This window comes from Vicugna pacos, chromosome 2, assembly GCF_048564905.1.
Source record: "Vicugna pacos chromosome 2, VicPac4, whole genome shotgun sequence".
Lineage (NCBI taxonomy): Eukaryota > Metazoa > Chordata > Mammalia > Artiodactyla > Camelidae > Vicugna > Vicugna pacos.
The window spans coordinates 40,512,618-40,656,796 of NC_132988.1; the positions used below are offsets into that span (position 1 = coordinate 40,512,618).

General features: G+C 38.2%; 1 protein-coding gene and 1 non-coding gene across 3 annotated transcripts; one reads left to right on the forward strand and one right to left on the reverse strand.

The window, feature by feature from the left end:
- Nucleotides 1–19,698: 19,698 nt before the first annotated feature.
- TRNAG-ACC (transfer RNA glycine (anticodon ACC)) lies at nucleotides 19,699–19,772 on the forward strand. The gene has a single exon. It is a non-coding gene; the product is annotated as a tRNA-Gly (tRNA).
- A 13,503-nt stretch (nucleotides 19,773–33,275) lies between these two features.
- UGT8 (UDP glycosyltransferase 8) lies at nucleotides 33,276–105,851 on the reverse strand. Of its 2 annotated transcripts, none has more exons than XM_072938343.1 (7): nucleotides 105,742–105,851; nucleotides 82,999–83,027; nucleotides 80,841–81,664; nucleotides 44,875–45,017; nucleotides 43,326–43,402; nucleotides 40,604–40,823; nucleotides 33,276–35,917 (listed from the first exon to the last, which is right to left on the reverse strand). In XM_072938343.1, exons 3-7 carry the CDS (start codon nucleotides 81,660–81,662, stop codon nucleotides 35,554–35,556), a joined length of 1,626 nt encoding a protein of 541 aa, XP_072794444.1. In that variant the 5' UTR covers nucleotides 81,663–81,664; nucleotides 82,999–83,027; nucleotides 105,742–105,851; the 3' UTR covers nucleotides 33,276–35,553. The 2 variants fall into 2 exon arrangements, with proteins under 2 accessions (XP_072794444.1, XP_072794445.1); XM_072938344.1 differs by having other exon boundaries at nucleotides 105,660–105,746.
- Nucleotides 105,852–144,179: the final 38,328 nt, after the last annotated feature.

Consider the following 144,179-nt stretch of genomic DNA (forward strand, 5'->3'; position numbering starts at 1 on the left):
CTTCAGAGTCAAGAAAGAAAGGCTGATGTGCAAATTAATCGTTATAATTGAATAATGTAAAGACAATAATGGAGATATATGAAACTCTCAAGTATCCTGGAGAAGAGAATAGATAACTGCTCATAGAATTAAGAAAAATTTAGAAAGTAGTTAAGATTTGAGACAATATTTAATTTTGTTTTTTATTGAAATGTAGTTGATTTACAGTGTTAGTTGCAGGTGTACAGCAAAACGATTCAGTTATACATATATATACACCTATTTTTTCTCAGATTATTTTCCATTATGTTATATGTTATTACAAGAAACTGAATATAGTTCCTTGTGGCATACAGTAGGTCCTTTTTTATCTATTTTATGTATCTGATGAGCAACTTAATTATTATAATTAAATAATGTAAAGACAATAATAGAGATACATAAAATTCTCGATTATCCTGGAGAAGAGAATAGAAGACTGCTTATGGAATTAAGAAAAATTTAGAAAGTAGTGGAACCTGTGGAAAGTTTTGAAGGTGGAAAAAGTCAGAGAAGGACATCTCAAACTGACTATGTAACATGCAAGCAAAGGAAATATAAAGGAATATGGCCTCTTTATTACTTAGCATAAATGCTAAGTGCTATTAGAAAAAGACGTGAGATGTATACAAGTAAAACAAAAGCTTACGTCTCACTCATGTAAAGTGGATGCACCTGGTTGACATGTGGCTTTTCTCCACGCATTAATTCAGAAATCCAGGCTCCTTCCTTCACCTTCAGAGACTCTGCAGTCTCCTAAGGCATGATTACTTTTTGCATCCACCCAACAGACAGGGACCTTGGAGGGTCATGCCTGCTGGCCCAGAAATGACACACTGTACATGTATTTATATTCCATTTGCTGCAACTCAGTCAGTCATATGGCCACAATTAACTCCCAGGGAAGCTAAGAACTCTACTCCAGCTTTGTCTTCTGTGATTCAAGTGTACTTGACAAGGGAGGCTAACTTCTATGGGAAAAAAAAAACAAAACCTCAGTGTCTTATCATATCAAATGTTTGCTTCTTGCTTGTGCCATCATACAATAAGGGTTATCAAGGAGGTGCTGCTGCATGCAGTTACTCAAGCCACATCCTGGGACCTTAAGGCTCTGCCTGATCCTCAGCAGGGACCAGAAGACAAAGGCAGAGAGAGTTATGTGAGGAGCTAGCCTAAAAGTGGGGGACAGCACCTTCACCCACGATCCCATGAGCAGAAAGTAGTCACATGACCCCACATATGAAAAGGCTGAAAGTAATGTCTAGCCACTGGCCAAATAAAATAGATATCTATGAACAACTAGCCGGTCTTTGACACTCCTGTGTTTTAAATATACCTTTGCTCTTGACACATCGAATACCCTTGCCACCTTCCCAAAAAGAGACACAGCAAAGTCTCATTCAGTCACTGCTTCTACTTCAAAGTCTAGACCCTCCAGGAGATGTGCAGTCCTCAAGTGCAAATGTTATTTCTGGTGATCTATATGTACTAAGAAAACAAATCTATTTATATATTTAATTTTATATTTTATATATAATAATGTATATATGTAATTGTAGTTATCCTGCAATAGCCTGCAGTTATCCTGGATAACTTCAGTGAATATGCCCATTTAAAGAAGGTAAGAATGAGAGGAACAGTCATTTGAGAGCAATGATTCTGAAATCCTGTTGGGTCAACCTGGAAGGATATAGGTTTTTGTCCCAACACTTGGTAGAGATGCCCAAATTAGACCCTGTTTCTGCTTTCTGGGAGGAACTCTTTATTTATCATTCTTCTTTTTGGCCTCTGACTCAAACTCTTAGAAGGTTCATCCTTTTCCATCATCCACACTGGGAAGAATGCCATCCTCTGGGGGTGCCCTGCTTTCACAGCTCCTTTCCCCTTGGAGTAGGCTGGTGGTCTGAAATTTGTTTAATAGCTTGAACAATTCAAAGGCTTTTTCTTTTTTTTATTGACACTGTTTCACTGACAAGTCACTCAGAAGTATAGTAGTAGGCTTCTGATTTATTTGACTTTCACGTGCCAGTAGCCACGCTTGAAGTACTGTCCTTGACCTCATGTTTGTTTCTGTGCTTGCTCACCCTTAACCCTCATCTCTCCACTTAATGGGCTCTGTTGACGTGACATCCAGTGGAACAACAGGCTAAATGGGAGGATGCCTTTAATGTGATTTGTCCACAGGGCTGAGTAACCCACTTCAACTGAAAAGTCTCACTGGGTTTTTAGGGCGCAAAGTCTCCTTTATGCCTCTCACCATTTGGAGCTCAGAAACAATCAGCTCTCCCACCTTAGAAAGGCCTCCAAAAGTCTCCTGTTCCTTTTTTTCTTTTTTCTTTTTCTTTTTTTTTTTTTTTTTGCTAACAAATAGGCCAACTATTTTCTAAGCCCTTCTCTTTCCTGCAAAACTCTGCCAGACTCACCGAATAGTAACCGATACTCATGAATGATGTTCTGTTTTCCAACCGCTTTTCACAGAGACAATATTGGCAGGCTTGAGGTCTGCCTTTCTAGCTAGTTATTAAAAGTTACATTTTTACAGAATAGGTGATCATGATAAAGAATGGATCTCAATGTCATCCTGTTACATCGGCTCCTTTGTAGCCCATTGTTCAGCCTCTGAACCTCTGACACACACTTTAGGTTTTATTACAGCAGCAAGCCCCCACCATTTTTGTGTTAGTCTAGTAGGCTAAACGTTACTAGAAACAACAATAAAATATCAATGAATTATCACCACCAGAAAAGCTTCATTCTTGTTTACATCACAATCCATTGTAGGCTGAGAGGGGACACGGCTCCTGTAATCATTCTCGGATCTAAACTCCTGTACCCTGTAAGCTCAGCACCTTCCATTGCACTGTCCACATCTGGCCTGCACACAACGAGAAAGGGAGCATGGAGGATTACATAAAGCTTTAAGGACCAAGCCTGGAAATGGTACATATCACGTCTATGTAAATTCTGCTACCCAGTACTCAGAAACATCGCCATATTTTATGGCAGAAGACTGAAGCATATAAAGAGTATAAGGAGTGAGACAACACAGTATTACAGCTGGGAAAGTTAGCTACAACAGAAAAGAAAATGAATTTTGGCAAGCGAATGTCAGTTTCTAACCTAGCCCATTTCTAGGATGCTGTACTATGTGGAAATTGAGCCAAGTGGTTTAGTGCCAATGCAGTTACTAGGACTTAAGCCCACCAGCTGTGACTAAGGGTATAAGGGGAAAAGTTATAGAACAGCAAGATCATTCAACTTTTTTGTGCCATGGTAGAGACTTGTTTTCCATTCTATAGTCAGGGAGAATCTATCTGAGATGTTTTATTTTCACAGTGTAATAACACAATGAAATCTGCACTATAGAAAGATTAGAAAGGTAAGAGGAAGAAGAAAACTAACATTAATTGGACATCATTTAACACCATAAATTAGGTAGGTGTTCTTTCATTTAATTTTAGCAGTAACCTTATAAAGAAGGCAATTTTATTGTGTCCCATTTTGACAAGTGAGGAAAGTTTAAAATCAGAAAGCTTTAATTATCTTTTCTCTTGTCCAACAGTAAGTCTCAAAGCAGTATGCAAACTGAGAAATATCTGACTTAAGAATCCATATCCTTTTCATTAGCTAAGCTGGTTAATTGGAAGTGAGACTAGAGACATTAAGGCATTTTTGAAAATTCTTTTAATATCTCATGCCGAGTAATGAAAGGGCATGTACTAGGTCAGCAGTTGTGGGGACCCATTTGGGTCCCTGAGAGTATAATAGGACCTGTGCCTCCATCAAATGTGAGAGGTAGGGGAGAGGGAGGAAGCAGGGCTGTCTCCAGCCTCCAGCTTAGGAGGAATGAAAGATGTTACAGGAGGAGAAACAGGTTTAGAAGGAAAATAGTGAGTTCAGTTTGGGCTTGAGATGCCTGTGTTCCTCATATTGAGATGCACATTAGACAGTGGAACATGAAAACTTAAAAATAAGAAAGAAATCAAAGCTGAAATCTTACCATTGTGCTGTGGACATGCATTAGTAAATTCCCCTATATCCTCAATTTTCCTTCTCTAAATTTTCTTTCACTTTCTTACTCTAATGAAAACACAGTTCTCCTCTATGAACCTTGCTTTCCTCGAAATGTCTAACATTGAGCTTGAATTCCCCCTTACAGCCCTTATACTCCTGGACCTATAAGTGAAGTAGGGGTCCTTGTTTCTCATGGTGGGTTCCAGGTCATTTTCCCTCCCTCTTCTGTATAAAGAAAAAAAAAGCTTTAACTTACATATCTTCATAATACTCCACCACTAGCTCTGCTCATTTCTGTCATCTACTGTTCCCAAGTGTCGTAGTCAGCACATGCTGCATAACGTTGCACCCCCAATGTCATCAAGAAAATGCAAGTTAAAATAATGAGATACCACTACAAACTTACTGGAATGGCCAAAATCTGGCACACAGACAACACCAAACACTGGCAAGTATGTAGAGCAGGAGAAACTCTGATGTATTGCTGCTGGGAATGCAAAATGGTAGAGCTACTTTGGAAGACAGTTTCTTATAAAACTAAACATACTCTTACCATACGATCCAGCAGTTATACTCCTTGGGATTTGCCCAAAGGAGTTGAAAATGTATGTCCATATAAAAATCTGCACATGGATGTTTATGGCAGCTTAATTCATAATTACCAAAACTTGGAAGCACCCAAGATGTCCTTTAGTACATGAATGGATAAATAAACTGTGGTACATCCAGATGGTGGAATATTATTCACTGCTAAAAAGAAATGAACTATCAAGCCAGGAAAAGACAAAGAGGAACTGAAAGTTCATATGACCCAGTGAAAGAAATCTGAAAAGGCAACATACAGTATGATTTCAACTATATGACATTCTGGAAAAGGTAAAACTATAAAATCATTAAAACGATTAGTGGCTGCCAGGAGTTATGGGGAGGGATGAATAGGTGAAGCACAGAGAATTTTTACGGCAGTGAAATTACTCTATGTGATACTACAGTGGTGGATACATGTTATTATGTATTTTTCCAAACCCATACAATGTACAAAATTCAGCCCTAATACTAACTATGGACTTTAGGCAACAGTGATGTGTCAATGTAGAGTCATACTTGTTGCAAGAAATAAAAGTGTCATTTTGCTGAGGAATTCCGATGATGGGAGAGGCTCGGCATGTGTTGGAATAGGGGGGTTCACTGGGAAATTTTTGTACTTGTCTTTCAATCTTGTTGTAAACCTAAAACTGCTCTGCTCTTAAAAAAATAAAGTCTTCAAAATATACATATAATCATCCCCTTCCTCTAGTAAATGGAGCCCCACATCAAGGCACCTGGCTTAATAAAAGCCTTCTCCGGCTACCCTGCTTATAGTTGTGATTTCTCTCCCTACTCCCACCTAACCAGAATGCTCCTTCTTCCTTCCTGAGTTTATTTTTCTCCATCGCATAGTCTACGTCTCACTGGTTTATTTTGGTTCCTTTCTCTCTCCCACTCTAGAATGCCAGCTCCGTGAGGATGGACATGCTTGTCTGTCTTGTTTCCTATTGGCTCCCTGGTGCCAATGAAAGGGCCTGACACACAATAGGTGCTCCATTATTTCTAGAATTAATTATATTTTTGAATAAGGAAAGCTAACGTACTTGAGACATAACGAATGTGATCACTCAGAAAGAATGTTTCGAATGAGAAAACATGGAGCAGAGGAGACAAGGAAGGACACTTAGAAGGAATGGTTAAAATATCTGACTTGATGCCAGCCCCCCAAACTCATAATAAAGCCATTGCTTCCTGTGAGAGCATAAATCGTACCAGTGATTCCTGCAGTTGTCAAATTATGTCTACAAATTATTATACAAGGACTATGTGAGTATGAATGTGTGTGTGTTTGGTGGGGGAATTTGGAGCGAGAAGAGATGACTAAAAAATTTAGCTTTATCTTCAAAGATCAGAAGTCTCTGGGAATTCACTGGCAGCTAGCCTGGGAAACCTCAGGCTAAAGTAAATTTAAAAAACAATGTTCAGTTTTATTCTTGTTTATCTTTTCTCTGATTGCTGTGAGTCTCTCATAAAAGCACAAAAGCACAAGTGGTGGAAATATATGTCAACAGCTCAAAATCAAAGCAGCCAGCACTCACATTTGAAAAACAAAAAATAACCCTTTGCCATATCATTTTCTGCTAAATCTACAATTTAAACTCTGTTGACTCCACTAAAATTTCATTTCTTTGACTCAGTGTACCTTCCTGGTGCTGAATTCTTTCGGTTTGATTGTAATTCACTCAATTACATAGAAAATATTAGAAAGTAACTTTAAAAAAAAAATTACTTCTTTGCTTTCTGGGCGCCTCTGTTTTTCACCTCATAGGACATCCCCCGTCTATTTGAATGTGTTCACAAACTGGGTATGTCCACTACACTGGAACTTCAGGGGATGAAAGGTAAACTCACCCAGCTGCACCATTACATGCATAATTTGTCAGACCAGTTACTCTCTATGGAAACAGCCGTGAATTCTCTGTTCCATAATGTCAGTTCTCAGGTTTGTATTATTGCTCATTGTCGTATTACTTGCTGAAATGAATTCAAAAAGCATGACTCCTGCTCCCGTGACACTGGATTCCAATTGCCATGAACAGCACGCTCTGGCTGTCGGCTCAGATTAGCAGACCGTTCGAGCCAGGACTTCTCCTTGCCCCTTGTTTGCCTAATATTTGTCCTTCTCCACTAGCCAACTTGTATGAAATTAATTGCTTAAAATCGTCAAGTGAGGCATGGATTATATAGAAAGCAACGCTAAGTAAGTGTTTTTCCATTTAAAATTATTTGTTGGACAAACAAACTATCAAAGCTCTTTCAGGGACAAATGGCAAAATTTGACAGTGGACTGAGTGTCGGATGGTATGAAGGAATTTTTATTTTCAGATACAGTAGTGTTATTTTAGGTGTATGTGCGCTCACAGTTTTGTAAAGCTGCACATTGGAAGTACTTCGAGGTGAAATGTAATGATGTATGTAATTTAGTTCACAATAGCTCAGCAAATAAAAAATGGAGTTATAAAGTGAAAAATAAAGCTATCAATTCCCAAAACATAATTGATGGTTTTCATTAGCTCTCACATTGGCGTATATTCTTCTAGTTATAAACTATATTACTACCTAATAGTTACAGAGTGCTCATTTTGTGCCAGGTACTCTAATAAGTATTTCATACGCATGATCTCATTTAATTATCCAACAAACTTGTTTTTTAGGTAATACTATTTCCATTTTAAAAGTGGGAGCAATACCTGAGAAAAATCAAAGCATTTTTCTGAATTACAGTTTTATCAGTTATCCTCCAAAATGTACACACACACACACACCTGCTGTAACAAGAACACACATCCCAAAGGCACCCATTCAAATACGATCTTTGTTTCTTACATGTATCCCTCACTACTTCCCAAGTTTCTCAGACACAGACTCACGTACCTTCACCTGAGTGAGCCGCTGAAGACTTTTGGGCTTGCAACCCCAGATTAGAGCAATGGTTTTCAAACTGTTCACTGCAGAGCTATGTGTTCCATGGAAGACTTCAGGGATCCCATCTCAGCCAAAAAAGACTCCATCGGGGTAGGTGCCTCTTTTAATCCATGTTAAGTATCAGGCTGCACATAAAATCCCATTTGATAAAAGCATCTGCTACCAAAAATATGTTTGAAAATACATATGGAGATAAATGGATGGATAATACCATCTTCATGCAGTCCTTTATGACAGCATTTATCTCAACCAAACTTTTGAAAGTGATTGAAAGGCTGGTCAAGATTAGACGCCTGGAAAGGACCCTGAGTATGGTCGCTTTCCTGTGGGAGTTAAGTGCAGAGCTGTTTGCTTCCATTGACAGGTGCGCTGGGAGCGGACTGACATCCTCTTGTAAAAATTTTAAAAGGGCATGTACCTGACTAGAGGGCCTGATCACCTCTGCTCCCAGGTGAGCCAAGTTATACCCGTGGGTAAGACTAAAACGGTCATCACACAGCAATTCTGGTGTGGTTGCATACAGCAGCCAGTGGGGAGGCAAACCTTCTCAATTCCAAGCCATACTGCACGACTGAACCCACGGCCCCTTAAACCGTATAAAAATGCCCGATAAACCATGCAGAGCACAAGAGGAGCCTCTATATATTAATTTGCAAGAAGTTGTAAAGAAGCCAAACGTTTTCCCTAAGTTTACTTTCATTTTAGAATATTTTATGTGTAGCTCTTTTCTCTGCCAGGAAATAGATAGTTGGAGCTTGTGTCTATTAAGACCACTATTAGATCCTGGTCATAAAGCAAATTCATTTTCATGCAAGAGAATGCTTATCATTCAATTGTCTGTAGCAGAGGAATATTTATCTAGAGATGTGAAATATTTATGGCGTATGTTAAAACAGGGAGACAGTGACCAGAACCCGCCTCTATTTCCTTCCTCTTGAAGGCGTTATCTGACGCATCAGTAACTCATCCCTGCTGACTTTCGTGCTCTTAGCAGCACCACAGTGCAAAACTTTATACGTGGTTAACCAGTCGATGTTGATCAGTGCAGTGTAATCTTTAATAATCTTTTCCACAAATTTAAAGACTGAGAAAACCATCAGTGAAAGCCAGTTTTAGATTGCCATGGAAATGTTTGATGACAGAGTGGTACAAAGTACAACAGTGGTTAGTCCTGGAGCAGCAGTGCCTAAACGCAGCCTCCATTTCCTGCAGAATGTTGGCCTGAGATAGTTGTCCTCGTATCAAGCGAAAAAAAAAAAGCACACCTTTTGTATTGAAATCTTAACAGGTTCATAGTTTGGGTGAAATAAAGAGCTGCCTTTTAAAAATAGAATGGGCCACATTCAGAGTTATATACCAAGTAGGAAAATAGTGACAAAAGCAAAACAGCTATGAAAAATCTACAGTCATAAAAGAACCAGCCTCCCCACCCCCAGTTCACTATTTAACCAGACCTTATCATTTTGGCTCAATTACTTGTATGCCCCAATCACAGAGTCGCTGAGAATCTGCCAGTGGTACTGGTAGGTTATCCTGAGAAAAGTAAGTCGCTCCTGTGTGAACCTGTATCTGAGTTTCAACAGATTACTTATCACGTTCATGTACGGATGATCTGTCTCCTGATCTATCCTCCATCCTGGATGTGTCCACCAAATTGGGTTCCCCCAACGGAACTACTTGTAACTAAGTTGCCCGAAATACATACATACATTCTTACATTTAATCAGATTCTGAATGACCGCTTCCAATTTTCACCTTTCTCATTAGCTCACAGATTAGGCTAGGAATTTTTCCACTGCCTAATCTTTATCAGGGCAGATACTAAGCCAGAAATGTCTCGTTTTCTGGGATGTTGAGCAGATAAAATAAGTATAGGTTATTTATCGTCTATGGCGGGGAAAGGAGACACTCTCGCACAAATGCCGAAAGAGTTTTCAGTGGTCTTCAAGTAGCAGCAAATCTCGAATACAACCTGAAACTACTTTGTTCCTCTTAGAATTTTCTTTGCCCCGCCCTATCTTGCTCAGTTGAAATCTGTATACAGAGAGACCCAATACTGTAGGGAAAATGTGCCAATTAAAATTTTGCTTCAATTAGCCACACTTCAATTTTAAAAAAAAGAAAAAAAAATGTAAAAAATAAACCAACCCAACCCCTTTCATCGATTCTCGTCTCAAGTACCCCAACATTAATAACACTTTTTTCCCAAAACAATAGGAAAATACTCTCGCACGGTGCATGGCACACAGTAGGCATACAATAAGTATGTCTTGAATTGAATCATTGAATAAATGAATGAAAAAAATGCTGTTAATCTGGTTTTCCACATCCTGTCCATCATGGCTCCCTTTTCAAATTTTTTTTCAATGAGCTCTTGGTCTTAACTATTACATTTATCTGAGTTGTGAATAAGAGTCAGTTCATTCCTGTCGGGTAGCACCCACACTGCTTTCTGCTGATATGAAAGCTACAAGCCTAAGGTTCTGATTTCCACTGACATCAGTGGCATTTCAGAAAGATTCCTTCACACAGGCTGTGGTTCAGTGCACCAGCACGAATGGCTAGTTCATAATTTTTAATTATTAAAGCACATCTGATTATGTAATATTAGAAAATCAACCAAACATTCACTCAGCCCAACCATACCAAATTATGGGGGGAAATTCCATGATAACGAGTTCTCTTTAGGATGAGTAACATATCTTTATAGCCTTATTTTAGCATCACAAATATAATCACCATATAAGCAAGTGATACATATTTACTTGGTGATGATAGTCTGATGACCTAAGAAACAAGTATTTGCCTGCAGCAAGTTTCCAATAATCAACCGCAACAAGAAGAGATTACAACGGAAAATTTTTGACATATTTGTACAACTATGTTGATAATTGTTTTAAAGGGACATGTAAGTTCATATCTCTGTATCTCTATATGTAAGTTCATATATCTAAATCAAATGAATTCTTCGGTGTGGACAATTTCTTAGATTTACCTTGCTGAAAAAAAAAATGCTCTATGAAGAAAAATCAAACAACTTCAAGTAATTTTACCTGCAATCCAGCTAATGATCTCATTGTTTTTGCCTCATGTACTGCTTTTGTGATGCCTCTTTTTTAGCAGCTACAGAATCCTGTTGGTTCAAAAACGAATGCCTTCAAAAAACGACTTGAAAATATCACCACCACTTTGAATAACCTTCAACAGCGCTTAGAGGAGGTCAGTAGTCTGTCGAGGCTGGTGCACAAGTGAGGATGATTAATTTTTTAAAAGGCTAATAATTCAATTTTAAAAGATACACAGTTACTCACCTTGAGTGCAATAGCCTGTTTGTTCATTTTGGAGGTGGTTGGCAGGAAGCTACACAATGATTTCTGAAACTGCAAACGGAGGTATGGAGCATATCATAATATATTTATTAAGGACTAATGCAAACCACATTGAGTTATAGGAAGGAAAATGTATTCCCCAGTGCTTAGAATTTACTGAACATGAAGAAATCAAACGAGATTGTTTAGTAAGGAGGAGGAATTTCTACCTACCTCCCCAAACAAATAACTCACTACTTATATCCTGGGAATGTTTTCCAATAAACTATGTTTAATAATACAAGTAGTGTTAATAACTGAGTCTATATTCACATGTCTTTCCTGCTTTACATTTCAAATGTATACTTCAGACTAGGACTGCAAATATTTTATGTTTAGGATATAATACTAGGATATCAAGTCGGTTACCCTTGAATCGTTCTTTTGTGTGTAAGACAGCGGCAGGGTTGCCTCACTGAATGGCGAGCTTGTCTTCAACCATAAACAGCACAGAACAGTTCTGTGCAGCAGCATAAGAACATCTTTGAAGGCATCCCTATTCCAGTCCAGAAAAAAAGGGTCAGTGGGCTAAATGGAAAAAAAAAAAAAAAGGAAGCATTCTTTCCCAGATTTGTCATCTGCTCATACCATTTTGTTGAAACTTTTTCTTTATTTCTGAGTCAGTGTCTTATTGCTAATTGATCAGTTGTTAAGTGACTCACTAACATGCAGGCATGGAGATTTTCTTGGGAAAAATGCTGCATTAAAAGAGTGAAGCTGGGTTTTCAGAACTCCTTGCACGATGCATCTGAGATTAAATGTATTTAGGAGACATCTGAACAAAATTGCATGGAAATGAGCAAAGGGACAAAGGGTAAAAGACAGACACCTAGACTCGAGGTCAGATCTGAGTGCCAATGAGCTTATCAGCAGACTTTATATCAAACATTATAACCATTCAGTCAACAAATATTTATCAAGGTCAGTGATGGGCAAAACAGGCACTAGTGATACTGTAAACTTGAAGTATTTTTTAGAAAGCAGTCGGACAACGCCTGCCAAGAACCAACAAATAATCCTACCCATTGATGGACTGAATTGCTATTCCATTTCCTTTTCCCTTTCACGTTTTTTTTTTTTTAATGTATAATGGACATTTAACATGGCATTCATTTCAGGTATACAACATAATGATTAAATATGTGTATATACTGCAAAATGATCACCAGGATAAGTCTGGTTAACATTCATCACCACACATAGTTACAGATTTTTTTTCTTGTGATGAGAACTTTTAAGATTAACTTTCTTAGCAACTTTCAAATATGCCATACAGTATTATTAACTATAGTCACCAAGCTGTACATAAACATCTTCATGAATATTTATTTTATAACTTGAACTCTGTAACCCTCTTCACCCATTTTGCCCCCACCCTCTGCTTCTGGCAACCACCAGTCACCAATCTGTTCTCTGTATCTCTGAGCTTGTTTTACTGTTGCTGCTGTTGTTAGATCCCACGTAGTACAAGTGAGAACATACAATATTTGCCTTAGTCTGATTTATATCACTTAGCATAATGCCCTCAAGTTTCATCCATATTGTTGCAAATGTCAAGATTACATTTTTATGGCTGAATAATATTCCATTGTATATATACACCACATAATCTTTATCCATTCATTCGTTCATCCATCAGTGGACATTTAGATTGTTCCCATGTCTTGGGTATTGTAAATAGTGTTGTAACGAACATGGGGGTGCAGGTGTCTTTTCTAATTAATGTTTACCAGCTTCCATTTCATTACACATCAAACCATGTTGTGGGAATCACATAACTCTGGCAGCACTGGGTGCACTGTAGGCCTCAGTTAGAGTTGTGGGATCTGAATCCTATAGCCAAACATGCCAGTAGATCTGTAGATTTTTTGCAAGAGGACAAAAAAATTGACCCTTTTTCTGGAAAACAAAAGAGCCTAAGGATCATGTATGATACCAAATCAGAGGAAAGTTAAATACCACAAAAGATACTCCAAAGCAAAGTAAGGGCTTTGGTTTCTTCAACCTTCATATTCAAGACAGACAGACACCGTTAATTGTCCCCCTTCACAAGCCTGTAAAAGTCCTGACGCACCAGCTATAGACACTTTCTCGCACTCACCAAAGCATCACAGCAAACAAGAGTGAGAAGAGCATGATTGCAGAGTGATTTGGGGTTTGCTCTATTTTTTTCAAAAAGTAAGCCGTTTCTTGTGACACACACTGCAACTGACCATACCCTGCAGTCTTTCAATTCTGTGTTTGAGTAAAGTTTTCACTTTTAGTTCCTGAAAGAATACAGACTAAAATAGATTGAAAATCTTTGTTTTAGAGGCATCTCAGAAATAGTGGATAAAATTTACCTTTTTAATATGCATCCTAAATTTCCCGACAAAATTCGGGTCTCGTTATCACAAAGTCCCACAGGCTCTCGCAAAGCTCCATTTAGTTCTAATTCAGTCGATGCCAACTTTCCCAGCTAGACTGGCTGTCCGCTCCACGAAGGCTTGGGTCCGCTCTTCCCCACCGTCTCCCCAGACACAGTGCCCTTGGCGTGGAGTAGGTACTCAGTGACTGGGTTTTAATGAATTGATAAAAACAATACTTGTCCCTAAAATTTTGACTACGTATTTCAAGTATTTCCTTGCTCATTTAGAGTGTGATCAAGGTAGTGGGGCATATCTAGCGGAAAGAAAACACGCATTTCCCCCGAGGAGCTCTGTAGTCTATGTTATTATATCCTCTCTCATTGTTTCCCTGTCAGTTCACAGGGCTAAATCAACACAGCAAAGTGCAGACTAAATGTTTACTTTAATCAACATAGACACATTAATGTAGGTAAATGAGGCTCTGAAAAATTGAGTTTGGATTTAAATGCTAAAAGTAATTAAATTAACTGGGTAATTAACAAAATTCTAGTTCCACTTGTAATATGTAGACACAGCCTTTAGAAGAAGAATTGTAATTTTTTCCCCTACTCTTTGGTAGAATTTTGTTCCAGTGAATAAATAAAGCATATAGATAGTCATATAAAACTAAAATAAGGTCGGAATTCAGGGGAAGCTTGAAATTTGTCTAATCCAATATGTTCATTCTAAAAATGAGGTTGGACTTAAAGATATTAACTAATTTCCTGGGATTTCTGTTAGTCAATATACACCTGAATACAGGCTTTGACTGTCTCTAGCCCTGTATTTCTGCCACTGAAACATGCTGACTCCAGCTCTAAGGGGGTTCATTTGTTAAAAATATAGATCATTTTGTGCCCTACAGCCAAGTAAAAATCAAAGACTTGCCAAATTGTTTGGCAAGTTATTTTGCTCAAATAGCATATAATTGAAAACTAGGTCAACAAAATTTGCTGCCACCAATTATAAGGACATCTTTACTCTATCATCCTAAAAATTATAGTGGTAATAAAATATAATGAATAATGGCAAATAATGGAAAATAGGAAATATATACACAGTTTCCAACTGTTCTCTTATTCTTAATCCACATTCCTGGAATATTGCCAACCAGAGCAAGTAGTGTGGTACTTCTACTTAGAACTAGAGAAGAGCTACACCAGGCAAACATAATTGCATAAAAAGTATATTTACAATATAAGCTGGTGAGCAAATTGTTTTAAATTTTATTCTCTACGTAAATTTCTCACAATAAAATGTAAAAATCTTTAACATTTACTTCTCTTTTATGTCTTCCTCTTTGTTCTTAACAAGCTTTAAGGTTTTTTATTGAAGGAAAGAAGTTTGCTAAATTTCTCCATTCTGTTCCAAACTCCAATTTGTCCTAGCATCACTCAAGATTATATACAGTAGTGGCATCTTTAAAGTTAGAAAAAAGTGAATAAATAAATCTATATTTCACCACTAGATGTCACCAAAGGCTTGTTTATAATTAGATTACCCATACAGCATTTAAGTCACTGGATCTCTGGCTCCTGTCGGAAAATTATTTGTTCTATTTGTCAGCACAACCAGGAAACTAATTTTAGTAAAGTGTTCTTCACATTTAATATCTCAATGCTTAAATTGTGTGTTTCTAGATGCAACACAAAATAACTGAAGTAGACATTAATAGAGAAGTCACTGTTTATCATTTCAAAGTTCTTAATAGACCCAGCTAACAGGTGTTGCCAAATGAGTTATTTTATAGTGTGTATATATATATATGTATATATATATTTTTTATGTATATTTTCTCTACAGTTTGCATTAGAAAATAAGCATAGGTTTTCCTCTTTCACCCCTGAGATGCCTCACTGACGTGGGAAATTATAAGACTGTTTGCAATTGAACATTATTATGAGCCCAAGATGGAAATTTGACAATTAGTTTTACATGTTTAATTGTCTTAAATAGTTTGAATATATACTTCTCTTTCACTGGATTTATTTCTATAAGAAATATTAATGGAAATACTTGCCTCATAGAGTTTTATGGTAGAATTCCTTCAAAGAGTAAACTTCCATGCCACATGTATAATTTTATTTCAAATAAAGTCCAATCTAATGATCTCTCTTCTCCATTTAGATCAAGTAAGGTACAGTTCACCTGATAGGCAGACTTTTAAACCTCAAGAAATCAAGAAGGAAAAATTGATAATAAAATAATTTAAATAATAAACTATCTTAAATATAGACTTTTTTGTAATGTACTATTGGAAGCCACCTTTGTGTATTAAGTATTTTCTCTAGATGTGCTTTTGTAGCATCTCTTTTTTTCAGGACATAATGTAAAATAATTAAAATTATTTTGATTGAGCACTTTCTATCTTCTTCTTAATGCTCACTATTTACAATTTGCTTTCTAGGACCTGGATGATGTGTTTTTGCAGCTTTCCCAACTGAAAGACAATCTTTATGTTATGGAGAATACATTGAATATCACCAGGACAGAATATTTAAATTTATATACATCACCAACTCAATCCTTCCAAGAAAAAGAAAAGAAATTTTACACTACAGGACTGCCATATGTCATGTCTAGTCCAAATTATGACATTTCTGGTATGTTGGTCATTGGTGATACTGATAATTTGCTTTAGTATGATACTCAGAAAAGGGCGGACATAAACAGTATATGTTTAGTAACTCATTGCTTATTTTCAGGCTTATTTCCTGGCACATATTAGGTATTCTGTACATATTTGTTGAAGGAATGAATACATGCATGAAAGATACATGGCAATCATCATGAGGAGAGAATTCGGATTTTTCCAAACCAATCCCTGCTTCTGTAAATAATCCAAATGCCACATGTACTAGTAATGACAATAACATATTGGCAAAGCATTTGATGTGGGAAATATTTTATTTGAGCAGCTGACACTTGCAAAAAGGCAGAGATTATTATCAACAATTCATGAATGGAGAAAATTAGGGGATCCTCCAACTTGTCACAGCAGCCTGAGGGAGATTAACTGAGAAAGCAAGTCCTGCATTTAACAGACTTTTCTTTGACACTTAGGTGTGAATATTCCATATTCTTTGCAACCCAATATTTTTGGTATTCAAGTCCTCGCTGACCAGGGGTAGAGCTTGGAAGGGATGTTATACTTTAAGGGATGGACTGTTTACTTATAGTTAAGGAGAGGCCACCTTGAAGGTTTAGTGGTGCCAACAGAGAGAATACATGGATTGTTCTTGGCTGTTCTCACATTTTGTTAGAAACATCCCCTCTTGAACCTTCCCCTATTCAACAATATTTATTTAGCAAGTACCAGGTGTCAGATCTTGCTCTGCTCACTGAGGACCCAGCACTGAAGAAGATCCCTTCTTCAGGAAGCTCTTGCTGCATTACTCACTGGGAGAAATAACCATAAACAAGGAAAAAAGAAACACATCAATCGGACGATCTTAGATAATGATAAGTGTTAACAAAGAAATTAAGAAAGAGTGATTATATAATAAACCACCAGAGAAGACTAGTTTAGACTGAGTGATCAGGAAAGACCCCTGAGCTGAAGGCATTTGGACAGATTCCTGTGTGAGAAGAAAGGGGACCCACGTGAAGACCAGAAGGAGGGGCGTTCTGTGCAGAGGGAACAGCAGTGCAAAGACCTTAGGGGAGAAATGAGCTGAGCCGATTGGAGAAACGTAGAAAATCCAGGAAGGCTGAAGCTCAGTGAGGAAGTGGGAAGCATGGGAGAGCTGGCTGAGAGCGCAGGCCATGGTGAGAACCATAGGATCATGCGGGCTGCAGTATGCAGAAGCCCGGGGAGCTTCATCAGGGGAGGGACATGGCAGGATGAAGATAACTCTGGTTGTTGTTGGGTAGAAATTAGACACTAGAAAGCCAAGAATGGAAGGTGAGAGACCTCTTAGGAGCTTTGTGTAGTATTCTGGAAAGAGGTCCTCATGGCTGAGGCAGAGAGAAACGAAGGGTTTCAGGAAAACTTCCAATGGTAGAGCCCACAGGACTTAACTGATTGATGAATGAGGAAAACAAAGCAATCAAGGTGTCTAAGAAACTGGGTGAGGATTAGTGCTATATACAATATGGGGAAAACCACAGAGGAAACTAAAAATTCTGCTTTTAACATTTAAAATTTGAAGTGCTATTAGACTTTAAAGTGACAATGCCAAGTAGACAGTTAAGTTGGGAACTGTAGCGACAGGTAAGAGATGAAGACATGAATTTGGGGCATCAACATATGTACAATAATCAAGGGCAGGGTGCTCTGTGGGATCATACAGGGAGAGAGTTATGACAGAAAAGAGAAAAGGGCCCAGGGCTTCAGTTCTGAGGAGCTCCAAAATTTAGAGATCTGACAGCAGAGACATAGCCAGAAACCAAACCTAGAAGTGATCACTGAAATAGGAGGGGAAATAGGATAGCACATCACAGGACACAATAATAGCTTTCATTTATTGAGAAATATCATATGCCAAGCACTATTCTAAATTCTGTTCTTGTATTAACTCATTTAACCATCACAACCATATGGCTCAGGTCAAACATAGGTACCGTGTTCTCCTTTATAGAAGAAATTGAGACAGAAAAATTAAGAAAAGTTATTTCAAGACAGAGGGAATTATGTCAAACATTCTGAGAGGTTAAAGTTTAATAAGATAAAGATGAAAATGATCCTTGATTTTGACAAGATAGACGTCATTGGAAGTCTTGGAAAAACAGTTGGATAGAATGATGAAGGTGGAAGTCTAACAAAAGTGGATTAGAAGTGGATTATATAAAGAATGGGGAAACCCTTTGGAGAAGTTTTCTTTTTAACAGGGAAGAGAAAATAGATTAATGGAGGGAAACACAGTATTAAGACTTTGTTTAAAAATATGGGTGAGAGTGAGAAATATTTTTATGCTGCTGGAGGTATATATATGGAGAGAAATTAATACACAGGAAAGATGGTGAGTAATTGCTGTAGTACATCCTTGACAAATCAGCATGGTATCTAAACTGCAAGTAGAGAGGAACTGACTTTTTTAAATTGAAGTACAGTTGACTTACAATGTTTCTGGTGTACAGCATAGTGATTCAGTTTTATATATATATAATTTTTCACATTTTTTCATTATAGATAATATAAGATATTGAATATAGTTCCCTGTGGTATACAGTAGGCCCTTGTTGTTTATCTATTAGTGTGTAGCTGCTAATCCCAAATTCCTAATTTATACCCCTCTCCCTTTCCCCTTTGGTAATCGTAATTTTGTTTTTTACGTCTATGGGTCTGTTTCTGTTTTGTACATAAGTTCATTTGTATCATCTTTTTAGATTCCACATATAATTGATGTCATATGATATTTGCCTTTCTCTGACTTACTTCACTTAGTATGATAATTTCTAGGTCCATCCATGTTGTTGCAAATGTCATTATTTCATTCTTCTTTATGGCTGAGTAGTATTCCATTGTGTATATATATATATATATATATATATATATATATATATATATATATATACTACATCTTCTTTATCCACTCATCTGTCAACGGACATTAGTTTGTTTCCATGTCTTAGCTATTGTAAATAGTGCCGGTATGAACATTGGGGTGCAGGTATCTTTTCAAATTAGAGTTCCCTCGGGATATATGCTCAGGATTGGGATTGCTGGATCATATGATTACTCTATTTTTATTTTTTTAAGAAAACAGTATGGAGATATTGTTTCCCATAGAATTTACATTCTTACCAACAGTAGGAGGCAGAGGAATTAACTTTTGATGGGAACTGAGATATCATGTGTTTTAACAATTATCAAAGCAAAAAGGATGTAGATATAGAAGCAGGGAAGGCTGGTGGATTTGATGTAGAGTACGTGAGGAAATTCATGACTATTTCTATTTCCTGAAAGAAGTATGATGTAAAAGCATCATCTGAAGCTGAGAGAGAAGAGGGACTGTAGGAGGATTAATAAAAGAGAATGCAACAATAGAAAATCTACTAAGAAAGGATAAAAGGCAGTGTTGACAACCCAGTTAAGATTGGGACCATGTGTGTAATGAAAGACTGACCAGCACTGTGGTGTTCTCTAGCAATAGTCAGCTGTTCTGGTGCCAGTGTAGAGCAGGGAAATAAACTTTCTCAGAGAGTAAGTAGACAGTGTTGGTTTTTCCCAGAAGAGTTTGACAAAGATTCACATCTGGAAGTTGGTGCAGTGGTTAGAGTATAATATAGAAATGAGCCTTTGCTGGACTAAAGTGAGAATTTCTTGTCTTCACTACACGCCTCTCTCTCAGAATAAGAGAACTTCTACTTTGTATGTACAATACATTTAGAGCTATCACTCTCACAAAGTCCAGGATTGAGAAATTGTTGCATTTAAAAAGTTTGGGATTTGAGGGGGAAGGGTATAGCTCAGTGGTAGAGCGTATGCTTACCATGCACGAGGTCCTGGGTTCAATCCCCAGTACCTCCATTAAAGTAAAATTTAAAAAAAATTTTTTTTTAAGTTTGGGATTTCTAATTCATATTATAAGCATTTTTGTGGGTTCAACAAAGTGATCACAGCAAGTTGTCCTTTCCTATTCTCTAGGATCCCAAAACTCCTGGGGATCTTCCATTCCTCCAGCATGACAGAGTCTTTCATATCATGCCATCTGATGTTTTATATGTAGTCAGCGTTCCTCTTCCAGTTCTCAAATGGGTAGCTCTTGTTTGGTTTCTTGAGCTACTTGAAGTCATTCTTTTTATATTTGTCATTGTCACTGTGGCTATTTTTTAACAGAGTTGGTCGAAACGACATTAGAGAAGACTAATTATACTAGAATTCTCAACCTGGGCCCGTTCTACCACATCACACTTCCGAAAACCTCTTGCTATCAAACGTACTGTTAGACAGTAAGGCCTTTGTGCCAAAGACAATGTCTTATTCAACCTGGTAGCCACGTACGTAGTCCTGTGCCTGGCACAGAGTGGATACTCAATAAATGTGTCTTTGAAAAAACAAAGAAGTGAATTATCCTTCTGAGGAGTCACACACATAAAGCACTGAGCCAAGCGGGGAAAAGGAAATGAAACATTAACCTGTGAGAACATGTAGGCATTTTACTGTGTTTGTAACTGAAAACAGCATGGAATGAAACATTGTGTTCCAGATCACTTAGTGAGGTGATTACAGACTTAGAGTGATAATTTAGACCCACATTTTGTTTGCCTCGATATTCACCAAGTATGTGGCTATTCATTTTCTCACATCACAGGATCACTGACTGTTCTGCTCTCTTTAAAAAAGCTGTTCCAGAGCCAGCATCACAAGATCCTAAAGATGTGGTAGATTCTGGAATATTAGAAGAGAAGCCCAAGATAATCATTTCATTCATAAAGAATCTTACAGGTAAGTTTCACAATCTGACATAAAGCTAGTGTCCGTGCATATCGTCCAGAAAAGACTCAGCAGGTAAGAGGTAGTTTGTCTCCAAACCACCTGTCTCATTTTTAGTAATATCTATCCTGTAAATATTAAGTATCAAGATTTTAATTATATGTATGTATACTTATTCTTTTGCCCAAACATTCAATATATTTTTATATGTTTAACCCTAAAATAACTCTAGGGCTAGGGATGACCAAAAAGTATAATTTCTTCATTTTGTCTGCAGGGCTATGTTATAGTTTATTCTGTAAAATGAAAGCAAACATTATATGCACTTAAATAATTGGTACCCAAGTTTTAGAGGGATAAACGTAGCCACGCTAAGACTGTGAGTGAAATTTGTCCACTTATTAAAACTTTTGATGACTTGTGTATTATCTGGATATTCATGAGTAATCTGTTAATATTGATTTATAAAAAGATAGGAAGCCTTCCAACATGAGGGAAATGGTAATTAAAGAACTTAAGAAAATGACCAGGTTGCCTGCCTTTTGTTATTATTTCATTTTAAGTTTTCTACTAGGGTTAAAATAATATATTTGCATTTATTTGTATTTTTAAATAATATTTTTATTGAGATGTAACTGATATGCCAAAGATTATAGCATATAATTATATATACAGTGTATAAAATCATGGTAAACTTGGCATATTGAATTCATATTTTCCAATAAACATGGAATGCCTTACTTTGTAACATCTCTAACTTAAGCAGGACAACAAGGAAGAAAGGCAATACTACACAGATAGTGTCAAAAATTAGGCTATCTTTGTTACTATTTTTTTTAATGGAAGTACTGGGGATTGAACCCAGAGCCTTGTGCATGCTAACCATATGCTCTACCACCAAGTTATTACTTTCCCCGCAAGGTCATCTTTAAAGGGTCAAAATAATGTGGACTCAAGAAGAAAACAGAGCCTCTCCCAGTCTTCCCCTAGACTTCCCCCAAAGGGAATTAATTGATTATTTGTGAACTTATTCTGTGCTGGACACTGACTATACATCAATGAACAAGACAGATGTGACTCTTGCCATGAATGACTCAAAGCTCAGTAGGGGAGAGAAGAAAATAAACATGTGCTTAATGGTAGGAGAATGCTAGAAAGGGGGTCTTACTTGAGACAAAGTGGTCAAAAGATAACAGTTAAATATATTTTGTCTCATCATACGTAAATTTAGCCCTATTCCCACCCCGAATTCTCATCCCAGATACAAACATGTGCTGATATGGAAACAGTAGGGCAAAAAAGAATGAGAATGCTCTTTCATTCATTCAACAAACACTTAAGTGTGTTTCCTGGGTCTCAGGTCTGTGCTAAGTGCTTGGAATACAGATATAAAAAGTGTATTTCTAATGCAATGTCTACAGTGGAGAAACTGATATATGAATAATTACAGTGAGCAACCATGAGCACAGAAAACCATAAGAGAAATTTGGGGCAGAAAGACAACACTCAGACTAAGACGTCTTGACTTAAAAGGTAGCATCTGAGCTGATAGTTGAAGAGGAAAGAGCCCAGGGAAGGGTGAGGACAGAGTTGAGAAGAGATGAAAGAAATACTAAAGCTGATATGTATTAGAGAGGACAGAATACACATGACAGATTGCAAGTAGTTCCATTTGTCTGGTGAGTTGGTGCAGTAAGTGGCAAGAAATACGTTTGGGGATCGTGCCAAGCACCACATAATGAAAGGGTTAGTATGCCAATCTAGGTTTTATCTTATTATGAACAGGGATCTATTTAATTAAAGACTTTTGAGCAATAAGAAGTAACATGATCAAATGTGCATATTTAGGCAGATTATTCCTTAAGTAGAAGGACAATAGCTTGTTAAAAAGGAAATCTGGAAGCAGGAAGAAAAATTAGGGAGGAGCGGCAGTAAGTCAAGCTAAGAGATAACCCTCTGAACTAAGGCAGGGATGAAAGGGCAGAGACTCAACAGACACCAGGAAGGTAGAATTAGCAAGAATGGGTGGAGGTGGTGAGTAAAGAAGGCATCTAAAATAATTGCAGGGTTCGTGGCTTGTGTGATTTATTGATGTGAATGTCATAATCAAGAGAGGACATGAGGAAGAGGAAGAGATGAGAACAGAGACAAGAAACAACTGATACTGTGTTCTACATGCCAAGCACTTTCCTTCTGCCACCATTTAATTCAGTCTTTATTTGTGGCTAAATCTTGAATGTGTTTCTCCGGCCAAGCTTTCATTCCTGAGTTACAGATTTGTATATTCAAACGCCTCCTATATATTCCCATTTGCATATTTTGAGGACGTGACAAGAATGAAGAATTCCAAAGTGAAGTCTAGATAATTTAATTTAGGCACTAAGAGGGAATGTGTGCAAATTTTGCTTATTGTTTGTTTTGTCAGATTGTTATTTTTTTCACTGAAACTGCAGAAAGGAAGGAAAGGTAGGTATGGATACAAATAAGTTAGGAGAAATGACAGGATGTGAAGGAACACTTGCTTCTGCGCATTATTTTTTTCAGTAGAGTAAAAGCAGGCTCATCTGATGGACCCAATGGGGGTCAAATGACAAGTTAAAAGACCCGAGGGGAAAATGATGAAAGTTGAAATGGTTATGGAGAATAAGAGAGCTGAAACGAAACAAATCAAATGATAAAGAGGTATCCTGATAGGCCAGCTAAAATGAAGAGCTGGATTTTTTAGTATCATCAACCCACGTGGCTGTTTGATTTTTGACAGCATTGCCTACCAATCTGGGTCTAGGCATGGAGAACACAGGTGGTTGGGTTGACCCAGGATTGGACATTGGACAGATGCAGCAGAAATGTAAAGCAAGAGTTTGTCAGTCTAGACAACAGAATGTTTAAGTCAAGGATCAAAGGTCCAGGCTTACTTTCAAAAAACAAAACGAAACAAAACAACTTACAAAAAGAACCTTTTAGATAGAGAAAAAATGGAACAGTTATGAAACCTGGATGCCAATGAAGTGCAGTAGAACTGGGTACTGGGGTAACAGGAGGCTAAGTCGGAGAGTGAGATCCTACAGTAGAACATTTCAGAAATGGAGTGTCCCCGTGACAAAGAGCTCAGATTTGGCTCGAGGTGATAACTGCAGAGGAAAAGAAGAAGAGGTCAGTGGCTTTGACAACACCAAGCAAATATTATACTAATTTGTCCGATGGCCCATTCACCATTTGGAAAAACCTTAAAGGCCACTAATCCAACCTCCTTAAATACAAACTTATATTCAAGTGTAACCATCCATAAATCTTGGCCAAGCAGCTGTCAACCTAAGCTTGAAGTAGTGACCCCAAATAGAACGTCCGCTAGGAATGATTTCACTCACGTTCTCCAAAGTGAGTGTGAAATCAAGTCAGTGATACCTTTGGTTTGTTGAACATCAATGATTATTTGCATATCGTAGTTTGCATTTTTTACTTTACTTTCAGAAGAAAATGGTGGGTATGATTTGGAGAGAAGGAACTTTGGATTCCCTCCTGGTCGAAAGCGCTTGAACAAAACTTTTAGTGGCAGGAGCAGTGGAGGATGTGGCTGAGATTCCCTTGGAGCTGACATTTAAATCACTTTTCATTGCACAGGTATGATGCCAGTCTCAGCTTTCCCAGCCCAGCTACTGCTGTTCAGCCAGCTCTGTTATCTTAAATGCCCAGGTTTGGCAGCTTATCAGACAGCTAAATCCTGTTTTTTTAACCTTCATATAAATGCATCTTTGGACTTAATATGGAACCAAACATAATTCAAAATATCAATAGCTATACTTGGAATTTTGAATCTATTAGATGATTCTACCATTCTCAGCCTCTATGGGAAAAAAAAATACTCAAAGCTGCTTGCATCCCTAGCCTTTTTTATTTTTTTCTCACTTTCTCCAAAATTAAGTCAGGAACAAGAAAAAAAAAGTTTAGTTTCCCTTCCTCCCTGAGGAGGAGTGTCACTTATTGGCAGCTGCAGGGATACAACAGGCCCATCGAGGTCACACAAGCTAATCAAACCTGAGTAAAGTGTTAGAAGACACAACATTATAAACTGACTATACTTCAATAAAAAAACCTTTAAAAATAAAGAAATGAATAAATGAAATTTTTTAAAGTGTTAAAAGATCCATGTAGACGCTTCCTGGAATTTTCCTGAAAACTTTCTGAACTTTATAGCCTAACTCGATTCACCCACTGGCAGGGAAGTCATTGTATCCGAGAAGAGAGCTCACTATTGAATTAATGGTCAGATGTCACAGTCGCTTCATTTCCCACACGTGGGTCCTTCAGCCGCCCTGAGGATGGGTTTGCCCAGCCGTCCCTGCCATGCTCTGGGGAAGCTTTAGCAGTCACAGCTGACCTGATGCTGGGACCCGGGTTCGGTGTTTGGAATACAAGCTTTTGTGAAATGGAGATGAGTAAAAACACTAATAACTGCTAAAACAGAGCCCGAACTGTAGGAAGAAAACGAGCGCTAACTGGATAATACGCATGGCGAGGTTTAAAGTCCCTAAACATTGTAATATAGAACATTCAGTTCTTATATTTCTTGTATAGTATTGTTGTTGCCATAGTGATTTCTCTTTTTCTCATGGACAACGTCATGTTGTAATCTCTGCACGTGCGTTTAACCCACGACTGCCTGGATAGTCATCAAGCTCGCTCCGTCCCTGTCACTCTTGAGTACTCTCTCAGTCCCTATTCCACGGCATCTGTTTCTCTTTATCATGTTAAGTAAAAACTAATTTATAAATTATTGCTTTTGCTAAATCCTTTCATTACCTGAACATACTCTTTCATATTTTAAGACGAAAAAATGTTCATTTCTTTTCCTTCAAACTAGCAAAGAAGAAGTTGTCACAACTATCACACTACTTTGCAGATTTCCTAAGCCAAGCAAAAGTAAACTTAAGGGTGCTATAGTTTGGTCTTTTTCTACAGTTTAGCAGGATAGAAGGGCCTTTACGTTACATCAAACGCTCTGTAATACAGGAAACTTGACACCAACAGTGGTGACAGCTGTTCTGTAGGGCCAGGTATTCGGCACTGGGGTCCGGACACGGGCGTCCCAGGAGAGACACTGCACAGCTAATGAGGAGCGGACTGTTTGGCGGTGATCAACTGAAGAGCCAAAGGGAAGACTGTTGTCAGAAAATATTTTTCCTTAGTATGGTGGTCATCTCTTCACCACATACACTCTTGTCAGAACAAGCTACTGGCAGTTTCTTAATGTGCTCCACTCCTCCACAAGTTAATGCCTTTGACTGTAGGATCATGCCCTCCAAAAATCACCTCTAACCACTTCTCTGCCTGGTGCATTTCTATCCATTCTTTATAATTCAACCAAACCAAGCCCCGAGTGGAACGCTCCCTTGTTCTCCTCTATGCCTTAATGGCACATTGTCTGCACCTACATCACAACAAATATTCCACTGTTTGCTGAAACGTCTTAATTGCTGATTTTGTCTCCTTGAAGTCAGGGTCTATGCCTTCTTCACCCTTGTATTCGCAGTGTCACATACCGTGCCTGGCACTTTAGAAACACAGAAAACAATGTTTGATTGTGCTTTAATAAAGGCAGTACTTAGAGCAGTGAGATGGAGAGGATAATAAGAATACTGACAAAGGGATGTTATTTAGTGGCGTTATAAATGGAGGAACAACATTTGATTATGTGTAAATTAAAATAAATGTTGTAGATGACATCCAGCTTAGCAGAAGAGATGTCCGTATGTTCAGAATTGATAGCAAAAAGAGGGGGCTACTTTTGATGTAGCATGAAGAAATGTTAGAAAAATAGGAGGTAGGATGTGAATACAAGCAAATAAGTAAAGGATTTGGGATAGAAAGATCATTAGAATTTAGTCAGATGGATGTTTTTCGTAGAGAATAAAGATCCATAAATATATTGAAGACTGTAGTATACATAAAGACGAATATTCCATTAAAAGGCTTATATTAATCAGTGAGGCAAATAGAAAACAATAAAAACACTGAGTTTATGGTTTACTTATAAAACACCATGAGAACACAGATAACAGGATAACAAGTATAGGAAATGATCAGATAATTCAGAGTAGAATGAAGAGACATGATAAGCTGGTGTTAAAAGAAAGGTAAAAATCAACTGACTTGTTAAAGAGATGTGCAGCAAAATGACCTTGCTGTGTCTGAGGGACAGAGACCCTAAGCCGATAGGGACAAAGTGCTGTTTTGGAGGGTGGTCGATGTTTGGGTTGACACCAAAAATCTGAGTTGAAACATGCAAAGTCTTTCATTTCCACAGATCTTCAAATCTTTTTCTATGGTGCTGACCACGATGCCAACGGCTATTTGACTTACAGTGAGATAGAGAGCCTCCTAGGAGAAGAGACACCAGAACAAGAGCAACTGGAGCTATTTGATGCTGACGACAACAAGACGTTCTCCTACCCTGAACTTACCAGAGCGTTTGGACTGACTGGTAAGGGGCTTCAGGGGCTGGAACATTGGTGAGGCCGGGGGACAGGGAGCCTGGAACAAAGTTCTGTATAACAGCCCCAAACTAAGCAATCCACAGCTTAAAATTTTTAGTTCACAACTGACTCCAAAAGCAAAGATTATAAGAAAACCTCGAAATTATCAGACAGAGCATCCCATTCTGAACGCAGTGATAAATAGGAAAACAAGTCATTCAGTTTAATTGCATGAATAGAGGGTTTCCTTAACCTCTAACCAGAAGGGAGGTTAAGGAAAGGCACAGTGATCCGTCGTCCTCTGTACTTGCTACGAGGATTTTAGGATGACACCCTTAAGACTGGAACTTTAAAGCTCAAGTAGTATAAAGCGATGAGGTGAAAGGAAAACTGGAAGGCTACAATCCGTGAGATAGAATAAAAAGTGACAGCAATGTAAGTGACATGAAATCGTACAGAATCTAAAAACACCTCTTAAATTGTACTATTTCCCTCATCTGCTTCTTTTCTATTTAGTTTTTATAGACTCTGTTGTGGAAGGAATTCCACATTTATAATAAATACCTAGGGGTAGTTTCTTAACCAGTGATGTTAGGAACAGCAGGAGGAAATATGGACAGCTATAAAAAAGGAAGGTTTGATCAATAAACTGAGAAAATTCCAATGTGGAAAAAAAGTAAAAGGGAAACTTTTCCAGATCTTTATTCTTTTGAAGAGATATTAGAGCTAACACCGGAAGCTGGTGGGTTAATAGAACCCAGTTGGCCATAAGACAATATTCTATGTAATCAAATGCTAGATTTAATCTGTTTACTTTTAGAATCAGAGGATAATAAATTATTAAATTGCTGTCATTTCCCTCTTGCTTGAGAAAATGAACAATAGCCAGCAGACAGGTGTTTTGCATTTCTCCATCTCCACACACACACAGACACACACGCTGATGCTCCCTGTCCCTCCAGTGCTCTGGGATCACATCTGCTCACGCTGAAAACGGCATCACTGAAACATCCATGACATGATAGGACCCACATGGCTGTCGATGCCTGGATATTGCCAAAGTCTTGCATTTGCCCAATTGCGTTGACTTCCCTGGGTCCCATATTCAAGACCTTTAAAGGTGTTTGCTTGATTTTATTGCTTCCCACCTTCATTTTGGTGAAAACAACAACAACAAAAATTTTAAAAAATAAAGACAATAACAACAAAAAAGATGGGCTATTATTTAAAATACAAATTGCACGGTTGGAGGAACCATTCATCCAGAGCATGAGAGCCATTCTGAGGTAGTTTTTGATCTGAAACAGCTGCCTCCTTCCCCGGGTGTCCTTGCTTTGCTCTGTCTGCTGCTGTGGGGAAGGTGAGTGCGCTGCCAACCTGGCTTGAGAGAGGGGTTTGCCTGCCTGCCACCTGTCAGGCCTGGGCCTTTCTCTGGCTCTGCCTGACAGCTGGCTGCATTCCCAGCATCTTCTGTTAATATCAGGGGCACGGGTGACACTAAATCAATGAGAGTTAGAGAGCCAGAGATACAGTGCTGTCTGGTGCAGAAGATTCTTTTTGGAACCCCAGTAATGAACATAGGCAGGCTCCTACCGGAGAAAGATAAGGTCTCTGTACAAACTTGTTGTATAAAAATGTTAATTGACCAAGTGGGAGTTAAGAAAGGGTATACACTGCATGACAGTTTAAAGATCACTAAGCTACGCCCCCTGACCAGGTCACGGGGTCCCCTAACCAGAGGGCCAGGCGGCGCCCTGCCCAGTGTAGCGTTTCCTTCCAAACCTGCAGAGAAGCACCATCTGCACGTTACTGTTTCCGATGGACCTTCCATTCTGAGTGGCATTCAGCTTGTGCAGACAACAGATTTTTCAACACAGTTGAACATTTTCTCTATCTGGCATTCCGTAATTTGGAATACTTGAACCTCCAGTTGTGTTTCCACACTCCATTTAAGAAACAAAGGCATTGTTAAACCCATAAGCACAACTATACGCCATGATCCTGGAAACGGTAGGGCAACTTAGAAAACACTGAACAGTAGAAAACCCAGAAGAAGAAACTAAAAGCTTGGAAAAAAAAGAGAGGAGGCAGGTAAGGGAGGAAGGCAGGTTGTACAATATGTCACATGAACTCTGGAATCACACGCAATCCTGAAGTTACGTGTGCTTTCACAAATGGCCAGGCTGACTCAGCCATTCTCTTGGATCTGTGAATCTACCCAGAGGTACGTGAGTCAGTTTCTTCCTCGCTCTCACTTCTTGAGACCCCACATTGAGAAACTGTCAGTTGAATTCATTGCAAGAGATGTTACTCGTAGCTAGGATCTAGCTTAAACTTCTAAATCTCAAACTGGTTTTTATTCTAGAATAAATAAGAAGATGGGAGTTCCAGAAAGAAGAATATACTCAGAGTAGTAGCTTGATTTTATTTTACAGTAAGTTCATCCTATTTCACAATATTGTAGCAAGAAGTGTCACTGAGGTATGTCTGACTTCGATGCTAAAAGTCTCTAGTTCTTTTGAACATGATTCAGTGGCAAAGAGGTTTTTGTTTCTCGAAATAGACTTTAAGTCCGTAATACTGTCACTCCTTTAAAAAAAAAAAAAAGCAGAGTAAGAATTTTTGGTTTCAGTTTTTAGAATTTAATTCTAAAAAATTGTTTAGTATAGCTTAGATGCTAACTACACACATGCACACACACAGGTTAGTATTAGCATTATGTATTTTTTTCTCACACATATATAATTTGTATTTGCTTTTTTTTTCTATTGGACAACGCTTGAGCCAGTTGTTTACATTGGCATATTTAAGTACCTAGAACCACCTTCTCGTTCATAAGTTGAACTTGTTATATCCAGAGGGAGTCAGAGTTGGAAGCAGAATTGATGATTTGTATGATTTCACAGCCTTGGGCTTTTCTAGACACCTGGTCTCTACCAGTTCCTTCGATGTGTGAACAAAATGCATAGACGTCACCCAGAAACACAACATCACACATCATCGTTAACATGGAATTTAATGTTACATGCTATTTATCTGATATGTTTATACTCAAAGTTACCATTTTCTGCTAAAAGTAAAGAATAGCATCAACTTCAGCCACAGTTCCATGAGGGCATCTAAAGCAGAATTAGCATAAATATAGAAAATTCTTCCTTTGTAACATTTTAGTTATTTGACATTCTATCGCAGTGCTAAGAGTAACAGAGCCTTCAATATCAAAATTATGTTTGTATCTAGGATCTCAATAAGAAACTTTTTTGTTATGTTGTCTTTTACTTATTTTTGACCTAGATGGAAAATTGATCATAATATTAGAACTGACTCATGGCTTAGTGGACATTTCCTTTTCAAAGTGTGGATATTATATTGAATTTAAGGTAATTCTGCCTTAGTAATAAGAAATGATCACTTATTGCACAAAATAGGGTTACTGAGAGTAAAAACTAATTGTAGATAGAAACTAACATAGCAATAAAATATTTTTTATTGTACAAAATTCAGTGAGGGCTTCAGGTTCTATTACTTAATAAATGAAAATGCTTTGTAACACCTGAGATATTTAATGTTGGTGTTAGACTTTGAGTAGATTTACACTGTAATTCTTTTATGTAAATAACACAGTATAATTTTACATGTAGTTCTGATTTTTCAGTATGAACTTGGATTATATATTGCTTGTTGAATAAATCTGCCAGTTTAATCAAACTAGGCATATTATCAGAAATCTCCTGGATTATGTGAATTATTTCTTAAATTATGTCTTATTCACCCAAAGGTAAAGAGTGCAAATTATATACTTATTGTGTGCCTTTTGGTTTCCATATTTTGAAAATTAAGAGCACTCAAGCTAGTCTCCCCCTGCCCCAAGTCAGAAGCTCAAATACCCAAGTTACTGGGAAATTGTAACATTTTGCAGAATTTGTAGAAAAATGACAATATGAATATCTTAATTGTGTGGATTTCTGAGGCACTGCTAACTAAAATTTTTTAGAAAAATGTTTTGCTGTCTGCCAAAATTTTCACTAGCATTTTTGCATGAAATGATGTCTTTAAAAGCTGGCTTAAATTTTTACCATCTCAGAAGAAAGGAGGATAATGCATATTCTGGAGAATTTCACTAATAGAACTCATTTATTCTTAAACTTTGTCATATAAGATTTAAGTTTTCTATTTCAACTTGTTTTTGATTATACCAACTGCAAAAAAAAGCATTCTCTTAATGTGATTTTGTATTTACAAACCAGCTGAATTACTTAGAAACAAGAAAAAATAAATTAATTATATTTTCAATAATAAAGCAGACCACTGTATTTTCCCTTGAAGTTGTTTTGTCACTTTATTTCAGTTCTCTCGTTTTTAAATCTTTTCGAAGTGGAGTCATTCAATTTCAGTTCGCATTTTGGGATTTGGTGAATAGCTGAGCTATAAAGAGAGAAGACAAGACATAACTGTGATAGCCCCTGCACCACTGGCACCTAAAATACCACCAGCTGAACAGAAGGCTTGGTCAACGGTTGGTGAATGAATGAATAAAATGTATTTCTTAAATAAGAACTTCCACAAACTGAAAGCACAACAAATATGAAGTTAGTCTATTTAGTATATCCAGAACCATTACCATAGATTTGAGGACTCATTCTGTGCTGGCCATTATGCTAAATGTTTTAAACACACACACACACAAACTATTGTAAACATTTAGTGTAGTGGCTGGCACAGAGTATGTGTGTGGGCACGTGTGTGTGTATGTATTTATGATAAGCTCATGGAGTAATCGTTGTCATACAAATAAGGAGTTCAGAAGATACAGATTAGTAAATGTTGGAGTGAGCCTTCAAAGTCTAGACTCTCAAACAACCAGCGCTTGAGTTTGAGATACGACTCAAAAAATGAATTCCTGAGAATATTCCTGATGAAGCAACAGATGGCATGGGTGTTACATCACAAGCCAGGAGTGAGTGTGGAGGTCTGTGGTGCACACAAAGGCTCTCTGATATGTATTCTTGCCTCCTGAGTGTCCCCGAGTGCCCTGCACATACATCTGCACAAACATCATACATAGAGCGCTTTGCCTTTTAAGTACCAATGTGTCCTTGTCTCCCACCAGATCACAAGCTCTGTGAAGGAGAGGTTGCTCTTATCATCTGCAAACTCCCCTGATACTTAGCATGTTGACTGGGACGTGACTGGTATCACTGAAAGTCAAATAATTTCCGCTCCCACCCCTTCAAGGCAGTTCCTAAGTTCTTGTGGATAAATATTCTTTCTTCAGTTCGCTACAATTGTGTATTTCAGAAGAGGTACTTACTGTACAATGGTCTGCAAAATGCTTCACAACAAACTGAACTTCTTTCATGTTGACTTCATTGCCAAGTTTTATGCCCCACAGTGTCTAACTGCAACGTCTAATGTGTCTAATTATAATGCAAAGCTGGAAGCTGCGCACTGAGACAGGTCATCTATCGGGTCATCTGAGCACAAATATTCTTGCAGTTTTGGCGGAGACAGTAATGGGTGGGAAAACACCAGGATGGGAAAATACCTCTTGTCTCTGCGGTGCCTCACCACTACTGGCTCCCGGCAGGGAAAGAGGAGGGCCAGGGCAGGTGTCAGATCACATGAATAGCTGTTTCGAATCGGAGCCCTCTGAGGATCCAGTGGGGGAGAGTCCAGCTCAGTTGGAGAGGGGGGTTGTTTATCACAATCTGAGGGCAGGGGGAGGGGGCTGGGTAAGGTTTGGAGACAATTCTTTAAGGACAGTAACCCCAAACCTAAGTTAATAAATAAATATCAGCAGAGATTTTACCAGAAAATGATCAATGTTGTACTTGGGAGGGGCGAATGTCCTGAAATTGGAATACAATGTGTCTACATCCGCAAGAGAGAATCTCTAGATTTCTTCAACTTCAGCCATAAACCGTTGCTTGAACCCAAGTATTACTCCCCTCCCATCCTGGATATCCAGATTCTGCCTCTGTGTCTACGGGGAGGGAGAGTAAAAGTTATGGCTCCAGAGGCAAAAAGGATTGATGTCTTAATTCTCATTTGCACTTGACATGATGATGACCAGCTATAGAAATATTTGTAGAGGATCTTTTTGAAAAATAAATGAATAAATACCTTCTTGAAAACTTTACTTTTATTAGAGAATCTAGCCCAAGTGTGGAAAATTTAAAATCACTCTTTACCAAAACTGGCTAACAATAAGCTTACTAGAAAAAAACAACAATGATCAGTAAATACCTACACTTAACATTCTTAATTCTGGGACAATTTTATGATTCATGTTGATGTACTTGTAAGGTAAATCCTTCTGTTTAATAATAATAAAAAAAAACATTCTCACATGTAACACACTGTTTTCACACTCATATACACATATAAAAGTTGGGAGACCTGTCTCAGAAACATGTTTATAATGAATATACATAATATTGTGAAATAAAATCTGAATAAAAATTTTATTCCAACAACATTTCTCTATTTTTAAATCATGTTTATTGTTTAAGTTTTTATCACAGTGGAGATTAACTTATGCTTAATCATCCAATTAAGTGCCTACTGTCCACTTCATCCAATTCCAAAAAAGCAAAATCAACTCATTCATACACTCTAAGTCCTGTTACCATCCCACCATTCATTGCCTGTGTCTTTTTTCCCCTTTAATGGCAATATTATAAGATTGTGAAAAGGTATAACTAATAGGCTTATATGTGTAATACCATTTCTTCAAGTATTCAGGGAGCAATATATTTGCCTGCATTGTACATTAGAAAACTACTTGTGACATTATTTCTAAGTACAGGAGAGCGGCTCCTGGTGGGCGTGTGATGAAGTTGTATGTCATAGTGTATGACAAGGATTTACAGCATTCTAGAATTTTCACAACTCTTCCCATGTTAGTGAATGTCATTAGGTAAATGTTCTATTCTACTCTGGTCAGACATAAGATTTCAAACTACAAATAAATAAAGCATACACTCAACACGTGCAGTGCAAATGCTAAGTAAACAGAATGACACGGGATAAACTCATAGTTGCCAACAAGGAATGGTTTGGTCGGGTGGTCCTGATACTCTGATGTCTGTGATAACCCCTATTATCACACGAATACTGTCACTGTCCCCTGTCACCAAACAGATCGAAGAGCCTGCCGAGGTGGGAGTGGAGGGAGTGAGGAGGGAAGGAAGAAGGCATTTGCCAAACAAGTGGTACAAGTCTTCCGTCACTTCTTTCTATTGGGTTGAGCTTGACCTGCTAACCAGACCCCAAACCTCTCAGACAAGGCAGGAGCCCATATGGGAACTGCGAGTGGTCCGGTGAAAAGAATCTAATGTTGGCACCTATGTCAGAGAGACTGCATGGCCCAGATGACAAAATGGGATGAAGAAGGTGGTTTTAAACTTAAAACTTTGGGATTATCACACCTGAACATTCAAAAATTACGTTACAGAAAAGCCATCAAACCGTTACAAAAACATGCAAATAATGACCCTGTTTTAAAATGCCACATAAGCAGTAATCTTCAGGATTTTGAACAAAAGTCAGAGCTTTGTTGCTTTGTCTTAATTATATACTTAACATAATGCTATTCATTAAAACGAAGTAGAAAAAAACTATAAAAATTCTCCCAGAGGCAAATTATTGGCAGGAGGGGGAAACAAAAGTAAAATGTGACAATCAATTCATATATTTACTTAGGTGCATGTTTTTCCCCGAGAAGTGTCAATGGTCTGTAAGAAGAGGAAAACAAGAACAAAAGAACAAAACAAAACAAAACAAAAACTGAAACAAATAAACAAAACCCCCTAAAAGGATAAAAACTGGTGCCATTTATCTTTCCATTTTCTTCCTCTGCATTCACTTTTGAGGGAAAAGTGTTCTTTCACGGTAGTGTTCTGAGTTCCCATATATATTAAAATTTAGAAAAGAAACATTTGGATCCTAACTTTCTATTTCATTTGTGAACATGTTGTACCTACAACAAATATAACGAGCAGCCAGCTAAAATCCTCTGAATTAGGAAACACACACACACATACACACACAAACGAGTCTTTTTAAGAGAAAAGAAACCCTTCCTTACTGGGATATACATATATCAAGATTTAAAACTAAGGTCTGACACAGTCACTTAATTGATTTAAATAATTAAGGCTTCTACAAGGTTCAGTGCCAACACTCTCTGCATCAGTATTCAAATAAAATACATTTTTTTGCATTTTAGGTTTGTGCTTTTTTACAGCCATCTTAATTCCACAGAATTTCATTAGTAAGATCAGATAAGGGGGTGTTAGAATTGTTTACTGATGTTTTACTTTTAGTGGTGGTTAGACTAAATTATAGCCATAAAAATTCAATGCCTGAACAGATTTGTTACTATCGTGTAGGCTGTTGGCTCATTTCACCTTCTTTTCATGTTTAATATGGCCGTTTCTTTTGTACTTGCCATTGAGAATGCCATTATGGTAATGTCCATTAACCGTGCTATGCTTATTTCTCGACCACAAACTTTTGATTTTTCTGTAGATAAATTTTGTCACCCAGGACAAGAGGAAGTAAAACAAGGCAGCACCAAGCAGAAGCACAAAGGCAACATCCAGTAAAAAATACTGACAGAAAGAGATTTTATGAACGGCGGCCCGTAGGTGATGGGCTCCGTTGTGACGGAGGATGTAATCGATCCAATAGACTGTCCGATTGACGGGGTGACCAGGTTGATCCTTGTGGATTTCTGAAAGCTTCCGAGCCCTCTGGCGGTAGCTGCGGAGGGGAGGCAAGACATAGAATGATCACGTCGAGACAAGCTCAGGATCATGACTCCCTAAATTTAAAATTGGGGAAGGTAAAAAAAAACAACTATCCTTGGTTAAGTGCCAGGTGCTGGGTTAAGTGCCTTCCACACATTACCTTACGTTAGCACAGCAAAATCAATTTTAAACAGATGAGGAAAATGCAAATTAGAGAGACAAAGTCACCTGACCAGGATTACAAAGTCAAGACTCAGGCTCAAGGTTTCCTGACTCCAAGTCCCACGCTCCTACGCCATACCATACCTCTTATACACATGGAATCCCTCTCTCCATTAGTCAATGAGTCTCAGTCAGGAAGAGGGGTAAATTTAGTAGATTCTAAAAGAGAGGGATGGAGGAAAAATGGCAGAACTTTGTCCCAACACCTTTTTCTTTTAGCAGCAAGATTTAATTTTGTCCTGACTTGAAATAACATTAAGTGACAGTGTGAGATTATTATGTTTATTAAACAGACAAAAAGGAGTTGACAAGCACTCTGAACCTTATGTGACATTATAGGCTGTAGCTATTTATGTATGTATATATATGTGTGTCTGTATAAAGAAAACTCTCTCAAATGATTAATAAATCAACTGCAGGGGGAAATCACAAAAAGTGATAAAATATTATATCACCACTTTAATTTAAAATACGTAACTGCACATTTGTGTGCCAATCTTCGACACATGGCCAAAGTCTTTCTGAGCATGGATCCCTGATTAGAGTTTGCATTATTTAAACGTAGAACTAATTTCCACCAGGAGGTGGGCGAGCGAGAGTATCCCAAAACAAATTCACTTGGAAAGAGTGTGCAGGACAGGGGTGTTTGGTTGGAAGTTAGACTGGAAGGTGAACCTCGTTCATGGGTGCTCAGAATGACAAGTAGCCTGGTTCTTAGAACCAGGGACCAACAGATTAGAGAGACTGGCTATTAAGCCAGAGTTCTGGGGAGGATTAAAAAAAAGAAGAGACATGTTGGGAAGATCATTCAAAAGATCACATTAATGGCCAAAAAGAAACTGCCCTCCCTTTGTCAAAATGGCAGTGGGATTAAACAGACAGGGGAAGTGGTGTAGTGGAAAAGCTGGCAAGGAGTCAGTAAGAGTCTGGATTAAATGTCAAAGAAATGAAAAAAAAAAACAGATATAACTGCAATGTTTCCAACTTGGATGATCACCTGGTAGCCACTGCCAGGATACAGAAACATAGAACACAGGGCAGGCTGGGGGAAATGATCATATTTGGGGATGTAATGAAAGGTGAGGTCCAGAAAGCAGCTAGAAATGTGAGGCTGGAACTATGGGACCATTAGTGCCTAATGAAAAAGCTATGAGTTAACTGCATATGCTATTCATAATTATTGATGAATATAAACACTTATGTACTGACTGGATAACCTTCTTGAGGTTATGACTTAGCTCTAGCCCTAACCATTAAACTTTAACAAATGTGAAAAGAACAAATTTGAGAAGCAAAACAAAAAAGAAAAAAAAAACCAGTAGGGTCTTGCTGGGACTGAGAGAAAAAGCAAGTCAAGGCTATTACTTATAGTTTTCTTTCTATAGAGTCATGTAGATTGAGAAAAAGAGAGGAATATTATTAGCCTCATACTGCAGATTAGGAAAGAGCTGAAATGGTTAGGACCATGTCATACATTTGCTAAGTGACACAGCTAAAATGTCAGCCATAATGTTCTGACCCCCAGAGTCCATGATCTTTCTGCTAAGTCATATTGTCTACCATGAATTGAAAAGTTCGTAAGAAAACTACAGAACACTGGAAAATGTTGGTTAACTACTGTTATCTTAAAATTGTTTTCTTATATTTTTTAATAATTACATAAGAAATTAAAAAGAAAAAGTACATTTTCTCTATCAGCACAGCCTCACAACAAAATGACTGTTCTACAATAAACCCAGCGGTGTTAAAAGTGTAAAATCTCACCCAGCTATTAAGAGGCCATCCTCACCTTGCTCTGTAACCTATCATTATTTCTAACTGATGGCAAAAGGTAAATTAGAAACTTCTGAGTACTCTGCTTTGTGGGAAAATTCTCACAGGGTACAAGGGCATCTTTAAAATACAGAAATGAAACATGGTATCTTAGAAAATTAAAGTCAACTTTCTATATTAACAAAGCAGGAGGATAAAAAAAAATCTCAGGCACCCTAATGTCACTGAGAAAATGACCCATTCTTTAGAGATGATACACAGATTGCACATGACAAGGATTCCTCTGTGGGGCCTCTGACTTCTGGCACTGCTGAAAAATCCAGTGCCTTCTATGAAACTCCAACAGGCACACTGATCCGGGACCAGTCCTCCCCTGCCTCAGCCTCCGTGAGCACAGAGTGAGGACTCGCCAGTCAGACCCTTAAACCCTTACCTGGGAGTGGACCTGCAAAGCTGGGTCTTTACTCATCAACCCAGTCTTCTAAGACTCTTCCTTTCAGAAGTAGCAAGTCCATTGGATCAACTGGGAAGGAATATCGGGGATTTCACTGACCAGTCAGTCTGAAGGGGAGGAGGTAGTGTCCATGCGAGAAGTGTTCTTAAATTTAATGGTAAGTGGCACTGTCCTTTCAGCTAGTTCACTTTACAATTCAAAATTTCTTCCAGTAGGAATGTGAAGATTGTAGGGGGAAAAGAACAGTGTGATTAAACTGGTCACTTAGGCTACTTCTAAACTATTCCTTTCAATGTCTTAGATAAAACTCCCTTTAATAAAAAACAAAATTATCTTGTAAGGGACTTCGTGACTTGCACATTGTATTTTACAAAAGACCAAATGTCTCCTGTTAAAAGTTAACAGGCACAGGCTGGGTATGTGCTAAGTTCGTAAGAATTAACTACCTATCTTTCTCTACAACTTGCTTTAATAAAATCTCCAGATTCAAAAGAATTCCTTTTAAAGAACAAAAGCAATAGCTTGTTATTAGATAAATCCAAACAACAAGTAAGGGAAGAAGATGTGGTTTAAGTTATAAGTTAAAAAAAAAAAGTAATAATCTTTTAACAATATTGGTTACTCGTTTGCACTACAATAGCCTGGATACAATTTTAATGAATCAAATCAGCCTTTTCAATAATTACTGCATGTTAAATGTGGAACATTGTCATATATTTGAAACAAATAAAGATAAATGACTTCAGTTTACATATAATTACTTTTAGCAAAGAACACCCTACACAGATTATTGTCATTTTTATAGTGACTAAGACATCTTTCTACCCTGAACGTACAAAAGTCTTCAGTTAAATATTTAAACTTTTCAAGGGTTATATGCAAGTCTCTTATTTATCTCATCTGCATACTTTGCGGAAGGACATAAATTTATTCACTGCACAAAATAAAAACTATTTTGAAATCAAGCACTTAGATACACTTAAAGATTGCAGAGCTGAGGTTTAATTGCAGTGTGACCCAAGACCGTAGCCTGGTCTCTGATTTGGCCCCTCTTATGCCTCAGAGAACACAGCCAGACTCATTTCGTGTTGATAATCCAGCCTTTTGCTTTTTCTGTATGACAGACCCGATCTCAGCAGCTCTGCCACTACCCCCTACAAACTCTTCTTGAGGGCGGCATTTTACAAATCTTTCTAAGAAAGCCTGTATGATATACATCATTTTCCATATGAACATCATGATTTGAAAAACACTAGACTTTTAAAAGAAAAGCTAAGGAACACAGATGAAATGATCCCAAACTCAGGCACCTCAGATCACAGGACACACAGCCCCAGGCACCAGGAGTTGTGACCCAGATGCTGGATCCTTTAAGGGGTCATCAACTCATGAAGGCTGCCTCTGAGCCCACCCAGGGCAGCATAATGAACCGCAGTGTGCTCGCATCCAGCCTTTGGTATAAAAACTACATCGTTTTACATGAAAGAATTTTTCTTATTGTTGGTTGTTTCTTAGACTTGGCAGTGTTTCTCAATCCAGTGGATTATATCCGTGCCTCAACAGGAAAAGCTCACACTCTTCCAGACCTTAACATCATTTGAAATGTAAGATCAATTAAATGTCACATAAAAATGGGAAAACTGCTGCTTTGTTGTAAAACTACACAGGCCAACTCTCTACCCTTTGAGGCTCAGTTGTGAATGGTGTTAACTCAAGACACATCAAGAATTTAAGACATAAAATAAAATAAAGATTCTAATTAGTTATGCACCTGAGTTTCAGGGACACCCTGTGCTAGGGAGACCCAGCACCAGGTGGTTAAAGAGCACCGGCTTTGGAGTCAGACAGTCCTGGCTCAAATTCCTACTCCAACAGCTGTGCAACCATGGGCAACTTATTTAAGCACTCTGAGCTTCAAATGCTTCATCTCCATAATATGAAAAAGGAAAAGGGTGATCTAGAGTTTCTGAGGATTAAAATGAGATAAACACAAAATTTGACACACTGTAGGGCCCCCATGGTAGCTTCCTCCTTTCCTTTGGTAAATCTTGGTAGAATATCATTCAAAGTCTGGCTAAATGATTGCTTTTTTAATTTTTCAAATGACAGAAACATGCACAAGGCATTATACACAGGAACCTAAAGGATATTTCTACAATTGGTTTACTGACAACCTATTGGCAATAATCAGCTATTGACAAATGCTGTGGTAGACAGATTCACCTGCTTTAATATGAGTTGAAACCTCACCTGGGGTTATTGATAACTTGCACTAGTGCTTCGTACAGCTCTCCTTCAGTCACCGTCTTCCACTCCAGCAGTATCCCCATGCCCTTTGCCTGTACCCGGGTCATAGTATCATAATGGTCTCCGAAGAGTGGGATTCCCACTACAGGTACACCGTGATACATAGTTTCAAAAATACTATTCAAACCACCATGGCTCAGGAAGGCTTTAATATTTGAATGGCCTAAAGAAGCATTAAAGAAGAAAACAACTTACAATATTGCATATTACTCTAGGAAGAGATGTTCCAGAAATTTCTTAGATGTTGACGTTATAATAAACATGCATTTCAGATATAGGATTTTTAAAGGACAATTTCACTGATTCCTGCTCTATATCAATTACAATGCTTGTTATATATATAATTATCTGATTTGTATGTATCAATTAAAAGCCTTTTTTAAGCAGTGAACATTTACAGCTTTAAGAAGTATATTACAACCTTCTCTCAAAACACAAGTATCAACTGGTATTTAAAATGTCCACTGCATTCAAATGGTCAGTAATCAATAAGATGTCAATGAAAGCAAGAAACAACAAAAAATACCAGGGTGCAACCACATTCTATTAAACACAGACACCCACATTCTGGTTCTTCAAGCATTTATCTATGTAAAAAATATATGTAAAATGTGGGGCTGGATTCCAGATGTCTGTGAAGAGTTTCCGTGCTCATCCGAGGAGAACACACACATAGCACTCAGCATTCACACCATTCAAGTCACGTCACACCTGGGCTTCACAATCTTAGGGTCCAATTTTACATTTTAGGTATACATGTAAGTGGGGACAGACAGTTATAAAAATCAGTTATAAGAGATGGGACATCGTATAGCATCCAATTGTCATGGGGATAAAATAGATAATTTCTCAAAATTAATGAGGTATTTAAAAGTCCAGATCTCCTTGTGACCAGAAAGACTTGCACAAGAGGTGTAAGACAAAGAAACACTGCACTCAGGAAGGGTATTTCCATGGCCAGGAAGGAACTACAGCTTGCAAAAACACAAATATTTCAAATAAACGCACTTCAAGTGAAACGGGAACTGTGTGTGTGACCCTGGGTCTCGGTGGGGCTCCAGGACTCTCGCACTCTGACATCTAGTGGGCTGGTCACTCAGTGTCTCTCACCCTGACCCACAAGTGGCTTCTTAACTCAGCGCACTGAAGGGATCTGCCCTCGCGGTGGATTTCAAGCTTTCTTTTCAGCAGCAGAACCCTTTTTCTTTGAACAAAACCTTACCGCCACCAAGCCCAGCCATGAAAAATAAAGCGGAGCTGACGCATGGAGAGCAGGGGGAGGTGCGTGTGTGGAGGGGGGAAGACCCTGATTGGGTTCCTGCCTCTCATCCTGGAGGAATCTTGTACCATAGCTAGACATCAACAGAGGACCCACCAAGGTCATGGCTAGAGTTAAAAAGGATGCTAATCTCAGAGAAGGCAGAGAGCTGGGAGTCTGAGGAACCCAGAGGAGATGTGAACTTGAGAAGGGCCTCTGGGTGTAGCTACATCCTCCTGTAGAGCCTCACGGAAGAAAAGCCTTGAGACCAGGCTGAGTGTTCCCAGACAGCTGTGTCCCAGGGCTGCCCTGAGATGGCTGATGACCAAGATCTCTTATCTGCTTCTTTCCTACCTTCTATGGAATCTGAAGTCATAATAGCAAAGACAAAAAGGAATAAAATACAATTACCAAAAAAGGTAAATTGTCTTATTTTTTTCTCAGTTTTACCATTTATAGAATAATATTTATAATAAAGTAGATGAATAGGAATTTTATATATATAATTTCTTACTGTTTTTTAGTTACAAATTTAACTTGCAGGTTTTTAGGGGGTCAACTGAGCTTCTAAAAGATACTTCTCAAGAGTCTATTTTTAGGAACATAATTTAAAGCTGCTTTTACATAATCTGTTAGACTAGAATTATTGAACAAATAAATGATGGTCAAGATTGCCAAAATCAATAATATTTTTATAATTTCCTTAATAAGTAATATCTTAAAGGACAATATGGCATTATGTTTTCCTAGAAATTTAATAATACTATCTGTGCTTATAAAAGAGAATTATTTTGATTCAAATAATTCAAAAAAGATATGCACATAATTGGTATTTTAATTTTGAGTTGAGGATCAGAACTCCAATAAATAAATAAATCAAAAGAAATAAAATATTAAAAAAGTCCAGTGATTTAAGAGGAAATCAAGGCAGATAATCCAAATAAAGTTAAAAAAATTGACTATTTCTTTGGCTTTCTGCTTCTCTGTGGTTTCAAACAAATGAATAACTTCACATTTCCCTGGGTTCTCAGATACATCTGTGATAAAACTATAATACAAATCTAAATTTTCACTGTTTTAATTTTAGGACTTTTAGCTGATCAGCCTAACTAGGTATAACTTTACACACCACTAATTTATATAGTGTTCAGCATATTTTTCAGAAAATGTAAATTTGTGACTCATGTAAAAATTTTAATTTATAGGCCCAAATAGTTATACTTTAAAATTATTCTCCAATGACTAAAGATCTGACTTGTGGGTCTGAAATTAGGACTTAAGATGCTAGATGACAGAATGACTCGATCATAAACTACACACAAACTGTACAAGCCACTCAAGTATAAAACTCACATTCACACAATTAAAATCTAAAAGCCCAGTAGGCACCCACACGTCATGACTTACCAAGCAGGTCATTTTGCGGTAACCACTCTATGAGCTTGGTGTTGTTTCCCAGATTCTTGGGCTTGGTTCCAGAAAACCTGAAAATGTGTACCAGACAATGAAATCTTCCAAAAATCAAACATTACTCCTGGTATGGGCTCTCTGGTTAAATTTTTAGATTTAAAATAAATGTTACATGATCTTTTGTCGCTATTGTTTAAGAAGGAAACCATGCTTTAGTAACAATAAAAATTTAAGCTTCTTTTTCAAATTTTCATTCATTGAGGGCTAAATAAGAAATGCTTTGCTTAAATTGAGACCTATTTTCCTTCAGCCCTTCTCACCTATGCACAGACATGGAGGGAAAGCAACTCAATAAACCTATGCTAGAAAATCATTTTCCACCAGAACCCAGAAGGTGAAACTGGAAGGACCAGGGAGAACCACCCTTGGGTGGTCAATAGCTCAGGTCCTTGACACTGAGAGCCCGAGGGGAGGTGTGAAAATGGAAAGAAAGCAGCAAGTACCCTTCCCCAGCGTGGCCCCAGAGATAGCTCTGGGGGGCAAAGGACTTAATTAGGCTGTTTCCTGCCTTGATCTTTGAGAGATAAACCATAAAGGTGCTTAACAACTGGGAACATGGCAAGAATTTCAAATGAGCAGATACAAACTGTCCTAAATAAAGCAGGTTTTGGGCTAAGCCTAGTGGAGGAAATCCAATAGGGCTGGAATTCAAAGGGAGAAGGCTTGAAAGGTTGGAATAAAATATGTATCCATTTCAGAGCTCAGCCAGGAGCAGCAGGAGCTAATCCTCACACAGCTGTTACTAAGGAAAACCCTGATTACTACTTGTGTGTCTTGAGACGGTGGTGCCAACATTGCTCACCGCTGTACCCGTAAAGCGCTCCCCCTAGTGGTGGGGGCAGGTACTAAATAAACACACACTAAATAAGAGTTCAGATTCGATTTTCACACATGGGGTTAGAAATTCCAGAGACAGACACATGTTGGCAGCGCCTCCCAAAGGAAGCTGGGGTAATCACATGGGTCTGTTTCAGTTGGCATTAACTGGCAAGTTACTGTGTTTTTAAAGGTGTGGTCTCTTGGATAAAAGAAATCGAAAGCATTTATAAACAAAAAGGAAGCCCAAAAGTTTCCACAAAATATTTTATCTACTAAGTCATTCACCCATCGTTTCCTACCTCATTCCAACACTGACTCATTTGAAGGAGTATATAGAAAGGCATGCAATTACACATTTAAAAAATGATAATTAATAAGAGAAGGGTAAATGAGGGTAACATAAAAGTGCACCTGTCACAAGGATAAATCATTGTGCATCGTATCTGCTTTCTATGCTATGGGCTAGACGTCTCTTTATCATTACACAATATTATAAATAAGTCCCTAGATGTCAATACACTAGGAAACAAAGTGAAAAGTCAGGGGCATCCTACTAACCTTGCTGAGGAATCAACAATGTGCTGGGCCCTACTCAGACCCGTGGGCTAAGCAATACTGAAAATACTGAAAATCCACAGAGAAGAAATAACCTACATTATTGCCTTACCTCCAAATCACTTTTTGGGGCAATCTTCCCAGAGCTCCGGCCAGTTTGTTAGCGATATCGTCTGACAGATACTTGACACCAGCTCCGAAAGATACCAGGACAAAGCCATGTTCATTAGCACCATTTACCCACCTTTGGAGATCCTATAAATCAAAATGCAGCAGTTACTTTTACAGAAGAATAATATAGTTCATAATCAGTGTTATCAACAGCCCAGTTTTTAAAAAGCTTTCAGATAATTTTCTTAAACAATCGGAAAGTGAAGAAGACATACTATTTTCCTTTAAATAAATGCTGTCCTTTAAAATATTTCATCTGACAATGCTAACTAAAATAAGGATGGGCAGATAGTTAATTTGGCAAGAACAGTGAATAACAACAACAACAAAAAAAAACCAGTAGCTAATGGCCTAATATCTCAGACATAAGAAAAAAACTGAAATTGATGTTTTAAAACATGGTCAGAGATAAATCTGTATGAGGATATAAGTAAAAGATGTAGACTCGACAGATGACAAAATAATTAACTACCACCCCCCCGATACACCCACCCAGGGAGATTTTTATTTTAGGAGAGGCTGATTTTATCTTAGTCTAAGCTTGATAATTTTCATCTCTGAAGAGCGTACTGTATTATACGACTAAGGAAGAGAAGAAAGTAACTAATAGTTCCAAAGATCCAGAGGCCTAACAAGTTTCACTATTTCTCTAATTATTTCTTCAACTCTCACAGAATAGAAATCATACACGCTCTACAGTCAGGCATCCAGGGTTCTGGAAGTCCCTGAGCAGTCGCTTTCCCTCACTGTGTGGGAAAACGCTAAGTTCTCAAACACATCCACCTACAGCGGACAGGCGCAGGGCCACAGCAGATCTGATGTTAAGCGGGGACCACCCTCAACTTGCAGGAATTATTCGTTTCACAGGAAGACACGTTAACACATCTCTGCCAGTCTGGTGCACTTTACTGAAAGTGAAAGCAGTTTGTTAGAAGGGATACCACCCTTGCTTTATTTTATTCTACAGGCATGAGCTTCTTTCTACGGTAAGTTGTCCCTTTGAATAAGTCTTTGTCAGAGACACTGAGCTGCAGTTTCCCATATGAAAATTAATAAAGCCACAGCACTTTGAAGAACTCATAATTCCACGTAAGGAAAACAAACATGCTGTCTGTCGGCAACACCTATGCCATGATGTAGTCGCGAAAAAGGGGACAGACCCACTTTGTATTCAGAAAGCGCAGAGTGAGCTGCCAGGGTGACATCTCAGACCCTGCAGCTCTCTCGTTCAGGAGGAAGAAGTTATTGCGATGACTGTCACCCGCGCTCTCTTAATTTCACACCACTTTCTGGCTTAATCTGATTTGCAGCTGGAAGGTAACTGCTCAGTAAGAAGTACCATCACAACGGCCTCACCGCGTAGCTCAGTGCTGAGTATTTTTTAATATGGAACGTTAGGCCTCTCTCTGCCTTTCTTTTCTTTGCTTCTTTCCCCTTTACTTTTTCCTTTTATCACTTAATGAGATCTGCGTTAACTGGCTCTATCACATTTATTCTTAGCAGGGAGAAGGGGACCACATTTTATGCCCCCAGTGAATTAGTGAACAGTGTTGTTAGAAGACCAAGATGGAAAGGAGGGGCACCCTTCTGGCTACTGAGTGAGTAAAACAGGCTATAATCATTTATTGTTATCAAAACACTTACTTTTCCAGGAAACTCTATTAATAAATATAGATAAGACATAGAGAATACATCAACTGTGGATTAAAGCTTCTAACTTATATTCTACTACATTTACCAAGAATATCACATGTGCTGAAAATTTAACAGTGTAAGCTGTGGATTCAAAGAAACAAAACAAACTGAGAATTTCCCTTTCCTATATAGTCTTAAGCCAGACCTACTTAACACAGATATAAATGCTGCAGAGTAGAATGATTTGAATACATATGGTATTTTCTCCCTATGGTTTGTTTTCAAATAATTTATCACCTATTATTCAATTCTCTAAAGATAAAACTTTCAGGGTCAATGCCATTTACAAAACGTTTACATTCAGAAATACAAAGCCATAGGGGAATAACATTATTTAAATTTTGTTTCCCAGGGACTTAAAAGGTCTTTGGGCTTCAACTGACTTTATGCACAGCTAGTATAAAATCTTCTCCAGTTGTTTGTTCTTTGTTTTGCATGATATAAAATGAAATCCATAAACCTATCTGTCCAGCTTTTTTCCTACTGTAGTCATTAACCATAACACAAATATACTCAAGTATAAGGTCTTTATTGAAATGGAAGGGAGTAGAGAAAAGATTATTCATTATGGTTGCCTTCAGGGAAAGTACTCAGCATCTTGGATCATATTCCACTTGGCTTGGAGGGGAGAGTGAGGCCCTAGGTGATACCCCTACTGCTATGTCCTGAGCTGAAGGCAGAAGAAAGGAAGTGAGAGTTCGGAGCAGAGGGAGTGAGGGAGGGGCACCTGGCTGCTCCTGGATGGGCCACCTCCCCGCAGACTCCAACCCGCAGCCTAAAGTCACAGAACGTTTGGTGTGGCTGATGTTTCGTGGGAACACAGAAGGGGCTGGGTTTGGGCTTGGCTGCGAAAGTGACCTTCAGCTGGTGTGAGAAGATGCAAGAGCCAGAGGCTGAAGGGATCTAGAATTTGCTCAACTCAGGGTGAAGACTTTGGAACTGGAATTTCAAGAAAATGTGTCTAGCTTTCCAAAGGACTGGGACGCCAGGAACATCTCAACTCTACACAAGTATGCAGTATTTTCTGGAATTCAAGACCTTATCAATTATAAAGTATAAATTGATTTAATAACAACTCTTCACAAAGGAAAACATCCTTCATAATAAATGTGATTAATGTAAAAAATGAAAACCAAAAACCAATTCTAGAAGCCTACCACAGCTAAAAATATAGGCACTTTAGAATCTCCCATCCTTGGGGCAAATATCAATTTTTAAAAATTGGCCTAAAATAGCAAAACAGAACAAAACACCTCACAATATCAACAAAAATCATACATATCTAAGAGTAGAGTAAACCTAACAAAATATGTAAGATGCACATAAAGAAAATAAGAAAATTTTGCTGAAGGACAAAAAAGAAAACCTGTTCACACGGAGAGATGTAACATGCACCGGAAAGGAAATATCGATGTTAAGAAGATGCTAATTTTTTACAAAATTAAGTTCAATGCATCCTCAGCCTATATTCCAAAAGGACTGTTCTTTGTCACAGAACTTGAAAAGCTGAGTCTAAAATTCATCTAGAAAAGAAAATATATAAGAAAGGCCAAGAAAATTTTGAAAAAGAACAGAGAGAGGGCTTATCCTTCAAGATACTAAAATGTACTTTAGAATCTAGAACCATCACAGTGAACGTGTTCAGTACCAGGGGAAGAGAGAGCAATGAAGTGACAGAGAGACTGCCTGGCAGGTAGGAAGTCAGGGTTTATCAGCAGAGAACGGCGGACATCCAGCCACGAATTCGGAAAAAATAATGAGTTAGAGGTCCTTCCACTAATACAAATTACAGAAAGATTAAAAAGTTAAATGAATTAAAATATATGAAATACTTAAAGAAAACCCACAAAATTAATATTATTGCATCTGGGTGGGGAAGACCTTCCGGAGCCAGTCACAGAGCCCAGAGGTCATAAATAGAAAAGACTGATGGATATAACCAGGGAACAATCAAAATCTATAGTATGAAAGACATTTAAAACCAAAGAAAGATAAATCAATGCATGAGTACTTGTAACACATATAATAATGGACTAATGTCTAAAACAACATAATGAGGGGAAGAACACAAACCACTTGGGAAAACATCCACTTCACAGACGGAAAGCAAATGGGATAAACACGGAAAGATGTTTCACTTCATATGGTTAATGAAATACAAATTCAAACTGTTTTCACCTCTTATTCTCTCCATGGTCTACACAGCACTCTATTAGATGCTGTCAACATATTACCATTTAATTCATTTTAACTTAAGAATTAAATGTAGTATTTACCTTTAAGTATTCCATATTTTTATGTCAACTTCTTTTTTTGCTAAGTGGTCCCCAGGTTTATTGTCTTATTTAGCAAACTTTTCCCACTTTTAGACTATCTTTTAAATATCCATACTTTTCTTTAGTAATTTTATATAATTTCATTTCTTTAATTTTTAACCTTTCCTCATCCGGAATTTTTTGGGGGAAAGAATGAGACCGGGATCCATCTTTACTTTTAATCAGTCAGCCTTCTCAGCAATACTGAATATTTCATCTTGTCCTCATTTATTTGTCGTCTCAGTAATTCCTAAATTCTACTCTGTCCCACTGGTCTGTCCATTCATTCCTGTGCCTGTGTCAAAGAGTTTTATGTATTGTGCTTTTATAATACATTTTAATATTTGCAGTGTTAGATTTATCATTACCATTCATTTAAGGATTTTTTTAACATTTCAACTGCCATTTACTAGCAGGACCACTTCTAGTACACTCACGTACGTTATGGACATGTGAGCATATATGTACAGAATAAACACGTCACTTCACGTACCCCATGAGCTCAGAAATGCAGTCAGCATTTTATACCTAATTGGCCAGCGCTGCACACAAAGCTCCACTAGGTGGCGCAGCAGGAGCAGAGCGTGGAGGTCTGGGCTCTGCAGAGAGCTTCCCAGACTCAAACATCGCCACAGGCCCCAATCCAGAGCTTGTATCTAGGGTTTTTCCTGCTCATTGTCTAGGGGAAGGACTCTGTCATTTCCAAAATGTAAATAACAGCAAAATCATCACATAGTGGATCAAACATGAGGCAGGAAAGAAGCAACAGTCAGGTACTTCTCTCACTATATGACCATGAGTAATTCCATTTCTGTGCAATTAAAGTAACCAATTTAGACACTTACCTACACTTTGCTAGGTAGCTTCTCAAAAGACAACCTCACAATAAGAATAATCATTTTATCTTCTTGTAGACTTAAGTAAGTAAAGTGTCTTAAGCCCTTTGTGGAAAAAGTTAGCATAATCAAGAAATATGGATAATATATTTATCATAATCAAATGCTACATATTAACATATTTCCTTTTTTTTTTTATCATGACCCGTACACATGATATGTTTTCTTGTACTGCTGAATTTCTTTTGCTAGAGTAATTATACACCAAATACCTTGGCTTGGTTGTGGGAAGAATAAAGCACCACGGAAAGTATCTTTTCTAACCCCCTCCCCACTTCCCTCCAGGTAGCACCGTTCAAGATGAGCAGGGTGAAGTCACCCTACTCTGTGAGACAGGAGATGGGGATGGAACAGAAGCCAAGATGGGTACCAGCGTTAGATTGGGGGAACAAACACTCCCAGGGTATAAAACGTTCAATAACTTTAGGTAATGTTTTGACATGATGAATGTCGAGAAAACAGAAGATAGTGGGAAAATATTCAAAGAAGGAGAGTGGAAAGCAGGATCTTGAGACTTTCAGAAAAGATAATCATTGGGTGACTTGGGTGACTCCTTTTTGATACACTTAGCTTCCTACCCAAAACAAACAGAAACATCTTGTTAATCGTAGCCAATGTAAAACACATCCCAATTTCAGAAATGCAAAAGCAGACTTTTAAAAGGTAATCACTCTAGAACCAATGAAAGAATATCTAATTAAGAGCTGGGTGGTGCAGGCCCACCCCTACCCTGTCTAGGCTTCATTTTGAGGACATCAGAATCTGGACTGACCCCGAGGGAAATGTTTAACAGCTCCGGGGCCTGGGGACAGACCGGGCCGCAGAGGTTAGCACCAGATCTGTCCTGACGGCAGCCTATGACCCAAACCTACTCCTTTCTCTCCCCATAAAATAGAAGCCTTGAGAGGGGGCCAGTGCGGCTGAGAAACCAATAACACTGCATCCTTTGTCAGCCCCAACCATTCGAGGCAAAGGATGCCTGGGCTGTGAGAGAATCCTACACAGAGATGATTGGTGGGGGGGGGGGGTTACCTCTTTTTTTATTCCCAACATCAACATCAATAGATCTCTCTTCCCATTTGAAAGGGCTCAGGTGGGCTGCACAGAATTGAAATATTCATTCTGCAAGACCCATTAGGTAGGATAATCATGAACATTTTCATCACGAGTCATCAAACGTGGTCTTTGACCACTGCTAGGAGAGTTAACCATGACTTATTAAACAAACGATAACAAAAAATACCACTGGAAATAACGAAAGTTACCATTAAGAATGGAAACATACCAGCCATTGTTTTCACTGAGTTAACTGGCAAAGGATTTGGTTTAAACCCCAGTTCCATGATTTGCTGCACAATCTCCAGCAAGCTAGCTGCCTGTTCTCTCTGAGGCCCAGCTCTCCCATCTTTAAAAAGGCTGATAATACTTCACAGGGACACTGGGAAGATTAAACGAAATCAAATATATAAAAGTGCTTTGTCACATAAAAAGTATGCTGTTATTTTTCCCTGGGCAGGAAATCTGATAAGCAATACACAGATTATGGACGGAAATGATATCACAGTGAAAAAAGGGGAGAAAAAATACAGTCATTCTGCACCAAGATACTTTCTCTCAATTACACATAACTCCGTTTTGCCATGTTTCTGATTCTTCAGAATAAAGCTGGTTAAAACAAACACACAAATGAGAAGTAGTACAAAAAGTGTTTTCTGTGCAATATCAAATCTAATTGTCAGTGTTTCAGAATACTCAAGTGATTTCTAAGATTATCTAAAGGGGTTAACCACAGCTAACCCAAAGAAGCAATAGAGTGGTTATTGTCAAGGTGATGGTTCTATTTAAAAAAAAAAAAAAATCTCAGATGTCTTCACTACCACAGTGAACATTCAGAACTAAGTACCTAGCAGGGTGTATTCATTTCCACTGAGATTCTGCGGTATCTTTTTTCTTTCTCATAAGGCTTTTAATTTTTGGCATTACAGTTACAATGAAAAGAAGCAAGCAAAATTTGAAACCCCGATTTGACTTTGAAGACAGTTGAATTTTCAAAGCTCTTAAAACCTTCAAGAAACTACACACAGTCAGGATATCCCAAGGGTATGACCATGGCAAGGTACAGAGGGCACTCCAGAAAGAAACCACTATGTGTAAAAAGATGAAAATCTCACAAGAAAAAAAAAAAGTCCAAAAAATGACATCTAAATCTTTCTCATGTTACAAAAGGAAATTAAGAATCCAGAGGTTTGGGGGGAGAGAGAGAGATGTGAACATGCTGATCTGTAACAGACAAGGAGAAGGGGGGTGTCGGGGGAGGGCTATAGATGCAGAAAGAGGAGGCACGTGTTTTCTTCGCACATGTGACTGCAGCAGACAGATCTGTGATCCTGGGACATTCTTTCCAAAATAATCTGCTGTCAACTAAATGCCCCAAGTTCTGCTGAAAAAAAAAGCCATGGCTATCAAATACTGGTTAATCGAACAGTATTCCGGCAAGTCAGGTGGGCTTCAGGGTCTACTCATTAATTGAGCAAACACTACTGAGCAGCTGCTGTGTACCATCCCTGGCATTCTTCCAGGCACTTGAGACATATCAAAGAATACATTACATTTGTGAACAAAAATTCCTGCCCTCAGAGAGTTTACATTCTTAACAACGTGCCCATAACCTAACTATCTACCCTTACCTCCCATCAGGTTTCTACAAGCTATCCACTCTTCATTCCTCAAATACAGCCTGTGGTACCTGGCATTTTCTCCTCACAACACAGCTGTTTATCGCAGTCCCGACAAAGGATTCTGCCTCTGTTATCTCTCTCAGGGTGCATATCACATCACTCGTAGTGTGTGAGTTTATGCACAAGACTTTCTCTCTTCTTCAGTGCTGAGTCATAGTAGGTTTTCACAACTTTTTCTTTTAATAAATCAAGAAAGCTAATAGTAATCCACATCCTTAAAAAAGATAAACAATAAATACATTGCTTTTTTTCATTCAGTTCCTTAGATAAATAACACTGTCTTTTCCCTAGAAATCTGAGCTAACAGAGAGAATGTTGGGCATTTTTTAAGTTGAACTACATGCCCTGTTTAGAGAAAATACACCTGTCTGCCTTCTTCCTTCTAGGAAAAGCAAAATGAAGCTTTCTTTGGGATAATCACAATGTTGGGTCAGAAAGACACAATGAACAAGGCAAAATCCATGTCTGGGGTGAAGGCAGATGAGTGAAATGGCTGTAACAAAGTGAGATTCATGCAGGAAAGGACTACCGTAGGACGTTTTACAGAAGATGGGAGAGTAGAGTGAGGAGACGGGGCAGGACGGAGCTGAGGGTCTGACCCAAGGCAGCGCTGCCGAGAAGAGGAAGCAGTGGGTGCAGGTGGGTGTTTCTTAGAACCAAAGACTTAGTGAGTGGTTGGGAGAGGATGGGGTCTAGCATGACTTCCAGGTTTCTGGCTTGGAATACTTATACAGTTAACCAAGAGAAGAAACATGTATGAAGACGCAGGTCTGAGAGGGGAAGAAGAGTTTATATTTGAACATAATGAATTTTAGATTTCTATGTAATATCCAAGTGGACCTATCTAGAAGGCAGTGGGAAATAGGAAACTTGGGAGGGAAACTGGGCTGTGCATACATCTTTGTAGAACCCTCAGTTACATCGAGGGGAAACACATGCGTGTCAAGGACACTAGGAGACCAGTGGTCTCTTTATTGCATCTTTCTCCCAAGGGGAACGTGGTGAAGAAATTCCTGCAATTCTTAAGGAGAAGTAAGAAAAAGAGAGTCTGGGTCTAAAACCCCTAACAGAGTAAATGAGTTACACTTCTGCTCAGAGCACCACTTAGAACGTGGTCCACTAGTTCAGTGAGCAGGGATGCAGAAAACAGAAGGGACCTGCCTGCAGTTTGAGCCCAGGGGAGCCCCCAAAAGGTCAGTTGGGCCCTATGCTCCATCCCGTTCCTTCAGGGAGGACCCCAAAGCAAATCAAAGTCGCACAATGACCATTACTGTGATTCCACTAGTCCTCTTTCATCTGATGGCTTTAATTCCATGGAGTCCCAGGCTGGGCTCTGCAGACCACCTGCAAACTGAGCAGGAGGGAGCAGCGGTGTTTACAGCTGGAGTCTAATAACCCATTGAATTCAGCACCATTCAGGCAGAAAAGACAGTGACTTCCTGACCAGCAAAATTAGCACCTGGCCTAAAAGAAGACTATGTGAAACAAAATAAGGACGTTTGAGAAAGGAAGACCACGTACATTTTTATATTTCTTAGAACTCATTATTTTCAGCTGAGAAATTCCTGCTAAAAATGTCTCTATAACTCCCCATCCTATCACATAATATAACTTAGAACTATAAATAAATGGACATGGTAGTTCACTGACAAGTATGTTTTGCTCTATGTCTGAATTAAGACATTGGACTAAAATTAAAAAGCAAAGTGAAATGGCATATGGCAGAAAGAAACTGGACAAAATTACCTAGAAGCTGAGTAGTCTTTATTTACCTGTGCAAGAGAAGGATGTAATCATTTTATTCCTTTTATGATAGCATTTCATTATAAATCCTAAGTCTTTGCTCTCCACAATATTAACAAACTTGTTGTTGTCTCACTGGGAACTATAGATAAAAAATTGTAGATAATCTATTCATTTTTATTTTTAAATTTAAACTTTCCTCCATCAATTTCAGCATCTGATTAACACATTTAAGGGCAAATTATTTTTTAAAAAACTAGATACAGGGAATTGGTAAGTAGTCTATCTAGTAAAAACAACCTAGGAAGATATAAATTATTAATCATATGTGAAAATCACAGCAAAAGACATAGAACGTACATTGTGCAGTAGACTGTGTTTTCCCAGCAATAATTCAAGCAATAATGTCACTCTCGCATGTGCTTTCAGAACCTTCCTACTTCCCATCATGTGGGGCTGTGTACACAGCCTTTGAACCTCGGCAGGCTTGTGACTTTCCTGATCAATAGAATTTAGTGGAAGTAATGACATGTGCCCGTAAATGCTAGGCCATTAAAAAAAAGGATACCGATGCCACCTACTTTCTCTCGGAACATGCACCCTTGTGCCCGATCACCCTGCTACAAGCAGATCCACACCATACGAGGGGGGGACCACAAATCCGTTTTCTAATGGCTGCAATTAAGGTCTCAGCCACCAGCCAATATCAATAGTCAAATACTGGACTCAATGAACCTGCAGATGATTCCAGCTTCTAGCTCTCAAGTTGTCCAGCTCAGGCCTCAGACAACGGGAAGCACTAGAAAGCCATTCCCGCTGAGCCCTGCCTGAATCACTCACCTACGGATTCTATGAGCAAATGACTGGCTGTTTAAATGTCACTATGGGTGTTCTTACAGTTCAAGGAACTGGAATGTCTCAATAGATCTTCACGTGCTTACTTTCTCAAGAGTCACAGATGGATTTTAAAACAGAGCTAAGAGATCTGCATGAAATCCCTAGCCCAGAACTTTCCTTTATCACAGAAGAGACTGGGGGAACAGGGAGTAACTAACCATCACTGAATACCTACTTTGTGACTTCTAAACCATCTCAATGATTTCTTCTAAGAAAATAAAGTAATGAATAAAGTTGAGGTCCAGTAATAAACAAGAACCTAATTCAGAGCCATGGACCTATGATCCACATCAATACTTCAATAGAGACAAATGTCATATTTACCTGGTATGTTCCCCAAACAATTCTTACAGCCACATACCCTTTTGATGTGTATTGATATTAGCAATGGGGACTGAGTGCAGTGCCCTTAATTAATCTGCAGACATATTCATGTCATCAGCAATTCAATACTGTTAAACTGTCATTGGTCCCTTTTAATGCTCTAGGCAATAGGTGCAGGAATACAAAAGAGCAAGACGTGGGTCCCTGCCCAGAACCTCCAGGTCAGATGCATGGGCTTCACCATCGGCTTCACAGGAATCCTGCCTTTGCCCCATTTCCTGCCTCCACGCTGGGGAAATGGACACTCTGGAAATATACTTCCAAAATACTCATTTACATTAAATTTCTGTACATTGTAAGCCAGTTTGCTCTTGATTTCAGAGTTGAATTTCCAATGGCATAATGTGATGACAAGCAATTAGAAGTTGTATGCTAACAGTTCCAAAACCAACTGGAAACACACTGATAGTTCAATTATATTAAAAGCCAAAAAAAAAAAATTCCTTGGCAACTAAAGAATCCCTTCATAAATCAAAGAAAAATCTCTCTTTCTGATGTTACTATACTGATGTTCAGCGTTTTGAGGTTATAAACCTGTAAAGAGAAGAATAGGAAATGCAAATATTGACTAACATCAGTCTGGTTCATAGCACCTTCAGGGTAAATCATTCAATTAGATCCTTCAGGTCAATGACAGCATCAGAGTGCACCTGAGTCTCAAGTTTCTCCTGAAAGAAATGCTTAAAGAAATAGGAATGAAGCCAGACAAAGACCAAATTATGCAGTAAGATCATATCCTATGATCTCATGGATATTCTCCTTAACTCTTATGTCTTTCCATGCCGAGCATGAAGAGTGTCCATGGCCAGGAAGAAGGCAGGAAAAGTCTTCGGTTTACTTGTGCTCTCGGCGTGGGGTGGGTGACTATACAGACCAGAAAACTAGGGACTGATCCACCCTTCCCCTCCATCTCACTCCCCCTTTAGATAATCTATTCCCACAACTATTCAGGAAGTACCACTCCTCCCATGGGACAAAGCCAATGACCCAGAAAGGTCCGGGCGATGGTGCCTGGATCCCGGGATGAGCACATGAGTCACCTCAGGGAAAGCATTTCTCCCTGGGGCAGAAACATGCAGAACCATGGCAACAGGGCCTGCTAGTCTGTGTAATCGTCCACGTACCACCCCATGTAAAGACAATTCACAAAGCAAGTTTCACTCTCTGCTTGGATAGAGAACAGGAAGATCAAAGGAAGACAAAAACCCTAGCAGGGCCCAGCGAAGGCTCTACAAACAAAGGACGACCACCAGAAGGCTGCGCAGGGCTGTTAGGCCTCTCAGCCTCCCTCCAGGTACTGCTCGGACAGGGGCACTCCGTCAGGATATTCGTACTCCAAAGTCAATTCCGTGGAACTACATTTTGGATTTAACTGTTCTTCTAATTCACCAATGAACATGACTTCCTTCCATTAATATGAATAACCGCAATGCTACCAGAGAAGCCTGCAGTAGACATCTATCTTTGACCAAGCAACCCAAAATGTCCTTTCTCACCACTTTTCTTTTTATCCTAATGCCTGGGCCCTCTCAAAAGTTTACTGTACCATCTGAACCAGTGTATCTAAAAAGTCTTTTTCAAGGACTTGCCACTCAAGGCTCAAGTTCTCAATTTTTCTTAACTTTATGCATGAGAAAATCTTAAAATTTGCATTGACAAAGCAAGGCTGATCTGTTTCTCACTCTTATACTGAACCACACTGGATCACATTCCACATTCTCTTAGCTTATCCCATCTCTGCCCACATTGGGGACTTGGTTCACTCTGATCCGCTGGCATCACGGTACTTCCCATCTATCCAAATACAACAGGCTCTTCAAAGTAAGAACAAATGCCACTGTCCACATCAATCTGATCTTGCCAAGGTTAAGAATTTATTCTTTATCTCTCTTCTTTGATAGTACTTTATATCTCTCTTATGGTAGTGTCCATGTTTGAACTTGTTATAAAAATACTTGTGTATGTACGTCACCTACTTTAGGAGACTATAAATTCCTTGAATATCAAAGCACCCAAAACAGCATACTGACCATAATTCATTTACATTCAGTAAACATTCACTGAATATATAGCTATCTGATGGGTTTCATTATGAGGCTTTTTATATTATAAAAGAGAAACACAGCTAAAGAAAAAAGGCTGAAGAAATACTTCTCAGAAGAGGATTCTTCAAGTATTCTCAATTGAAGAAAAATGTTAAGAATAAAGACTTGCCAAATCTTTTTAAGTCAAATCTTGCACATATTTTCTTGATATACATGGTTTATTTCACTATGTGGTTCCAAAGGAAAAGCTGCATGATGATCACCCACTAGAACGAAGAATTGGGAAAACGGATAAACAACTCTTCCCCCTGAGTTAACAGCTCCAAGGAGTTTGCTGGCAAAGATCTCAAATATCTCACCTACTTCTGAAAATAAAAGTCTAAGACTGGGCAAACAGAGAACAAAAGTACAGAAGAAATACTGAGTCAAGCAGAGATCAGATTTCTCCAGGATTGATCAAGTAAGAAGTTTCTGAAGAGGTGAGTTTCAGGTAGGAAGTTTATGATATTAGAGACAGAAAATAGTGGAGTGGAAAAGGACTTTTGGGGCAAAGGGAAGGACATGTTCAATGGAAAAAAGTCAGTAAGAAAGATGTTGCTGAATAGAAAGAGAACTTGAATATCTACAGGAGAAAAAAAAAATCCTTTCTTTGGAAAAGCAAGAAATGAACAAGGTCAGTTTAAGAGTAGGTGCCAGTGGGCTCAAAGGTTAAAAAAACAAAAAGGAAACCCTGAGTTTATGAGCTCATCTTAGATTCCTGTTACCTGACAGTTGATTCTGACAAACTGAATAACCCTCAAAGTAGATGAAAAATCAACAACCAAAAGTCAAAATCAACACCCAGAAAGAAATTCTTCTAATGAAATTAGAAATCATAGTCACAATATTGGACTAAGTATTTCATAAAAACGTAAGAATGGACATACATCAATTTAAAGGAAAAAAATGGACAAATTAACTTAAATATATTTGTATGTAGTAGCTGTACAAAGCCTGCGTCAAAGCACATGATTCTTAAAAAAACAGCTCATGCATAAGAGAAATGTGAATGTGGGAAAATTACCCAAACGTGGTATTTGTAATACTGTAATCTACTCCAGGAGAACATGCAGATAAGGTGATAAGAAAAAGGGTTCCAAGCATGGCCAACTGCTAGTCATTGTGAAATAATGCAACTCCAAAGTCAGTAAATGTGACCACACAGCTGGAATCACAGCAAAGAATTTAGCACCTGGGAAGAGAGGAACCAGTGATCCCTACACATCAGGTCCTCAGGGTAAATGCAGAATCTCCAGCTGAGCTTCGGAAAAATCACTGCATTCCGATCCAATGTAGTCAAAAAACAAAACAAAACAAAAAACCCAGTGGTTCAAACATTGCTGCTTTTAATTAACAGTTCACATAACACTTTAAAGTGGTGTTTACTGATTTTAGAGTCACATGTAAAGCTGTACTTCTCAAGGTGAGAACAGCCAGGTGTAGAAGGGAATACACACCATAAAACCATAAAATGAATGCATTATCCTAGAATGGTCATCTTTATCCACATATAATGTTAACATCCTTTTTTTATAATAAAATAAACGAAGGTACAAGATTGTAGGAGAGACTGATAGTTGCCTAGTAGTATCTACTTTCTCTCCTTTCTTAGTAATACTTGCCAAGCTCTAGCTGAACAAAATAAAGAAGGAGATATGCAATTTTAATAGGCATTAAGTAAGGATAGGACATCTTAGGAAAAGGAAGATTTTAAAAAGCACAGATCACAAATTATAAGTTGCATTAACTCATTCATTCGGTGTATATTTATGGAAGACCTACAATATTCTAACTCCAGGGGTGAAAAAATGATGAAACAAGATGTCTACCTCAAGAAACTCACAGTCCAGTGAAGGAAAGATGAGTAAGTAAGTCATTGCGACTCATTACAATGTGCTAACAGAGATGATGACATTCTTATAACGGTACCTAAGGGTCCAGGAATGGCCCTAAGGGTCCTCAGATGGAGTGGTGTTCACAATGGGGACCAGATTAGCTGTGTGTGACTCGTGAGGAATAAAATGAGAAAGACAAGGAAGCAGGTAGGCCTGACTGCAAGTTTCAGGCTTTTGAACTTGATCGTTTACGTATGGGACCCACACAGAATACGTCAAGAGAGAAATAACAGTGCTGTCTTGCTTGAAGATTAATTAGTCATTGATTTTAGAGAGGATCAGGTTCAGGGAAGAAGTGACTGAAGGGTGGAGCCTGGGAACCAGGTTAGCGGGCTCTATAATTATTCACACATGAGGTCGTTACAATTTGCAGAAAATGCGAGTGGGAAAAAAAAAAGGAACAGAAAGGGACAAAAAAACATGTCCAAGGAAGAACTGCCAGAAAGAAAGATGCATTGAAGGAGTTTAAGAAATATGTATTTCTTTTTCTTTTTTGACGTGTTGTGGCTTTCAAGAGCTTCCGACAGAATATTTAAAAAGAATGCCTGAGTTAACCAAAGGGATTCCCGTTCTGTAAGTGCATATATTATGCTTAAAGTCTTAGTTTCCATCCAAGCAACTAACATAAAAGTTACAAATGCATTCATGCATCTAAGAGACTCACTGAGTACCTCCTGTGTATCTGTCAAATTCCCAGCTCAGCACTATCAGTAGGAAATAAAGTTTGAGTGATTTATTTATTTGTTTGTGAAACAGTACCTTACACTAGAATAATGCCACGAAGAAGCTCCTTAAGTAATAGTCAAGTAATATTAACCTCACTCAGGAAAATGTGATAACATTTTTCTAAGACTCACAAGGGCCTTTTTACCAGTACCAAATGGAATATCACAAAACACGTAACCACTTCTACTTGTTACCCCACGGCTCAGGACTCCCCCTGCCACCTAATTGTCCCAACTGTAGTTACACGTCACCTACCTTACCTGGATGCTTCATCATTCACCAATACTGTGTAACTATTAAAATTTAAACTTCACGTTTACAGCATTTCTTTCCATCCTCCAGAACATGAGTGCCTAATGGCCTAGAAGCTGCTTTTGATGCCACTGTCATCATCTTGCATCCATAATTGTTTTCATAACTTAATGTTTAAACAAAAAAGGCAGAGAGAATGTGACCGTGCATCTTAAGTACTGGGCCCTGCCCTTTCACAGTTTTTACCTTGACATTAAACCAAAATTATACAAACTTAAAATACCATGAGAATAACAAGAACAACAAAAAAAGTTTTTTGTTTTTCTTTTAAAACCACCCAAAATGATTTCATATTTTGAAGAAAAATAATCCTTTAAAGGGGCAGCTGTTTCTAACTTTAATCAGAGTGATGTTTATCAGATATCACGTATCTTATCTCAGAGGCCAACAGAATAATACAAAAGGAAAGCACCGTATTTTGCATTAAAAAGAATTTCTTGAAATGCAATAAGAAAATGTATCTTTAGACAATTCCATCATATTTATTTTTTCCTGTGAGTTCTCCTTTTATGGAGCTTTAAAACAACATTTTTTTTGAATAAATACATTTTTCTCTTATACCAACAGAAAGTCAAACAGCAAACTTAAATCCTGTTGTTTACAAAGTAAGACAGCTATGAGAGAGAAAGGAGAAATGAAAAAAATGACGTTTTATTTACTGAATTGTTGAGTGCCAGTTTATTCAGCTGTCCATACTGGGTGATTCATTACACAGCTGCTTGTTCAAGTGAAAATAGAGAAGTGGACTCCGGAAGCAAAGTATTCATGGCCCAATAAGCTGGTAAAAGGGACAGGTTTAGCTAAGAATCTCATGTTGAAAAGAACAAACCAATAAAATTCTAACTAAACATATAACAGTATGTTCATCTTACTATCAGCTAATATCTATTGGTCACTAGTATACAGCTGGGCATGGCATTAAATATGTGCTTTACTTACTCTACTATCCTATTTAAACAGCAAACTATCACCATAAGGTAGATAGTTTCCCCTTTATATAGATGAAAAACACTGCAGGCTCAAAGTTCCAATATCTCAAAAATATAAGTGGCTTAAAAAAAAATTCCACCAAGGTTAATGTAAGTTGAAAAAGCTCATAATCTTTCCATCAGCCATTAGTGCATCTGACCTCACAATTCTATTAAATACATGGGGGCCATGTTAACAATTTTAATAAGAGAAGACTGTTAGTGGGGAACTCCCCTATCTACTACCTTACAAGACATAATGGGCCCATTTCCTCCTCTTATTGATGCTTATTTCTTTCCCTTTAATAGAAATTTCCACACTTAAAACCTATTAAATTTCACCTTGTAACATTTCAAATTCACTTTTTAAATTATCAGTCATGTTGTAATATCTTTCAGTACACAGATGAATGGAAAAATACTGACTACAAATTTTCCCTTTTTCTGTCAAATTGTAAATGAAGATGAGAAGACAAATAGGTAATGGAGAAATTTAGACCCCATATTTCCTTCAAGCTTAGTTACCACTGTTTCAGGCTCTAAAAAATCTAATAGCATCTCAGGCACGCAAGGCTGGTTCAGCATTCAAAAATAAAACAACGTAATTTATCACATTAACAGGCTAAAATAGAAAAAAATCACATGACCATATCAATATATGCAGTAAAAGCATTTGACAAAATCTAACACCCGTTCATGATAAAAACCGTTAGTAAATTAGAGAAATACCTTCTCAACTTGATAAAGAATATCTACAAAAACCATACAGCTAACATCATATTTAATTGTGAGAAACTAGAAGCTTTCCAACTAAGATCAGGAAAAAGGCAAGGAGGTCCCCTCCTTTTTAACACTGTATGGGAATGCCATGCAATAAGAAAAGGAAATAAAAAATACACAGACTGGGAAGGAAGAAATAGTTCATAGACGATATGTTGATTAGAAAATCCAAAAGAAACAACAAGAAAACTCCTGGAACTAATAATGATTATGTCAAGGTTTCAGGACACAAAGTTAATATACAAAAGTCAATCGCCTTTCCATATACAGCAATGAACAAGCGAAATTTGAAGTGAACAACACAATATTATTTAAATTAGCATCTCCAAATATGAAATATTTAGTTATAAATTTAACAAAATATGTACAAGATCTATATGAGAAAAAGTATACGACTCTGATGAATGAAATCAAAGAACTAGATAAATAGGGAGATACTGCATGTTTATGGAAAGGAAGACAATACGGTCAAGATGTTAGTTCTTCCCAACTTGATCTATAGATTCAATGCAATTCCATCAAAATTCCAGCAACTTATCTTGTAGATTTCAACAAACTGATTCTGAAGTTTATATGAAGAGGCAGAAGACCCAAACTAGCGAACATAATATTAAGGAGGGGAACAAAACTGGAGAACTGACACTCCCTGACTTCAAGCTTACTGTCAAGCTATAGTAATCAAGACAGTATGGTACTGGCAAAAGAGTAGACCAGTGGGTCAGTGTGACAGAACAGAGAGCCCGGAAATAGACCCACAAACTGCTCTTTGACAAAGGAGCAAAGACAACAGAGTGGAGCAAAGACAGTCTCTTCAACAAATGGTGCTAGAACAGCTGGATATCCACATGAAAAAAAAATGCATCTAGACACAGACCTTACACCATTCACAAAAATTAATTCAAAATGGATCACAAACCTAAATGTAAAGCACAAAAATACAAAACTTGTAGAAGATAACATAGGGCCTGAAGATCTTGATGACCTTGGGTATATTGATGAATTCTGGGATACAACAACAAAGGCATGATCCAAGAAAGAAAGAATTGATAAGTTGGACTTCATTAAAATTAAAATCTCCTGCTCTGTGAAAAATAATTTTAAGAGAATAAGAAGACAAGCCCCAGTTTTGGAGAAAATGCAAAAAGATGGACAAAGGACAATAAAATGAACAACCTAATTTAAAAAGAGGACAAAGATTTGAACAGAAATCTCACTAAAGAAGATATACAGATGGCAAATAAGCATATGAAAAGATTCCCCGTATCAAATGTCATCAGGGAATTACAAATGGAAACAATGAGACACCACTACACATCTGTCAGAATGGCCAAAATCCGGACATTGACAATACCAAGTACCGACAAGGATGTGGAACAACAGCAACTCTCATTCACTGCTGGAGAGAATGCAAAATGGTACAGCCACTTTGCAAGAAAGTATGGCAGTTTCTTATACAACTGAAAATATTCTGACTATACGATTCAACAACTGTAGTCCTCCTTGGTACTTACCCCAAAGAGCTGAAAACTTATATCTACCCAAAAACCTGCATATGGATATTTACAGCAGCTTAATCATCATTCCCAAATTTGGAAGCAACCAACATGTGCTTTAGTAAGTAAGGGATAAATAAACTGTGGTACATCCAGACAATGGAATATTATTCAGTGATATGAAGAAATTAGCTCTCTTTTATGCTGTAAAAAGGCATAAAAGAATCTTAAATGCATGTTCTTTAGTAAAAGAAGCCAATCTGAAAACCCTACATACTACAAGATTCCAAGTACATTCAATTCTGGAAAGGGTAAAACTATAGAGATAGTAAAAAAAAGATCAGTGGTTGCTAGGGGTCAGTGGGGGCGTGGTGGGTGAACAGATGGAGCGTGCAGAATTTTCGGGCAGTGAAGTTACTCTGTATGATACTATAATGATGCATACATGTCATTACACATTTGTCAAAACTCACAGGATGTGCAACACCAAGAGTGAACCCTAATGTAAATTAGGAACTGTGTGTGATTATGATGTGTCAACGTAGGTCCATCAATTGTTATAAATGTACCACTTTGGGGTGGGGTGTTGATAATGGGGGAGGCTACGCATGTGCAGGGGCAAGGGGTATATGGGAAATCTCAATTTTGCTATGAACCTAAAACTGCTCTGAAAGATAAAGTCTTTAAAATATTTAATAAAGTTTTTTCCTCCATCCTCCTGTCTCATTTTTGTGTAAATTTTTTTCAGTGGTTAAACTCATTTTATGAATCAGTAAATATCATCAAAACACTTGGGGTCTTAATCTCATTATAACACCAGTCATAGAAATATGTGTGAATAAATCTGCATCTGATATCCGCTGAGGTTTGTAGACAAATATTCTTTTTCTCTTTTTATCTTTTAAACTAACATTATATTATGAAGATTTTCTAGACCAAATAATTTTAGATAAGACATTGCTTTCTCATCACTCATATGAATTGGAATCTATGATTGGGTCCTTTAGAACAGTCACCAGACCAAAATTTAACACAATCCAAATTCAAGTACTGCTTTGTTTACGGCAATAGAAACAAAGTGAGATTGAACAAGGAGGGACAGATATCTCACATGGTTGGAAGAAAGGGAAGGAATAAACTAAAAATGATGCTGAACTTTAAAGTAACACTATTATCGATGAAGATGGCAAAGCTGCAAACAGTTGGGCTTCCTTTTTCATTAATTGATTATCAGTTGACAAAGATTCACTGAAAAATTTTAATCCAAACTTCATCCTTAACCCTATAAAAGCTTATTAATTTTAGCTTTTGAATTTAGATTTTGCTTGTTATGTTTTTGAACACAGCAACAGTCAAAAGTTTAGCAAAATTTTTTCCATAGAAATTAAGATGGACCACAGTGATTAAAGTGCCACAAAATTCAGGGCTTTTTTATAGGGTGATATTTTCTAGGATACATTTTTGAATTAAATAAAATCCAGGAATACGTGGCCCTAGGACATCATTTTTTAACACTATTTTTGATAACACTCATTTATTTGGGATGGCAGCTAGCATCTGCTGAGGTCCATAGCCATACGTGTATTCCTCCTGAAGACTGTCACAGGCGTAGGAACCTGAGGAATGCTTCTCTTCTAAGCAAAGTCCTCAGAATGTTTCTTTACATGAAAATTATCAATCTATGAGATCGAAACAGTGCAAAGCAAAGTGAAGTCAATGTCATGTGCAGGTAAAGTCAACAATATGTTCCATGCATTGAACAAAGCACCCGCCATCTCCGTTCCAGTCACTGCTGACCTGAGATCCCCTTTCCCTCCCGCCAGCTCTGTCTGGGAGACAATGTTAGGCAACCAAGGGAAAATAAGTCTACATGTGCCAAGTACTTACAATTGATGGGGTTTATTTTTACAATGGAATTATTTTTCTTATTTCATGAATAAAAAAGGTGAGGTTCAGAGGAATTAAATAACTTGCCCAATAACCTAAGACTAGTAATAGTGAAACCACGATTAAAACAGGTCTGCCTGGCCTTAAAGCCTGTGCCCATTCCAGTACCAGGCGGCCTCCTTAGTTCCAGTTCCAGCAAAGATGGATTCCAAAAGTAATGGTGTTTGGGTCTTATGGGGAAAGTCAAGGGAAAGTAGAAGAAAAGGCAAAATAAAGAAACCGGAATGATTACAGGGCACAGATTATTCATTCCATATTAACTAAAGTCCAGGGGGCCTGCCTTTCCCAGCACTACTTTCTCAGCACATAATCCCAGTTCCACTCTCTGCCTCAACTGTGTGCCGAGGTATAACGGTGACGTGAAAGTCCATATTCAACATCAGAGTGCCCATAAGGTCAGGTTTCGGGATGGCAGCCTCTTCCAGTTCCTTTAAAGAAGGGCATGGTTAACACACTACTTGGCCATGGCATTTAGACTAATGCCCAACACTCAATAAATATTTGCCAACAGACCTAATGAAGGAAAGAACTAAGTGAATGGAATCTGATAAAGAGGGTGGCAGAGAGCCAGAGATGGCTGTCTTTTCCTCCCACCTGGGGTTTTCTTTCCCAAGTGGAACCAGCATTGAAATCCCAACGTGCTATAAAACTTACAGGTCACACATAAGATCTTTGGAGGTTTAGGGACTATGACATTTTATTGTTTCCTCAGCATCGAATAGAGTATCTCGCACAAGGCAGGTGATCAACAAATATTGCTCAATAAGGAAATGAGTGAATAAACAAAGGATCTAGGTAAGAAGGACGAGGCATTTTCTTCTGTAAGGATGAAGTAACGTTCTCAAGGGAGATTAGGAAAGTCTGTGAGACCTAGAAAGCCTCAGTGAGCTTGGGATGGACACTTAGGAAAATCTTCTGCAGTAAGATATCTAAGAAGGGCAGCTGGACCAAAGGGTGGATATGCAGGTGACAATCAACCTCTAAAAGTTTGTGAGATAGAAAAATGACAAAGAGAATTCACCACTCAAACAAGCAGCTTATGGGAAGGAATAACTTTCCAATAAGTAGAGAATATTCAGCAGGAACTAAACATCAGAACGACCTACAACCTCAGCCACAGGGGTAGCAGAGGGAGGTCCCGCTTCCTGTTAAAGGAGATGAGTTTTAAAATGTGCCTCATACATGGTGACCCTCAATAAATTATTACAGAAGGGTAGCAGAGGAAGGAAAAGAGGGACAGAAGTGGAGGGAGGGACAGATGGATGGCTCCAAATTGGCCTAGCCTGAGCTTTGCATTACTACTCCTTTGGAAGAGCTTTAGTTCTGGGCTCCCCCAGAGGGTCTTATTATAAGGCGGTGGTCTTACCCAGTAAGCATTACAGCACAGATCTAGAACCCAGGGATAGAAAAACTACAGTGGAACATCCTTGGGGCCATTTGCCACTCTAGGTTCTAAGGCCACACTCCTTAGGTCCCATGTTTTCCTTCGTAGCACTTACAAATGTCATTTAATGTGATTAGAAGTTTAGTATCTGTCTCTCTCACCACACTCAAGTTCCCTGAGGACACAAGCCCACTTTGCTAAGCCTTCTGTTTCTGGAAGCTAACACAGTCTCTTCAAAAAAAAAAAAAAGCGTTCTGTGTATATTCGTTAAAAAATGTAAAAGTAAAAATTTTAAAGTGTTATTTTATGGCCTGATCTTAAAGATAAAAGGCATTTTTGGCTAGTTGAAGTGAATAAAGCAAGCACACCAGCCTATTCTTTACCATATATCCTCTATGGAAAATCTGATTTCAAGAAATCTAGCTGAGTTTTAAAACATACAGTATTATTCTGGCAGAAGAGACACATGAGGTTACATATTTTAGCCTGTAATCCTAAAGGTTAGTTTAGCGGAAGCTCCTCATTTCACAAATGAATAAACTGGACCAATCTTGATGAAGTGGTTCTGGGTTCCTTAAGTACAAGTACAAGCTACCCGAAGCCTGTTGTGAACCGCATCTCTCTGGGTACTTTAGGTTACAAGACAGTAAGGCCTACTGTTGATGGACGTACTGATAAGAGATGCTACATACTTCATGCTTTGATTATACAGAGAATTATCTGATTACAAACATATGAACTTAATTACGTTTTTGTGTCTCTGTAACAGAGTGATGATCTCAGCTCTTCAGTGATGCTACACTAAAAGGCCCCAGAGGGCTGTGCGCTTTGAGCAACTTGTAGTCTCCTTACATTTACTCTGGAAGGGTCTCTTTTTCCTGCCAGGTTATTAAATTGTGACTTTTTACTGTTTTCAGTGCGCCAACATGAACGATTGATTTGTTTGACTCTTAGTCTTAGAAATAAAATAGCAAGCTGTTTCAAAGGTGTATAATTAGAGTGAATTAACACTGGGGGAAGAAGGTCTCTACTGTGAGTCAGTATACGAATTTTAGTTCCTGGAGATATTTTGGCATTTACTTTGGCTTCCCAAATGTCTTTTTTGACTTAGATTTTAGCCCTTGGTTGTCATCCAGATAAGCAAGACTGCCAGGGAAAGCCGGTGTGTTACTGGAGTTAGTGGGAGTGGCGGCATCAAACCTCAGATCTTTGGTCCTCCACTACACGCTCTCTTAAAAATGCAGCTCATTTTGGTAAATAATAAATTCCTAAAAATTCATAATGTATATCTCCTACCTAATGGTTCAATAATCCTTTACTTTTATATAATACTCTGTAATTTATAAGTACAAAGGTTATTTCGAGAGATCTTCAATGAACATTTTTAATACAGACAAAAATATTACTAACCTTCTCGTTTGACAAGTAAGAAAACTGCAGCTGGAAATTTCATGGGACAAGACCCATGATGTCAAAGCTAGTAAGTGGCAGACATGTGACAATGAATCCCAGAATCCTGAATCCCAGAATCTATTGCTACTACACAGACATAGCTTTGACAACATGAATTAGTGGAGCAGAGCCAGTCTACACAGGCTAAACACAGCAACAACAACAACAGGTAAAGCTAAGGATGTACCTGCTGAATTTCAGGCAGTCATCAGTTACTTTCCCAAATGCATATTTCTCAACCAAGTAAAGTTTTCAAGAAAATCTGTGCCACTGACACATTTTCAATGCATTTAAACACTTTCTGCACATCTTAGCTTCTCAACACAGCAGTTGTCTGGCTTGCTTGATTCTCAAACTGAAAAGGAAGAGTGAAATCTCCCTGAGTGTTAAGCACCCATGACGTTAGCACCATGTCGGGCCCCCTGACCTTCCTATCACCTCTTAACTCACAGGGGTATGAGATCTGGTGCTGTAAAAGGCTTAAACTGCTGCATTACCTCCTTCCCGGAGTAAGCATGAACCTTTAAGAGTATAATCACCCAAGTGAGAGGGCAATAAGAACTGGTATTAGGGACACCCAGAGTGTGCCCCTCTTTCTCTGGAACCATTACCTTGCCCTCTTCCTCACCAGACTAATTACACGGCTGGTATTGATTCTCCTGACTCATGTCTTACTGTCACCAGACTTCCGATTTCGTATAAAATATTCACTACTCCTAGAAAGACAATACGTTAAATTGCTACCAGCCAGGAACACAGCATGGAAGAAATTTCTTCGTCCTCATCTTGACTACAGCTAAGTAACTGCATCTGAGGTTTGGAAACAAGGTGGTTTTAATAAGAGAAAAGGAGAAGGGGATTGGGGAGCACTGGACAGCCTGAGCCAGAGGAAGGCTAACCGAGGGTGCTACCCTGGGTTTCAGATTAGAGGTGGAACAAAGCAGAGGGAGGAGAGCAAGAGAGAGTTCATGCATTTGGGCCATGGCGGGGTGGATATCAGGGTTTGGGGGCTAATGAAAGGGAGAAGAATAAGAAAAGTGCAGACTAGAAAGAGAAATCAAAAAGCCCCATGTAAACTTGACCATTCTGACTAAGGCTGGCCATATTTTAGAAAGAGTATAAATTTCTGTGAAAGGATGATATTGATAAATTATGCCCAGGGAGTTAAAACATTTTGCTAAAGATTGCCTCCTTTCCATACTCGGTACAGATGCCTACTGGTGAAACCACGACTGCGTAAAGATTATTTATTTATGTTTCTTCAAACAAAAACGGTATTGTCTCAACTCCACTGGGTACGCTTTGTCCAGTTTGATGTCCTAATTAGCAATTCGTAGCATGATTAAATGCTAAATACACAGCTGTGTGAGGCTTCAGCTGGTAGTAACCAGTAGTGCCTAATACTGACTTTTTAAGGAGAAAAACAAAAGTACTCAAATACTGGATATAAAACTTTTGAGGCCCTATTCAGCTGAAAGAAGTAAAGTTACCAGTATCAGCACTGATTATGTACAACACGTGAATAAAGCCGATAGCTACACAGATCTGTCATCTCTGTCGAAAAGCTATTTGGACTAGAAACAAAATAAGCCTAACCTCCTAAGTAGCTGATTTAGTTTAACTCACATAAATGACATATTACATATGATTTCCATTAAATCTCATAGTTTAAAAAAGACATTATTACTAGGCAAGTCTAGAGGGATAAACGATGTATATTCAAACATTATTACAGGAAGCCCATATATGCTTTTTGGGAAAATGAACTTTTCTGCATTCAACTGAATATAGGTTGCACATAATAAAGTAGCAGATAAATAGCCTCACTTTTTATCTTTACCTAACTTGAGTCCTTATGAAAATCGAACACTTCTAAACAGTTTAAAACAATGGAGACTTTTCTATCTTCAGAACAGAAAAGTGACCCAGATCACACACCAGTATAAATTTCCCCTTTAAATCTGTTAAAATCCAGTCAAGGAGCCTCATCTGAAGTTTTATTCATGAAGTAAGTTACTTAAAATTTAACTGAAATAACTATAAGCTGTAAAAAGAAAAAAAAAACCTAAATGCATTAGTAAGGCATTGCTAACAGAAAACAGGTTTGTGTTTAGTGCCTCAGATGACCGTTCTCAATATTACACATATTTCTAATTATAACTAAGCCAAGTTTTGATACATTTAAGTTTTGGCAGCATGGGGGGCAAATTCTCTCCTTTTTTTAATACTCTATACAATATTCAACTAAGTATGCACTTTACCAAAATGAAGCCAAATTTGCAAAGGCTTTAAGCATTTTTCTGTTATTTCAATTTTTGCCTTGGAGAAGAAAAATATTTTACAAAATTCATTCACAAATTCTCTATCGTAAAAAGCTTAAAAGATATAATCTTTAAAGTGAGAAGAAACCAAGTGGTGTGTATGCTTTGATATGTTTACAAATTCTCTTTAAGATTACAGTTCAGAAAAATATCCTTCAATAAAAGGGGTAATTCAATTATATTACCTATATTGTGCAAAACAGAACTAAATGATGGTTTGAATTTTTAATCATAAGATTTTGAAAAAGCAAAAATTATTTCTCTTAATACTATTTCTAATTATCCCTTAATGACTCACCAGAAAATCAAAGATTCGTCACACATAAATTGTAAAATCAGTACTCCTCCATACCTATCCCTCGTCCATCCTCTGCAAGCCCCCACTTCTATGAACTTAGAATACACTTACAGAGAGGTCTGCTTGACTTTGGTTCTTTCATCATAACTGCACCAGAAATAAAACTGTTTTAAGTTAAGAATGAAAGCCTGTGTTTTAATGTACGTATGGTGCTCAAAATGTTTTATTTCACACCATCACTGAAGTGGAAGAAACTTTAAAAACCAGTCCTATCCCCACCCACTCACCTACCTACAGCTTAATGATAAAGAAACGGGCCCACAAGGGGAAAGTGGTCTCCCCAGGGGCTAGCTGGAGACCGTGACTATGCAGCTGACCCTTGAACAACTTGGGGGCTGGGGTGCCAACCCTCCCTGCAGTCTATGATCCCGGTATAATTTATAGCCGGCCCTCTGTATCCTTGGTTCCTCCGTATCCACATACAAGTAGACCCATGCAGCTCAAATCCATGTTGTTCAAGAGTTAACTGTTATATACCTGCTTGGTTCTAGCCGGTGCTCCTTCACCTTTACCAATGGTCTGATGCAGCAAATGCAAGGCTGACTGTTAAAGGTGAGCATGAATTTGGTTTTCTGTTCTACTTATCTACCCAGTAATAACTAAAATGGTCCAGTGACATATGACCACGTATATACATCCCCAACTAACATGTGGAAACACACGATTCAGCAGCAATAACTTGTGAACCTTCCCTTCCTGAAACACCCATCCCTTGGATCCTAAGACACCCCTTTTTCCTGGTTATGCTTCCTGCCTCTGGTTGTGACTTCTCAGACTTCTTGGAGGCTCCTCTTCCTTTACCCGGCCTCTGCATGGTTGTGTACGGGTCTCAAACCTAAGTCTCACCCCTTCAAAGCCTATTTCTCTTGGGCTATCTGTCCTGTTTTCTTGCTACAGAAATATTCATTACAAAGCAACCCTCAGCCCAGGTCCAGACTGGGTTTATCAGGCAAGGACTCGTGTAAAGCTTATGTGCATGTTCAGGGTTTGCTAACTTATAAGAAAGATGCCTTCCACCACAGTAAAAAAGATAAAGTAGTTCTCACAATATAAAAATGCAGGTGACCCTTGAACAACATGGGTTTGACCTGAGTGGATCCACTTACACATAGATTTTGTTCAACAGTGAACACTACAGTATTATACCATTAGTGGTTGATAGAATCCAGGGATGAGGAACTGTGGATAATATATACATAGAGACGAATGGAAGTTACACATGGATTTTCGAGGGTGCAGAGGGTTGGGGTCCCTAACCCTGTGTTGTTCAAGGGTCAATTTCCCGAGTAAGCAAGCTGATATAAACCAGTGTAAAAAACAGACCCTTTTGCATTTTGTTGCATTCATAGTATTGACATATTATAAACACGAAAAATGATCAATGGGTAGTGAGCACTTACGGAAAGCAATATAGAGTAAAAGACATTCTGCTTGCTCCTAGATTTCGGATATAAGATTGTACGTAAGAACAAAAATAATTTTGGCATATAATTTCTTAGAATTTTAGAAATAGGCATTTATGTAATAAAACTTTAAAATCACAGCCTGCTTTGATTCAATGCTGTATATTAACTTGAGATAAAATATTCTTAGAATGTTGTAAAAAAAAAAAAGGCGGTAGAGACAAGTGAAAATAGGGAGAGAAGTTAAAGGATATTAGTTCTGAAGAGCTCGCCTATCAGGAACATGGCTGCACACGGATGTCCTATTTAGATCTGCTTTTTAAAGCAAGGGTTGATAATTCAACAGCATCACTGTAATTTCACAAAACAGAATTGTATGGTAATGAGCTCTCCAGACAGAAAATGGAAGCCAGGGCTCTTCTAGTTCTTGAAATCTAGATTTGTGTATATATTTATGTTGGTACAATTTACACTGAAAATCATTTTCTAGAAGAAAAGTAGCCTATAATGAGCAGGAAAAAAATCATTCTCATACAAAATATATCACAAAATGTAATTAAAATGTCCAGTCCACACACAGATAGTCTGAATCTGAATCAGTGGTTCCCAGAGTATGCTTAGTCCTCAGACCAGCAGCAAAAAAGCACCACCATCACCTGGGACTTTGTTACAAATTAGGAGATTCATCCCAAACCTCCTACCTGGCCCTACAATTCGTGTTTTAACAAGAACGTGATGGGATTCAGATTGAAACAATACCACGGAGTATGAGGGACTATACAAAGGCTACGACTGAGGCAGACTATAGAGACGAGGGAAGAAGTCAGGATGAACACTGAGGCTGACTGCAGAGCCTACGCTTGAGATCTTAGAAGAAAATCTTCCATTTTTTTTGAGGGTTATAGGTTACTTAATCTAGCATCTAGTTCAGCAGGGCCTCCGTGTGGAAGGGAACCCGGATAGACTCTGGCTAGAAGGCAGGCAGCCATTTGCCTGGAGCGTCCCCTACGGTCCCTCCAGAATGAGAGGCATAGAAGGAGAAGGAACCAGGGTGGAGACAGCAGAACCAGGGCTGGAGTTTCTGCTCCTCCTTTTAAAGGACAGAAAAACCACAGATAATATGACTAAGCCTAAAGAAGTCAGCATTCAGAAGTTCCAGGAGGCTACTCCTTAATTCTCCTGCCCTTACAAGACAGACTTTTCAGCCTCTGCTCATGTCTTTTTTTTTTTTAATATTTGTATTGATTGAACCCAGAACCTCGTGCATGCTGAGCATGCCCTCTACCACTGAGCTGTATACCCTACCCACTGCTCATTTCTTAAGACACTGAGATAGTCTAATGTCTGCATATCTCACTAACTTGTCATTCTTCTTCGACTTCAGTTAGAAAGAGGATGAAAGAAAGGATTTAAATAAACATCCCCAAGATGGAAGTAGAAATACCAAGTATCAACCCCTAAGTGAGTAGAAGTGAAGCCAAAGATATTTCCTCCACGTCCTTCCTATACGCCTGAAACTGTTCTTTGATTTGCCATGTGGAGAACAGCAAGGGACAGTGATTCAGTCACAGCTCATCCTCAATGACAAGAGTTATCACAATACAGCAACAGCTAGCACCCCCAAGTACCGCCAGGGCTCTCGTTCGCCCAAACCCTCTCAGGTAAGCACTGCTGGCCTCATTTTAACGAGGCCAACTCCCAGCCTGGTCCAAAAGAGACCTATTAAGGCCAAAAGATGAAAAGCCAAGACCTTTTGGCTGAAAAGGACCATGTTTTTCCACTTTGCTACTTTGCCACAGCCCCTGGAAAGTGGTATAAAAAATTCTGTAAACAAAACTATAAACTAGGTAGTCTGTCTCCAGTCCCGCTGATTTTTCAGAAGCTCCTGCTCACTCCCTCCTCTTTCAAAGTCTGCACTCAGGAATAGATCTGACAAACTCACTAACAGTAGTGATTTTAATTTCAAAACTAGACTGTTTGGCTTGGAATGAGAGTATCTGTGAAGAATATACCAAAAACAGGTGCCAACAGCAATAAAATAATGAAAATTATCATTTGTAAAAATGAATAGTCAAAAAATATATCCCTTGACATTGCCAGTGTTTGAATTAGTATCTAAATGGACAATTCTGCAGGGCACCTAAAAGTTAAATACGTAATAGTAGATGGAGGAAGGTGTTTAAAAATCATGTCAGATTCTGCACATTTGGGTCTCCTAATGTATCAGGAAACTCTTGTAAGCCCATAATGCTTACAGAAGCAACTGATAAGCTATTTAAAACTACGATGCTGCTTAGAAAATTACCATATCAGTGAACTGAACAGTAAGTTATTGATGGTTGCAACAGTGCCTGATTTACTTCCTGGACAGATTCACTCAGCCATGTAATCTGGTTTCTTACTACAAGATAAAGACAAAATAAAAGCTCAGGCTAACTTTTGCAAGAATTATCTGAAACAACATTTTACATTAATGAGTTCCCATAGGGAATCTAGCATTTATGCCCAACTATTATGTTGTGAATATTTAAGCTAAGAATCAGTAATTAGAATTAAACTGTTCATCTCCTCCAAATATCATAGTTCTCCATTTTCGGATCCCCACATAGCAACCAACAGAGCAGTGGTACTACAGGGATGAACACATTCTAAAAAACTATTTGTGAGCCATGGTGTTCAAAATAAGGAACCAACTATAAAAATATATATTTTGATTAAATACTTATTTAAAAGGAGGCACTTTAATCAATACGACAGAATGATTATAACCCTGTCTCTAGCTTTATGTTTCAAGAGATAACTTATATTTAACATACTATTAAATGGCCTTTGATTAATATGGCCTTAGTTTTTCACATCTGCTCAATCTGGGATCAGTCTGTTAACCCCAAGGACTCTGGTCCCATAACTCAGCCTAGACATTTATTTACTGTCGGGGAAGTCAGCTCCCCACTACCACATGTAATAATAAGTAATAGCTTATTACTCAATGCAGTGTACATACAACGCACTTATAAATGTGACATAATTACATTACCATATGTAATAACAAGTAATGGTTTATTACTCAGTGAAAACTAAGTATAAAGTCTCTCTTTTGATTTTTGGTTTTATTCTCCTTCTCATAACTTGATCTGTTGCACAATGTCTGTTTTTCCCCCAGAACCTTTCTCTGTGAGGGAGCTCTCTGGTAAATGACAAAATGACAAACAATGATTATCTCATGACCCCATTCTTGGTCTCACGCTCTTTCTTATCTCTGTTTATCGCTTATCTGTATCTCTCACCAGGACTGTTTCCGCAAATTAAAAATGTCTCTACAAATGGTGAAATGAAGATGCCCCTCATACTCCCAGCCTGGCAGTAAGGCACCTCTGAGGTCCACCAGGTGAGTGTCACAGCAACCAAGCCGTCTTTCAGGCAACAACAGCAGGCCCGGCTTGCGCTGCTGCCCTCATTCACAAGGGTATTTGGAACACAGGAGAGACCATTTAGCTCACCAGCTGGGTGATATGCAGTGATTTCCATTTCTCAATATCGACAACTTTAGGTAGCTACTCTAATTCATTAAAACAACTCAGCCTGGAATGTTTGGTGACCCAATGACCGAGAAGGCATCTGGACATAAATTTGGAATCAACAAAAAATGGTTATAATATTAACAACATTGATGTACTAGCTGAATCACCTACTTTTTTGGCACCTACTTCTATTTGACGCAGTTCATTTAATTTTAAATGGCTACCATTTTCCAAGTACACACGGCAGAGGAGAGTAAGTAGGTTATCCACCCTTTCAGGCATCCACACCCCAGTTAGGGAGAGAACCGCGTGAAAAAACCGATAATTAAGGTACAGTCCATTAGATGCAATCACAGTTCAGGGCCGTAGACGCTGAACAGTGGCAGAGACCGAGTGCACGGCAGAGCCAGACCACTTCAGCCAATGGGAAATCACCTAAAATTCATCACCTCAATTTTAATCATCAAAAGACTCCCTAAGTAAATGTACTATTCTTCGGTGGTAGTATTGCTATTACCCCTTAATAAAACTTCTCAAAGTAAATGTTGTTTTAAGCCACTAAGTTCTGGGGTAGTTTTTTATGCAGCAATAAATAAATAAATAAATAAATAAATAAATAAATAAATAAATAATATACCCTCTGATTCACAAAAAAACCAAACAAACTACTAAAAGCTACAGTCATCCTCTATTACATATTATTATTTCATTCACATTTATTACTTGAAGGACCTAACCAAATAGGAATCTATGTTTATAGACCTCCTTCCTGGCCAAAGTAAACCTTTTTTCCCCCAACTTTTTTTTCTTTTTGAATTCATATCATGTTCTCTACCACTCTGTAATGAAAGAGATAGGCTACTATCTGGATATGATCCAACCTAAACCTCTTCCCCTTAATCCTCACATTTTAAGGACTCCTACCAGGTATTAAATAGTACAATAAGTTAGGCACAGGCATTTAAAAATGATTGTCATGAAGGCAGACAATTTCTTCACTCTACACCAACATAGCACTGTAATCAAAAACATTGGGACCATGGCAGATTTCTTTACTACTACATCTCTACAGCATCATAGGAGTCCAAATGCTATCTTTTGACTCTCATAGTTAAGTCCTCACAGTCTTTGAAGATTAGAGAAACTGCTGTCTCTGCAGAGTTCGGCACACACTATAAATGTGCAAATGAGTAAATGAGTGACAAGAGACGCAGGCATCTTGACAAAATATCTCATCGATAGTGAAACAATCCACATGTCACTTGGCTGAGCCACAAGCTTTCTGTGTGGCCTTGGATGAGACACTCAAACTCTTTTAATCTCCTACGTGACAAACGAATGGGCTACTTGCTGCATTTTGAGGAGGAAGAACTGGAGCTGAACCAGATGCTCTCTTGAGTTTCTTTAGGCTCCAACATTATGAAAGCTTCTAAAAAATGCCGTTTAGACATTTCTCTAACTTTTTATCCCAGGTTGTGAAATGAAATCCCACTGTCCAATCATTTCCAGACATCAGGAAAACCTAAACCTCTCCCAGTGTAAGATACCGAGGTAGTTAACAATTAAGCTGTTTAGTGAGTCATGTGTTCTAAGTGGCCACTTGCTGGGCCCTATTATTTTAGTGTCACTACCATGACCTGTAAATAATACAGGCATTTGAGAAACTCATTAACTTTTAGGACCCTGAGGTACAGTTTACTGTATCAGACAGATCTACTAGAGAAGTCCCAATCGGAACGCTTGGGTTCCTAAGCACATAAAACCTCGCTAGTGTAAGGAATATCAGAAATTTTAAGACACATCATTCTTCAAAATACTCCCTCTACTGAAGAACTTTGTAAATGGCTCACCAAAATGAAAATGGCCTTCATGCTCATAACCTAACCCACTCTCAATGACAATACACTAATCTAGGTCCACATGCATAACGCAGGCACATGCCGGATGTGTATGTATTTGCCTGTGACACAGAACTAAATGTCACAGCCAAGGCAATGCTTGTAAATAAATAGCACATTTTCAAAAGAATCATTACAGAAAACCCCAAGAGGAAAAAAGAACAAGGAAGCCCCACAAAGAAGGTCAAACTAGAAGTCATGGCAAATCAGAAAACATTTCGAGTAGTAACCTTATAGGAGGCTCCAAAACCCAAAAGGTGCTTTTAAAGTAAAACAAAGCACAGCAGTCCCTGCTTATCTCCAGGGTTTATGTTCCAAGACCCCCCAGTGGACGCTTGAAACCTCAGATAGTACTGAACCCTATATATACCAGGTTTTCCCTGTACATACATACCTGTGATGAATTTTAATTTATGAACTAGGCACGGTACGAGATTAACAATTAATAAAACTGACACAATATACTGTCATAAATGTTATGTGAATGTGATCTCTCTCTCTCTCTCTCAATATCTCACTGTACTCTACCCAGCCTTCTTATGATAAAATGCCTATTTGATCACGTGAGGTGAAGTTAATTACGCAGGCACTACGAGACAGAGTCAGGGTACTGCTGACCTTCTGACAGTGCATCAGAAGGAGGATCACGTTGTGCTGTACACCAGAAATTGACACAACATTGTAAACTGACTATACAATTAAAAATAAAAAGTAAAATAAAAAGGAGAATTGTCTGCTCTGAGTGACCCTGGATCATGGAACCACGAGGATGTTGATGGGTGTCTCGAGCAGACAGTGTTGATGGTTGGGGATTCTGGGCAGGACAGGACAGAGCAGGACAGAGCTGGACTCTGCGAGATTTCATCACGCTACTCAAAACAATGTGCGATTTAAAACTTATGAATTGCTTATCTATGGAATTTTCCATTTAACATTTTCTGATCGCGATTGAGCGAGGGTAACTGAAGCCACAGATGTGGGGAGCATTACTGTAGTGAAATCTAACAGGCGTAAGGACCCATGCTATCTTACGAAGCATAAAATTGTATTCGGTGCTTAGGCTGTGTAGTTCAAGCTGCTGCAACTCAAGAAAAATGTACAGGCAGTCAGAAGATTCCCTATTATCATCGATCCCTTCTTCAACCTGAAGAAGGGAGACAACACTCAAACAAAAACCCGAAGGAGCAGGAAGAAAGGCAGTGCTCCGGCTGGGAGAAGATGAAGACTTGGGAGAGAGTGGGCTTGATCTGCCTAACATTATTACACATTCAGTTAAGGAAAAGATAGACTTGCTTCCAAGTCTTTTAGAAGCTACTTCTAACATCTGATTTTAGGAAGGGAGTAATACATCACACAGTGACTCTGGGAGACTATTTCCAGGATTCCAAATGGGCTTGGATGAATTCACGAATGGCTGAGACACACTGGACTTAATCCCCATCCTTTACAGCTGGTGTCAGAGAGGACTGTGCTCGCCTCGCAGCTTCCACCAGTGGCATCCGGGATTTATGGGCCGAAGATCTGGCAAGTTTTGTTTTTTCATGTTATGTGAAATATATCATATCAAAGTATTATTTATACTTTGTATTTACACTTCTAATGGAGGTGTTATAAAAGTCTACAGGTTGTGCACTCTAATCATCTTACTTCCCCACAAGAAAATTCTGCCCGGTGATGGTGCTCATTTGATGCCTAGATGAGAAAATCTGGATTTACTCTTCATCAAGGCCCTGATACATTCTTTAATATGTAGTGGCCAAAGCTAGAAATGAACAATTGTTGTTCTGAGTGGCTATTTTCAAGATTTTAAGAGTAGAAATGGTTGCAATAGAGAAAATCATAGAACAGGCCCTATGCTTCTGATAAATGACATCAGATGTGGAGATTAAATCCAGAGTCAACCTGAGGCTAGAAAACCCCCTACAGTAACAGATATACAAGTACAGCTCCTGTGAGTTTGAGATACCTAATAAAAAAACAGGCTGGGATGGAGAACAGAACACAAGGGATTCGATGACAGTTCAGCCCCCACCAAAAAAGAGTTCAGTTTGACTTAGAGAATAGACAGGTTTTGTTAAAAACCTAATTAATTCTGTCTTTGAAATGAAATCACAAGGGGGCATGAATTCTTTAAAACAGTCACATTTGCTTACTAAGCAAAAATTAGTTGGCTCCCTAGCTGGATGGAAGTTACTACCTCACTTTTGTTGCTGGACACAAACTTCCTAGCGGTTATGACTACAGAAAGAAGGACACTCTTGATGTCATCCTACTTATTTGAGTTCACTGGACCTAACCGAGATGCAGAGACGTGTGTTTGCATCGTCTGGGGGAGATCAGAGGGAACTCAGTGTTTAATCAAAAGCAGAATCTCTTACACTCAGTAGAACGGACTATCTAATTACACTCTCCTCACATACTATGCTTGTCGCTTAATCCCAGATCAACTTCGCAGCCAGTCTACTGACCACAAGGTAGAGGTCCCCTGGCATTACTGAAACGTTCAAAGCAGAAATGCTTTCCAGGGGAGTGGGGCACCCACAAATAAAGGGACCTTGGTAGGCTCTGTGTCCTAACCACTTTTCAAAATAGTATTTGTAATCCAACAAGACCCAATCTTATTTCTTCCAAAAGTTAAAACTGACAAACTGACATTTATATTTAGAAAACATTACCAAGGAGTTCAGCAAACCTTACTTCTGGTAGTGGGCTGGCCGGTTTGGTTAGGATTCCTCCTACATAAACAACATTAGGCAGCGTGGGTCTCGGAAACTCCAGTGCTACATCTGTACACAGCATCCACAGGCTGGACCCGTGGACCAAGTCATACATGGACTTCTCCGGCAGCAGGTTGTACTTCTGCATTATCCTTTCATATTTGGGAAGAACCAGAAAACTGATCCCTAATCTGGAAATGAGGTAAACGCCGGTATTTTTCATCCTTTGCAGCAGGTTCATGTGGTCCGTGAGGAGTGAGTTAAACTCTGGGACGTAAGCTAATGGGGCAGGAGCACCCACTTCAGCAGGATACCAAAGGCCAGTTGAGAATACAGCATATTTAACCCCTAAAAGATGAGCTATCACAAATCCACACATGTCATTAGGGTCCACCAGCAGTAGGTCAAACTTTTCCTTTTTCAGACCCTGAATCAGGGCACGGTTGCCAACCATCATGTCACAGTTCTTAGTATAGCGATCCAGTATGTCAAACAGTTCGATTGCTGTCAGTCTCCCAGAGAAAATATTCCGCATTTTGGACTGCAGGAACGCATCCGAGGTGGTGCTGTTAAAGATCCCTGGGTAGCGCTGGAGGCTGTAATGATTAGATGGCGCGATGTCTCTGCCTTCAGAGAGGAGGAACACTGTGCGGTGCCCTCTCTCGTGCAACGCCGAGGCGAGTGTCTTAAAAATGTACATATGGCTTTCAAACATAATTGGCGGCACGATGATGATTTTGGCAGCCTTCGCTATCCCAACAGCACTCCACAGGAGCATGAAATATGGAGTGTAAGACTTCATAGCTGAAATGACAAACAGAAAACTATTTAAAACAGAATGTAATCCTTACCACTCAAAACAATCACAAAGACACTTTTTCTAAGTATCTGATGACCAAGTACTTTGAGGATCGCTTTCAAAAATTACTTGTTCCGGTTATCTCTTTATTTTTGAAAGATATTTTTTAAGGTAAAGAACTGATAGCAAAGCTGGCATCAACTGAAATATTTTTAAAATGTATCAGTTTTGGAACACAATTACGTCAATAATGGAATACTAAATTTTTTTTAAAATTTGAAATGAAACTTCAGTCAGATTGAATGACAAAAGGTCTCTCTTCTTTGAATAATAGCTATGAGGTATCTATGAAACCTTTTCTTTTGATTGAAAATCAATGTTAATCCCAGGAAGAAATGCCAAGACTTTTTATTTCCAGGTATATCAGCATGTATGTCTCTTTTTAAATCATTTTATCACAGCAGTTACATTCTCAACTATGACCAAAGCATATGAAAGAACGATTATGTTTTAGAAAATAATTCTTTCAAGTAGTAGTTCTATAGAAAAGACATTTTTTCCACAGGGAAAAAAATAACCTTTAATGTGAATTCCTCCTTTATCTAAACATCCTTAAGTATCCTGGTTTCTGTAACTTATATCAGTTTGCTGATTCATGTCAGGACATTGTCTAAAAGAGAAACTTTTAATAGAAAAGTTCAAGAGAGTTAACTGGATCTCAGTAAACACTTATGAAAGAAGTGACTGAGGGAGGGTATAGCTCCTGTGGTAGAGTGCATACTTAGCATGCAGAGGTCCTGGGTTCAATCCTCAGTACCTCCTCTAAAAAAGTAAAACAAACCTAATCACCTCCCACACCAAAAAAAAAAAAAAAAAAAAGTTAAAAAAAAAAGTGACTGATGAGTTGATGAGTGAGTATGTCCCTGACCACACTTCCTGGGTTGTACCTGTAACTTGGGTGCAAAGGGCAAGTCAGATGACAGCTGTGCACTTGGTGTCTAAGGCTTCTTCTACTTTTTTGTGTTAACAGAGTATATACAATAGTTAGAGTCATCTTCTATTATGTTTTAGAAATAACACCTATGAAGGGCCACAGAGTGTGCAAACTCCCCCTAAGCTACCTAATATAAGTTTTACTTAGGCTCTAAATAAGCTTCCAAAAAGGGAAAGATGTAAACAATAATTACCCATGCAAACTGGACACTTTCACTTCAAGGAACAACTCAAAATATATTTATATGCAATCACCAAATCTATATTTAGTTTTATTCATTATTATGTATTAACCATTCTACTTGTACAAATTCCCACCATCTAAATGCAGTTTAAACGACTATACCTTCTCAACATTCAAACACTGCAAGCAACCTAAAAAAAAAGAAAAAAGAAAGAAATCAATAACAGGCAAATGATCGACTCTCCCAATACCAAGATTAAATTATAAAACACATTATATTTCCCAGGGCTTTTCCCCTCTCTCACTACACGGACATTTTCCAGCCACTTCTAGATGAGTTGATGCCATACTATTAAGAGTAAACAGAAGTAATGCACGTTATAAACATGAAAGCCTATGTTAAATGTTGCTTGAATTAATGTGAGGGCTTAAAAAAAATAAAGCTGGAGAAAACACTGTTTCTACAGCAATGAAGTAAGTTTATTCTACAATTACATGGTCAATGAAGGAGGAAAATTGAGTCGTCAGTCTTGCAGAAAACTTTCCAGGCCTTTATTCTCCTACGTTGCCTCTCCAATGTATCTCTCTGGTATAACCTTCTTCCAATGCCAAGGAGGAAAAAACTAGGAATTTTAAGTAGATATGCTATTAATTCTAGGAATGAGGTTTATGCAGAAAGAATTGTTTCGGCAGCTACTGCCCACCACCGTGATTGCTATGCCCGTTATTATCTGCACGCCTAGGAAGACATGCGGGATGATGGACCAGTGCTGGGCAACTGCTCTGCCTGCTGTGTTTCACATCTAGCTGAGCAGTGAGCACACTCAGTTTGTTCAGCTACAGTTAAAATTACTACTTTATAAATAAGAAACAAAACAAAAAATAATAGGGGGGAAACAAATCTTTTCACTGTGTTCTTTATTTTATTCTTCCTTTTTTACTTCAGTATTTTATTTCGATTAATTACTGCAAAGTAAAAAGAAACCACACAAAAAGGTTGTTTAATATACAATTGCTTATGTTCCAGAACAGCACTGCCCAATAGAACTTTCTGTGACAATGAAAATGTTCTGTCTCCTTTCTGTCCAATATAGTAGCCTCCATTGAACAGCTAAAATGCTGTCAGTGTGACTGAGCGACTGAATTTTAAATGAGTATGAGTGGTTACTGTACCAAAATTAGGTTAGAAAAAGTACATAGATTCTGTAGATATAAATTCTAAATCTAACTATTCAGATACCAATATTCATGTGATAAAATATCTTCTAAAAATAATGTCTACTAGATCCTCATATGGCTTCATGAAAAAATAGTAATTAAGATAAAGAAGCATCATTTGCACAAGTTTGTCATTCTGCTGTTCAAATACAAAGCTAATTATGAAGGATTACAACGGCACTTTAATCTCATGAATACCATTGTGATGGATAACCAAATGACTAACACAACTACCAACAGTGAGGTTCTGCTAATCCAGAAATATCAATGTGTCTGTCTACTGATGAGCTGGACTTCATTAACAGTAAAGTCTTCTCCTCTGAGAAAAATAAGGGAATGAGAAGATATGCAACAGTCTGGGAGAAATATCTGCAAAAGACCTATCTGATAAAGGACTGTTATCCAAGACATATAAGGAAGGAACTCTTAAAACTCACAAACGAAAAAAACAAAAATCAAACAACCTAATTTATAAAGTGTTCAAAGATGTTAATAGACACCTCACCAAAGAAAACACAGATGACAAATAAGCATACGAAAAGACGTTCCACATTGTACGTCATCAGGGAAGTGCAAATTGACACAATAATGAGATCCCATTACACATCTATTAAAATGGCCAAAATCCAGAACAGTGACACCACCAAATGCTGAAGAGGATATGGAACGATGGAAACTCCCATACATTGCTGGTGGGGATGCAAAACAGTACAAATACTTTGGAAGACAAGTTGGTGGTTTCTTATAAAACTAAACACACTCTTACCGTGTGACCCAGCAATTGTGCTCCTTGGTATTTACCCAAAGGAGGTGAAAATTGATGTTTGTATAAAAATCTGCACACAAATGTTAATAACAGCTTTATTTACAATTGCCAAAACTTGGGAGCAACTGAGTTTACCACCCTCAGGTGAATAAATAAACTGGTACATCTGTGTAATGGAATCTTATTCGGCACTAAAAAATGATTTCTCAAGCCATGAAAAGACAGGGAGGAAATTTAAATGTCTACTTACTAAATGAAAGAAGTCAACCTGAAAGGACTACATACTGTATGATTCCAACTATATGACCTTCTGGAAAAGGCAAAACTGTGGAAACAGTAAAGAGATTGGTTGCAGGCGAGGAAGGATGAATAGGCAGAGAACACAGGACTTTGAGGTCAGTGGAACTATTCTGTAAGATACTACAATGGTGGATTCATGCCATTATACATTTACCCAAACCCACAGACCTCACAACAAGCATGAACTCTGTAAAGTGTGGACTCTGGGAGACAATGATGCGTCAATGTAGGCTCACTGATGGTAACAAATGTACCACAGTGGTACCAGATGCTGATAGTGGAGAAAGCTGTGCAAGTGTAGGGGAAAGGGGTATTTGGGAACTCCATGTACTTTCTGCTCAACTTTGCTGTGAATGTAAAACTGCTCTAAAAAGTCAAGTTCATTAGTTTAAGAAAAAAATGTAAAAGAAACTGGAAAAAATTAATGAGAACAAAATAAACTAGATAATTAAAAAAGGGTTGGCTGTATCAAATGCACTATAAACAAAATTAAATGGCAAATGACACCCTAGAAAAACAACCTACAACATATATAATAGATATTTAACCTCTATATGCATTTTCATGAAGTCATTGTTTAGGGCAAGAGAAGATGGTTACTAATTGTAAACACTTGGAGATATGTTAATATTCCCAATAACTGGAAACAGGTTAAATAAACTGTCATTCAGTCATACAATACAGCCACTAAAATAATCTTGTAAAAGAATATTTAGTGGCATGGAAAGATATTCAAGATATCCTACTGACTAAAAATTAGGTCACTGAACATTACCATAGCATGTACCACTTTGTAAAGATATATAAGTGTACGCATATAGGGATGATGAGCACCAATGGGCAGTTTTTTTTTCTGGATGGTATGAATATTATAAAAGATTTTAACTTTTTCTACATTGGACACGTGTTACTTTTCTTTTAATAAAAATAACAACAAGTATTATTTTCATATAAGTAATGATTAAAATGATCTCATTCACAGTAACAATAAAGTACATAATTACTTTTAAAATTAACTAAAAAGGATATTTGTTGGCTCTACTAATATGGCAAGCTTTTCTCTGAAGACATATACAGAGAGATAATAATTGCATAGAGATACTATAGTATTTTAATCGAATACAATATTTTTAAAAAGGCAATCCTTCTTTACCTGTATTATAAATAGACTAAATAATTACTCTCAAAAATCTCACTGGATGGTTTTGTTTTGTTTGGAATTTGACCAAATTATACTGGTTTATTTACTAGAATAGGCAAGAAGAGAGAATACATTGTTGAAAAAGCAACAGTAATGGCTTGGGACAGCAAGGTAAATATTAAAACAAATTTTGTAATTAAAACACTGTGGAACTAGCCCAAGAATCCTAATTCAAATCAATGGATCAGAGTAGGTAGCTTATAAGAACTTCTTGAATAAATATGAACATAATATGAGATGAAGGAAGTACTACAAGTAGATGATGAAAGAACAGATTATTCAATATGAAGTGTTACAAACTGGCTTAATATTTGAGAAACAAAATCATTAAATTTTTTGCCTTAGACTTTTCCCAAAGTAAATCAAACGGAATAATGTTAAACTGTTTTTAAAATAAAGCAATCAAAAGTGCTGAGCTTTAAATGATCTCTAGGAAGAAAAAAGAAATCAGAACATAAAGCAAAGGAGAAAATTCACTATTACAAATATAATTACATCTGGTTATATAATCATTAAATATTTTTGGAATGTTTAAAACACCTGGAGCAGAGGTTTCCAGTCCAAGATGGTTGACTGAACACAGGAGTTTCTACTCCTTTCCTCCCAAAGCTCCTCTGGAAATTAGAGTGAAGAATATAAAAGAGAAAAAGTACCTCTGAGAACTGACAAGAAGAAGAGAGGTGTGGCCGAGGCCACGGCCATCGGTGGAATGGATTTCTGATCAACAGATTTTGGCAAATAGCTTATTCAGGGATAGAAAAGAATGGATGAACTCATGACCCAGAAATACAGAGGAGAAGCCTGCAGGAGAGATGAAAACTGCTTCCAGAATGGCTAAGAGCTTAAGGGGACACTCGGAAGAGCAAGACTAGGGGGCAGAGCAGGAAGTGAAGGGGAAGAGCTCTCTAAGGAGGAGCTGGACCAGTTTCCCATCCATCTCATCTTCCCTTCAGTCCCATAGGGTTGCAAAGCAGGGGCTGTTGTATTCACCCCCAAAAAGTAAAAATGAAGACCAGTTGTCTAGATAAAATGGATAACCTGTCTTAAGAGTGATTACAACTCATAACTCAGGGGAAAACTCTCCTCCTGTTGATCTCTGGGAGGCGGCACAGGGCTCTGCTTCTGTGCCCTGGAGAGGAAGCACTGGTCACCGGGCTCGCGGCACCTCCACACGCAGTCTGACCTCAGCCTCCCACTTAGTCCAAGGAGCTTCAAACTTGCGGAATGATTAAACAAATGAACCAAAGAGATCTGTCTTTCGTAAAATCAGCAAGGATGTCATTTTTAATGATAAGGCTCAGTCCTTGCAAAGATGTAGCATAGTTTTAGGCAGCTGGCAAAAATGTAAATCAGCACAAATATTGTGGAAAACAACTGGCAGATTATTTTACATTCATGAAACTCTCTAAATCAGAATTACCAACATGTATGTCCAAAGATGTTCCCTGCCTTCCTTTCCAACAGCAAACAGCCAGGAACCACAAAGAATCCAGTGGTAGAGAATTGACCAAAGTATAGTATATTTTACAATGGAATGCTATAGAATCATCAAAACTGATGTTTAAAAAAATATATTTAATTTGAGAAAGTGCTTGTAACATAATAAGAAAGGAAGGAACTGAATCATATATGTAATATACTTATATATATGTATACATCTATATATATATATACACACACACATAAAATGATTATAATGACAACTAAGTAAATATCAAATGTTATCAAATAGTAAATTTGGATTGTCAAAAAGAGTGATTTTGTTTTATTTTCCCATTTATATATTTCTGGATTTTTTAAGTTTTCTACCAAAAATATATAATGTTTATAACACACTCATTCAATTTACATGCCCCTTGAGCATGCCTTACTCTCACTCTCCCTTTGGAGTCAAGTGTCTTAAAACATCAGTCTGTTTGCTGGGCCCTGCTCACTCCCTAAATGATTCCAGTCTGCCATCGACCCCACCACAACTCTGCCTGAACACTCACTGTCAAGGGCATTGAATACCTCCTGATGCTCATACAAATGCCCCTTTTTCCAGCAGTTATCTGCTTGGACTTCTCTCTCACGCTAGATACTACTGAACCCTCTTCTCCTCCAAATTCTCTCTTGGCTTCTGAGATGCTGCTGCTACCTGACTCTATCTCACTGCCAGAATATTGAATAAAATACAAAATTCAAAGACTCTAAACAAATTTCATTTTGTGTATCAGACCACCCTTTCTCCTATTTTATATAACAAATTTTTCTAGGCCTGCATTCAAGACAGGAAACAATGCCAATTTAGTAAGTATGCCCACCCCTCACTATATGGGAGCCATTCAACATTTAAGTGTGAATTAATTTGGGCAAAATGACAAGGATATTGGGGTGGCGCTGTACCTAAATGCTGCACATGCGAAACATTCATTTGCAAAGGTGATCCCTCCAAGGCCCAAAGAAAGGTTCTAAACCCTTAAGAGCACCAGGAAAAATTAGATTAGCTGTATATTGCTCCAGCTCCTGAGGAACAATGGGTTCACACAGGCTGAAACTTGACACAGGAACACCCCAACATACTACTGAGATTTTTAAAGCTGACAAATAGACTTTATGATTTCCTATTTTTCCCATTTTCTCAAATATCAGAGCCTAACACCATACTAGACTTCTGGCAACCTTACTATTTCCATCTACTTATTAAAAAAAAATTTTTAAAAAGTAGGGGCATCACCTTGGCCACCATTTGAAAGAATCATTTCCCTGTTTTTTTTCTGTTTGCGGTTGGATCACTAATAACTCTGAACTGGAAAGCATACATGAGGATGAACTATATTAGGAAAAAAAAATGACAGGCACACAAACCACGGGAAAGAACTTAGCTTTTGACAGTGTAGCATCCCAGCAGCACAAAAATTCATTGTCTATCTTTTTAAGAAGGAATTAATCAAAGTGTTTTGGCATTAAGAAAAACAAAATTAAGGGCTAATGGGAAATTTCAGGTCATGTCTGTACGTGGTGAACTGGGCTATTTAGAAAAATAAAGTGAATGATTTAGTCCTCAAAGCAGATTATGTAGTCTAGCAAACTCAACAGATGAACTTCTTTGTGCTTTTAAGTTTCCTTGACATTTAGTGTTACGTGGACTGCAATAAGAAGAGAAAATATATCAGTCATAACTGCCACCACAGGTCGATCTTGGTACTATATGAAATATTGTGGAGTAATTTCATCTTTCTTCAAAATACCTTCTAAAATAAAGCTCTGGAAAATACCATCCAATAAAATAAAAACAGAATAAAAAATAAATCCATCAAAGTAAAGCCTAACTAGTCTTTTATTTTTTTACTTTTTATTAAACGTTTTTACTTTACTAGTGTTTTTAAATAAATATTGATTTTATTTTAAAAATCTATTTTTCCTCTCCCTAATGCAAATTAAACTCCAAAAGGGTAGAAACTGTAGTAAAAATTGATAACTGTTTTACTCCCATTGCCTAAGCATATAGTGAAAGCTCAGTAAAGATTTATTGAACGATGGCTATGATTGTGATTTTGCATCAGGATATGTAATTGGACAACAGGCACCTCCACTAATGGCCTCATTTTTTTCCCTTTGATTTTAAATGAATGAACTTGTAATTATATCAATTGCTTTAATTCTGAACAAAATTCTGAATCAATAGTCTTTGCCTGAGGCCCTGAAGTTAGTTATATATCTCATTTATGGACAAATTTTCTAGGGTAATGGGAGAAAGAAAGTATCAAGTCAAAGTATAGATTTCATTACAGCTTTTCCTTAATTCTAGGGGTCTTTTTTCATCTTATTTGTTAACTTCCTACATATTCACAGCAATATTGTAAATGGCCAGGAAAATGATCATTTTATTAATTAACTAGAACAGGAAAGGAAACTGGAATTTGTTGAATGCCATTCATACACATACAAGAGACAACAGTGGAATATATTTTTCTTCTCTTTTCTAGTAATGGAATCCTCTACTTTAGCTTGGCCCACAGTCAAAAAGACTAAAGATATTTTCCAGCCTCTCCAGGGGCTGGTTTTAGCCACATAAGTAAATTCTAGAACATGGGCACGAGATGGAAGCAGAGTGATGTGTGCAATTTCTAATTTTTGCCCTTAGCGGTTTCACTTTTCCCCTTCCTGCTGGCTGGAATGAGGACATGGTAATGATTAACATCCTGGACCATGGGACAGAAGTATAAACCAGGAAAGGTGTAACAACAAAGATACTTCAGTTGAAGCTGTGGAACCGGGAGATCAGCCCTGCCTGCTTCTGCCCATTAGAACCATTATCTGCAAGGAACTCAACCACCTTTCTGAAGCCATTGTTATTTGAATCTCTGTTTCCAGCACCAGGGTGACCAGCCATCCCAGAAATGGGAGCCTTTCCAGGATGTGAGACTGCCAGTGCTAAAACTGAGAAAGTCCTGGGTGAGCCAGAAGGAGCAGGTCACCCCACATCTTGACACCTATATCCTAACATAAAACTCTCTAATAAACAGCAGCTCTTAAACAGAACTGTTTTATGTATTATGTACTATGTACTATGTACCTTTCCTGCATTACAGGCTTTATGAGCATTATCTCATTTTATCCTGAGAAAACACGCAAAGGCAAAAATAGTTGTTCCCACTTACAGATAAGGAGAATAAGATTGAGACTAAGAATCAGGTAAAAACTTGAGCAAGATCTAACATTTAGTGTATTGCAGAGCTTCATACCCATTTTTAATCCACTTTTATCATAGCAAGCAAAGAGAGGAAGATAACAAATCTGAAAAAACAGATTGTAACTGAGGGCAAATTGGGCGAAAACTCAGCTTTATTGCTATAGAGTTGTTAAACGGCCCAGGTTTAAACATTTATCTTTCCCATGTAAGAAATATCTTGTGTTCTGAAGTTCATTGTGACTGTCTATTTGCAAGTAAACTCCTAAAGAAAGGAGTGCCCTAGAATCACACTGTGAAATGGGAACACACTGACTTGGGGTTGGGGGATAGGGAGAGATCATTCAGAAAATTAAGGCCACCAGTTGAGGGTTAATAATCCTTCCAACCCGAAAAAAAGCTGTGAGCTGGCGATAGTCTGGCATATTTAATTAATTAAGAGTGCAAACTGGATGAAAAACCTACATTCGGTTGGCTGTTGGCTGTTAATTGTTAATAAATAAAGGTAGGTAACTCTCAGATTTTTCAAAGTCTGCAACTTTACCAAACTAATGGTTTGATTCACTCAGAAAAATTAAAGACATTTATTTGTATGGAAGTACCCACCTTAACTTCAGAAATACAAAGTACTGAGGGAAAAAAACCATCAGCAGTACCATTCAAAAAATCTAATTCTGCACTTGGGACTTTGATGAGTGCCCAGGGGTACACAAAACACACCTCCTCTTGAAGGAGAAGTTATAAGAAATGTTTCTGTTGTTGTATACTGTTGTTGCTGTTGTAGCACGCCAAGCCAGCTGCACTTAACCACGTTTCTACACTGCCAGCACCTGCAGTTACCTCTTCCCAGACATCTATAGTCCAGGTAGTGAAGCTGCACTGAGAAACTTGATGCTATTGGCTTATCAGTGACAGCTGGCCCAGGCCCGCCTGGGATACCCCAAAATCATCAGGTGGGAATGTAAGAGAAACACAAGAAAATAGAGAAGAAAAAATAGGACAATATGGATACCAACAGATATTGCACTCAGTACCTAATATATTATTTGTATTCAAGCAATGATTGATGATGGCAATTAAATTTAACTACATTAAACATAAATTTAATCACCTAATGAAATGGTTCTCAAATGTCAAGTGTCCAAAAGAAACACCCAGGATACTAACTAAAAATGCACATTCCGGGGTCTTTTCAACACACAGGCTATTCTTAAGTCTGGGGAGAAATTCCAAAATCTGCAATTGTAAAAAAGCAGCTAAAGATTCTGATACAATTCAACTGTCAGACTGAGAGACAAGGAACTCACAATGAATCCTTATGCACAAGAGAAATGTAAGAGATGCAGCAGGTGTTTGGATCTGCAATACAAAGACCTGATAAAGCTCAACTGTCCTGCGGATTCAGAAAAGGACAATGCTCAGTCCCCATGGTCCTGAGGAACTCTTTACAGTCCCCCTTTTTAAATGTCCTGTAATAAAGTACCTGCAATCTCTCAGGAGCACATGCATACAAGTTTAGCAATGTATAAAGACATGGCCATACCTTTCAATTTTCATTCAGTTTAATATCACATATTCTACTTTCCCATTATCACTTGATTATACAAATTACATACAATTTGAAGGTAATTTGAAATATTAGTGTACTAGTAAAGTATTATTAATATTAGTTTACATAACTTAAATACATGTCAATGTGTATTTAAAATTTTGGTGTTTTGGATATGTTATATTCGGGTAACCTAAGACTGTCTTTTCAGGTAGCTCATGTTTCAAGTAATGATATGTAATAATATTACTTTAAATGACCCTATCACAAAGTCTCTATAATTAAAGGAAAAAATATATATATACGTACACACATGGCATGCATCTATGGATGCCCAAATCCATAACCTTTGTAATTCAGGCCAAGTCATTTAATTTCTCTGCACTAATTTCCTTCACCTGCCAAGTGAGGCTATTAAATTAGATTGGCCTTGAAGATCGCTTACACTTGTAAAGCTTAGTGGAAAATGGGTTTAAGAATAGGTTTAAATGAGATTGATATGATTTTGTTCATGAAAGAAGTTAAGACCAGATCAATGGATGCTAAGAAAACAGTGAAGAAAACTAAAATTTACCTTGATTTTAAACTTAATGTTCTAGAGAACTGTTACTGTGAAGACTAATTTCATAGGGGTAGTATTCAAATGCAAATTCTGACTCAGTGTATCTGGTGTGGGACCCCAGATTCTCTCTTTCTAACAAGCTCTCTGGTGACACGGGTTGCTGGTTGCTGCAGGTGCATGCACTGCACTGAGGAAGCAAGGCTTTAGAATAAAGCCCAAAGCTAGAATGAAGAGTCATAACGCATGACTAATGACGTGGTCAACCAGTCAACAATATCAATAACCTGCTGGAAAACAAATTATTTTTTAATCACACATACACAATAGGCAATTTGCTTAAAATAATGAGAGGACCCAACAGATTTAACATTTTTTTAAGGAACTGATCCATGGTAGGTGAGCAAATCTTGGAATGTATGGCTACATTCCAGGCTCTCAACTCTGACAGCTCATTATAATCACCTGGGGAGCCTGTGAAAACCGAAGATGCCTGAAAACCTGCCACCCCCCAACCGAGATCAATTAAAGTAGAACTTATACAGATGAGGCCTAGGTCTTGGCATTTTTTATTTCCTTTCTAAATGTTCCCCAGGGAATTATGATATTGTGAACCACTGGGCTACCGTTACACAAAGTCATAGCAAAATACACAAAAGTAAACAAATCCAATCCACTTTTTATTGTTGTCTTTTAATAAGCAGAGGAGCACCTGTGTGTGTGTGTGTGTGTTGGCAGAACTAAGAACACTTGAATACCCCTGAACAACCATATAGTAAATAAAATATAATCAATATCAGGAATTGAAGTTTTTATAACCAACCATGAAAGAGTTAACCAGGAAACTATTCTGAAATTTATACTGAATTTTTCTTTTGTCCCTAAAATGATTAGAAATTATTTCATCATATGAGAACATTGGAACAGACTATAGTTAGTATCACAGATCAGTGGTTCTCAAACTTGAGCATGCATCAGAATCACCAGGAGAGCTTGTTATAAAAAAGACTGTTAGGCCTGCCCTCCGTTCCTGATTCTATAGATCTGGGATGGGCCCAAGAATCTGCATATCTAACAAATTCCCAAGTGGTATTGATGCTGCTGGTCCAGGGACTATTTTGAGAATCACTGACAGAGAAAAAAGTTTGCAATTTCAAAGAATGGCAGTTTATAGATACAGCTATACATAGATAAAGTGTGGGTTTCTTTTTCTGCTCCTCCTCAAGACCAGCTTGGTACCAGTTCTCACCATGCATCTGCATCATGTGATCAACATTCAGCAAACGATGAGGAAACTCTTTGTTTGATTCTGATCTCATCCTTAAACAAATGAGGAAAGTTTCATAAATCATACAGCCGAGTTTTTATGAGGCTTTAAGTTCTGATAGGTAAATGCTTTCTTAAAAAAACTGGTGTTCGATTAATGTTTTAAAATGGTTTCGTAGGACTTTTTATAACTCTCTTTTATTGGGATTTTAATTAGCAGAATACCACAGTGAATGTGGAGGAAATCTGTATCAAATTTTCATCTTTCCCACCATGAGACAAATTTACATGTGGGAGGAACAGCTTTTCAATACACCAATACTTAGAGAATCTTGAGGCTTCAGAAATGTCTCAGATCACAATAGATTATGGGATTGTTCCTCCCACTTATTACTACTTTAAGTTGATTTTTAAACATTATCTACATTAACATTATTACGAGTCACAAAATAAATTCCTACGTGACATCTTAAACATGGTTTAGGATCAAAAATGTCAGGCCAAATATAACCAAAGAACAAATTTTTTAAAATTCTGAATATTTCCCTATTCAATTCCTTACAAGTCCTGGAGAGTGAACAAATAACAAAATTCCCCATCGCTGTCTCATAAAATGCTAGTAAAATCATGAAAAGAAGGTTGCTATGGAGTATTAGATAAGTCAGCCAAGTTATATTATTCCCCGGAAGAGGAAGATTTTGGTAGGTTCTGCAGAAAGACAATGCATTTCTCTGATGTTCCCTTATTAACAAGTGAAAATGTCGTTTTGTGTCTTCTAAGCAAACTCAGCACAATGAAGCAAGTCCAGAGAGTCTTTCATATACCATCACCATTGTTATTAGTCTTGCAAACATAAGTATACTTAAACATTTGAACTTAATATATTTGCTATGAAATGATGCCAAATATTTTTTAAAAAATATATATTTTCAAACTCTATGAAATAAATCAGAGTCCCAATTTAAAAACTAAAGATAACTGAGTCCAAACCATCTCATTTGTAGAGAACAGGACAAAGTCTCCAGAAGGTGGTTGCCAAGCATCACTTAGCCAGCTCCTAGTTACTCACTGGCAGAGTCGGAACTAGCACTCAGGTTTCCTGGGTCCTAATCCAGTATCTCTTACCAGTACCGTATAAAGACTCTCCAAAGTTGCCACTGCCATATGTCAAATCATAGACCGATTACGTCTTGAATTCTGGGAATCTCAAATCAAAACAGCAGTCCTTGAAAAGCCTGCTTAAACTTTTACACATAAACCTTTAAATTTTATACTAGATTAAAAATTAGTGTATTTTGATTCTAAGGCAGAAGAGTTCTACCATATAATAGGCTGCTTGTTGAACAAATGGCTGAAGTAATTCTTATGTGTTACACATGCTCACTACACAAACCTCCAGGAATTCGACAGGTCTCCTTCCAAATGTCTCCCCTTCCACACCCTTGTGAATAGAGAGTAGGAAAAGGAGTAGGAACGCGTATATAGTATCAAAATAATAAGCTGAATTATTTCTACTGGTAAAGATAACGATGAGAAAGCATAAAGCATTTAGGGTCCATAAGGAGGCTAGACAATCACTATAGAGAGTGATTTGAATAAAATGACCAGATCCTACACTAGTGATGGTGTGGTGACTCCATCCCCACCCCCACCCCATGTCCTCTACCCACATCCTTCCCCAACAATCTGTAAACAAATCAACTCCCCACCCAAACCAGGGACATTATCTCTGGAAAAGCAGACAGGTGTAGAGGAGAGAAAGAACGGATGGGACGGAAGAAAGAGGGAGCAGGCAGCCAGAGGAGCTCGTTTTGGCATATTTTTTATTGTTTAGAAATTTGAAAAAAAGCATATTCCAAAGCATATGCTCAGAAAAGGTCTAACTGATCAAAATAAGAGTTACGTTTCACTGGTCTCAAGAATTATTTAAAACTGGCAAATAACAGGCTCAGGCATCGATTCTTCTTAATAGTCTTACCTAACCTGTTAATTTCTCTTCATTTATTTTTCTGCTGAAGGGCTTCCTTAAAATCTATTCTTATTCCTATTCCTACTCCTACTTCCCTGCCCAGAAGGAGATGGGAGACGAGACAGTCTGAACTAGAGAATTCTGGCAATTATGAAAGGAGGAAATAAGCACAGAAGAGGGATAAAAAGGAACTCTGCCTAAGCTGATGCTTCCATTTAATTGGTATAAAAGGTCTTGGGTAAGGAGGGAGGCCGGTGGGGGAATACAAGAGGCAGGAGAGGAAGCAATTGGAACATTTCCAAAGTCAGATCTTCCTAATACACGTAGTTAGTTTTCTCTCCAACTACTGTTTCTTGACATCAGATATACTTATACTCAAATATAACTGCAAACTAAAAACTAATACACTTAATTATCTGTCATTGATTCCTCTTATTGCCTTTCCTATAATTAGCTGTGAATGTACTTCCATCGTTTAGAAGTCCCAAGTAAATTCTAAAAGAAAAATCTATTAAATTATTATAAATTTTACCATGAAGACTTCAAAGACCTATAATATGACCTTTCTACAGACCAAACTTTTTTTTTCCTGTTGTGACTAAATGACAGCAGTCTATATAGAACATTTCCTTTAAAAACAAAGGGAATATTTGAAGTTTGAATAACACCATTTTGGAAAAAAAAAAAGGAAAAAAGCATCACTACACATACAGAATTTTAGGTTCGTCCCTTGCTACTTTATGAGTCACTGAAGGTACCATTCAATTACCGGTAAGTACCTTATCTCAGATTAGCATGTTTGTCCAGGGTATTAGGATGAAACTAAGAGTGAGAGTCCCCCCCTAAGAGCTCACACTCTTCTGAGAGGGAGAATTAACTAAGTGTGAGAGGATCATGAACATTCGTGGGGATGAAACTCACAGAAGAGTAAAAGAGAGCGAGAACCAAAAGTCTGAGGTGGGACTTCAGTGTCAAAACCATGAAGGGTGAGAATTTGAAAGCACAGAGGAGAAAAGGCAGGACAGTTAAGGTGGAGGAGATCCTGAAGCAAACGCCTGGGGGCGTCAAATGGGGCTTGATACCCCAACAGCAGCAGGAAGGCAGCGGGACAAGAGAAGCCCTGAAAGGCAGGATTTCCCACGTGAAAGTGAATGGCCAGGAGCTCAGGTACAAACATCAAATCCCCTGCAGACCGTCCTGGTGACTTCAGAGCTCTGCTCCCCTAAGTCATGGTTTGTAACACATGACAACCTACTGAACAACGTTTGAAGGGGGCAGAATAAGAATAAAATGACAGAATGTGTGAGTAAGCAATTTGCAAACTACGACAGAGCTGTATGAAGGTAACGTTTCACTCTTGTTCTAGGGAACTAAGTATTCCCAACACACAGGTAGAGTCAGAGATGGTAACCACAACATTTTCCCATCAATATTCCTAGGAAACCTCAGCCCTGAGCCAGTGGAGTGTTCCCTCTTTGGAATGCTGAGGACAACAGGCATTTGTTTTAATTAAACTCATGCTCAGATCAATACTATGGTTTCCTGCCACGATGCACCCAGTTCACACAAAGCCCACCAGGACATTCAAACACTTGTCCTTTCCCTCTTGTTTGTTTTTATTTTTTCCCTCCACTACAGTTTTTCCATTCCCACTCCCCATCTTCTTCTAGTTCCCTGTTTCTTATTTACTTCTCTTTCTGGTTTCCCTTACTCTCACTTTAGCTCCATTAAGATACATTTTCACAAATGTCCCCAAAGTATTTTCAAAACCAGGAGAAAGCAGTCAGTGATTTACATTAATATTCCTTAAAACAGTTTCACCCTTGACCTTATCTACGCATTTCACTGCACCCCCACCCCTTCTAAATAGATAGGCAAACCTGTTTGACTAGTTTCCCTCTAAGCCCTGCTCTCCTGATTGGCTGGGGAGTACAAATGACCCACGGGTACAGCAGCACAAATGCAAAGACTATGTAAAGCACATGGCCTTCTTCTTCGGGAGAAGCCACAGCGAAGGGCCTGCAGGTCCTGCCAGGACAGCCTGGGCTCAGAGCAGCTCACTCCAAGCAGGAAGGCAGCACGCTGGATGGCTCATTCCGTCACTGGTTTAAAAAACAAAACAAAACAAAACAAACTTCTCCCTGTCAATGCCTTCCCTTCTGAATAAGGGATGTTACGAGGGGGATGAGGTCTAGAATCAGACTGAGCCTGTATCTCTAACAAGTTTAAGAAATTTTGGTGGATGTAACTATATTGACAATGTGGAACAGGGGTGTGCTCAAGTTTTGTTGTTGTTGTGTATTTGTCTTGAGCCAATTAGGAAAATTTGAATTTGCAAAACAGATTAATCAAAATGGGAATTCTTCTGATGTTCTTTGAGACTAATTTAAACAGCAAAGGCTCAGGGTACATTTAAAGTAAGATACACTTTAAAATCACTGTCCATTTTTGGGGGGCTGTCAACTGTTTCAAACACAAAGAAAAGTATAAAGATTAATGTAAAAAAAACTGCATACCCATCACCTATATTTTAAAGGAGTTAAAATTGCCTTATTTTCAACTGTCTTGAAAATTTTAAATTCTATAAATACTCAATTTATAAAAACTGATTTTATACTTTTTTTCAGGAACATACTACAGAAAATTCAGCATATCTGTACACTTGATTCTACTTTTTAAAACAATTTTAAGTCCATCGGAACATATTATTTAAATTATCTTGCTTGGAGGAAAATCAGCCCCATGATTACTAATAAAGCAAGTAATAGCCAATGTTATAGCTAAAAAGTTATAACAAGGTGTCTTGGATATATTTCAAGTATTAAATCTGAGACAGAATTGAAAAGTCAAAATAAGTTTACACATATATTTGTATTAATAATATTCCCAAATCAGGCAAATATTTACCAAATCAGTTACAATGTAAGTTTATTTAGGGAAATGGAATACTTGTAGGTGCATTTCTCTTATCTAAATCAAGTCAAGGGAAATGATTATCTCCAAAATAAGACCAATATAGAGACTGTTTCCATTATTAGTAATTCAGACAAGTGTCACGACACTATTAGCAAAACACACAGTATCTCTGAAATGTTCCTATCTGCACATTTTTTCTGTTTAATCTGAATGTATTAATGCTTATATAAATTTCCAGCCAGAGAGTAGGACCCGAACTAGGCTGTCCTAGATACCCTGCCATTCATAAATCCAAAGGTTCCATTTTTGTTTGGGCTCTGCACTCTTAAAAGCTGACCTCCATGTAAGTCAATTTCAATGTGGCATCTGTCATCTCTATAAGGGAGTCCTGAGCAGGACAGTATAGCGTCTAAAACTGAGCTGGTGAATATACAACATGGGACTGTCAGAAGTCCTAAACTGAATATCACCTGCACTGACCACTGAGCTCTGTAACAGTGGGACCATCCACGATGAGGGAGTTAGCACAACAGACCAAAACTCAACTCCAAAGTAGAGAGCTCTTGATAAAAAATGTAGCTACAGAATTTCAGGGAAACAAATCATCAAAGATAAAAAACTACATACATAATGAACTTCATTCAGTTCACCTTAAAAATACTGAACATCTAATTTCATTTTATTCAAAAAAAAATTATTGGGCATCCTAAAAACTATGTACTCCTCTATCTGCTATATAAATAAAGGATGTGGTGAATACTGATAAGTATGTACTGAAACAGGCTTACTACTTTGAATTAAAAAAAAAAGATATTATTTATAGCCAATTTACCACCAATATGCTTAACAACCAATTAGCAACCATTATGCACTATGTTCAATTGTTGATTGGTTCCCAAACCAGTTCATATATGTAAATGTTTTTTTCAAAATACCCACTAATGACAAGGTAAAAATCCATATACATACTAAAATAGAAATCTAATTTTAGATATTCATCTCTAATGTAAAGCATTACTTCATTCAAATAGAGAAAATCCTAAGAAAAAAAGTAGATAGTTTAAAATATTACTACAGTTGGCTCAATTTTTTAAGAAATCTACAAATCAGTCCTTCTCCATCACACAGGTTAATGTTTGCTTTCCATAGTGTTGATTTTTAAGACCCCGTAAGATACGTAAGTGCCTTCTGAATCAAACATTAAATTATATTTTGTTCAGTTTTACTATCATCTATCTTGTTTTTTATTGTTTTTGTTTTCAGGTTCTTTTAAAATAAATACACTTTGTCCTTATTAGATTATCTAACAAACTAGAACTCGCTTAAATACCAAGAAATCTTAAATAATACTTTAAAAATGTCTGTGATTTGACTACCGGGTGCTTTTAAAAAGCAACAAAGATGCTATGGACGCCCAGGCTGGTGAAAACACGGCTTGTCTTGAGGAAGCTGACATCTCTCCAGAGCTCCTGATGCAACAACCACTTCCCCCTTCAAGGACCGTGTTCCAATGGCTCTCTCTGCTCCCTTCAAAATTTTCAATTGCTATTGTACTGGCTTCCTCCCCAAAGGCTATAAATATGATCAAGTTTCCACCTCTAAATATACCTTGTACTCACCCTTCCTAAACCTGAGAGCAAGCACTGCTGAAAGCCAGTAGTATCCACAGACCTCCTCATCACTAAATCCAAGTTCTGCTTTCCACTAAAACAGCTAGCACTTACTGAACACAAACCAGTAAACTTCCAGTCACTAAGCTTCATAGACTTTATCTCACTTGATCCTCCCAGTTGCCCTAGGAAGTTGCACTTTGATCCTCATTATGTAAATGAGGAAAGGGAACTAAGTTCTGAGTTCAAAGTCATAGAGCTAGTCAGGGGCAGGACCAGGACTGTCTGATACGCCCTATTTTAGGACTTACCTTCTCATTTCTTGAAATTCTTTTCCCCTTCAGCTACTAAAAGCTCCCCTCCCCTTAGTCTCCTCCAGATTTCACTCTGTACAGTCTCATTCTTTACTGCTCCCTATTTGTCTACCCAACACTTTGATTTTAAGCCTCTATTTCTTTATTACTCTTTGAACTTGTCCTAGAAGACCTACTGACATCCTGTGTCTTTTTTTTTTCAACTACCCATATGTTGAAAAGAGATAAAGCAGTCCATCCATCCATCCATTTATCTACCTAACTATCTAGCCCAGCCCTCTCTGCTCTGAACTGCTGAGCAATGGATCCACTGGACACTCATCTCCAGTTAGATTTCCTGTAAGCACTTCATATTCTCCATGTCCAAACCTGAACTCTATCATCCTTGGTCCTCAAATGTGCTTCTCCTTTAAAGTCCCTATGCCATCTTCCCATTTCCCCACCATCTAGAGACAGTAGAATCTGAGAGATTCTACCACCTTAACACCTGTGTGACAAATCACTTTTCTTCATCTCACTGCCACCACTTTGGTGTAAAGTCCTCAACTTCTCCTAAAAAAGATCACCCAATATCTTCTAATCTGTTATGCCTGTCTCACACCTCAGATCCATCCTTTTAGACTATGAGAGCTTTCTCCTCATCACATCACTCCTTTGTTTAAAACAACCTTGAAGAGAAAATGGTTCATACTCCTTAGGATGGCAAACAGCCCTCCATGGTCTGGCCCCTGTCTACACTGACTCCTCTGATGTTACCTTCTCTATGAAGCCTCTCTAGTCGTTTGTCCCCATGTAGAAATGGCCACTTCCAAATGCCTGTTCAGGGCACTCTGCATATCTCTGTCACAGCACTCACAGAATTCACAGCACTATATTGTACTTACTGAAACTAATTTGTTTTCTATCAGTCTAATCCTCTTAAACCCAGAGTCCTCCCATGGTCTCCTGTATCTGCATATCCCCAGGGTACAAGAGCATAGTGCCCGATGCATAGTATGTTTTCAATAAAAAAAATCTGTTGAATAAAAGAATGAATGTTTATGAAATGCTTTAGATTAGGAAGATACGATTACGACTGTTTTCAAGACTAAATTAAACAACCTTATTCATACTAATTTGATTATGTAGCTCCTCCATACACACATATGCAAAATAATATTGAAATGATTCACGTAGCTTCAAGTTTGAGAATCAGCATGATCAAATCACACTTTTTATTCCTGGCTTCCAGAGTAGGGAAATAATGCCAAAATTTCATATAGCTAGTCAATTTCAATGGCAGAAAGTAGGATGTAAAATATTATTGTATACATATTTCTAAACAAAGACATTCTGGGGCTACCACAAGAAAAGTAAATTTTTTTAAGGGCTTCTTCAATTTTTCGGAAAAGCAAAGACTTTCCAGAAGACTAAATGTCTGAAATTAAGATGCCCTTCTAAAGATCTCATATATGAAATTTCTATTTAAAAAAAACAAAACACATTGAAACCATTCATATAGAGGCCACCCTTCTAAGAACCTCAGCCATTCGGCCCACTATCCAGCCCAGAAACAAAGGATGAGCACAACAAGTATCTGTCACAAAGTACACTGGCTTTATACTTGAGCAATAGCCCACATCATTTCAGGGGAAAAAAAGACAACAGATAATATAGCAGCAGGGCCCGCTCATAGCCTGACAGCAGCAGAAAGCGATAGCTGATAACAGAAAGAGGACCCAGAAAAACCATAAAAAGAAGAATAGTACTTCTGTTTCCATACCAGTATTTCAACTGGGCAGGCTGAGACCATTTACTATAAACAAAAACAGCTCTATACACCTCAAGGAATAGCACTATTCAATTCTTTATGAATTCATGTTCACAACGATAACCCAACAAAAAAATTAACTTACATCCTGGGGAGTAAGTAAGTGTATAAAATTTAGAAATTGCTTATTTGTTTTACTAGTTAAATTTTTAAAGTTTCAGTAATTAATGGTGTGAGGGGTCAGCTATTTAGAAAATGTGCTTATGTAAATAAGCAACAACCCTGATGGTGTCAAATAAACATTATTATTTTTTTTTTCCTACATTGGACAGATGTACATTTCTAAGTCACCTTTTGAAATATGAAACATAGCCTGGGGAATACCCTCTGTTCTTTTAGCCTAGGAGATTCTGGGTTTGAACCTGGGTTAGGAACTACTGGTTCAGGGTTTATGCTTTAAACATTTAAATAGCCAGATGGCAAAATAAATATTATTAAATATTGCAAAACAAAAGTTCTTATTCTCGCGTTGTACTTTGGAAGTCTAATGTGAATTAAACAGCATCAGCCCAATATTATTTGATAAATGAGCACATAAATTACTTTGAAAAGTTGTCTGAGAATCGAGAGCATATTTAATTTCTTCCTTTACCATCAGTATTTACATATAATTAAACTGATGGTTAATCATAAGGTATCAAGAAATATTTTAGGTAAATTAAATGTTAACTGTCAAACTCTGCACACAAAAAAGATTTTACAAAAATTAAATTTTGTTATACATATTTTTATTTATCCATTGGTTTACTTATTCTAGTATGTGCAAAGGCATTAATACAAGCATACAGCTCCAGAAATTTTAGATTTTTAAAATCTAATCTCTACAGCAGTACTATTGAGAGAAAGTCACAAGTACAGTTTTTACTCAATGATGCCCAAGCTACTAATACACTATCAAGCTATTACAAACATCAGGGCACTATGCTTCACTGTAGTTTTTAAACACTCCTATAGCTGTAGATCACACAACACAAGATGACAACTTTACCTTGTGGGTGGCAGACGAACTAAATAATAACTTGAGTGTTTCCCTCTGGAATTACCTAGAATGGTTGCTGAACAGAGACATTCCAAAAGCAAAACCTCAAACTGCCAGGAGATGGTTTCTATTGGAGAAAACTATTTGCCATTCCTCTCTGAGACAGAAAAAACACAGGCTGATTTATGATTCAATTCAATTAACACAACGTTCTGGACTCCCTACTATATAATATTGATGTGCATGACTCTTCATTTAAAAATCTCCAGGGAATAAAGTGTGATTACTCCTAATACTATTAAAATACCAATTAAAAGGCACTTTCTATCCTTCCTTTAAGTGGCATTTTTTTCCTGGGGATGCGTGGAAATAAAGCACACAAATTACATCAATTCTGAGGGTAGATTTTTTTTAACATAAAATTATCAGAAATAGAAACAACAGCAGACTTGGCATCTAGCCAAACTGCCACACCTTCATGGCATTAATCTTGAAAAACTTATTATACAAGGTGACAGCCTGAGGGAAGTGAAGGATTTTAGAGTAGTGGTTTTCCAACCGTTTCTGAGTGGAACCACCTGAAATACAAGCCTTTCTCTATTTTAATACTGGTTCTTTGTGGAAGTGACTCTTGGGGTCATGTCTAGTTGAGAATGCCACCCACTCCTCCTTGTGATACGCCCTCTCCCTCTAGAGAACGACTAATTAACACAATCTAGCCTTCCAGTTAGTTTGAACTAGTTAGTTGCCGAAGTCTTAGAAGTTCTCCCACTTTCTCCCCGCCCCTTGCTTTAAGGTGATGAGAATCAGCGGTACAGGTACAGACGTCTCCTTTCCCTAAACAAGTGCTGCAGAGTGGCACATTCCCCGCACTCAACTTCATAAACCCTCAATTAAACCACTGAATTTACCTATACAGACTGGGTACTCCCCTTGCCACCCCTGACTGTTCTTTTGCCCGGTCGCACTGCATATATTTGCGCCCTCCGATACGGTTTTCCTGGCACAGCCCCAAACTATATCCCAGGCCCCCTCGCCGCTCCTCCAGCCCGAGGAAGGCGCCCGACTTCCTGCAGCGCGTCCTTCTCTCACCTCCTCTCTAACCCTCGCGTCCCGCACACGCTCCTCTAAAGCAAGGGCAAGCCATATGGTTCCCACATCCACGCGCACGACCCTGCCACCACTGTCCATTCCTGGCGGTCCCACGGGCATGGGGGCACGGAAAGGTCCTTGTGTCCGTGTGCGTGCAGCCCCAAGACACTCCCCACCCACAACGCACCCAGGTCTAGTTCCCCCTCAGAGAGAGGACGAAGAGAGGAGAGTTGGAGAGTTTCCGACGCACCTCCCGGTCCCTCATCCCTGGCCCGCAGCAGGCTCTGGCCTTGGGGCTCCGCGGTGCCCATCCCTCCAGGGTCAAGTGCAAAGTCCTCGGCCACATCCGCGCCAGGTTATCCCCTCTCTCCACCTGCACGCACGAACGCGAAAGGAACCTCAAACGGGTGCCATACGGGAGGCAAAGGAGCGCGAGAGCGATCGGAGCAGACTGGAAATATCTCCTTTACACCCCGCCCCACCCCCCAGTCTTTCTCCCTACTCCCCCCCCCCCATTCCCTAACTCCCTCAGCCCAACCCCATCTGCACTTTCTGATCCCTACCCCCAGCCCCTGGCTCGCGGCCATTCGCCAAGCACTCACCTCCAGGAGCAAACAACGCCCCTCTCCTGTTGTCAGCCCGCCTCCCTACCGCCCGGTGGAACGGCGTGGTCCCTCCGCTTACCTCGGCTCTTGGCTGCTGCGCGTGAGTTTGAGTGTGTCTCCGCCGCGTAATTGTATCCGGGGACAGAAGGGACCCGTGTTTGTGCGCTGGATCAGGTGTCGCCGCCTCCGGTGGTTTGGGGGCGTGAGGGAGGATGCAGAGTTAGTGTGTTAGCTTAGGACAGACTCTCTGGGCTCACAATTAATGGCAAAGCTTTAACCGTGCCCTCCCTCGGGTCCGCAGCGCGCTTGCTCCTCCGCCGCTCCCCGCTGGCGGCCCGGCACCCCCCCCCCCAGCCGCGCCCCGCCCCGTGCGCGGCTTGCTGAGCAGGAGCGCGCCGCTCTCCTCCCGCGTCTGGCTCAGCGGGGCACGACGCGGGCCGCCACGCGCTCAGCCTCGCATCACACGCCTGGAGCTCCGAGCGTCTCCTGCTCCCTCGGCTCGGGCATGGATGCGGACGCGCCTTCGTGCCACGAGCTCGAGGGCTGACCGAGGAGCAGTGTCCTGGGACGGGGATGCTTGAGGGCGGATTGGCGGTCGGCGGGCAGGCTGGGACGCTCGCGAGCCTCCGGTCGCGCCAGAGCTGGGAACCCTGGGACTGGCACGTGGCCCCGCCCCCTGTTAGGCTTGCGCTGTGCCCTCTCTGCCACCTCCTGTCTGGTCCCCGCGCCCGCCTTTTTCATCCCACCAGTGCCGCGCGAATTTGCGTGGTGTGGTTGTGGCACGCCCTCTCTACCTTCGCAGGCTTTTAGTTTGCCTCACTTCTCCCAAACCCATTAAAAAGCTGAACTTGGGCTAGATGGAGGAGATACGCGAAGGAAAGGAGTGTAGGGGGCGCTTAGGTGATCAGCCAGCCACCTGCCTCGTGGATCGGAAAGTGTTAGAAAACGCGAGTTTGGGGATCCCTGAAAAAGGAAATTGGGTGGCTGGGCTCAGTAACATCCCTTCTCGCAGGCTCTTGCTGAAAGGGCCATTTATGCTTTGCTTGGTTGAGTCTGTGGCGACTTTATCCTGACTAATCTGTGTTTGCCAGCAGCGGATCCTTGCCAAGTTGGCGTCCCCGGCAGGAAGCAACTTTGCGTACCCAGGCCTGCTGGAGCAGCCTTGCTGTGGCGCCTCTGACCCGAGAGGCCAAGCGCCTTTAAGAGTCTGACCATAGAGAGTGAGCTGCCTGGAAACCAGGAAAATCTAACAGTGTTGTTCGCTTTTGGTATGAGTATAATTGGCAATATATTCGATAAATATGCATACGACATGAGCGGAATTATGTTCCAACTTTTAGAAAAGCAAAAATCATGTCATGTTGGGTGTTAAGCTCCAGAAGCTAAGAAGCAGCCACTGCATGTCAACGTTATACTTTTAAACACTGGAAAATAAAAAATGCCAAGTCAGACCATTCTTTCCTTTCTCGAAACCGAATTTCAGAATTATGACCTTAGAAAAGAAAACGGAAATCATGTTTTATGTATACAGAATTACTTAATGATAAATGGAGGAAAAACTAATATACACTGTTATCCTCATTTTATTTATGTTTCTGTGTTTAATAAGTGCAAGGTCCAAAGTCCATAAAGAATGATCACGGATAGACTTCCAAACGTGGATTTCAAAAAATTTTGTGATTACCTTCTTTGCAAATTAGAAATCTGAAATATTGTGAAAAACACAGGGAGTTATTTTTTCAGCCTTTGTACCTGACCTAAGGAGATTTCTATCCTCTATATTTTAAAATTTAATTTCATTAGAAAAACCTAAAACATAAACACAGATAGCAATCCGACATAAACGAATGTAAACATTCTCTTTAAAAGCTCTGTTCTCGCAAGGGTCAAGTTTCAAGCAATTGCAAGCTATTTTTTTGGATAATGCACTTGTAAATTCTTGATTAAAAAAAGATTATTAGAAGCTAAGCAAAACTCTAACTTTTATGAACATCTTTTTAAAATTGGTGTCACATTCCTTTGCTTAATCAAGTCGTGCAAATTGACCATCGTATAAAATTTTTGTCAGACTTTTGGAAAGAAAATGCATTGCTCTATTATGTGTGGATATGTCCATGTTTATTGTTTCTTTGGTTTCTCTGTTGCCTCCCACAGTCTTTATGTAATGATTATTGAATTTCTCACAGCTCTGCACACAAAGGACATTCCATAACTTAAAGCAAGTTAAGTCAATCATTGTGTAAATAGTTGAATTGCATTTTTGGAGTTTCTAGAGCTGTGGAAGTGATGCAGAACTTCTAGATTCTCATCAAAGATATATTTTTTAAAAAACTGTCTAAAGGAATATCTGATATAAAGAGCCCCCCCCCAAAAGCTTGTATTTTTAATTTTGGTTACATGATAGTAGACATAATGAGTGGTATAAACTAATGAGCTTATATGTCCTTCTAAAGCAGTATTTCTTTACATGATTAGAAAAGATCATTAATAAAGCTTTGCTCTCTAATCTAGTAGCCAATAAGTTAAATCTTTTAAAATAATTTCCAAAACTTCATGATGAACCCTGTTCATACTTAGTTGTTGAAAACTTGTAGAGATAGCAAATCCTTTCAGATCTAGAAAGTTTGCTCTACTGGATTCTTTTATAGCCCTATATTGAGTCTCTGTCAGTGATACCACCCAAGACTTTGAAAGAAAGTAAGGTGGTACTACCTGACATCAAAGCTAAGGCTGTGTTCACTGTAGCTTCCTTTCCCACCACTTTGCAGGTTTGACTTATCACAGCCTTTCTATGTTCAGCCTGTAATGCCTCTTGGGAATAAAGAGCTTTATATTACAGTTATAGCACCATAATTTATTTGACCTAAATACCCTGCAAGCTCCAGGCAATACCAGCTAGTTCTAATATTCCAGCGCTAGGTGAATTAGGTCATGTTCACCATATCTACTTTATACCTTTATAGATACCAATCTTCATCTATATCTTTTTATTAATCACCCTTGTACAATAGTTCTCAGATTCACTGAACAAAATTCTAAAATGTCAAAACTTTGACCTATATTACATCCCCCTGGTACCATGGTCTGGGTGCTTCCCAAAGTAAATATTAATTTATCTGACTAGTCAACTTGCATGTATTGGGAAAGTTAAAAAAGAACCCCAGAATCCACAATTCTTTTTTTTTTTTTTTTTTTGGATTATATCCTCCACCTTTTAACACAAAGAACTAATTGTATTATTTTCAGAAAAGACGTAAGTGACTTGCACTGGCAGATTGGTATAAGCAATATTTTGTGACTCTTGTTTCATACAGTTACCTTAAAATCATGATGCTTAAATAGTCACTTTCTCAGTCTTTAACTTCCAAATGAAACTATTAAGTATATTTTCGTTCATAAGTATCAGCCCTAAGCCTGACCCTCCCCCCAAGGTCTGCAAAGAAAGTAGGTTTCTGTATCAATGAAAAACAATAAACACTGAGGATAAGGCCAGAGTCACTGCTTGTAATAAAGGGGGTGGGGGGAGAGCAGGACTCCCACAGATGTGAATGGGGTCTGAATAAACTTTGCCCCTGGTGTTCAGACCTATCATTATGTCACCTGTGTGTATTTTATTTTATGGTTGGAGTCCCGTTTTGAGTATCTATTTTCTTGCCTTGTTCATTCATTGTCCCCCTTACTTTTGTGTAATAAAGAACTATGGGGTAATGAATAAACTATCTGAAGGGGTATCTCATAAACAGGGCAAGCCAGGTAGAAAAAAAAACAAAAACATAGTCAGTGACAGCATTATTTTTATAATGTGAGGGTATCAAGATTGTGTGGTTCCTTTCAGAGTATAATTAGAAGTTGAGGTTCTTACTGTAAAGCAGATACAGACTACTTTTAAAATTGTTTTTAAAATGTGATGGCTAATTTTAAAATGCCCCCAATTATATTAACTGATTTCCTATCCTTTCATAGCCAAAAATAATCCTCTCTACCAGACAGACCATCTTCCTCAAACCATTTGGTTAAACCATTAAAACATACCTAGGGTTTCAGAAACCTGCCCTAACCCTGATCAGATAGAAATTTTTGATAGAGTAAGATGACTTCATAAGTTGATGCTTTTGCAACCTCTCTATTTCAAACAAAAACGTGTGCCTCTTAAACATAAAAGGAAAAAACACACCGATTAGACATAGAGGAAGTAAGACAAGGTAAACATCATTCTGGACTAGAAATAGAACTGAAATGCAAAGCAGGGGGTCAAGCTGAGGCTAAGAGCCGTGTCTTCTGGGACTGGGCAGCAGTGGTGGTCTTGGGACTAAAGGTGCCTGTAACAGACAGACCCTAGGGTAACCCCATGATTGTCACCTCCTGACATCATGATCTCTCTAATTCCCTCTCTTTGTGTGTGGCTGGGACCTTGACTTGCTTCTGGCCACGAGAATATGGCAATATGGCAAAGGGAAAGGGATTTTTCATACACAATTAAGGCTCCAAATCTGGTGATGTTGAATTAATCCGAAGGGAGAGTATTCTTTGTGGATATGACTTTAAGTGTATCAGGTAAGAAGAGGTGCTGGGCTCATCCTGAGAAGAGAGACTCTCCTTGCAGGCTTGATGAAAGAATCTGCCATGCTGGGGAGTCCTCGTGGCAAAGAACTACAGGCAACTTCTAGGACCGAAGAGTAGCTTCCGACCAACAGCCAGCAAGCAGTTGGGGTCTTCAGTCAGACAGCTGCAGGGAAATGAATTCTGCAAACAACTGAATGAGCTTTAAAGAAGATTCTTCTCCAGTCAAAAGGCAGCAGCCTGGCCAACATCTGGCTTGTAGCCTAGACAAACCCCTGTCTCAGGTAACCCATGCTCACATTCCTGACCCATAGCTGTGAGATAATAATTGTGTGTGGTTTAATCTGCTGAGCTGTGGTAATGTGTTATATTATAGGGCAATAGATCACTAACTCAGTATTCCCACAGGAAGAGGATAAGGCCAGAGTCACTGCTTGTAATAAAGGGGGTGGGGGGAGAGCAGGACTCCCACAGATGTGAATGGGGTCTGAATAAAAAGGTGGGAGACCTGGCTCCACAGAAAACAGTGGCTATGGGGGGTGTGAGGACCCAAAACTAGGACTCAGATTGAGTTGCTAGTTGACTCTATTTGAGGGAATATCAAAAGAAGTAAGAAAAAAATAGCTAAAAAATGGACCTTTGGTAGCCTCAATATCTCCCCAGAGCACAAGACTTAAAATGCTATTATAAATCTTGGTCCTAGATTGGCGGCTCAGGAGTGCCAGGTGAAGGCAACCAGGGACACCAGAGAACTGTTAGACAAGAAAGGCAAGACCAAGAGAAAAAGTTATCCCTCTTCAGACAAGATAAAATATGTACTAAGATCCAGAGACACATGAAGAACTCTAATGTTAAAACAGGCAAACAAACAAAAACCACAGTGTTCCAGGCATGAATTCTTTGTAAATATTAATTTTATGGAATCACTTGATGAAGGCTTTAAAATATACTTAATAAAGAAATAGCGTCTAATTAAAAATCTTAGGAAGCAACTTCTTTGTGTGTACTTCCCACAGGCTCTGATGCCAAAGTAGAATTAAAAAGTATGATGCTGCATGACCACAACTAGCTAATACATAGCATCATCACTCAACTGTGTTAACATGAAGTTTTGGAAATTTCCAGCTAAGTGAGTTGGCCTTCTGAAAAATTTGGAGCCATTCCCTACATTTCCCTCTAATGCTTTTTCCAAAGTTGTGTGTTTTATAACCCAGAAGTTCAAGCTAATATTTTTTCATTGCTAATTGCTAATTAAATATCTACTGTCAACTTATGGAATCTTAAGTTTGGTTCATATTCTTGGAAATCCATACACACTGGATTTTCATGACACACTGAGAGAGAAAGATCTTGGTGAGGAGGCCTTAAAGTCTTCACATAGTGGATACCAAATATCTACTAAATTCACTTATAAACATCTATTGACAATATTCTCTTTTAATTCAAAGATATTGATACTGGTCTTTGCCCTCAAACAGCTCACAGTTTATTGAGCGGAGGGGGGAAGAGAGAGGGATGGGGAGGAGAGAGAGAGAGAGAGAGAGGGAGAAATAGAGGGAAGAGCAAATTATTCTTATGCAGGGAAAAAAAGCCAGCAGAGCTAACCAGCAGGTAATACAGGACTAGAGCTTGAGAAATAGCTGAGAAGGCTTTCTTGAGAAAATGACATTTGAGCAGAATGTGATAACTAATTTATTTGCAAGCTAACCAAAGCTACCATTACAATTTAATCTCCCTGAGAAAAGGGATTTTGATTTTTTTATTCATTATGTCTTCAGTGCCCAGAACACTACCTGGTTCAGGGTATGCTAAAAATCATGGTGTTAAATGGATTTAATAAATGAGTGGCTGCTTAGCACCAGAATGAAAATATTTTCTCCCCAGAGAGCTGAATCATATCTAAATACAGGTGACAGTTCCTGACACCACTGCTTCTCACATAATTTCACATAGAGCTAGGTTCACTCTGATTAAATAGGTGACTCTGGTCTTAGATATATCCAGTTTCCTTGGGGGCATTGAAAAATTCTGGGAAACAGGAAGGATCTGATAATAAGAACAAATAACTTTCAAAAAATAGTCTGAAGTCGAGAAAGAGGAAATCAGACCACTAAAATCCCCATTCCTCCAAACACATAGATTTACATGGCCTGCTGGGCTGGACCAAAATTCAACAAATCTATATGATAGAACACCTTCTTGGATCAACTGAACAGAAATAGAATGAAGAAAAAATGAAAACAGATTGCAGATGTTCAACATGCTTTTTGCAATACAGTCCAAACTGACTGTATCCCAGTGTAAAATCTTCACTCCAGCAAAACCAGTCTTTAGACTTCAAGATATGGATGTGTGCTATGTGGGAGATATTACATTATAAATACAGAGAGTTATAGAATATACTCTTCTCAGTCTTCATTTTTTTAAAAATCCTAGCCATCACTGAAATGTTCAGTCCATTGTGAAGCATCCCTGAAAAATATCTCTCCTTCCCTCCTGCACCCGTGGTTCTTTGGACAGGGTTTTCACTTGACAGGGTCTGTACTTATTTATGTACATCTCAAATTCCTATTAGAATGTGAGTGCCTTGTGCATATTAACTATATGTTTTCATTCTTATATCTGACCTCATATCTTCTAACTTCCTCTTACACACAGATAGGGTAGGGTAGACAATGAAACATATATATTTATACACATTTGTTGAGTGAATTCAGAAAGAAAACTGTAACCTAACATACTTAGAGAAAACACATACTTGAAATTTTCTAAAGAGGAATCCTGATCTCCAGAATATATAAGCAGCTCATATGACTTAATAAGAAAAAACAAACAACCCAATCCAAAAATGGGCAGAAGACCTAAACAAGCAATTCTCCAAGGAAGAAATACAAATGATCAAAAAGCACATGAAAAAATGCTCAATATCACTAATTATCAGAGAAATGCAAATCAAAACTACAATGAGGTATCACCTCACACCAGTCAGAATGGCCATGATTCAAAAATCCACAAATGACAAATTCTGGAGAGGCTGTGGAGAAAAGGGAACCCTCCTTCACTGCTGGTAGGAATGCAGCTTGGTGCAGCCACTGTGGAAAACAGTATGGAGATTCCTCAAAAGACTAGCAATAGACTTACCATATGACCCAGGAATCCTGCTCCTGGGCATATATCCAGAAGGAACCCTACTTCAGAATGACATGTGCACCCCAATGTTCATAGCAGCACTATTTACAATAGCCAAGACATGGAAACAGCCTAAATGTCCATTGACAGATGACTGGATAAAGAAGAAGTAGTATATTATACAATGGAATACTATTCAGCCATAAAAACTGACAACATAACGCCATTTGCAGCAACATGGATACTCCTGGAGAATGTCATTCTAAGTGAAGTAAGCCAGAAAGAGAAAGAAAAATACCATATGAGATCACTCATATGTGGAATCTAAAACAAAACAAAACAAAACAAAACAAAACAAAACAAAACAGAAAAAGACTCATAGACATAGAATACAAACTTGTGGTTGCCAAGGAGGTGGGGGGTGGGAAGGGATAGACTGGGATTTCAAAATGTAGAATAGATAAAGAAGATTATACTGTACAGCACAGGGAAATATATACAAGATCTTACAGTACCTCACAGAGAAAAAAATGTGACAATGAATATATATATGTTCATGTATAACTGAAAAATTGTGCTCTACACTGGAATTTGACACATCATAAAATGATTATAAATCAATAAAAAGTGTTTAAAAAAATAAATAAAGTAAAGAGGAATCCATAAAGCAATACTGATACAGCATTTATGCACGACAATGTAAGAAATAAATATTAACTATGAAAAATAAAAGGTGATATAAAAAGCATGATATAATGTTAAGAATACTCACTGACATTGGTAGACATATATTTTATCAAAATTGGGGAATGTATGCTAGATATTTTCTTAGGGAAGACTATAGCTCCATTTCTGATAGCTCTAGAATCAATAGCACTTACACATCAGCAAAATGCCTTTTTAATGATCACCCAAGAGCTACTGCTCATTCCTTAAATCAGTTAGGAGGCCTTTATCTAGAAATATTGCACTCCCCATGTATAGTGGCCTGATCACTAAGGTCTTTATCTCATATAATAAGTAGACTAGAGGTTGGTGGTACCAGGTTTGGTGCAGTGATTCAATGGTGCCATCAGGATTTGGGCTCTTTCAACCTTTCTGCTTTCATGGTTGCAGCATGGATGACAGGGCTGCACATCCAGTATCCCAAGTAAGAAGGCAAGGAGTAGACAGAAACTAAGGCTTTCTCCTTGAGTATCTCATTATGAGGAATATGTTTCTTGGAAGACATTTCTCAGCGTATTTATTCTTACTTCTCATTGGCCAAGCTGAGTTACGAGACCAATCACTGCAAAGAGAAAAGGTATTACTATGATGTGTTTAGACCAGTTAAAATTCACCCAGTAGAGCTGGCACATCACTGTCTTAAAAAAAAACTGGGATTCTGTTAACAAAATATTAACTCTTGCAAAGGAAATCACTAGTATCTGTAACATAACACGAAACAGTCTCCATAATCATTATGACAGAGATAAGCCTTGCTTTTCATTAATTAATACAAATATCTGAAAATCCTTTATCATTTTATTATTGAGTTGAAACAATGTTTTCAAAGCTTGTATGAAGTGGCAGTAAGATCTGTGTTAATTTATAGGATCTGTAAATCACTGTAAATAGCAGAGAGAATTTTAACATTTTAACTCACAGGGCCTAATGAAGTATCGTAAGTTAATGGAACAGATTGTTTTAACAAAAATACCGGAACTTAAGACATCCAAATGAATCATTTCCTACAAAGTACTTACCTTGGGAAACTGTGTACTTGTCTACAGTAGCCACGGGTAAAGAAAGCTAGAACTAATCTTAAAGAGTTGCCATCAAGGCCTGTGGTACAACACTTAGGAGAATTTTTAATAATAAGAGATCTTTGTCTTTTGTGAATGAATTTGCTTGTTGGAAATAAATGCCATTCTGAGCCAAGCCTGGTGAACTGGATCGAGTCAAGATGGTAAGGTCCTATTTTGGTCAAGAAATAACACAATGAAGAAACATCTTATGCAAAAGGAAAATCAAAATGAAGTTGGTATTGGTGAGAGAGCTCTGTTAAAATGGAGCTGGGAGGCCACTGAGGAAGTGTGACTTATGCACATCTTAGAATCTGACTTTTGGACCACTTATTTTCCTAACGAAGGCATCCAGAACATCTGCCAGAAGCTCAAGACACTTATTAGACCCTAAAATTACTCCTGATTCCTGAAGGACCAATATTTCCTGACTATGTCAGAGTCAATCACAGTTCTTGCCAGACAATTTTAACACCTTTGTGGCTTTTGTCTTTATAAGACCCTGACTCTTTCTCCTCTGGAACACTCATTCAGATTTTTCCCAAATCCATGTCTCTTGAATTATGATTCTTAAGACACCAAATAAAGCTCTTTTGCTCTTTGTAGCCTTGATACTGATTATTGTTTGAGACATATGTTTAATGTGGCTTGTCAACCTGCTCTAGAAACAATTCCAAGTGGGAAATTCCAAACCTAGTTTGAGAAATGGAAACATAATTGAAGGGCATCCCAAAACATAGTTGAAGGACAATCTTTAGACAGTTACATTTGAAAGTATTTTTAAAATTAATTTGTACATGTATATTCACCTTCAAATCAAATAAATTTTTAATAATATTAGCCTCAAATATATGCTTCAATATAATTTTTTTGAAAATATGTCTTTGAAGTGAGATTCTCAATTTTTAAAGACATTTACCCTGAGTGCTTATGACATAAAGGGGTGGAGGTATAGCTAAGGGGGCGGGGTATAGCTCAGTGATAGAGCCCACGCTTAGCATACATGAGGTCCTGGGTTCAATCCTCAGTACCTCCACCTAAAAACAAACAAACAAACAAATAAACAAATGAACAAACAAAAAACCCAAAAAGCTTAAACTTAGGACATAATAGGCGGTTGATAAATACTACTGGATACTGGAGTGATTCAGTCAATCTCAAATAATAGGTTGAAAAACACCTGCTTGGAAATGGTAATTTTTTATATTTCGATTTTATGAGTATTTTCTGGTAGTAAATGCAGTCTTACTATGGACAAAGAGTATCTGGAAACTGAGCTCATAGAGAAGCAGCCTACTTAAGTGTGCTGTAATAGAACCTATTACTGTTGTATTCAAAGATACATTCCTGTGGAAGAAGCCTCATAATATGGAATAACTGCCTAAGCTTTTAGCAGCAATACAGATGACGTAGATCCTGGATTGCAAACCTGACCACGGATTGGCCTGCAACAGAGGTTGCAACTACTGAAACATTACAAAATAAGTAATCAAAGTAGTTGGCACAGTTTAAGTGCTTTCATTTCCCCTGTAGATGTCTTAATTACTGTATTAAGCAATTAGAAAATCAATAAAGTCATTTAGAAATTTAGGTATCTAATTATTAGTCTTACTAGTACTTTATGGAAATTACCCTGGAGTAGCAGTAACTAGTTTACCTAACAAAATGGTTGGGTTTAATTTTAACTACACCTGTAAGAAGGGAAATTAGTCCACAAAGAGAAGGACTTTTAGTACATGTGAGTGTGCCTTCTAGCTGTGGAGCTGCTCCTATGTTTAGCTGAGTACATGAGAAGAACAGACAAATACAGAATAGTGAAAGATGGTCAGGTGTTTTGAAAGTGTAACTGGCATAGCATCTTAGTGTACAATGCTTATATTAATTCAATGACTATTTATTCTATCTTAGTGCAAAAATTCTTCATCATAGATTTTGTTTGCCTTTGATTTGTTGCATTTCTCTTTGTTTTCCCCCCCCAATTTTTTTTAACTTTCCAATTTATATAGAAATATAGTGTGTACATAATACATATTAAATATATGTATGTCACATCACTCTGGATGTGTATTTTTTTATCACCTTCAATTCATGGCTTCCTTCAAATTGCTGTCCTTGATACAACACAAATGTGTGAAGAGCTGGAAACCACACTAGATTGTATATTCCTGAGGAATCATGCCTTCCTCTGACATTTCCCAGAAAGGATGCTTGGCACGTGCTTATTATCTGTTGATTTACTCTGGAAGGGGAGATATGTCTCCTCTCTTGGCCATCTCTCTATTTGTGTGACTTTGGAAAAATAAATTTTCTGAGCCTTTTTCCTTATTCGATTACTGAACAATTTATGGTTATTCCATGTATCCTAAAATTAATCTCATTCTGCGTAGGAATACCATCTCTACTGGAATTAAGGTGTCAGGAATCTCTGTGTTTTCCAATTATTCCCCTTCAAGCTAGTTCTGCTGGAAACATACACCCACACACATACACAGACACATTTATGTTTTAGCCTCCTTTTCCTCATTATAGAGAATATTATAAAAATACTCTTGCCTTTTTAGTACAGTTTAGGAGTGCACCAAATGTAAAGGGTTATTGTCATTGTTTCTCATCTGTATATGGATGCAGTCTTCTATTTAATGCCCATCTCGTGCAATGTACTCTTCTCCCAGAGAACACCAGACAGCTTTGAAATCACTGTCTCACTAATCATTTGTAGAATCCTTGGAGCCTGATAATAAATATCACATGTATTTTATAAAGAAATAATAGTCTAGCACAAGGTATGATTTATTAGCTCAGAGAATATCATTAAAGGCAGGTCTGCGACTGAACTAAAAGACTGAGGTTTTTCTGGCAATGATAACTATACAACAAATATATGAAAACTAGATACAAAATTTATCTTTTATAATCAAGTTCACATGTCGACGGTCATGGCAATAGTTCTCTGATTTCTGTAACACGATGGATGTGCAATTAAAACCAGGGACCAAGAAGGAAAAAACAATATGATGCAACAGCCTTGGAAGCATCACTCCATTACTACTGTATGTAGGAGTACATAGCTATTCATATGTCTATTACAGAATGTGAAAACATATATATATAATAGAGATCTATACTCTGGATTATTATTAACTGGATTACTAGAACACGGTTCACTTCCTTCCCCACTTTGTAATCTGTTCCAAAATGTCAAGGTGCTCAGCTGATAATCCAAGGCTTCAATGGATGATGGATACTGATCTCACCAGACAGACCCTGAGCCATAACAGTACAAAACTATAGAACTGTACTTCCCAACAAATATATAGAGAGCTTTATCTACTCAGTACTCCACTGAATTCTCTAGAAGGATATGAAAAAAATGTGATATTGTCCTAAACCTTTCAAGAAACAGGACTAAATATTCTCACTGTGCCATCTGAAGATCTTCTTAATATGTTCCTTGAACACTTTTCTGTTGTCTCTAGTGGTGTGAAACCTTTTGCTTGTAAATTCTTTATTTTTAATTTTATAAAGTATGTGGAGTGCCTCTGTTCCTGCAAACTTTGCCTGGCTAGTCTGCTAGGTCTCAGATTCTCTTCCTTGGAAAATATCCTCTGAGCCCTTGTTGAGGTTAGTTACCCAACTCTGTTCTTTCACTACTGCGACCTTTATACTACTTTACTGTAATTGTTTAGTTGTCTCTCTCCTCTGGTGAACTCTGAGATCTACAGTGACAGGGACACTGCACATAATGGGGAAATTATGAATTAATGAGTGACAGTAGATACACTTTATCAGAATATTATTGCTTGAAATATGCATATTAATTTCCAGGTATGCTACTGCAAATCCAAGACTTCCCAGGTATTGGAGACTCGTAAGTTGAAAACTACTAATCTGTAACGTAAGTCTGAAGTTTCTAGTTAAAAAATACCAAGGTACTATCTTACTATATAATGCAAATAAAATTTATACTAGCTAACATTTGTCACACACTCTGCCTGGATGATAAGCAGTTTACCTCGTCATTGAATTTACTCCTCACAGCTCTAAGACGTTAACGTGGTTCCTACTTTATACCCAGGGCAAATTAACGTTATCAAGCCTAAGTAACCAAAGATCATATAGCTGTTAAGTGATGGGGTCGGGAACTGAATTTGGGCGGCCTACCAGGCCTAACCCTCTTATCTACCACGCAGTGCTTATCACTATGCTCCCTGCACCAGTTTTTATCTTCTCCCTCGGCCTTTCTCCCCTGCGCTTTGTGATTCTCAGGCTGAGAAGCCAGGTGTTTGTTTCTTCAGCTGGGTCTGTGTTAGTTTCTGCCAAGAGTGGGCATGTGAGGGGGTGTGAGGCTGGAGAAGGAGGAGGAAGGGGCACGGTTTTCCCTGACTGTTTCCTGGGGGATTCCTGTAGGCTTCTTGTCTGCTTGTGCGTGCTGTGGGCATTAGCCGTGCAGGTTTCTCACTCCCACAGCAGAATTCCTGTCTCTAGCTGCATGAGAATCCACTTTGCAACTGATGCTTGTAGAACCAGCTTCATTAAGCCCCTCTCCTCAGAGGTCCAGGTCCCATGCCCTTGGGGCCCTTTCCCTAAGGTTCTAAATTTCAGTAACTCCATCTCTTTGCTCCCCTAGTATCAGAGAAGAGGGCTGCTTCCAGCGCTTGCAACCTCTTGAGAAATCTAGAATTCGACTTCATTTATCCTAAATAACAATTTATACTTAGGTAACATTCAGGCTACTGGTGCTCTCTGTCCCGACAGGACCTTGCCCCATAAAAGGGCATATGTACAGCTATTAAGTGTTAGTCAGGAACTAGAGTTGGGCCAGTCACTACTCTTATCTGATGTGAAATACTATTAACACGATGCTAACCAATATGAAATTGCATTAGAAATGTCCTCATTTTCTAAATAATCATAAAATACCAGCAAAGAAATTTAAAAACAGATTAAGTGTAAAACTTAGAAACTGTCAAATTTAAATCTGCTATTGATCATGCAATCACAAAGACTTTTTTAGATAATCTTTACACTTCTCATATAGGCCATATAGAGAGAGAGATTTCACTAGCCTGATAACCGTCTCTATCTGTAGATATAGAAACATAGATATGCATGTAGATAGAAAGCTATATTATATAGCTAGTATTAACTACAAAGCTAATATAAAGCCAGGAAATACCAACTAGTCCAGCTCTTAATGTGGGCTTTGAGATGTTTGATGAGGGAGTTAAGAATCATCACTTCTTACATCTAAAATAGTTAATTAGAATGTCTGTACTAATTATCCAGAATAAATGCCATAAGGGAATCTCTGAGTTTCTATTTCCATGTTTAACGTTACTGGATTGTCACTGCTGCTGCTGCTGCGGTTTTCCACACCATTCCAGTTATAAGTAAAATTTTTAAAAAGTTTTCATACTTGGAGAGTTTTTAGCAAGTGATATACATGGCCTTTATTTGATTGCAAATAAGCAAACATTTTAATCACTTATATGCTGGGTGCAGGGCCAAGCGCTAGTTACACAACGACAAGACAGAATATGCAGTTCCTGTATTGTCCCGCAGGGGAGACGGGAGTTAAACAAGTGGATATTTTATAAAAAGTATTTAACTTTAAGTCACTTATTTCTGCGTTTTTTCCCAGTGGGTCTTTGGTAAAAATAAGAAAATGCCTCAAGGTACAGCTGGATGATAATGGTGAAAATTTTAAGTTTTTTTTTCTAGAAAATGAATTCATTATCTCCACCAAGTTCAAGTTCCACAGAAACCTCAGCAAGATCAAGGAACTACAAAGTGACTATGTCTTGATAACCCTGCTTTCCCTAATTTTAGGCCACATCCCCAAATGTAAATGTCTATACACAATCAAGTATATTTGTGGAGTGAGTGGGAACAATTTCATTGACACGAGAGTCCTATTTACCTTTCATAGGTACAGTTCTCACAACCCACGCACTGAAGACTTTCAAAGGCTATCTTTGGTATTACTACAGAGTGGCTTCATTTCGCTCTATGAAAAGATGCTGTGACTGGACAAAAGGAGAGAAGGATATTAACATCTGCCCCTTGGGCTCCCACGATTCATTGTCTCTGCTCTCCATGCCAGGCAAGTTTTAACGCTGTAGTTATGTTGTACCCAGGTATCACCCAGGAATATTGTCAGAAATGCAAATGTCTGCACTTCACCTTCAGAGATTGCCATTCCTTAGGTCTGGGCTGGGGCTCACTGCACTTTCAAGAGCATCTACTGGTTAGGAAGCTCTAATGCAACAAAATCATTGTGTTGAAGGTCAGCCAGGTGCACCAGAGTGATAGTGAACCAGAAGACAGGTGTGATATGGGGCCAGGATCCTGAACATTATGTAAATTAACCCCACAAGCGTTCTGAAGACATCTTGGGAAGATGATCACTGTCACTGAAGATGATCATCTGAAGATCATCTGAAGTTCTACAAACTTGCCTGATGATTAGGGAACTTTGGGGAACTTTGAAGCAGATCATCCCTTGCTTCGTCCCCTAGGGCAGTGATTCTCAACTTCTCCTTCCCCATAGAATCACCCGGGGGCACATTTAAAAACCCAAATATTCAGGCCACACCACAAAATCTCTAAGGCTCAGCCCAGGCATGAGTATTTTTTTATATTTATTTGTGAAATACAATTGACATATAACATTATATGAGTTTCAGGTATACAACATAATGATTTGGTATTTGTATATACTGTGAAATGATTACCACAATAAGCCCTGTTAACTGCTAGCACCACACATAGTCAACAAATGATGTTTTTCTTATGAGGAGAACTTTTAAGATTTACTCTCTCAGCAACTTTTAAATATCAACACGGTACTATTAGCTATCATCACCATGCTGTGCATTACATCCCTATGACTAATTTATTATATAACTGGAAGTTTGTACCTTCTGACCTGTTTCACTCATTTTGCCCCACCCACCCTTTGGAGAACCACCAATCTGCTCTTTATGAGTTCTTGTTTGTTTGTTTCTTGGATTCCACATATAAATGAGGTCATATGGCATTTGCCTTTCTCTCTGTGACTTATTTCACGGGCATGAGTATTTTTTAAAGCTTCTTAATGATTTCAATGTGCAACCAAGGTGTGAGTGACTAGAAAATGACGTCTGAAGTGAGGGGTGGTGACCAGGAATCAGGTTTTAGCACAAGTTACAGATGATTCTTATGAACACAAAGTTTGGAAGTTATTAAATCTGATATACAAGGATATGTTTCAAGTTATTTATAAGAAATAACCATCCACATTTGACTAACATCATAATATACAGTTCATAATATACATAAGGTTTCTCTTATTTAGGATCAATGATTCTAACATTTCTTAGTTCAAACTGCCTACTTTTAGTTGTTACTGACAATTGCATTAAATACACACATGGACATGCATACACACACTGTAGCATTTTACCCTATATTGTGAAATAAGGACTAAACACACAGATGACAAGTTATTATCTTAAGATTTACTGCTTCTTGACTAATGTGAAATATTATTTCCCTGAAAGATGATTTTTAGGGTGTGGGGTTAAAATTGCTTTTCCTGGTTTAAACTTAGCATTCATCTCCATCAAGCCCTTTAAAAGACAAAGTGAAACAAGTTGTTCCCAAGAAGAAAAGATTCCACCCCACCTTCCAAAAACAAAAACTGAAACACAATGTATGTGCCACTTAGTACAGCAGAAAAGAAGTTGTGTCTTAAACTGTACCCAAGAGGGCAGACAGTTACTTACTAAAATACCTCAGTGAGACCCCACAGTGTGGACACCAGGGTAGCAGTCATCTCACAGAATCCTAAGACCCTAAATCTGAACTGGACAACAGAGACCTCTGGTCTAGTCCAACCACCATGTTTGAAAAACAGGAAAATGATGAACAAAGCAATGAACTGATTTGCTTCAAGTCAACATAATGAGTTAGTGCCTGGTTTCCATGCCTCCTGACTCGCAGTGCAGGACTTTTAAACACCCCCATCATCCCCACACATACTGTTTTTCTCTCTTCTAACCCACTCAACTTTAGGTTAGCTGTTATTAAACACTTTAAACTCTAGTCATGTAGGAAGATCTAACACTCCTCCTCATTCACCTCTGAGGGGTTAAAAAAAATTAGACAGACAATTCCCTGATTTCCAACCCAGCTCCACCTTCCTGAGGGGAGGAGGGATTTTTGTCCTCATTTAGTCTGTATGGAAAGTGCCATGGCGTCAGTGCATGATGGGTACTTCTACTCTGCAAGGCTAATTTTATTGAAATGAGGGCATAATGAGCAAAAGGTTACATTTGGACACCAGAGATTCTTGCCTTCTCTCATCTTTCTTTGTCTGCCTCCAGGACACTTACACCAAAATGTGTGATTTCTTATCAGTTCAGAGGTTCCTGCTTTTCCTCTGTCTGCTCAAGGACCCTAGTTCACAAAATGTATGATTCCTGCCATTTGGCCCATGTCCCCCTTTCTCTGCTCATATCTAGCTATCTGCCTGCCCTAACATCAAGACATCATGAACAGTGTATGTGTTTTTCATCTAGGCCAGAATTTCTCCACCTGGTATGTATTCTTTGGCATCCTAGAGTTCTCTATGAGAAACTAAGTTAATTTGTGTGCATTCTGTAGCTTTTGGAAGGCAGTCTTTTATCCTAGGACCCACATTTGCATTTGTGTTCATAGGTTCTTATCAAATGAAGGTCAAATAATAGCATAGGATGATGTAGGAAGGAAAGTTTTGCAGTAGTTCAAGTAAAGAAAAATGTGAGGATAATTGAGTCATTACAGAACACATGGTAGGATAGACTCCATGGTAGTAAGACTCTGTTTTTATTATAATTTGATAATTTGTTGATTTGGATCCTTTTTTGTGCAAAGCAACTTAAAGTAGTATAAATGGTAGCATCATGGCTCATTCCAGGAAAACTTACCTGTAATAATCCTCCACAATGCTCTGTAAACATCTTGCAGAATTACTTCACCTGTAAGTGAAGTAATAAATATGCCAAAAAATTTTTTATGTTCTCTATACCAGCAATCATTGGGTTGGATAACATATTGTATTCCAGTGGATTTCATATTTGCCATAATACTTATCTCTAAGTAAGTAAGACAGTTCTGGGCTATTCTCAAATTACCTCTCATTAAATTAACATTTTATACTGCTTGAGGGCAGTTTGATTACATATGCAATTTGATTAAACAGGCTTAGCAAATGGTGATGAAATAAAGCTTCCTGATCAAAAAGCTCAGGTTCTAGAATTAGGATGCCTGGATCCAAATCTTAGTTTTCTAGAGTCTAGATCATTTTACTAGACAAGTTACTGACCATCAGTCTCTTAATTTCCTGATCTCTAAAATGATGACAGTTTGTACTTCATAGGGTTTTTGTGAAGATTAAATTAATGACACATGAAAGATAGTTATAATAGTGTTTTAGTGTTACACTAATTGCTCAAAAAAAGTAGTAGTAGTTATAGTAGTATTGAAGTTGAAATGTAGAAGCATTTTAAGTCTAATTTTACATCTTTCTCCCATTTCTGCCTTTAAGTTCAGCACTGATGATTTAGGTTCAGTAAAACAGAATTATCTGCTACAGCAAAAATATTCATTTTAAATTCCATTTAGCGGGTATAGCTCAAGTGGTAGAGCGCATGCTTAGCATGCATGAGGTCCTGGGTTCAATCCCCAGTACCTCCTCTGAAACTAGACAATAAAATCTAGTTACCTACCTGCTGCAATAAAAAATAAATGAATAACAATAATAAATTAATTTAAAATAAATAAATTCAATTTAATGGGTAAAGATGGTGCTGCCTTTGGAGTTAGGCAAGCAAGTCAGTTTTGGGCAGGGCAGTCTGGTCAGGATGTTCCTGGTTGAGTAAGGAGCGTTAGGAAAAGTATTAAAAAACACAAAAGTTAATGCTAGTTAGATTTAAATGAGAAACTGGATTACACGGTACAAGATAGAATTGAAAAGGTAGCTTGTTTTCATTTATCCATTCATCAGATATTTAGTGAATATTCAGTAAGTTCCTGGAACTACAAATATAAAAAACAGGGGTACTGCCTGTCTACAAAACCTATAAACATATCATTACAAGTATTCCCAGTGTTTTGGGAACCCAAGCCAGAGGAATGCCAAGTAAGGCTCCTCAAAAAGGGCGATTTGTTAGCTTAGTCCTGTAGGTTAGAAAGAAATTTTTTTTCATGTGGAAACAGAGGTGGAAAAAGCGAGTCAGGTGTATGAGAAAGATGACACTGAATTCCTTGGTTTGAGATAGAGATAGTGAAAGGTGCCAACTGGAGCCCGACTTTAGACTTTACCTCATAGGGAATGGGAAGTAGTGATCAGAACAGAGGAAAATGAACCAAAGGGGGGAGAGATCAACATTTCAATAGGTTATAAAACAAAACAAAAACAACTGATTATAAGCTCTTTCTTTAAGACAAAATCAGTGAGGAAGGTGAATGCATTTTGAAGATTATTCTTTTGAGTGTCTTGGATGTCACAGGGTGAAGGGGATTGGCAAGTAACTTGAAAGGTTAAAAAGAGAGATATTCTTTCTTGAGAATGAGTTCAAAGGGATAGAGATGGCCCAGGGCTCAAGGAGAAGGAAGTGCTACCAAAAAGGGGAGGTATGTATGAAAGAGAGAGAGGTTAAGGGAGACAGAGATGGAGGGAGAGTGATTAACTACAGGAAGGAAAGAGAAAAAGAGACATAAAAGAAAGTGTAAATTATCTAACATTTGATCCTCTCCACACAGGCTCAGCTTCATGAGAGCAGGAGCCCCATTTATCTCATTGTGCACTTAGTAGGAATACAATAAATGCTTATCTCAGAGGAGAAAAGAGGAGGCTGAGTCAAGAATAAGAAAAGGATGGTCTATTAGTCTGCTCAGGTTGCCATAACAAGGTACCACAGGCTGGGGAACTTAAACAACAGAAATTCACTTAATCACAGTTCTGAAGACTGGATGTCTGAGATAAGGGTGTCAGCATGGTTGGTTTCTGGTGAGGGCTCTCCTCCTGGCTTGCAGGCAGCCACCATCTGACTATGGTCTCACATGGCCTTTCCTTGGAAGAGACGGAGGCAGAGAGATAGGGGGGCTGGAGGGGAAGAGGGCTTTCTCAGAGGTCCCTCTCTATTGTCTCTTCTTATGAAAACATTAATTTTATCAGATCAGGGCCTCAGCCTTATGATCTCATTTAACCTTTATTACTTCCATAAAGGCCCTATCTCCAAATACAATCACATTGGTGGTTAGGGCTTCAACATATGGATGGAGCTGGGGAAGTGGGTACATAAACATTCAGTCTATAACAGATACATTAGGCTTTGGGAAAAAAGAGGGTCAGGAAGGGAAAATGGATAGAGGATTGTTGCAAGAAAATAAAAAATAATGAAGTTGCTTCATTCTTTTGGTGTTAAATTTAGGCAAATTAGGGTGGAGGGCTGAGCTCCAGCTTTAGGCAGTGGAATAAATTCACAGGAGTTGCTGTTAGGGAATTACGGATTTATCTATGCATTGTTTTCTAAATTTATCAGATTAAAAGAATCAATTAGAATATTATTTTAAAAGCCAAATTTTGTTGATGATTCTGTTTCTTTGGGTCTGAGATTTAAAAATTTCAACAAGCCTTTAGAGAGATTTTTATAACTTCCAGTTAGAGGGAGTTAACTAGGAGTGAGTAAAAGAATTGGAAGATAAAGATTGGACTCAGGTTAAGGGATGAAAGGAATCTGAGGTGTTGGTGAGAGTATAGTTGAAACAAGGCTGAACAGGGATAGAAGTGAAGCCAAGAAGGAAGAATAGGCTTGGACCAGGAAGAAAGATTAAGGAGTTATCAGTCCTAAAAAAGATAATGAGCATTGCATTTACTGGGAGACGTAAATGAGCAGGTGGTTGTAGTAAAAGATTTCAGAGATCAAGGTCAAAGTAGCATACTGGATTCTGAATTTGTGTGAATGCCATTGAAAAATGGCATAATAGTTCTTCTGGCTTTACTTTGTTTTAATTCATGATCTACAATCTGCCAAGGAGCTCTTTTTAAAATGAAAGTCAGGTCATTAGTTTCTATGGCATCAAATGCTATCCTAATTCCCCACTGTCTAAGGTAATTCCAAAACCCTTACCATGGCATTTGGGGTCTTTCTTTCTTGCCTGCAAACATTACGTACCATTAGTACCACACTGCCTTTACATCCTTGAAAATACTCCATTCGTTCATGTTATGCCTTTGATTATGTTGTTTTCTCTGCCAAGTCTACCTGGAAAAATGGCAAATTTGTATCTGTTTGGGAAGATCTCTACAGGAAGGTTTTGGTAAGATACTCCTCCTTCCCATGCCCAACACATGTCAGCTCAGCTTTTCCTTTGCTGGCCTACTTTTGTACCGCGCGTGTGCTTTTATTGTTGCTTTTAACCCTGTAGGGTAAGGGTCACAAACCAAGTACATGCAGAAGGTGTGCATTTAACATAAATGCCAGAAATAGGTAGGATGAAAGACAATTCATGCTAAGATGCTTGTATTGTAACCAAGTATAATACCTACAAGTTAAAACTGCTTTTTAAACATTGTTGGTATAACAAACAAATCAAACAAAACACATCTGAGGCACATATAGTCTTCTGCTGCACCGGTTGCAGCAGTTATGAAATGAGAGGTCCATGTTGAGATGTAGCAAATAAGAAAAACAATTTAAACTTCAGGTGAAAAGGAACTGTGTGTGTCAATAGAATACGGTATTTTAGGATAACAGTGCTCTGACAAGCTTCCTGATGTGTGTCTCTTACTCAGAGGCTCAAGGAAAACTAATGGCACAGAATCACTACCCAGCAAGGAGATGAAGGAGTGAACTTTGAACTGAGATGTAGAGACCTACAGAGTCCAGCTGTCACTCTGTTGGCTGTCGCATCATAATGGCCTTTAGAATGTCTGAAAAAGATCATGTGATTTTTCCCAAAGTTAAAAATCTTCTGTGATTTATTTCTCAGTGTATGGACTGCTTGGAGTCAGCCTAGAAGAGAGATCTTTAAGAGAATGTCTATAGAAGCAGGTCTTGGAACAGTCCATTCAGCTGCATCAGCAAAAGACAGCTGGAAATTTTTTCTCTTCTGACGATTCACAAATGTCTATCTCCAACCATAATTTCCCTCATGAGCTTCACAGATAGATATCCAACTTCCCTCTGAACATCTCTTAGGTGACACCATAGGCATTTTGAACTTAATATGCTCAAAACTCAGCCTATTACTTCTCCCTTCATCACCAAAAACAAAGAGAGAACATCACTTTACTTCAAGATTCTGCCCAGTGCAGAAACCTATGTGTCATTTTGGAGAACTCCATTATTCTCCTGCTCTGTATCTAGCCAATCATCAAGCCTTACCAATTTTTCTTCCTAATTCTCTTTCAAGTCCACTCCCAGAAATATAATCCCACTTGGCTCAGGTAACTAACAGTCTGACTCCTGCTCTTTGACAATCTTTTTTTTTAACTTTATAGTCAAAATGATCTTTCTAAAGTACAAACAGTAGCTTAAAGGTCTTTCTCTATCTCCTACTACTCTTAGAAAGGACTCCTTCATGCGATCAGGAAAGCCCCACTTAATTTGTCTCGTGGAACTCTGGTTGATGAAACTCACACTCTTTGCCTCTCCTCCAGCACTTTACTGTTTAGCAGAATCAGCCCCAGTGTGGCTGTATAGTGAAGTCAGGAGGAACGGCTTACCCATCTCATGCCACCTACCACTCAATCAGGACACCTGTGGTGTAGCTCACAGAATTCCGACTGACATACACATTAATTTCTTGCAAAGGAAAGTGGGAGACAAAAATGCGACAAGGTCAAGTTTAGGTTTCACAATGATCTGTTGAATTTTAAACTCCAAGGTGTTTTATCATAAGCATTTCATGTAGCATGCCATTATTATCTAAATAACTTCTCTCTCTGCTTTTATTCATATTGTTCCCTAGAACGCCTTTTCGTGCCCCTCAACGCCACTGTACTTTTTATGTCTAAATCCTACCCACCTACCCTAGCTCAAATGCCAACTTGACCAAGAAATATCAGATTTGACTAGCTCGAAGTGATCTCTCCCAGTCTGCATGAGACCTTAACTTCTGACGCCAAGTGTATACATCTGAGCTTTCCTATGGGTTCAACTTCTTGAAGGCTTTGTGGTTGGTAGGTGCTTGCAAATATTTGTTGATTGAATAGATAAATGAATTACATGATTAGGTAGAGTAGATGACCTCAAGTATTCTAGAATACTGAATTAAATCGCTGCACTTCGAAACGTCAGCATTCCTTGTAACTTTCTGCTCCATAGAGCAGCTCATCTTCAAGCTTACAGCTGAGAACACTTCTCTGACTTCACAGCTTCCTCCTCCTTCCCCTGTTTCTTCAGCCGTAGTGTTCAACATTCTGTTATTGAACCGGTTAAGTCTGTTCCTGCCTTGGATGGTTTATACTAGCTATTTCCTGAGCCGGGAATTCCCTTCTCCCCAATTTTCTCTCTCTATGTGGTGGGAGCTTCAACCTTCAGGTCTAAGGTCAGACACTCCTTGTTCAGAGAAGCCTGACTCAACTGTCCAAGCTAAGTTAGGCTAATCAATCATACCACGTTTGATTTTTTTTAATAGTATTTATTAAGTTAGTCTGTCTTGTCTTTTTTTTTCCTGGTTTATTTTTCTGCCTTCATCAGATTGAAACCTCTGTGGGAGAAGAAATCTTGTTTGCCTTTGTTGCTATAGGTCCAGCTCCAAGAAGAATGTTTGAAAATGGAAGATGCTCAATATATAACTGTTGAATGAATGGATGAATAAAAGAACAGCTTCCAAATAGAAGTGCTTTTTAATGTATATTTTTAGTGAAAAGCACCAGGGCACACAAAAGCACATGGTTTTGTACGCTGAACTTTCCCTGAGGAGTTGGCCTGGTTCAAATTCTCTGCCCTATGGGAACTTGAGTCATAGCATCTGCAACACCTTGTTATTTGTGGTATTATTATTGGTAATATCTTAAAGACAGGGCAGGACCTTGATAATACATGTATTCCCCAGTACTTAGCACAGCTCATGGCATTAAATGGAACAAATTTAGTAAAGGATTAAATAAATGTAGCTTGATTCTCAAACTCTGATTTTTCTTTTTACCTTCATACTTACCTAATTCTTAATAACAAGAGCTATCATTTTCAGAATAGCTACTCACTAGATAGGTGTTTTATATCCCTTATTATATTAATTCCTTTCAATAACCTTTTGTGAGAAAATTAACATAATCCATTTTAAAGATGAGGAAAGCAAAAAGTGATTCTTTGGCATTGGACCAGGGTCTCATCTCCAAAATTCATGATCTTAGTTTAATCAATTACCTGTTCTTATTAAACCAAAAAAATTCAACATTAATTATTATTGGAACATTAATATTTATTAATGGAACATTTATTATTACCTCAAACTTGGCTAAATACTTCCTAATTCTCTTCACAGAAAATAACTAGCATTGAATCTATTCCTAATATCTAAACAAATCTATGGAGATTTTTACTGTATATTTAAACTGTCATTTTAAAAAAATAGTTTAAAATGTAAAATAGCTCTTCCTGCAATTGTAAAAAAACAGTTATTGCAAAAAAAGTCAAATAATGCAGAAAATGTAGAGAAGATAATACAGCCTAAAATCTCATCTTAAATATATATAAAATTTTACAGAAAGTGAATCAAGTTGTATATGGTATTTTTCTTTTATTTAGAATTATGCCATGCCACTATATCTACAAAAAAAATCACGGACTATCATGTGTTTTTGAATTTATTATCTCTGTTTAACATATACGGCACGAATGATTTTTAAAATCTGAGTGAAACCTATTTTGTCTTCATTCTCAAATAGATCAACTGATCTAACTGCTAGAATCTAACTGGTTTGGTTGATTTCTCCAGGTTTACTGTCATATATGCTTTCTCTGTGGCATAAAATCAACAGAACTCTTAACACTGGGAACTGCATAAATATTTATTTAATGAACTACAAAGAACTGAAGTAGAGTTTTAGGTTTGTTTTTTTTTTAATGCTTTCTTGTTTCTGCTGCTTTTCAACTTTTGACAAGGACATTTTTTCACCAAGGGTCAAAATATTAAAGGTACCATTGGTTCCTCCTTTCTTCCCCACTGCATCCTTTCTCTTTCATTTCATCTGACACTGTCCAATCTTAGAAATGTATTCCAATTCTCATATGTTTGGCACAGTCCAACCCATCCTGTATATATCAGATGGGTCTTTCTGAAATATCCAAATTTTAAAAAGTAAGATTACACCCAAGCATCTCAGTCAGCCATTCCAAGTCTTCCACAACCTACTTTCCACCACCTCTGAACCTCATAGGCTCTGCATTACGTTCAGACTACTCTACACAAATTTCATTTTGTACTTCCAGGAAGAATGTTCTCTCAGCCTTTAGTGCCCTTTACACTAAAATATCATCTTCCCCTGAAGTCTTCTGTGACTACTCCATCTGATATATTTCTACTTAATGCAGGTATCCTTCATATAATTCATTCATTCCCAGAATATATATATTGAATATTTACTATGCAACAGACACCGTTCAGGGTACTGGGAATATATGAGGGAATAAAACGGACAGAATTCTCTGACCTCATGGAATTTGTGCTCTTATGGAGAGCATGTTTGCACAAAAGCTGCCTGTGTTTCAATAAAACTTTACTGACGAACAATGACATTTGAATTCCACGTCACAAAATATAATTCTTCTTCTGACATATATTTTTCAACTAAAAATGTAAATGCCATCATTACTTTGTGGGCCACACAAACACAGGCAGGGAGCCAGATCCAGCCCACCAGTTATAGTTTGCCAACTCCTGTGTACACCACTGAAAGGCTGAGATTAGTGAAGACTTGACAGTGAGCATATGGATACATAAAAGTAGAGTATCCTAGGCAGAGGGTACAGCCACTGCAAAGTTTTTGAGAAAAAGGCATGCCTCCTGATGTGTTTGAGGGAAAAACAGTAAACCAGTGTGACTGGAGCAGGTTGAGGGAGACAGGTAAGAGATTAGGGAGGAGAGGTGATGAAGGTGTGAATGTATAACATGATCTTCCACAATCACAGCTGACAACTACAGCTTCTCAGACCTGGGTAAGAAAACGTTAAAAGCTCATCTACTCCAGCCTATCCAATAGGCTTAAACTCAGAGAATCAACCTTAATGAGATATTATGTTGACAAAGATTCTGAGACCAAATTCTGTTTTAACCAGAACCACTTCGATGATCCATTTTAGCAATGCCTGCTCAGGGGTGAGGGCTATGGTTGCTATGCATCTGTGTTCTTCCTCTAGTCTGTCACATTTTCATCACTCTAACACACTGAACTTTCAGCAGTTTCCACGGCATATTCAATATTATCATCTAAGTAATGACAGGACTGCTGAACCTCAGATTAGCAATCTTCATTGTATCTTGGTCCTTCCCTGTTTTTGTGTTTATACTTAGGGCAGTGATCAATACATATCTTTCCTGGGGAAGCTGAAAAGATACTAAAATTAAAAGCTGTATAGAGTTAAGGATTACCAATGCAAATTTTATTCCCTTAAATCTATAAAATCTTTACAGTTTCTAAAGCACTTTTGTCTTTATCTTAGTTGAGCTTTAGGTTGGCCCTATAAATCCTTAATAACCCCATAAAAAGATTTCACGGCCCTAAATATGGAAAAGTAGGCCCTCCAGGCATCTCTTAACTTAAACTGCATTTGCCTGTGATGGCTGAGAATTTTTTATTTTAACAGTCCCCATCTTTAAAATTTAGCTTAAAATTATTACCAAAGTTATTTCATAACTGTTTCTTAAACACTTCTTAGTGTTCTTCGAGCAAAAGGAAGAGAGAACCAAAGGTTCCAAAATGTTCAATGATAAGCTTAAAACTGCCATTCTTTCTGCGCATTGTGGGGAAAAAGAGGAGGAGTTTGTGCTGAGCTACTGTGATGACTAATGAAATTTTTATTCTTTTCAATAAGAAGAGCTTTAACAATTAAGCTGTGTTATAATGAAATGTTCATTTGTCCAAACTCTGATTTCTGGTCCATCAATACCTCTTTGTGAGAGGTACATCCCTAAAATATGCCTTTGTCTTGCATGGAATGCAACCAGAGGCGTTTAGTGCAAGGACTCTCAGTAGAGCAGCCTGAAACGAACAATGGGCTTCAGAAAAGCTCAAATTAAAATGTATATATATATTCTTTCTGTACCATGTGCTATTCATTACCTGACAAAAGGTCTAAAACAATAAGGAATAAAACTTCACGTTTTAATGTAATCATAGAGAAAAGTTAAAAAATCCAAATTATAAGGGAAGTATATTTTATGTTCTCCTTATCAGTGTAAAGGATGTCTGGAAAATACTTTTTTGTTGAATATTTTTGAAGGGTTTCAGTTCAAAACTATCTAATGATTTTAAATAGCCCATGCTTGCCAAGAAATATTTTCAGTTTTATATTTTAATAAGTGTTCATTTTTTTCCCTTTTGCTAATGCAGCCGGAGCCATTTGGGATCTATTTTAATTGCTTTCTTGTTCTTATACTACTTCATCTTCTCTCATTAGTGTTTAACATTTAGGGAGTGCCCACAAAATGTTGGATCTGTATTAAATATGCCCTTAGTCACAGTGGGCTCCTATTTCCCCCATGACAGGAAAGAACCTTGAATTTTTAAAGAATGTACGTAGCAGAGAATGGAAGCGACATGATCATAATTTGGGGGATTTATATCACCTGTAGTTTGATTCTGGTTCTTTTCATAGCTTGAGGTCATTCTAAAATGCAACAGATCGTGCTTCAAGGGGACACATTAACTGGGATGGCATTCAAGTGAGTAAAGAGTAGTGGAGCTGGTAAGGCTCCCAGGGGTGGCGGGAAGTGAGGCACAGGCAGGAGTGGGAGCAGTGAGCAGCAAGGGCGGAGGAAGTCTGCGGGACTCCACTCATCTCACTGTACACTGGTGTGTGGTCAGCCCACGGCTCCACGGACACCTCATGGGTCTTTGATCTCTGTTCTGCTATCTTCTTCATCTTCCCATCCATGTCGGAGCATCTAACGGGATACTGGAATCACTGGGCCTTTTTTCTCCCGTGGACAATGCTCATATTCTGTTCTCCTGCTCCTAGAGTGAGATCCCACTTTTACCTACACCTAGGTAATTTTTAACACACACACACACACAAATTCAGTGATAGTCACCTGCTGTGAAAATCTTCTCTGGTGTATAGCCTGTATTAAATGTGCCTCGTCTGAACTCTTGTAGTATCTTGGGAACACTTCTATTCTCACCTAATTATATGTAGTTTTAACATGTGATTATGTGTCCTTTTTAATTTTTTTCTAAGTTTCTCTTAATACATTATAAACTACTTGACAACAAGGAGAATATCTCATTAAAACGTTAATCTCCAGTGCCAAACACAGTTCCTGGAGAGTGACAGTCACTCTGGAAATGCTTACTTTTCCTCTATCTGAGGAACAGAGGAGTGATCCTGTTTCTTATTCTTTTTTTTTTTTTTTTTTGCCCCTATCAGGTCATTTTTTTACCCTTAGAAAGATGTTCTAAGTAAAAGAAATCGAAGTCCAGGTACTATGGCGTTATAGAAGCTTTGGTAAAAGTGGAAGTGATCCTAAACGATAAAAAGTGGTTTGTTGCCTTTATCAACACATGGTACATGTGAGCAACATCATCCATAAGAGTTAATTGCAGTGAAAAATGGTAGCAGGTAAAACTAGCTTGCTTAGCAGAGACTTTTATAAAGCTTGTACAGAATATTATACTAGGCAGAACTGACCTAAACAGGGAACATGTTTTATCTTCACAGGTAATTTTCTTAGAGACACTGATAGACTAGGTGGCGCCTGCATATAATACCTGATACGGTCCTGAGAAGCTCCCAGTATGCAAACCATCGTTCCTCTGCCTGCCTTCATGTTGAAGCTGTCATGCATTCTTTTAGGCTAATGTAACCATTAGGAGAGATAACACTAGGATGTTGTCATTTCTCATTGTTTATGCCAGTGAGAGCCTTCTACTCACTGCTTTCTAAGAACCCTTTGCAAGAACACAGGTTGTGTGTTAAGAAGAGAAATGTACAAAATCTCAGAATCTGATGTTTATCTTAGAACAACATGAGCTAGAAAATATGTGTGGTACTTTGAGAGACAGTCTCAATGCTTTGGGGGCTTTAACTGACCAGCTATGAAGTAAAGGGGTAGAAATTTTGAGCTTTATAATCCTGTATTTTTAAGATATATCTGCCATTGACATTTTTATAATAATTGAGAGAATAAAATGACAGGTCCGTACCACACCGTTAGAAGGCTCTTGGGTGGGGTGCTTAGTAAAGAACCAAGACAGGCAAGGAAAACCATTTACAGCTGCTAATTCAGAGTATGAGATAACGGGGTGAGGTTTAGTGTCTACTGATTTCACCCGTTTAACAACTTTGTTGAAAGCTAGTAAGAGAGAATTAAAGAAAACTGAATGACAGACACAAAAGTGGATGGTCCTGAGAGCAATTAGAATCTTGAAAGATTACTAGAATAATACATCTGAACCTTGACTGTAATAGAAATGAAATAAAAGAAAATGAAGTGCTAGTGGAATTGAGATTTAATAAACACATCTGACTGGCTGCCTGAGGTTTTAGTTACAGAAATCTGTAACCAAAAAAATGGTTTTATGTAAAAAAAAAAACAAAATAATATCTAGTATTAGTTATTCTGTTGACAGACACTTGCCAAGTATTCCTTTTATCCTCTCCACCATCCCATAAGGTACATATTCTTTTTACTGGCATTTTAACAGTAAGGAAACTGACATACAGGAAGGTTAAATAATTTGCTCAAAGTAAACGGTCAAGTGTGTTCTGAGGCCAGGCAGTCTGACTGCAGGTCAGAGTGGAACTCTTATTCATTAAGGCTGCGCTACATTGATAAAAACAGTTATTTAAAAGCTCAACAATGTTTTGAAAAGTGATGTTCTTAGAATGATGTAAAGCGTGTGGAAGTTATTTCATCCCCAAGATGTCTGTCGGTTCCTTCTTGTTGTTGCTAATAAGCATCTGTGGTCAGAACACGCCAAAAGGGAAGCAAAGTTTGCTCTGGCCACAGCGATCTTCTCCCTTACCTTCATCCATCCTGAGGGGCCTCTTGAGATGCTTTATCTCTCCAGTCTCAAAGCTCTCCCTATCCTAGTAAGAGCAAGCCAGGTTAGGCCAACTGGACAGGCATTTCTATGTAGAAAAATGAAATGAATGCCATCTCTGTGTTGTCCCTGTTCCCCAAGACTCCCAACACAGGACTTATGCTCACACAGATAAAGACGTTGCCCTCTCTCATGTCAGAGATTTAGGTCCCTGGCAGGCAACAACTTCTAGAATGGGGTTGAGACTCACATTGCCCCAAATACCCATTCACCACTTTTCTTAGCTCTGTAGCAACACGTACTTGGTTTTCTTTTGGCAAAGGGTAAGAAATTAAACTATTAGGAGAAAGACCTCATTATTACTAGAAATTTACTGGGAATAAAACTTACACATAAAACATATTTTAAAATTTACCCATTCACCATACCACAATAAAAAACACTCCTTTAAAATTCTATGATTTTTATGCCAGTATATTTTGGGGGTGCTTTCATGTATATCATTCACAAAATCACAGAATTATACAACTGAAAGATTCTTACACTCTAGTCCTGTGCCTAAGATTCAGAGAGAATAAATCACTATTACGTTATGATGTAAAGGTCTCCCAGCTCCTACTTCCATGTCCATTCCATTACACCGCATTGTGTTGGAGTTTTGACAACACGAACATTCAAATAGTGGCAGGATTTATCACAGAGCCTCAGACCGCTTGAATTGTCAGAGGGCAGAGTAGCGTTTTTTTTAAGTATAGTAGTCTCTCTCATAACAGTAACCTGTCATCCATCACACAATCTGTTACAGTGAGATTCTCCAATTCATGTAACTTCAGTGAAGACCCTTTTAGAAGCCATCCTGAGAGATGAAAGCACTGAGTTTCTAGGGTATAGAATACAACGAGGAAGAGAATAAAACAAGTGGGAAAAGAAAGCTTGCCATAGACAATTCTGTTTGAAAGTTGGCTTAGGACAAGCTGCATTTCCCAGGGTTTCTAGAACATCTTGGAGTACAATCAAGACATGGCAGTTCTCTGCAGAACCTGAAAGCTGGCTGTCAGCATGTCCTTGGGCATATAATGTGCGTCTGCAGGCAGGAAGAGCCTGAACTTTCAGGAGCCCTGACAGACCAGGAAAAACTGCCCTTGGCCATGGGTCCAGTCCAAAGAAGACATAACACATTTTTCTTCTAAAAAGATTACTGAAATATGTGCTCTTTGAAATCCAGTTAAGATGCTGTGGGTTCTTAGACTTCACATAGCTCATATGTGTGGCCACGAATGTACTCGAATTAGTTGGACAGAAAGAGCATCGCACGAGGAAAGGAGGTTGTTCAGCCCGAGGAAAGCTGCGCAGCTTATCAACAGTGACTTGGTACATAGGTGGTTCATTATAAAGGTGAAAACCACCAGCTAATCACTATCTGCACTGCAGTGATAATCGGAAGTAACAGATTCAAAGCACAGGAACTATGTGAAACGTGAAGGAGAACCTTTCCTAGCGGGAGGGCCTGACAGCATCTCCCTTTCCTCGCTGTGATTCGACAGCGTGTGTCGAAGGATTATACCGGGTAACTTTCCTCGGATAAACAGTTCACTAACTTTTCTTTTAATCATAATTAATCTTTCAAACTGCAAAGATAAGAACTGTTGCCTAGTATTCTCTAAGAAGATAACCTAGTTTGTCAATGATGTTAGCAAAATACAGTGAGCTAAAGCATTATGAAAAAATACACAGCGTGTGTTTAGTTTTGCACATTTTTAAGCTAAATATCGAAGTATAGAGCTGCTGATAGATGTCCAATATATGCTCAGATAATCTCTGGATCTACAAAACTCTACAGTTCTCTGCTAGGAGAGTGCCCTTCTCTCCTCCTGCTAATTTTACATGTAGTTTTGTTCTAAGTTTTAAAGGGCTCCAGGAAAGTATAATGGTGTTCGAACTCCAATTTACTACTTCTTAAGAAAGATGCACCCTAATTCACCCAGGGGTGAGGGGGCGTCATCCTCTCGGATTCTACCAACTCCCTCCTCTACACACATATCCATTCTCCTGATCAAATCTGAATTCAGATAAATTTTTCTTCAGAATTTTTCATTCAATATACTTTGCTTATTATTTCAACCTTCCTATTTCATCTTTTTTTTTTTGTGGAGGAAAAGCATCTGCTCTAGTTTACTTCAGAATTAAAAATTCAATAAAACGTGTTTTTCACAGATGTAATTGTATTTCTAAACTAAATTCTAACCAAGGAACAGGGAATTATAAAGCAGTGAGTTGGGAGTAACAGGAAAACTGAAATGCTACGTGCATCCAAAGTATTTGCCTTGAAGCTATCACCACACCTCACCAGATCCACACTCGTGACAAAAGAAGTGGTGGTTGTTTTTTGAGTGGTTACACATTCAGCTCTGCTTATAAGCTAAGGGTGCTTCCATTTTTAAGCTTAAAGGAAATCTTGAGTGATTTCTTGATAAATACCAGTTGTTTTCCTCTTTAGAACTCACATTCATCAAAGAATACTATCACAGCTAAAAAGAAATGATCAGTGAGTTAACAGACAATAATCCAATATTAAATTCATTTTTTCTTCAAATTTACAAAATTCAAATTGGCCTGATTTCTCACTTTCAGATATACGACAAAATAGATGCAAAATGTCAATGCTTATAGTGTTAGAGATCCATTGTCCTCTAGAATCAGTTCTGTCCTTCCATAGGAGCAAAGAATGAAAACCACAGGTAGTCACTCAGTCACTCTTTCTCACCAGCTTTAGCAGCCAGAGTGACTGAGTTCTCACCAATAGAATGTGAGCAAAAAGAACTGGTGCCACCTCCAGGGCCTCATCACACCACCAGGAGTGCTCCTTTGTACTCGCCTTTCTCTCCCCTGGGGGAAACTCGACTCCTTGGTGATCAGACTTCAGTGTGCAGATGAGGATGATGCCCTGGAGGATGGTGAAGCAGCCCTACTCGTCAGGGTCTCTGGGTGATGTCAAGAAGTCCAACTACCCTTCCTGGACTTTTACACATAAGAGAGAAATAAACTGTATCTCCATCGGAGCCATTGCGTTTCTGGACCTCTTTGCTATATAGCCTTCACCATAAACTGGTACCAATGGACACCTAATATAAATCCATTTGCAGCATTTTTTTCACTAAAGCAGGACACTTTGTTACTGGAAATGGATATAATTCAAGTGATTAAGTTCAGGGAGTCCTATCCTTTATGTATTTATTTATTAGTTCATGCTAATTCCGTTGGTTATAAACAAGCAAGACCAAGAATTAGCAGAGATTAGGACAAGGCACTGCCTTGGTATGAAACAAATGTTGGGTTATTTAACTTGAGAGCTTTCTGCTTTGTTTAATGTGAAAATGTAAGAGTGATATGTACAAGAAGCAATGTAACTGGATTGGACATGATCCATGATGTTTGAACTTTATGACTATGTTCTAAGAGCAATAAACTCCCTTTAAAGCAGGAAGTATCTATAGGGTAAATACATTTATTGTATGTATTCTTCAGTTCTGTAGACCCTAACACCCTTCCTGCCCATTAAAACAGTTCTTTTTAAGTTAATTTTTCACAGCATGGGGTTTCTTAGTTCTTCAACTGCTGCATTATAGCAGAAAAGTCAAATGAAAACAAATTTATAAAAATTACGGAATGATTTGGAAACCAAGGTCCATTTAATTACGGGCAAAATTTATAGGAACCTGGAGAAAGTTCACATCTAATAAGTGCTAGATCAGTCTCAAAAAGTCAAAGAGCACAAAGCACTGCTGCTACATAAGACCAACAGAGTATTTTTTAGTGGGGCAAACCCTGAGTGCAGGTGACAGCAACATCATGCTTTCTGGTCCAAACGATTTCATCACTTGAAAGTCTGAAAGTGTCTGGGCCATGCCATTAGACAGCAAGCTGTGCTCAGAGAAAACAGACTCCCAAAGAACAAGGGGGCAAAAGAGGCATAGCTTAAAGGGCAGCTCATAAAGCTCTGATTGATCCCCAGAGGTGTGTCAGGCTGGAAATCCCCATTTACAAGCACATCTTTTTTTTTTTAACATTTTTTATTGATTTATAATCATTTTACAATGTTGTGTCAAATTTCAGTGTAGAGCACAATTTTTCCATTATACTTGAACATATATATATTCATTATCACATTTTTTCCTGTGAGCTACCATAAGCTCTTGTATATATTTCCCTGTGCTATACAGTATAATCTTGTTTATCTATTCTACAATTTTGAAATCCCAGTCTATCTCTTCCCACCCTCCACCCCCTTGGCAACCGCAAGTTTGTATTCTATGTCTATGAGTCTATTTCTGTTTTGTATTTATGTTTAGTTTTTTTGTTTTGTTTTGTTTTGTTTTGTTTTGTTTTGTTTTTTAGATTCCACATATGAGCGATCTCATATGGTATTTTTCTTTCTCTTTCTGGCTTACTTCGCTTAGAATGACATTCTCCAGGAGTATCCATGTTGCTGCAAATGGCATTCTGTTGTTGGTTTTTATGGCTGAGTAGTATTTCATTGTATAAATATACCACTTCTTCTTTATCCAGTCATCTATTGATGGACATTTAGGCTGTTTCCATGTCGTGGCTATTGTAAATAATGCTGCTATGAACATTGGGGTGCATATGTCATTCTGAAGTAGGGTTCCTTCTGGATATATGCCCAGGAGTGGGATTCCTGGGTCATATGTTAAGTCTATTGCTACTCTTTTGAGGAATCTCCATACTGTTTTCCACAGTGGCTGCACCAAACTGCATTCCCACCAGCAGTGTAGGAGGGTTCCCTTTTCTCCACAGCCTCTCCAGCATTTGTCATTTGTGGATTTTTTAATGATGGCCATTACAAGCACATCTTTGAACCTGCTGCATCTTGTGTGTGCCTTGACAACAACTTCTAACAGTAAATATGTCATTGGAAAGTATCCTTTGACTAATTTTTTTTCCCTCATATGTGCACTGACATTAAAAATATATAAACATTTTCTTTGGGGGGATGTTATAGCAGACATGCTCTTCGGTGCTCAGAATCTATTATTTCCTTCACCTCCTATAGTGAATCCTTATACTCCTTAGTTACCTCCATCTCAGCCATGCAGCTTAAGTGCCTCTTAGAAAGTGGGCCCGGTAGTTCTAATGCTAGTCCTGCTCCCATTTTCAGTGTTTGACGCAGTGACAGGCATGAGCAACATTCAGAACACTGAGAGTCTTACAGTAATTTTCAGGGAGCTTATGGAAAAGATCCTCTTTACTATTCTGGAAGAATTTCTGGAAGCCAATCTTACATTTGCTATGAACAAATATGTATGCATAATCAGTGGCAACTGTTAGCCACTGTAAAACCAGGTAAAGGATGAATATTAGATGGAAGATGACAATGGTGGTCACGGCAAAGAGACAGAAAGACCCGGGGACTTGAGGGTCTACATCAACCAAACTCGAAGCCTGGGCCTCCCTGGACTCTCAGCTGCATTAGTCCAATACTTTCTTCTACCACATAATACAGCTTCCACTGGTTTTTGTTCCTTTCATTTTGTTTTGTCTAATTACTCCCGTATCAGCCTAGGTAACATATAATGTCATAAAATATATTGTGTAAGCCTGGGTGAGGTATGCAATATGCAACCAGCAAACTTTTCTAAACTGGGACACATAAGAAATGCTTTCACAAATCACAAATGAGTCAATAATGTTTGTTGGTTGAACCTACCACCATTTTTTATCCCACTTTATTGAAGTATAGTTGATTTATGATACATTAGTTTCAGGTACACAACACAGTGATTCAATAGTTTTATAGATTATACACCACTTAAAGTTACAAAATATTAGCTATATTCCCCATGGTGTACAATATATCTTTGTAGTTTATTTATTTTATACATAGTAGATTGTACCTCTACCAATCCCCTACCAATATCTTCCTCCCCCTCTACTTCCTTCTCTCCTCTGGTGACCACTAGTTTGCTCTTTTTATCTGTAAGTCTATTTCTGTTTTTTTGGATTCACTCATTTCATTTTTTAGATTCCACATATAAGTGAAAACATACAGTATTTGTCTTTCTCTGTCTGACTTATTCCACCAAGCACAATACCCACCGGGTCCATCTATCTTGTTGCAAATGGCAAAATCTCATTTTTTTTATGGCTGAGTAATGTTTCAGAGTGTGTGTGTATGTATATGTATATCTTCTTTATCCATTCATCTGTTGATAGAAACTCAGGTTGCTTCATAACTTGGCTATTACACATAATGCTGCTATGAACATTGGGGTGCATTTTCTTTTTCAATTAGTGATTTTCCTTGGGTATATACCCAGGAGTGGAATTGCTGGGTCATATAGTAGTTGTATTTTTATTTTGAGGAACCTCCTTACTGTTTTCCATAGTGACTGTACCAAGTTACATTCCCATCAACAGTGTACAAGGGTTCCCTTTTCTCAACATCCTCACCAATATTTGTTCATTGTGGTTTTGATTTGCACTTCTGATGACTGAGCATCTTTTCCCATGCCTGCTGGCCATTGGTATGTCTTCCCTGGAAAAACATCTATTCAGGTCTTCTGCCCATTTTTCAATCAGGTTTTTTTTTTATATTGAGTTCTATGAGCTCTTTATATATTTTGGGTATTAACCCCTTTTTGGTCATATCATTGCAAATATTTTCTCCCATTCAGTAGGTTGTCATTTCATCCTGTTGATGGTTCCCTTTGCTGTGCAAAAGTTTTTAAGTTTAATTAGGTCCTTTTTGTTTATGTTTGCTTTTGTTTTCTTTGCCTTAGGACACAGATCCATAAAAATATCACTATGACTTGTGTCAAAGAGTGTTCTGCCTATGTTTTCTTCTAGGAGTTTTATGGTTTCCAGTCTTACATTTAGGTCTTTAATCCATTTTGAGTTTATTTTTCTGTATGGTGTGAGAAAGTATTCTGATTTTATTATTTTACATGCAGCTGTGCAGTTTTTCCACCATCATTTATTAAAGACGATGTCCCTTGTCCATTGTAAATTCTTACATACTTTATCATACATTAATTGGCCATAAGTGCATTCTGTAGCATTGATCTTTGTGGTCTGGTTGTGTGCCAGTACTATACTCTTTTAATTACTGGAGATTTGTAGTGTAGTCTGAAGTCAGGGAGCATGATTCCTCCAACTTTCTTCTTTTTTCTCTAGATTGCTTTGGCTATTTGATTGACTCTACTTTTTTAATTTTACAAATGGTCAGTCATCTATAAATGATATGAATAAATAAATCACCTACAATTAACATCATAGTTTTTCCATCTGTTGTTTTCCAGCATTATACAGCTAGACTTCACCTCTCTTGGGCAACATTTCTTCTTGGTTATACTGACTCAAGTCTATTCAGATATTAATGGCATTCTGATGCCATGCCAAGTTTAGTATATTATTAAGTTATAATACCTTGACAGTACAGTTATGATTCAGTGCTGGTGTGCCTGTCTTAACATTCATAGTGAGAATGACTTAGCAGTCACTAATAACTGATAATGCTCAAAATGTTACACAGTTTGAATGCAAGCACTTCCCTGGATAACATAAATTTGCTCTAGAGATTAAAGCCATATTGACACCATTTCTCATTTACCAGATCCTTAAAAGTGTTCTGATCTTCTTTTTTCTTTTCATATTATATAGCAACAATTGCCCCCACAGAAAAGAATTCTAATTAGTTGAATAATACTGCTTTACTTCCTATGTCAGTCTTTGTCCATGTCTAGTGGAGGCAACTGCTGCACTGTACAGAATTCAGTTTCAAAAAATCAT

Excerpts from the sequence above, each read along its gene's own strand:
- UGT8 (XM_072938343.1), bottom strand. The coding sequence starts at position 81,662 with ATGAAGTCTTACACTCCATATTTCATGCTCCTGTGGAGTGCTGTTGGG. Across the intron at positions 45,018-80,840 it reads CGGCCAGCCCACTACCAGAA|GATCTCCAAAGGTGGGTAAA; the intron begins GTAAGGTTTGCT and ends TTTGATTTATAG. Across the intron at positions 43,403-44,874 it reads CCCCAAAAAGTGATTTGGAG|GTTTTCTGGAACCAAGCCCA; the intron begins GTAAGGCAATAA and ends ACACATTTTCAG.